This window comes from Leopardus geoffroyi, chromosome C2 (genome assembly GCF_018350155.1).
Source record: "Leopardus geoffroyi isolate Oge1 chromosome C2, O.geoffroyi_Oge1_pat1.0, whole genome shotgun sequence".
In the NCBI taxonomy this organism is placed as follows: domain Eukaryota; kingdom Metazoa; phylum Chordata; class Mammalia; order Carnivora; family Felidae; genus Leopardus; species Leopardus geoffroyi.
In genome coordinates this window covers 109,732,550-109,876,728 of record NC_059333.1, presented here as the reverse complement: position 1 = coordinate 109,876,728, position 144,179 = coordinate 109,732,550, and the positions used below count along the sequence as shown (strand labels likewise).

The following is a 144,179-nucleotide window of genomic DNA, read 5'->3' as shown; positions in this document are numbered from 1 at the left end:
TTTTTCTTTGTTTTCCCTTTTCTTTTTTCCTTCCAGTATTTATCCTTCTAATTTCTTTGTCTTGTTTAATTTGTATTCACTATTACTTCCTGAACAATATTAATAATATTATTAACACTTGGAATCCTTGCCTTTATCCTGATTTTGATTTGAATGTTTATACTGTTTCTCCACTAAGTGTTTGATTAAACAGGCTCCGTACTCAGAGTAGAGCCTGTGGGATCTCATTTCCACAACCTTGAGATCATGATATAAGCCCAAATCAAAATCAGATGCTTAACTGACTGAGCCACTCAGGTGCCCCAAGATTTCTTCTTTAAAGCATTTAGTGTTTTAAGTTTTGCTCTTAGAACAGCTTTATCTCATAACTGTGGATATGTTGTCTTTTAGGTATAATTCAGTCCAAAGTATTGTCTTATTTTCCTTATTTTCCATGGTATTCTTTGAGTTTATACTGTTTGGCGTTTGCTGATCTTGAATCTATAAATTTACGACTTTCAACAAATTTGAGAAGTTTCAGCCGCTTTTTTCTTCAGCCATTTTTTGTGCTTCTATGTCTCTTACACAGACTCCCTGGAACTTTGCTCATGTGCTAGACCTTTTGGTATTGTCACATTAGTCCCTAAGAGCTGAGGTGGTTTGTTATTGTTTTTTTTCTTCCCCAATCTTTTTTTCCTCTATTCTTCAGGTTGGATAATTTCTATTGACTTATTTCACATTTACTGACTTGTTCCTCTGTCATCTCAATTCAACTTATAGGTCTATCTACCAGTAAGTTTTTTTAATTTATTTATTACATTTATCATTTCAAAATTTCCTTTTTATAGACTCGACTTATCTTATGAGGCTTTCTCTCATTCCATTCTTTTTAGGAATGTTTCCTCCGCATCACGTTGCATAGTTTTAATATATAATAGCTGCATTAAAGTCTCTTCTTGGTTCTGTGTATACAGAGTAGTTTTCTATTGTATCCTGGACATTGTGAAAGTTATGTTGTATAGATGATAGGGCTTGTTTTAATCCTCTGGAGAAACTAATATGACTTACACATTAGGATTGATGGGGCACCTGGGTGGCTCAGTTGGTTAAGCGAATGACTTCGACTCAGGTCATGATCTCAAGGTTTACGAGTTAGAGCCCTACGTCAGACACTGTGCTGACAGCTCAGAGCCTGGAGCCTGCTTCGGATTCTGTGTCTCCCTCTCTCTGCCCCTCCCCTGCTCGTGCTCTCTCTCTCTCTCTCAAAAATAAATAAACCTTAAAAACAAATTTTAAAGAAACAGTAGAATTGGTCTTATTTCTATGAGTGGGAATTCAAATCTCAGTTCAGTTTTTTGAGGCTTTGCAAATCTCTGGCCCATGCGTTCATTGATTAGTATGAGAACTTTTGGAGTAGTCCAGTTTTCAGGTCAGATCTTTTTAGGCCTCTGTTTGGGTCTTTCCCGTATAGATATTGTTCCAGGGTGACATTATTCCTGGGTGAAGCTGAGACTTGTGCATATGGCTCAAAGCTCAGCTCCATGTTTGAAGGCCTTGCCATGTGCTCGTTGACCTATGCACCCAGAGATCAGGAGCTGGGCCTGACCTAGGATCTAGGTGTAGGATCCTGCATCAAATCAGAAATCCCCTTCTTTCCCTCTCTCTTTTCCAGGACTTCCCTTAAGGCACACTCTTCAGCTGGTGACGACCCCTTCCCCTGATTTCTGTGGGGTCTACCCTTAGAACAAGGCCACAGAGGAAAGATAAATTCATAAACAAATGAGAAAGTCACCCTACGTGGAACATTTTCCTCAGTTTTTGCTCTTCTACCACCTATCTGGTTTTGTTTCTTTTCAGAGTCCTTGAGCAATTCAGAACATGCTTGTTTATTTGTTGTTCAGAGTTTGTTTCATTGTGATCCGTGGGAGAGATGGGCTAGAGTGAGATTATTTCTTGAAATGTTTGCATTTGTTTAAAGATAGCTTTGCCTTGGGGCGGTTGGTAGAGCATATGACTCTTGATCTCGGGGTCCTGGTTCAAACCCCATGTTGGATGTAAAAGCTTACTTAAGGAAAAAAAAAAAAAAAGATAGCTTTGCCTTGGTGCTTACATAACAAGGCTTGCATAAAAATTTTTATTAACTTTTTCCTCAGAGTTTAGTAGAGATTGCCTCACTGTAAAATCTGAGGAAGTCTGAAATTTCCTGAATATAGCCTTTCTATCACTGTATTTTTGCAGATTTTTTTTGTCCTTGGAGTTCAGTAAATTCTTCAGAACATCCCTTGCTAATGAACAGCCTGCATCAATTTTTCCTCGAACATCGTGGGCCTTTTAATCCGTAGTTACAGTTTTTCCTTTTTCCTATAAAAATACTCATAATTCTGTATCAGAATACTTTTTTCTACTCTAGTGTTTAGTTTATCTTATTCACAGATACTGGAGATCTTTATGTGGCATTGACTTTTGCTCTCCACATTTATTACCTGCCCTCTAGCCGCTTTAATCTTTGTTGCTTTTATGTCAAATCACTGTGATTATCCCAAACCTTTCCTCCATTTCAGAAACTCTGTCTTTGACATGTCTATTCTAATCCTTACTAATTCTAATTTGTTCATTACTTCTGTATTAAGCACCCTCTTTGTTCCCTTGGCCCTGAAATCTCCCATTTCATTTTTCTGAAACTGCACTATTTTATTTTGTATCTCTTTTTTCTAACCCAAATCATGTTCTTCCTAATTCTTTTGCGGTCAGACTTCTCATGGTGTGTGCAATGGGTTGAACTGTGTCCTCCCAAAAGTCATGTCTACCCAGAACCTCAGAATATGACCTTATTTGGAAATAGGGTGTTTGAAGATATAATTAAGCCAAGAATTGAGATGAGGTAATGCTGGATTGGAGGGTGCCCTGAATCCCATGACACTGCCTTTATTTGAAACAGAAAAAAAAACAAAGAGACACAGGAGAAAAAGGCCATGTAAAGATGGATGAAGAGGTTCGAGTAGTAGTTCTATGAGCTAGGAATGCCAAGGGTTGCTGGCAACCAACCACGAGAAGCCAGGAGAGAGACATGGGAGAGTTTCTCCTTCAAACCAACCCTGCTGACACTTGATTTTGAACTCCTGGCCTTGTGAAGTGTGAAAGAATAAATCTGGTTTTTAAAGCTACCTGTTTATAGTAATTTGTTATGGCAGCCCCAGCAAAGTACCAAAAATGCCAATTTTGGTACTGGAAAGTGAGAGGCTGCAGTACCAAATACCTAAAAATGTGGAAGTGGCTTTGGAATTGGGAAATGAATAGAGGCTGGAAGAGTTTTCATAGAAAAAGTCTAGATGCCTTAAAGAGATGGTTGAGAGAAATATGAATGTTAAAGGCACGTCAGCTGAGGGCTCAGATGGAAGTGAGGAGCATGGTAGACACAGCTTCCACCATCTTCGAAAACACATGTATTGTCATGAACTGAATGTTGGTAAAAACTATGAACATCCAAGGTGCTCCTGGTGAGGTCTCAGGAGGAAACAAGGGATATGTTATTGTCAAATAGAGGAAAGATGATTCTTGTTATGAAGTGCCAGAAACTTTGGCTGAGTTGCATTCTATAGTTTGGTGAAAAGCAGAATTTATGAATGATGAACTTGGATATTTAGTTAAGGATACTTCCAAGCAAAGTGTGATGGGTTCAACCTAGTTTCTTCTTGCTGAAGCTGGTAGTAAAATGTGAAAGGAAAGAGATGGCACCAAATCTGATGATTTGGAAAATTATCAGCCTAATGTAGATAGCATGCTCTAGAGGCAGGATCATGGATTCTGGGCAACTTTTGTTGAATAGATTAAGTACGGAAATCATGGATCAATCAACCTTCCCAACCAAAGCTGGGGAAGATCTGTGGAGGACTTTCTTGTAAGGTGGCATAGACCACTGTGAATTACATGGGAGACTAACAAGTCTTCTGAGAATGTTATATGAGCAGACACAATACCAGCCTGGACTAAAAAGAGACAGAGATGGGACAAAATGAAGGAAAGCTGTCACGCTTCTGAGATTCTACAAGGGGAAAAAAAAAAGCTGACAAATGTCTTGGCTGCAAATATGGGCTTGGCCTTGGCCTTCAAGGACACAGAGTGGTTCCAAAGGCAGAGCTACAGATGCAAAGGCAGAGGCCAGAGGGTAAGGCCACTGCCACAGGCCCAGAGGACACAGCATCACACCTTAGATGATGATTTCCAGGCCTTGCATCTATCTAATGGAATTTTCCCTGCTGGGTTTTAGACTTGCTTGAGACTTGCTTTATTCCTTCTGATTTCTCCCTTGGGAATGGTAATGTTTATCCTGTGCCTGACCTACCATTATATTTTGAAAGCAGATAGTTTGTTTTCTAGTTTCACAGGTCCACAGAGAGAGAAGATGGCCAAGGATTGCCAGCAATCAACAGAAGCTATCCTCCAGAACTGTGAGAGAATAAATTTCTGTTGTTTCAAGTCACCTAGTTTGTGGTAATATGTTATGGCAGACGTAGGACACTAATGCAGTGTGCAACTTACTTTTATTTCTTTGGCTTTTTTTTTTTTTTTTTTTTTGCCATATCATGTATTTCACCTTTTAGAATTTTTTATACTAATTCTTTTTTTAATAATTTTTGTTATAGTGATTTTATGTAGCTTTCATGCAATTTCTTTTTGCCTTCATTGTTATTCATTTGAGTTTTTTGCCAAAACCTTCTTTTGGTGGTAAATAATTTGGGTACATTCTTCTTATCTTCCTTCCATGTAACTGAGACCCTATTTTTTATTCCATGGAGTTTTGGTATGAATACTATCATTTCCCTAATTGTGCATGAATAGAAAGAATTAAGTCCAGCTATGACGAATCACAGACAGATGATCTTGCCTATGTGCTCCCTCATTGTTAGAAATTCACTATACTTGAGAATGGACTAAAGACTTCAATGAGTATCTTTTGGCCAATAAACATATGGCTAAAATGACAATGAATGAATTGGCAAGGATCTAAAGTAAACAGAAATCTCATAAATTGCTAACATAAACTACTTCAACTATCTTGCAAAATTGTTTGGCAGTATCCATCTACTAAACCTGAGTCATATGTATACTCCATTACCCAGCAATTCAACTCTTAAATATATAATGAACATGAGTATTATATTCATGTGTTTGCCAAATGTATTCATACGTTCACTAAAAGACATATAAAATATGCTCATAGCATTTCCAAACAAGAAACTGTTCAAATACCTCAACTGTAAAATGGGGGGAAATGTGATATACTCACACAATGAAATACCATATAGTAGTAAGAATGAATACACAGAAATTACAAACAATGTTGAGCAAAAAAGAGAGAATCTGTTACGGATTAAATGTGTCCACTCAAAACATAACTTGAAGCCCTAACCCCCATTGTGACTGCATTCGGGCTTTAGGAGAAAATGAAGATTAAAGAGGTTATGAGTATGGGGCCATAATCTGATAGGATCAGTGCCCTTCTAAGAGGACACACCAGAGAACTTGCTTTCTCTCCGCTATGTGAAGGCACAGCAAAAAGACAACTGTCTGCAAGCCAGGAAGAGAGCTCCCTGCCATGAAACTGAATTGACTGAAACTTGATCTGGGACTCCCAGCCTCCAGAAATGAGAAAGTACATTTCTGTTGTTTAGCCACTAAGTCTTGCCGTTTTTTTTTCCCTGACAGCCCAAAGTAATACAAAGTCTATTGCGTGAATTCTCCATTTATAAACAGTTAAAAAACTAACCTGTGGGATGAGAAGTTTGAATAATGGGTACTTCTAGGACAAATAGGGAATGAGTAGTAATGGGTCCAGGGGGATCTTGGAGGCACTAGCAAGGTTTCACTTTTTGGTGCAATTGTGCGGGTGTCTTAACTTTGTGAAAATTCAGAGATGTATACTTGTGATTTATGCGTTTTTCTAAATGTATGTTATACAAAAAGTATAATAAAAAATTGGTTTGCCTTTTTTTTTAAAGAGTTCAGGGCCTTAGTTTACTCGTTGTAGTCAGGCCACAGATTTGGGGGGTTTTGTTTTTTGTTGCTTTATTTCTTTTTTAAGAATTTTTTAAATGGAACTACTCTTAGGATATAGCTCATTTTTCTCCATTCAGCAACTTCAGATAGTAATCCCAGATCTTCAATTCCCTTACCATATTTTTTTAGCTGAATTCAGTCTCCTCCCACTCAGGTATTTTTTGTTTTTAACTATAAGACACTGGTTTGTAGAAAATAAAACTGATAGGCTTTCACCTGCAGTTCTCCAAGTGCCTCTTCCCTAAGATGATTTTATTTTATCATTTGGCATCCTTTTTACTAGATCCCTAAACTGTTTTAAAAGACCAATTAGGGGTGGCTCAGGCAGTTGAGCATCAGACTCTTGGTTTTGGCTCAGGTCACGATCTCATGGTATGTGAGTTCAAGCCCTACATTAGGCTTTGTGCTGACAGCATGGAGCCCTCTTGGGATTCTTTCTCTCTCCCTCTGCCCCTCCCACATACACCCCCCAAAATAAATAAACTTAAAAAAAAATAAAAGGCCAATTAATTTGGCTGATTATTATACCTTTTCAGACTTCTCTACTCAGCTCACCTCTCGCTGGGTAAGCCCTAGTGGACTTGCCTGCCTCTGGTGTGCTGATAGATAGCTGTTTATATTTCATACTCTCAAAGGGTTTGAGAGTTCTTCCCAAGCTGACATCTTTATTCATTCCTTTGTTTTCGAACTGTAATGACTGTGTGAGAGGGGAAGGGAACAGTGAAAGGGTAAGGATCAATGATACTTTTTAGGACATAATTCATCTTTCCCCCAATGGCTTATAGGAGGGATGAGGGAAGGAATCTTCACAATGCCTGTTACATTCTACCTCTCTTTCCCTGGCTTGGTTATGTATTTATTTGTTTGACTCCTACTACTACACTAATATTTTCTTTCATGCATGTTTGCAATTGCTGTTTTAAACTTATTTTCAATTTTTTAATTTTTAGAGAAAGAGGGGTCTATGATATAACTTTTTTTTTTTATCATCTTGCTCTGGAAAGCCCATGGCAAACATACTGAACAACAGAAGATACCAACTTACTTAGCTATCATATATTCTAAGATGTATCAATAGGAAGTTGATTTAAAAAAAACTTGTATAAATCCCTGTAAGTAATAATAATAATAATACATGTGTACAGTTAAGCTAAAATTGTCAAAATTTTAAATAAAGACTCCTGATCATAATTGATCTCAAGGGTTAGGCAGTAGAATTCTATCAGTTCAAATCCAAGAAAGAGGAAAAACATCCCCCTGTCCTCAGAGCACATTTCATCACTGCATTTATTCTTATTGAAGGCAATGCCCATTTTGTTTACTGTTCACTGCCCTACACTCACTTCCAGCACCCTGGACAATGTCTAGTTCTAAATAAATATTTGTGAATGAATCAATTAACTAATTAGTGAGAATGTAATCATAACAAATAACAAATAAATACAGTGTGCTTGTGTTACAAAAAGAGAAAGAAGGGTGCCCAGGTGGCTCAGTCGGTTAAGTGTCTGACTTCGACTCAGGTTATGATCTCACGGTTCATGGGTTTGGGTCCCACGTTGGGCTCTGTACTCAAAGCTTGCTCAGAACCTGGATCCTGCTTCGGATTCTGTGTCTCCCTCACTCTCTGCCCCTCTCCTACTCACTCTCTGTCTCTCTCTCAAAAATAAATAAACATTAATGGCCAACTAATCTTTGACAAAGCAGGAAAGAGTATCCAATAGAAAAAAGAGTGTCTCTTTAGCAAATGGTGCTGGGAAAACTGGACAGCAACATGCAGAAGAATGAAACTAAACCACTTTCTTACACCATGCACAAAAATAAACTCAAAATGGATGAAATATGAAACCTAAATATGAGACAGGAAACCATCAAAACCCTAGAGGAGAAAACAGGCAACAACCTCTTTGACCTCAGCTGCAGCAATTTCTTACTCGACAAATCTCCAAAGGCAGGGGAATTAAAAGCAAAAATGATCTATTGGGAGCTCATCAAGATAAAAGTTTCTGCACTGCAAAGGAAACAATCAACAAAACTAAAAGGCAACCAAAGGAATGGGAGAAGATATTTGCCAGCAAATGGCTTATCAGATAAAGAGTTAGTATCCAGAATCTATAAAGAACTTCCCAAATTCAACACCTGAAAAACAAATATTCCAGTGAAGAAATAGGCAGAAGACATGAATAGACATTTTTCCAAAGAAGACATCCAGAAGGCCAACAGACACATGAAAAGATGCTCAATGTCACTCATTATAAGGAAAATACAAATCAAAACCACAATGAGATACCACCTCACACCTGTCAGAGAGGCTAGTATTAACAACCCAGGAAACAACAAATGCTGGCAATGATGTGGAGAAATGGGAACCTTCTTGCACTGTTGGTGGGAATGTGCACTGGTGCAGCCACTCTGGAAAACAGTTTTAGAGGTTCCTCAAAAAATTAAAAATAGAACTACCCAGAGCGCCTGGGTGGCTCGGTTGGTTGAGCGTCTGACTTCAGCTCAGGTCATGATCTTGCAGTTTGTGGGTTCAAGCCCTGCATCGGTCTCTGTGCTGATGGCTCAGAACCTGGAGCCTGCTTCAGATTCTGTGTCCCCCTCTCTCTCTGCCCCTCCCCAGCTCACGTTCTGTCTCTCTCTTAAATGAACTTTAAAAAAATAATAATAAAAATAAAAATAAAACTACCCTACAACCCCACAATAGCACTACTAGTAACTTATCCAAAAGATACAGGAGTGCTGATTCATAGGGGCACATGTGCCCCGATGTTTTATAGCAGCACTTTCAACATTAGTCAAATTATGGAAAGAGACCAAATGTCCATCAACTGATGAATGGATAAAGAAGATGTGGTTTATGTATACAATGGAATACTACTTGGCAATCTGAAAGAATGAAATCATGCCATTTTCAGCACCGTGGATGGAACTAGAAGGTATTACGCTGAGTAAAATAAGTCAGTCAGAGAAAGACAGATATCATATGTTTTCACTCATATGTGGATCTTGAGAAGCTTAACAGAAGACCATGGGGGAAGGGAAGGGGGAAAAAAATAGCTACAGAGAGGGAGGGAGGCAAACCATAAGAGACTCTTAAATACAGAGGACAAACTGGGGGCTGATTGGGGGGGTGGGGAGGGGGGAAAATGGGTGATGGGCATTGAGGAGGGCACTTGTTGGGATGAGCACTGTTTTCATGTGTAAACAATGAATCTTAGGAATCTACCCCAAAAACCAAGAGCACACTTTACACACTGTATGTTAGCCAATTTGACAATAAATTATATTTAAAAATAAATAAATAAATAAATAAGATCAGGGGCGCCTGGATGGCTTAGATGGTTGAGTGCCTGACTTTGACTCAGGTCATGATCTCGCAGTTCACGAGTTTGAGCCCCGCATCAGGCTCTGTGCTGACAGCTCAGAGCCTGGAGCCTGTTAAGGATTCTGCATCTTCCTCTCTCTCTCCCTGCACCCCTCCCCCACTCCTACTCTGTCTCTCTCTCTCTCTCTCTCTCTCTGTCTCAAAAATCAACATTAAAAAATAAAACATAAATAAATAAATAAATAAACATTAAAAGAAAATTAAAGAAAAAAGAAAAAGAGAAGAAACATCTCTTAACTATTTCTTCGCACTTTTAAAGCAGTTTGACAACATTGTACCAAAGAACAAACTAAAGCATTTAACATAAGTTAGAAAAACCTAAAAAACGAAAATAATATTAAAAGATGACATCAGAATTAAATGGAAAAAAGGAACAAATAAAGAATAAGTTGATAACCAAACCATAACCTGACTCTGAAAATGCCACAAATGAATACATATATTTTAAGTTTCATTAAGAAAAGATTAAAAACAAAACCCATATATTGATACATTTGAAAAATCTTAATATTTTCAAATAGCAAGTGTAATTTTCCAGTAAACTACCCATATCCAAAACACTACGCCAAGAAGATAAGGAAAATGTGAATTTGTCAAAGCGCTATCCCCACCCCCTGCCAAAGGGCACAGGTTTTGGGTGATTTCATAACTGAGTTATTTCAAATCCCCAAGGAATAGATAATTATTCTGCCTTTTAAGTGTTTCCAGATCATAGAAAAAGAAGGATCACTTCCAAGTGTGTTTTATGAGGTTAGCATATTGATAGCAAAACCTGGCCAGAATGACGTTAAGATGTGGCCAGAAAGACGTTAATGCTTATAAAGAGCTTTTTGTATAAAAAGGACTACTGTAAGTGTTCCAAGAATATAAATTCATTTAACTCTCACAAAATGCTTATGAAATAGATACTATTATCACCTTTTACAGATAAGAAAACTTATACACAGAGAGGTTAAGATCCCACAATTAATAAATGGTGGGCTTGAGATGGAACCCAAGTAACTTGGTTTAGAAGACAAGCTATTAACTATTACCTTGCCTACCTCCCATAGAGAACAGAAGCTAAAGGCCTATGTCTTTTATGAATGAAGATGCCACCATCTGTGATAAATTGCTAGCAAGTTTAAATCAAAAGTATATTAAATGATTAAAAAAGAAAAATATAGAGGTGCCTGGGTGGCTCAATCAGTTGAGCGTCTGACTCATGATCCCAGAATCTTGGGATTTATATATATATAGATATATAGAGATATATAGAGATATATAGAGATATATAGAGATATATAGAGATATATAGAGATATATAGAGATACATATAGATATATATAGATATATATAGATATATAAAACCAATGACCAATGTAGGTTTTATCCAAGAAAATCAAAGATATATCAATAGTAAAAGCTATTTCTATAATTCTGAAATTCTAGGTAAATGAACATTTATATGTAACAAATTCAATAAAAAAGAACAAAATTCAACAAAAAAGAAGCAAAAATTATCATTATTCACACCTAGTGTAGTAAACACAAGAAAATAAAATGAAAAATTTTTTTAACAATATAAGAATTGAGTAAAAATGTTGTTGGATAGATTTGGGCCTATGAGACTAGACCCAGAGTGTCCAAGCAGGAGCTGTTAACCTGTTTACGGCTCTCTTGAATTATAAGGATAAGGGTAGAAGAATGTGGTCACAAATACTTTGTGTGCCACCTAAAATTACTTTGGGCCATTAGATCATAGGTTACTGACTTCAAGAATAGACCTTTACACCTGCCCTTTGAGAGGCTGGAGACAAAAATGATGTTCTGAGAAGTTGCAGCAAAATTATATAATTTCATATATGTGAGACAGTCTCTGTGATCTGCAGATGTCCCTTTGGGCCGGCTGCAAGCTAAAACCCCGTTATTAAAGTCTTTTTCTTTTGCTAGAAGCTTTCTTAATGTGTTAGGTGAAATACTTATGGTTATGATGGTTTACTAAGTTTTACAACAGGTATTTATTCCTTAGTGCAGTAATTTAGGGCAAGTATGCTGGCCTCTCTGGTCCTTAGTTTACTCATTTGTAAAATGAGGGGGTCTGAACAAAATAATCTAAGATTTTTTTTCCAGCTGTAACGTTCCATGATTCTAGAGCCCTCAGGTCCCTCCCAGAGAGCCAGAACTAATGGCTGTACTGGAGGGGAAGTCCAAAGGTCATGATGACAATAAGTGGGTTGGGGGGGTGTGAATCTTTCACTCTGAATCTTTCACAACTTTGTCTGAGATATGCCTTATCAAAGGATAACTTTGCATATAGCCTATGTGAAAAAAGATGTCCCAAGGTGAAAACAGTATGTAAGTAAAAAGTATCTTAGAAGGGACAGATTGTTTTCAGTACATCCTCCTCTTTAAGGTATATCCTTTGGGGTCTAAATCCAAAGCACTGAGGGGTTCCCTAGTTTCCTTCTTTTGGCAGGCTCTAGCCTCCACTGTGTCTTTCTTGCTGTACAAAATTGTCAAAGCACTGCCATCTCAGGCTCTCAGACCTCATCAAGAATTGATCCTTTTCCCTAGAGTTTTCCTCTAGGGCCCTGAATTGAGGACTCACTTTCTAGGTTACCTCTTTCTCCAGATCTTGACCCCTGCTTTTTCACTATTTCATCATATTATCTTCCTTTGTTTTTCTGTTGTTCATAGTGGGAATGTTGTTCTGAATTAGGCAGCCCGCTATTATTGATGACCACTTTTTAATTCAAATTCCTAAGGTCTCTTGGTCATTAAAAAAAATTCTTTTTCTCAAAAAAAAATTCTCAACAATAATATAGCTGGATAAAAGTTGCTAGGTGATCACAGAAGTACCTTATAAATTTTATCTTAAAGGAGGTAAAAGGATTTTAAAATTACATTTCTACTTCTCCGAGGTATAAATCAGGTACAAACATTTATTTTTCAGACAGGATAACATGATCCTGTGTTCATTGTATGACTGATTTTGTTCTGCCAACGAAAATTGATTTCAGCAAATTTTACACCACATCATTGTCTTTTATAATACAATACAATACAATACAATACAATAGTTGTTGTCAGGCAAAGGCAACCAAAGCATAAAATAATCCTTAACTGAAAGTTATTTGGAATCACGTTTTATCATATGATGACTTTCCTGACAGTGAGCTGGTTAGAATGTAGTGTTAAAAGTAAAGTCCTCAGCAACAATAATATCTGTGTTTGAGTTTTAGCCCCATCACCTGCTGAGGCAAATTAACCTCTCCATTTTAGTTTCCCCATTTGTAAAGTGAGAATACTATGTAATTAATCAGGGATATTTCAAGGGTAAAGAAAAGTTGCTTAGGAATAATTTATTTCTTAGCATATGGTAGTAATATTCATTATTAGCCATTATGCTTGATCACAATTTTCTAATCCTGGTTCTACTGACATTTTGGACTAGATAACTCTATTTCTGAGGGGATGTGCTGTATATTGTAAGATGTTCAGATCTGGGCCTCTGTCCACCAGCTGCCACCAGCACCCCCAATGTCCGACCCACAGTGGGACAAGTGAAATGTCTTCAGGCATTGCCAAATATTGCCCGAAAAGCAAAATTTTCCCCATTGAGGACCTCTGTGCTGGAAAATCACATATATATAGAATAATCATCATACTCAAGTCGGAAAAATATTAAATTTGAAGTTAGAATATATAAATTAATATCCTACAATTTCCCTTTATCAGTTCTATAACTTCAAAGAATTCCTTGATTTCTCTTCATCTCAGTTTCCCCACTGTATGTATGCATGCACACACATACACACGCACACACACACAACACATGCACGTGCATATATTATATAATGTGGATGAATATATGTAGTTATCCAATATATGTGGCAATTCTTTTTATGCTGGAAAAGAAAAAAAAAGATTTGTTAAACTGTCTCAGAATTTCACTGGCTTGGTAAAGAAAATAAAAATTGCTCATCTGTTGATGAATTACACCCTACCCTCTAACTTTGAGATTTTTTTTTTTAATTCCATACGTCACCTGGTGCTCATCATGACAAGTGTACTCTTTAATCCCCATGGCCTACTTTACCCATTCTCCTACCACCTCTCCTCTAGTAACTATCAGTTTGTTCTCTATAGTTAAGAGTCTGTTTCTTGGTTTGTCTCTCCCTCTCTTTTCTTTCCCTTTGCTCACCTGTTTTGTTCACTATATTCCACATATGAGTGAGGTCATTTGGTATTTGTTTTTCTCTGACTGACATTTCATTTAGCATTACACTCTCTAGCTCCATCCATGTTGTTGCAAATGGCAAGATTTCATTCTTTTTTATGGCTGAATAATATTCCATTATTTATATATACCACATCTTCTTTATCCATCAGTCGACGGGCTGCTTTTATAATTTGGCTATTGTAAATAATGTTGCTATAAACAGCAGGGTGCATGTATTCCTTTGAATTAGTGTTTTTGTGTTTTGGGGGTAAATATCCAGTAATGTGATTACTGGATTGTAGGGTGGTTCTATTTTTTAATTTTTTGGGGAACCTCCATACTGCTTTTAACTGTGGCTGCACCAATTTGCATTACTACCAATAGTGCAAGAGGGTGCCTTTTTCTCCACATCCTCACCAACACTTGTTGTTTCTTATATTTTTTTTTTATTTTAGCCATTTTGACAGATGTGAGGTGATTTCTCAATGTCATTTTGACTTGCATTTCCCCAATCATGAGTGACCAACTTTGAGGTCTTTCAGAAACAGAAAATTGGGCATCATATAACCTTTTACAGTAAAGCTGAATCTTACTAAGGAGCTCTAGAGCCTCAAATCAGCAGGCAGACAAAAATTATTTAGAACCAAAATTATCCATGAAAACACATCAAGAAGGTGCCAAATTAGAACACTGTAAAAGACCTGCCAGGAATCAAAATATATCCAGTGTTTTGTCCATATTGGAATAGGTACCTGTTTCTTTGGTTGAGAACCAAATATAGTGTTTGGCTCATGTTTAGGAACCATGTTATTTATTTTTTTAAAGTATATGGCACAACTGTGTTAATCCTCCAATTGGCAAAATACTCAATGATGAGAGGCCTAAGAGATAGGCTAAGGAAAAGAAAAAAAGAGGCTAAGGTTTGTGTCTCATTTCTTTTGTTCATTCTGAGGCACATATTCATTGTGTGAAATAATAAGAAACACCACACACTGTTTGTTTGTGTATTTATTATTCATTGAACTACACAGATCCCTTTGACTTTAAACAACTCACTTGCTTTGATGGGATTCCTCTTGGCACTCTTCTACTTTTCTACACCTTTGAACATACTGTTACCTATACCTGGAAGGTTTTCCCCCTTAATCTATGTAATGATCTCCTAGATGTCAGTATTAGTTGCCTAGGGCTGCTTTAACAAAGTACCACCATTGGTCCTTAAAACAACAGAAATGTATTTTCTCCCAGCTCAAGGCTAGAAATCCAAAAGCAAGGTATCAGCAAGGCTATGTTTCTTCTCAAACTTATTGGGGACAATTCTTCCTTGCCTCATCTACCAATCAACCACGGACTAAAGTGAACAATGAAATGGGATCAAAAAAAGATGAAGTTATATTTTTTGTAAGGATAACAGTTAAAATATTAATATAATAATTCAGGAAAAATAAGAGAAGAGAATTCATGCTGGCTAATGTTGGCTTTGGGAATGGAATGTAAAGAAAGGAGTCAAGAGATCCTGTAGAGATAAAAATTGCTAGGACTTGGGAACTTAACTATATGGACAGTATTAAAGAAGTCATGAAAGACCACTTGGATGTATGAAACCTAGATGAACTTGGGCAATGCTGGTTGTGTAAAATTTGCCGGGTCCCAGAAGCATGCGTATGTGCAGTGTCCTGCAAATGGAAGGAAACATGAGTCTGCCACTCAGGAAACACACGGGACTAATTGATGAAGGTTTGTTAGTTGTGGGCCACAAGACCATGGGCCTCATGGAACCATAAAGAAGAATGGATAAAAGCAAGGAAGAAATGGTAAAGAGATGAAAGGAGAAGCAAAGATGCTTTGTTCAGTAGACATAGAGGAAAAAGAGGATGGGAGAGGCCAGTGTTAGCACAGTGTTGTGGAACTGAGAAGTGAAAGTTCACGAAATATATGAAAGTCTTTAAAAGGTCACAGGGCTAGAAATAACGGAGAGAATTAAAGAAGGTTTTCAGTAACCAGGTGAGAGGATTAATGAGAGGGGGACAGCTCAGCATTAAGAGAGGTTTTTCTGGGCCCAGGAAAAGGGTGAACCCACAAATGACTGATTTGGGGTTAAGAAGAGCATCCTTGTGATTGAAGAGTACTAACCTGACCCTTTTTCTTTGAGACTTTAGAGAAATATTAATCACTCCCCGCTAGAATGTGAAATTGTGCCTTAGCAATTTACTGGAGATATTAGAGGAGGAGAAAAATTGTACTTTATGGGGAAACCTTTTTTTTTTTTTTAATTTTATTAGCACCTACTTCAAAGAGTTACTAGAGAAATTAATCTGACCCCGAATTCCTTAGCAGAAAGAAACTCATTGAGTTTCAAATGAGTAAAAAGCAATACTGTCAGTTTAACAGACTAGGGATAGGCTCCATTACCTTCAGCTATTTTAATACCCTGATACTGGCTTAATTTAGCAAGAATGTGACTAAACCTATCCCTTATCTTTGTGATGTCAGACGATCCCAGCAGAAATACCTTATAGGGATCTGCCTCCCTACCCAGCTCCAGAAGCAGCAGGAAATGGGCATAATCAGAGGGAACAGGAAGAGATTAGTTTCCCTTGGGAATATAACTGCAGCCTCTACCGATAGCCATTAGATATCACAGGTGGGCTAGGGGAACAAACAACTCATCTATAATAATACAATTAGTCTGATAGGAGCAAAAACAAGACAGACCACATTATTTAATATTTTTGGAGCTTTCAATTACACAAATTTTGCCCTTGTCAAATGGATCCTACTTTCATTTCTTTAATTTTTCTGGCCTAACTTAGAAAGTTATAGTGTATTAATGTGCATGGAGCAAACTATTGTGAAGTATTCCCAAGTCACTGTACTTGAAGGGATTTTTTTTAACACTGAAAAGGGTCATAACAATTAGTTACAGCAGTGAGTTTTCCTTAGGATTTGGCTTTCAGAAATTGTGAACACTATAATAAAAATATACACTAAAAGCCTCTATGTGCATACATCTGCACATACAGATCAGGGTGAATTTTAAAGACTTCATTTGGACTTAAAGAATGTAAGGAAATGCAATAATCTGAACTGGTAAGAATGTGTATCTGATGGAAAGGATTAAGAATGATGGGGTTAAAGATAAACTTTATCTTTGCAAATGAATTGCTAAGGCATAAAGCAGAAAACACAAGTCTAAAATCAAGATATTTCTATTTCATTTGGCAATTTTTCTGGGAAACTATGGATCCAAGAGAAGCTGGAAATTGATTACATTTACAATATGATTATATCAAGGTAAGATGCAAAGTTTCCCACTCAGAGGTTGCTTAGAAGCCACACTTCTTTTCTTTATCTTGCTTGTCCTAGTTTTGACTGTTTGTAATCAGCAACCCCATTCAAGGTCAGAATCAGAAAGAACCAGAGATTTAAAGGTAAACTGTGCCAAGGCTGAACAGCTGTCCCCAATCTGGGTTCTTCCTGTCGCTGCTGTGATGTACTACTCAACTCCCTGCTCTTGCCACAGATGTCCACAGGAAATGCATCAGAGAGGTCTAATGGCAGTGAATCAGATGCACATGTTCCTTAGTATGTGGTGATGGGCAGCCTCGACGTGCCTGCCACAGACAGCCCTCCCTCCAAGCTAGAATTAGTTCCAGGTTTGTGAATGCCCGGTGTCCACACAAGCTGTGCCGTAGAATCTCCACTCTTCCCCTTTCTCTATACGTTGTCAATGCGGGAATTTCAGAGCTGCTTGGGAACGTGGCTGGGGGATGAGCATGGTTCCGTAATTGAGCTTAGTCACGTCCTCATGTGAGGGGAAAGTGCAGCGGGTCCCCGTAGGGACTTTCCTGCCCTGCAATATCAGAGCACATGGAACAGTTTAGCCAGAGAATAGGCTCAATTCCACGTTTTGAAATTTAATTTTCAGTCCGTCAGTTATGGTTAATCAAAAAACTGCTTGGGGAGTGAAACCTGAAGTTACAATGTTTCTGAGTCTCATTTGTCCCATCATCGCAGATAATTATTGCATGTGTCACATAACAGATATTTAGATGTTTTGCTGGACTGTTGGAAGCAACAAACAGCCCACTGTTACGTTCTATCACATGACAGAAATGCTACAATTTCAACGAGATGTCCAACATCCTATCCATAGCTCACCGCTAAATGATCCCTTGTTCTGTGAAGTGACAGACCGACCTGGTTGCCCAAATGCAGGAGTCCCTCTAGATTCCTGCTTCTTTGCTACCCTCAATATTAAAAAATCACTAAATCCTATGGATTCTTTAATCTTTAATTGCCTTAGATCATTCAGTTATTTTAAAAACACCTCTCATAAGAATCATTGTACTAGCTGGCATGCCTGGGTGGCTCAGTCACTTGTGTCTGACTTTTGATTTCTTCTCAGATTGTGATCTCACGATTCATGAGATGGACCCTGCGTCAGGCTCAGCACTGACAGTGTGAAGCCTGTTTGAAATTCTCTCCCTCCCTCTCTCTCTGCCCCTCTCCTGTTGCTCTCTTTGTCTCTCAAAATAAAAAATAAACTTAAAAAAATCGTTGAACTAGCCTTTTTTTTTAATGTTTATTTATTTTTCAGAGAGAGAGTGTGAGCGAGGAAGGGCAGAGAGAGAGGGAGATACCGACTCCGAAGCAGGCTCCAGGCTCTGAGCCGCCAGCACAGAGCCTGACACAGGGCTTGAACCATGAACCATGAGATCATGACTTGACCCAAAGCCGGATGCTTAACCAACTGAGCCACCCAGGCACCCTTCGTTGTAGTAGCTTTCTAGCAGATGTCTGCCTACCTTTTTGCCCTGTTGTCCCTGATTTCCATGACCATAAATGCAGGCTGGGCATTCTCATGTACAACGCTGACCTTATTGCTCCCTCGCATGAATTCCACCATGATTTTCTACTGCATGCAACAAAGTGTAAACAGTTTGCATCAGGTACAAATTCCTTCATTATCTGGTCCCTACCTCTTCAGTCTTTTCGCAAGAAACTGCTCCCCATCTGTTCTTCCTCCCCATGCCTTTTAGCCTTCAGCAATGCTAAACCGTTTGAAGTCATTAAAATATTACAATGTATATCATACAATATTCAAGACACAGAGAATGTTCTCTATGTTCTCTCTGTCTTGAATGTTTTTATCCTCTCCTCTACCTAACAAATTCCTCAAACCTAATAAAAGATGTGTTATGTGATGAAGTATTCTGATATGCCCAGTGGTAAAAAGTTGCCTATCACATAGCAAATGAACTTTATATATAACTCAGTTATGAAAATTACCGTGTTCTAGTGTCCATGCTTCTTCGTGTTTCTCTTACCCACTAAACTATGGCTTCCTTGATTACATAAGCATCATATCTTTTGTTTTCTTTGAATCTATGCAATCCTGCACAGGATTTGCTTGCTTTTTCACTCAACATCATTTTTCTGAATCATCCATATTGATTTGTTTAGCTGCAGTTGCTTATTTTGCATTCTGTGTAGTGTTCTACTAGTATTCCATGTTATGGATGTATTACAATATTTTACCCATTCTGCCATCAATGGAATTTTGTGTTGTTTCCAGTTATTTTTCAGGATTCTTATAGATAATGCTGTGGTGAAGTCTTGCTCATATCTCCAGGTGCACATGTGCAGGCTTTCTTCTAGAATATGTATCTGAAGGGAGAATTGCTGGATTGTAAATTGTGTGCCTTTTCAACTTTCCAGATAATGCAAATGTTTTCCAAAATGGTTTGCTAAAGTGTAGTTTTTTTCCAACACTATATTGGCCTGTCAAACTTTTATTGGCCTAGGCCAACGAAATGTAATGTTTGGGGTTATCTTTTCAATGGAAATCATTAGTGTCTTTGCCGGAAAAGATTTATTTGCATTATTTTCAACAAGAATCATTTCCATTGCCGTTGTTTTCCCACAAATTCCCACACAAGTACATTTGCATTGCTATCAGTTTCCAATAAAGGTTACCTTTTCACACTTGCAAAATAGTATGGTCAATAGAAAGTCAACCTGAGGTATACACCCCAATAAAGTCAGATAATCCTGAGAGATCTGCTAGCCAGGGATCTGCAAACTATAGCTGACTGGAAAAATTCAGTAGTGGTCAGTAGCCTGCTTTTATGGAGCCCACAAGCTAAGATACTTTTTAAGGGGTTGTAAAAAAGAAAAAAAGAAGATATGCAACAGAAATATATGTGAACAGTCTAAAACATTAACTATCTGGACCTTTGCAGAGCAAGTTTTCCTACTCTTATGCTAGCCAATGCCCCAAACTCTATTGAAAAGACAGCCAATAATATCATTTGCCCTTTACAAGGACAACTATTTTTTTCCTCCTGGAAGATTATACAAATTAATACTCTTCCCAGCGATGTGTAAGAAGTCACATTGAGTAAAACTTGGGTTTACATTGGAGTTTTAATTGGCAGTTACCTATTAATAAGATTATGTATCTTCTTATATGCTATGGTCATTTTTATTTAGCCTTTGTTTTAATGTCTGTCTTTTATCGATTTGGAGGGATTGTCTGGCTTTCATTTGCAGTTCTTTATATATTCTAATAATTTTCCACTTTAATATGTTGTAGATCTTTTCCTAGTGCTTTGCTTTTTATTTTCTTTACAAAGTTTTTTGGCCAACAAATAGAATTTAATTTGTAAATTAAATTTAGCAATCTCTTTATATTTTGAACTTTTTGGGCTTTGAAACAATTCCTTATCGAAAGGTCTTAAAGACATTCTCTAATGTATACTGATAAAAAAAGAAAAAATAGGCCCCAAATTGAGTCACTTGTGCTAAGCCCCACTTCAGCAAACCAAGACTTATTACCTAATGTAATTGCAGTTTCAACCTCTCCCAGGAATGTAATCTTAAACCAGTCAATCTGGTTTAAGGGATGGTGAAGTAATCCACCTGATAGACCCCTTTCTGTCCCCAAAGGAAGATGAGATAATCAACTCTTCCATTGTTCCCACCCCTTTGCCTATAAAAGTCTCCCATTTTGTTTGTATAGCTCTTTGAAACTCCTTTCCATTTGCCAGATGGGATGTTGCCTGATTCATGAATCATTGAATAAAGCCAATTAGATCTTCATATTTACTCAGCTGAATTTTTAAAAGCAGTTTTGGTGGCGGCGGTGGCAAACATAAGAAGCAAACTTCTGATAGCTTCAGAGAGGAAAAGAAAAACAGGAGTGGTAAACTGAGAACCCTTTGAGTTCAGTCTTGCTCGCCATTTCCGCCATTCGGCCATTTCAGAGGGCTGTGGGTAAGTTTCTCTGGATTCTAGGCTCCACTCTCTTTGTGAAGCTCCTGATCTAATTGAATTTCTAGTCAGTTCCCTATTTGATTAGAAACCCCAGGCCTTAATTCTGCCCCCAGATTCTACTTTGGGAACTGCTGGTAGTTTAGTCTGCAGTTCCACATTTGTTTGGAATTCTTCCCGAGATTCTATGTTGGGAAGCGCTGGTGGCAGCTGTGTTTCCCAATTTGTTTGCAATCAGTCTGCAATCCCCATTCTTTGGGGTCCACCAGTTCGGTCCTCTCCCCAGTCCCTAGATTTCACATTGGGAAATGCTGATTGGTTTGGAATGGATTGGATTCAATTTAAAAACTGGACCAGGTCCAAGATGAGACAGGTCAGACTTAAGAACTGGACTGGATATGGGATCAGACTGGGTCGAGGTTAAGCTGAACTGGGTCCACTAAGTAAAGGCTATATTGCTTCTGGGAATCTTGGAAGGTAAAAGGCCACAAAACGTAGTGGGCATGGGTTGAGCACTTAAAAGCTGTTAGAGTGTTTGCCACCTAACTCTAAGAAGACTCCTGGGTTAGGATAAGTTGGTCTCAGAACAGGTTAGATTGACTCTAGGTCACCTGCCAACCTCAAGAAAATCTCTATGCAATGATGTTCACTCTAAAACATCACACAATCTCCACTCCAGTGGCACATCTTCCTTAGGTATTAGTTTGGCTCCAAGAGATCCAAAGGCTTAGCTGAAAAAGAATGGGATACTTAAATCTGCTTATTTGACATCTAATTGCTATGGTCCTGGAACTTATAAATATTTACAAAAATGAAAAGATCTTACCCCCAAACCCCCTAGAATTAGACAAGATCATTGTTTTGTGTCCTGAGAACTTAGTAACTGTCAGGTTGGGGTTCTTAAAATATGGCTGGACAGAAATGTGGGTTGAACTCCATTTGTGGTTAAGGGTCCTACAAAACTGCTGCCAGCCCTCAGGGAGGGAAATTACAATGGCCATTCTGAGGAATGTTCCAATTAGCTGAGATCATTTAAGAAGTGCACTTAAAAATTGTGTTCCCAAATTAAACAAACAGAATGAGATACCTATTTTAATAGGTAAGCTGAAGGCTTCAAAAACGCTTCAAGATTCTAAAATGGCTTCATTGCAAAAAAAAATCACACACACACAAGAGGCACCTGAAATGAAAGATGGACGCAATTCCTACTTCTCCTCTCCTTCCTCCTTTATAGCATTCATTCTATCATTTATCCTCTCTCTACATTGTCTTTCCACTCTAAAGAGATTACAAGACCATGAGCGCAAGTCCACCAAGTCAGTGGCCTTACAGATAACCCTGAATCTACCGTCAACGGAGAACCTCCTTACGGACCCCTCCCAGAGTTGATGACACTCAGGAATTTTCTGGTAAACTGCTATATTATTCCCTTAAACAGCTAAGGCAAACTAAAATCACAGTTAAAGAAAACCCTTGGCAAATTCTGGTAGATACCAGAGCCATACCCTCTGCTTTAACCCCCATGCATAGCCTGTGGATGGAAAACTGGCAGAAGCCAGCTAAGAGTGAGGATTCTCACCAGAGTCAGCTCTTCCAGATCTCTGTCTGTAGTACCTAATAAACAGAGAAAAATAAAATAGCTTTCGCACTCAATTCGTGAATGCCTCTTAAGTCTAAGGGGGTGTTCAGTATTGCCAGAAATATTTACTGTTTTCCCAGCAGAAATTGAAAGATATTTAAAAGGATTTTTTTTTTTTTTAATTGTTGGCCAAACTGGAAGCTGATACTCAGAACCTGATAGGATTTTTTTTTTTTTTTTTTTTTTTTTTTTAAGGTCTTCTCCCCTAAGCTAAAATAAAACTAACTCTTACCTTCTTATCTGGGCCATCTCCTTGAAATGCAAACTTCAGGGAGGTAATTCTCTACAGAAAAAAAAAAAAAAAAAAAAAAAAGAAAGAAAGAAAAGAAAGAGAAAGAGGCTTTAAAATACAAACTGCTGTAGAAGCTCCCTTGCCCAAAATCTAGCCCACAGCTTCCATAAGATTACTTGTCAAGGACAAGTGTGTGTTCTCCAATCCTTGGATGAAATGTTCAATATACTTATGGAAGAATGTTAGTATTGTTATTCAGATCTTCTGGGTTGTTACTAATTTGTTCACATGATTTATTAAATATTGAGAAAAGTGTATTCAAATAATACTTATCATGGGGGTGCCTGGGTGGCAGTGGGTTGAGCTTCCAACTTAGTCTCAGGTTATGATTTTGTGGTTTGAGTTCGAGCCCCATGTCAGTCTCTGTGCTGATAGCTCAGAGCCTGGAACCTGCTTCAGATTCTGTCTCTTTCTCTTTCTACCCCTCTTTGTCTCTCTCTCTCTCTCAAAAATAAATAAACATTAAAAAAATTTTTTTAATAAAAAATGAAATCATCCTTATCACGGTGAATTATCAATTTCTTTTTATAGTTCTGTTATTTTTTGCAATACATATTTAAAATTTATGATACTGGATGTAATCACATTTAGAATTGTATTATCCTGCTGAACTGATTACTTTATTTGTTTTTTTTTTAGTAAATTGAAGTCTGTTTTATCTGATTACAGTATTTCTGTACCAGTTGTCTTTTGGTTAATATTTGACATATGTTTATCCATCATTTTGCTTTCAACCATTCTATGTTCTTATATTTTAGATTTGTTTCCTAAATAGAAGATAGCTGAATTTTGTCTATTTATTGCATTACAATCTTGGTCCTGTAACTGGAGAATTAAGTCCAATTATATTTATTGTAATTGATATATTTAGATTTATTTCTACCATGTTAATTTTGTACCGTATGTCTTTTCTAATGTTTCCTTTTTCTCTTTCCTTATTTTCCTTTAGATTTCCTTTTATTAATTCTAGTTTTTTTACCTCTCTGCAACATTTGACCTCATGCACTCAATTTCTCCTCATTGAATACTTACACTAGTAATTTTTACATGTATAATTAATTTAATAAAGTCTAAAATCATTATCATTATCATTATCATTATCTTCCTTTCCGACAACATAAATAAGCACTGTTAGAGTGCTTTAGCTCTAATCAAACTATCAAGTTATACACCATTATTGTCTAATATTTTAGTTGATCTTTTTTATCCCCAGACTTTTTTTTTAATTCAAATTCCAGTTAGTTAGCATACAGTGTAATATTAGTTTCAGGTGTACAATTTAGTGATTCAGCATGTCCATACAACATCTGGTGCTCATCACAAGTGTACTCCTTAATCCCCATCACCTATTTCATCCATCCCTCCACCCCCCTCCTCTCTGGTAACCATCAGTTTGTTATCTACAGTTAAGAGTCTGTTTCTTGGTTTGCTTCTCTCTTTGTTTTCCCTATGCTCCTTTGTTTTGTTGCTTAATTCCACATATGAGTGAAATCATATTGTATTTGTCTTTTTTTGACTGACTTATTTCACTTAGCATAATACTCTCTAGATCCATCCATGTTGTTACAAATGGCAAGATGTCATTCCTTTTTATCACTGATTAATATTCCAGCCAATGGACATTTGGGCTTTTTCCATAGTTTGTCTATTGTAGATAATGCTGCTATAAACTTTGGGATGCATGGGGGTGCCTGGGTGGCTCAGTTGGTTGAGTGTCCAACTTTGGCTCAGGTCACAATCTCACAGTTTGTGAGTTCAAGCCCTGCATCAAGCTCTGTGCTGACAGCTCAGAGCCTGGAGCCTGCTTCGGATTCTGTGTCTCCCTCTCTCTTTGCCCCTCCCCCATTCACACTTTGTCTCTCTCTCCTTCAAAAATAAATAAACATTTAAAAAAAATTAAAAAAAAAAAACAAAAAACATTGGGATGCATGTATCCCTTTGAATTAGTATTTTTGTAGTTTTTGGGTAAGTACCTAGTAGTGTAATTGCTGGATTATAGAGTAGTTCTACTTTTAGCTTTAAGAAAAAACTTATTTATCTATTTTGAGGCGGGGAGGGGCAAAGAGAGAGGCAGAGAGAGAATCCTAAGCAGGCTCCACACTGTCAGGACAGAGCTCAATGTAGGGCTCGATCCCATGAACTGAGAGATCATGACCTGAGCAGAGATCAAGAGTAGGACGCTTAACCGACTGAGCCACCCAGGTGCCCCTATTTTTAACTTTTTGAGTAAACTCCATACTACTTTCCAGAGTAGCTGCACCAGTTTGCATTCCCACCAACAGTGCCTAAGTGTTCCCTTTTCTCCACATCCTTGCCAACACCTGTCATTTCTTGTGTTGCTGATTTTAGCCATTCTGATAGGTGTGAGATGATATCCCATTGTAGTTTTGATTTGCATTTTCCTGATGGTGAGTGATGCTGAACACCTTTTCATGTGTCTATTGGCCATCTGTATACCCAGACATTTTTTTAAGTCAATGTTTACTTAGATTTTCTTACATTGTTACTATATTCTTTGCTTATCACTCCTTTAAATAACTTATCTATCTAGTATTGATGCAGGCAAGCTGAGTCCAAGAACCCAGTCAAGAGGGTCCTTGGCTTCACACAAGATAGAAATCAAATGCAAGCTGGAGAAAATGAAAACAGACTTTATTGAATAGGGCGAGTGACAGAGAATAGTAGACAGAATATCTGGGCGACCCCCAAAGAAAAGGAGAATGAGTCTCATCATTGCTTGGGGCTTGGGGTTTATCTTGGACAAGAGTGTAGGGGATGTATATCTTCAGGAGTCCATGGTTGGGTCCAATCAGAGGTGAGTGTCAGGTGAACAATAGGTGTTATTCCATGAATTACTGAAGGTAGGGGTATTGATGCCAATATCAGCTGAGGTTTGTTTGAAGCTAACGTTCTGGAACATATTTGGGATCTGGTTCTTCTTAAGCGTTATTAGGTGTTTGAGGCCTAGGACAAAATTCAGAGAACAATTAACTTTCTTTTTCCCCCTTGAAGTGGGAACATAGCTTCTTTGGCTTATTCAGAGGTAAATATGGAATATGAATAAATGGAGCCTAGCAAAAAAACACTAAAGATGGAACCTTTCTAAAATGGTAAGCGAGGAATCATGGGAATCTACTCCTGAAATCAAGAGCATACTATATACACTGTATGTTAGCTAACTTGACAATAAAAATTGTATTTAAAAAAAATAATAAAGTAAAAAATTGAAAATAAATAAATAAATAAATAAATAAATAAATAAATAAATAAAATGGAGCCCTTTCTGCTTTCCTACTTCAGTATCATTTTGTTTTATAAATGTATTCTCAGTAAGTTCCTTTAGTGAGAGCTGAGTGATAATAATTCTTTCAATTTTTGTTTGGTATAGTCTAGCTGGAACCACTTTACTACAAACTTTTAACTTGGGAATTTTCAGGCCACAGAATTCGTTTAAATCCTAGCTAGCCCTACTATCCATCTGATTATGATTCACCAGTAGCTTTTTGGTGTAAATTTACCTGCCAGAGTCAAGGCTGAAAAAAGCAAACATATTTTGGTTTGGGGTAGGGAGGGAAGGGAGGGAATGTGAATGGCGTTTGAGTTTTGTTTTTTCTTTTTCTAGTTCACCTTTGCACTGCAGATGTTTCTTTTCAGTGGCCTCAGTTTTAAGTAGGAATCTCTGACTTGACTTTTCACCTTGCTCTCTAAGAAGTCCCTGGCACTTACAAGTCCTGTTACAAATGCAACCGTAGGTTTGGTGAGGCTGCAGACGGGTAGCCACCCCCGGACAGCACCACCTTTAACACTTACAAGACTTTCTGAATTCATGCCTTTAATCTTGGCGTTTCCTTCACTTTCTTGCTGGCTCAGTGGTGCATTTAAAGGGCCTTTAAAAAATACTGTATCAAGCGTTTGTAAGTGTTGTGTACAGGGACAGCTTTTAAGGATCTACTCTGTAACTTGTTGGAACCAACGCATCATTCCACTGTTAATAACTTATGCATGGTAGCCCGGAGGACTACTTTCTGGTCCATCTCTATAACCCACTAAATTGCATGACCTTGTACAACCTCTATAAGTCTCAGGTTTTCTGAGTTTCCTAACCTGGGGACTCTTTCTTTATTAGATCCTTCAAAAGAGAAATCTTCTTAAACTTGTTTAACCTCCTTCTAGGAAGAGATTTAGCATTCCTGATGAAACCCTTAAATTTTGGTAAACTTTAATGAGATTAAGACTTGTGGGAAACACACCTTCTTGACTATCAGCTGAAAGAGAGTCTAAAAACAACTTTAACTATACCTTTTTTCTTTTTCTGTATATTCTCTTTTCATTTTTCTTCCCCTGTAAAATACCCCTACCACTAAAAGTGGATCTTTGAATTGGCTTCCTGCAATGTTCTCCTCTTGCGACAAGACAGAACTAAAACTATGATATATGCTTATCACTGAATAGTCTGAAAAGTTCTCATTAACAAATCTTTAATTTTTAAAAGAATTTAAATGAATTACCTTTATTTTCAACTTCCAGCTATAAGTTTAGAGGCACTATACACAAACCAGATTGTCTTATTTTCTACTGGTAATTAGATATTCCTGAACTGCGAGGGTATTCTATTACCTTCCAAAAAGAACCTTTTTCTGTTTAAAATTTTTGTGCAAATTGGAAAACAAAATATAGCTTGAAAAGTTTAAATGGAAATGTTAAGATCAGGCATGAATTTAAGTTGCATTTTCTGTTGGTATGCAAATTTGGGGATTATTCTGGCCAGGCACCCCCCCATATTCATTATTATGTTAATCAGAAGAAACATATTACATTTTTAATACATGGGGCTCCCTGTGAAGAAACTGAGGCCTGGCTACATGGGAAAAAAAAAAAAAAGGACTTTTCTAACTGCTTGTAGTTCATTGTTGATTATGTAAGGTTGAAATAACATTTTGGTAATTTAGCTGAAAAGTAATAAAAATTAAGCACTAGAGTGTTAGAAGAACAAGATTTCTCACACAATGAATTTTAGTAAATCACTACCTATGCTTCAGTCCTTTCTGTAAAATGAGGAGAACTGTAACTCAGCATTTGAATCAAAAATGAACTAGACTCAGGGGCTCCTGGCTGGCTCAGTTGGTAGAACAGGAGACTCTTGATCTTGGGGTTTGTAAGTTCAATCCCCAACCCCCACATTGGGTGCAGAGATTACTTAAAAATCAGATCTTAAAAAAAAATGAACTGGGTTCATATTCCAGTTGAAACAGTTCCCAGTAGTTTTAACTTGGCCAAGCTCCTTATGCTCATTTATGGGGCAATTACATCCATATTTCAGGGTTGTCATGAGGATTAAGTGGTGTGTAACACGTGAACCAGACAAGAGTAAAGCATAGAGATATGGAGAGAATTCTTTTGAAGCCTATATATTAGATTGATGTATATTAATCTAGTTATTTAATAATTATTTTAACTTCTTAAAAAGTGTCTCTACATTGTATCCCACTTACTATTTCATTAGCAAGTATTACTATTTCTCCTTGCCTTTCAGGTCTACCACGTAAAGAATGTAAAATCTGTCAGTTACTGGATGTCAAAAACAGATAATTGCGAGTTCAGCAAAAGTCACCTGTATTTCAGTATGACTTCCTCAGGGTGTGTGTGTGTGTCTGTGTTTGCAATGAGACATGATTTGAAAAAGGAAAAGGACACTGTTGAAGCTACGGCATTGAATAATTGAACTAAAAATCATGTAAGCAAAACAAAACCCCCAAACCCCCAAACCACACCAATATGGGAGGTCTAGTTCTTCCGAGCTCCTTGACACTTAGAGCTGCTGAAGGTAGCTTTTATAAAGAAATCGCCTTTGTGCAAAAAGTATTTTTTTTAAACTTCCTTGAGGGGGAATCGCATGTCTTACATGAGAATGCTGTGCTGCTACCTGGCTCCATGAAAACGAGAAGGGTCCAGACACATTATAGCTAATTTTAGAAGGCAGACACACCTTCGCTTATTTTCTGTGCCTCTCTCGCTCCCGGTCCCCAAGCCTTTGGATATACACATCACTAGATTCCCAAGAGTCAGGAGGTGGGAGTGGGGAGTTTCAATACAGAATATAGCTCTTGACATCATTTTGGTCTGACCAAGAAAAAGAAAGGAAGAGAAGAAAGAGGAGAGAGGAGGAGAAAGACGGGAAGAAGGAAAAGGGAGAGGGGTCAAGAAAGAAAGGAAACAAAAAAGGGAAGGGACAGAACAAAACAAATAGGAAAGGAAGGAAGCTGGGATGGAGGGAGGAGAAGGAGAGCGAAAGAAGAATGTGAGAAGAGAATCATTTTGGTCTCAGGTTGACTAGGGAGAGCAACAGAACCTTCATCAGCACTACACATTCTCGAAGAGGCGATGCATTGTTTTCTTGAAAGCCCCGACGCTAAGCAATTCCAAGAATGTTTGGCAAAGCCCTTTTGGGAAGGGTGAGGTGGGGGGGCTTTCTCGCACGCACGCACACCCGGCCCCCACACACGATGTGACAGGGTTCGGGAGACCTAGCGGAAACCTTCAGGTCACCCAGGGAACTGCTCCTCTCGCTCGTCCTGCGGCGGGGGGGGGACGGGGGGGGGTGAAAGCGCCGAGACGCGCGGGGCGCGGAGATGTGCAAGTGGCGAAGCTTGACCGCGCGCAGGCGGGAGCAGCCGCCCAACTCCCGGCGCGGGATCCGCTGAGAGGCCACGGTGAGTCCCTCCGGGTGCGGGTCCGAGGGATGCCTGGTTCCCCCTCGCTCCTCCAGCCCGGGCCGCCGCGGGGCCGGAACCTCCCCCGAGTCCGGCCTCGCTCGGCGGCGCCGCCGCCCGCCGCCCGGAGCCCGCGCCGCTCGGGGCGCGCTGGGGCGGACGCACGGACCGACCGGCGCTCGGCGGGGCTCCCCACGCCCGGCCCCGTGCGCTCATTGGTCGGGATGTGTCTGCTCAGCAGCCTCCAACTTCTCCCGAATCCCACTGGTGAGTCCTGGGAGAGCGAGCCCGCACCTGGGAGCTGGGGAGAAGGGTCCGAAGGGCGCGAGAGCACGGGCGGTGGGAGCCGGTGGGACGGGCACGGGGCGGGCACAGCCGACCGAGGGCAGCGGCCGCCCGGGAGGCGCACGGAGCAGGGGCAGCGGCTCGGCTCCGGCGCAATCGAGCGCCCGGGACCCCGCGGCCGTGGGCGAGGGAGGCGTGCCCTGGGAAGGTGCCGCATCTGGGACTCGAAGAGTGAGGGAAGGGGCAAAGAGGGTGACCTGGAGGAGGGGTCTGCGAGTGATGTGGGGTCGAGTCTTCGGGTTCATTTCCACAGCTCCCTGCAGCCTCTGCCTCGGGGAGTTATGTTTGGTTGCCGGGATCAGCGCTATCAAATTGCAGGGGGTCTGATCTGGGGGCTGGGAATTTGCCATTCCGCGGTACAGACACGGATTTTTTTTTTTTTTTTTTTTTTAAGCAAGGTTTGTTTTCATTTTGGTTTCTATTGGATTTTCTCATTTGTAACTCACTTTTCTGTTTTTACTTTTCCTAACCTGAAGATCCTTTCATTACCCTAGCTCTTCATCTTGCCTTAACCTTAGCTTGCTATTATATAATTTATGCTGATAGCGTGCTTAAATCACAGAGGGTTGGTTGGCGGGAGCAGGGGGGAGTTCCTAGGTAGGTGAAAGTTTTCTTACCTCATTGGCCTCAGTGTATTTGTATTATTCGAAAATAAGGGTAATTGCAACCAAACGTTCCTCTTTAGCCACTTGATTGAGTCTGTTCCTCCCCCATAGGTGATGCAAATGGTAATTTTATTAAACTGGAAAGTAGTACCTGACGTGCAGTGTCAGCATTGGGGAGCTGCCAATCGGCAGGCCGGCTTTGGAGGCTTGCAGCGTCTTCACTCTTGCATTATTTCTGGGCCCCAGCAGTTACAAAAATTTGTCCGGTACTTTCTTGAACTCGCTGCTGTGACTTCTGTTGAATAGCTGCACGGCATATGGTAGTGATGTGGTTGTTACTTTGTGTCCAGACCCCCGGGAATACCTATACAGTAATGTCCTGGGAAAAAAGGAGATGGTTTCTCTCTTGACCTGCCTCTTCAGCCTCCGCAGCTACAGCCTAAATGTGCAACCTGTCTCTCCTGCTTCCTGTGCCTCAGTTTCCATAACACAAGATTGTTTTAATAGTGTACCCTCAGGGACTTGCAGAAATGCTAATGTGGGAAAGTGCTGTGAAGATGAAAATCGCTTTGGTTTATAGACTTCCCTTTAACAAAGCAGTTATCCTGGAGGTTGATTTGACTCTATTCTCAACTGGTGTAAGAATTGCTGCTTTATATTGCTTTGGAATGCTGTTTCTACTTAAGCAAAATAATCATTCTTTTGGTAATGTTATTTAGCTGAAGTTGGCAGATTTCTTGTTGGGTTATATCTCCTAATTCTCTGTTCTCTCCTCTGGAAGTGTCTCCTTTTTGGTTGAAACTTTCTGACCATATCTCCAATTGAGATGTACTATTTTAAACATGTAGGTATTTTGGGGTGGGGGGCATATCCTGCTTTATATGGAACTATAAGTATCAACTTTATAATTTTTTTTGTATCCTTTTGCCCTCTTCCCTCCCTTCTCTAAAATGGGGTTGGGTGTAGTTGACTTGAATATTCTGTATCTAGGGGGTTGGTGATTCATCTTGGTGTTCAAGATTCTGGCTCCTGTTTTCTTATAGGAACATAGTGAATCCACCAGAAGTGTCTGGAAATGAATGGCAGAGTTAACCAGGAAGTTAAACTTGTATCATTTCTCCTTTTGCTCAGTGCTGTTCAAAATTGCTACTTAGGAGCAAAAGACAAAAAAAAAAAAAAAAAAAAAAAAAAAAAAAAAAATCAGCGTGTTTACAAGAGGGGCAGATGGAGGGTGTGCAGGTGATTCAAAGATGATATTCTTTTGATGCAGGTAAAAGGGCTAACAGCTGTAGTCACTGCCTTTATTTCCCTGTAACAATTTATGCAGTCTTAGGTGCAGACCCATTAAAAGCCCAGCTGCCTCTGTACCCCAGTCTCAAGGGTAAGGAGAAGTGAGGGAAAAGTAACCTAGACGGGAGAAAGACATGCCTGCCTACCAGTTTTCTGAAGTTGGAAGCCTGGTGGAGCCAAAGAGCACCTTTAATTTAACCCTGTGGCTACCCTGGTTCCTGGCCCTAAGTTTTACTACAGAAACTGATTGTTGTTTCTCAGAGAGAACTAAAATGAGAAGTGGATCAGGGTGCCTGGGTGGCTCAGTTGGTTGGGCGACCGACTTCGGCTCAGGTCATGATCTCACAGTTTGTGGGTTCGAGCCCCATGCTGGGCTCTGTGCTGACAGCTCAGAGCCTGGAGCTTATTTCAGATTCTGTGTCTCCCCCTCTCTCTGCTCCTCCCCTGCTCACGCTCTGTGTCTCTCGGTCTCGCAATAATAAATAAATGTTAAAAAAAAATTTTTTTTAATGAGAAGTGGATCGTATTATTTCAGGGAAACTTGGCTAGATTGTCTTCTGAAATATTAGAGCAGGAAGACAAATGCTCATGAAAGGCAAATGTGATTAATATTCAGATGCTGTTTACGCCACTCTTGAATTCTTCTGGGGAAACTGGGAAAATTATTCTTTTTATTGTTTACCTCTCTGAATGATGTCCAAGTATTAAATTTGGTCCCATCTTTTCTTTCCCCAATCACCATCCGTATTAAAACTCCAAGGGCCACGATCAATGCAATTCCATATCATAACCCCAGGGTCTGTGAGACTAAGCCAACATGAGTTACATAACCATTAAGTAAGACATTTTAACATTCAGGTACATTACATCCCACTTTTATTGAGCAGACACAGTTTTCATGGTCTAATAAAATATTTTTATTTGATAGTCTGTCCTTGGTTATAGCCTCCTGTAATCAAGAGGACGGCGTGCTTAAGACTTTGTATCCAGAACTCTAAAGTCCAGCTGTGGTTCACTTATTAATAACTCACTGGGGAGATTAAATTCCTAGCTATCAGTGGGATCTCCCAGTCCACACTTCAAATGTAGAATCCATTTTCTACTTTATCCTGTGCCTCAGTTTCCACAAAACATAACCATCAGGCAAATTGTGGGTGTTCAACAAAGACCTTTAAGAGTATTTCTGAGGAGTCACTTCATCTAGGAACTAAGTTATATGCTTAATTTGTATAAAGTTATAAACAGCTAATCTGTTAGTTTATGATGCCCTTTTCTACAGTCATGCAGAAAAATTGAAGTTGGAGCTTTGGTGAATGGTAAATAAAGAACCACGAGGGCTCTAAAAGAAACCTAATGAAATTTAATATTTAGGTTTTCATCCCCTTAACTTCCCTCCCCCTTCCCAAAACTTCTGCAATAAGATCTAAAATAGTTTTTATTGTGTGATGATATGATATATTTTTATTTCAAACAATGACCAAATGTGTTTTCTGTAAAGAACATTTACTAGTTTTGTAGTGGGGAAAGTTCTCTGAGTTTTATGTGCCTCGGTTTCCTAAAGTATAGAATTGGAATATTAATACCCACCTTACAAAGATTAAAATAATCAGCACAGGTAAAGCACTAAGAACTAGTGACTGACACACGGGAAGCACTCAACAAATGTCAGCTATTATTAGAAGTATTAATATTAATTTAAATATAAGTTAAGTAAGTATCTTAACAATTGTTACCCTGACCTGCAAAGAGAGTTTTTTAATGCATATATTTTTTTCTTCTTCAGTCGCACGAAGAAACAGTGATTAAGGTTAACAGCTATCTCTGGGTGTAAACCACTAACTTTTGGTTCACTGACTGACCATCAGAATGTTGTCTAACCAGTTAATAGATACCCACATCAGCAGTAGCTGTAATTTTGAGCTTGTAAAAATAAAAGTTGTTTTTAAGACTAAAAACAAGGGGTGCCTGGGTGGCTCAGTCGGTTAAGCGTCCTACTGCGGTTCAGGTCATGATCTCACAGTTCGTGAGTTCGAGCCCCGCGTCAGGCTCTGAGCTGTCAGAGCCTGCTTCAGATTCCGTGTCTCCCTCTCTCTCTGCCCCTCCCCTGCTCATGCTCTGTCCCCGTCTGTCTCAAAAATAAATAAAACATTAAAAAAAAAAAAAGACTAAAAATAAGCTATCACAAGTGTTTGTTCCTTTTTGTTTTTATCTGTATTCATGTTTCAAATTACTGCTTAGTCAAAACCTCAAAGTATTAGTCATTGATTTCCATGCTTATGAAGGAAACCATTGGAGCAAGATATAAAATTCACCTTTGACGTTGTCCAAAGTTCAGAAGGGTGAGTTTAAAACTTTGCTTTATGATGGTACAGCAATTATTTGCTTATGAACTGCCATAGGAATCTTATGTGAGTATTTAGCTAAGTCTTCTTGTCTAATTTTGTTTGGATCTTTACTGTTATTTAAAAAAAAAATTGGGACTGATCATGTCAAATTCGTTGGCTCTATACTCTGTTTTCAGAATCAAGATTCTGACTTTCAACAACAGCAGAACTTGATTTCTTACTTAAAAGTAATTAGTCATTTACTTTTATCTAGCCACATTAGCATTTGGAAAGTTGTACATACATTTTCTCTTCTTTTTATCTATGTATTAGTTTGTTGTTGGTAGTATTTAAAGGCTTAACAAAATTTTTTTTTCCAGATTTTAGGTGATGGGCAAATCAGAAAGTCAGATGGATATAACTGATATCAACACTCCAAGGCCAAAGAAACAACGATGGACCTCACTGGAGATCAGTCTCTCCGTCCTTGTCCTGCTCCTTACCATCATCGCCGTGACGATGATCGCACTCTATGCAACCTATGATGGTGAGTGACTCCCATACCTGTGCACACAAAAATGCACAAGAGAGTGAAATCTTCATCTTACGCCTTTTCCGTCTACCAAGCGAATGTGTTATGGAGAGAGATACTTAAGGATGGTGGTATAAAGATTTCTTCATAAAATGTAACATCAATATGTCGAAACAGTTAACTCTGACTAAAGTACAATGTCTTTTATGTTTGAGCTAAGTTATTAATTGCCAAGTATATTTAGTGCACTCATGCTTATTTTATAAGGATTCTAGTGTATAATTTTATTTGATTAAAGTATACACCATTTTGTGGCCAGCTTCAATTAGTGAAATTTGTTGTGTCATTGAAATTCTAAAGGGCTTCACAGGAATCTAAGAGGTCTAATTTGAGTCTTAGCAGTTTTCACAATAAGGATTAGAAAAGATTGGTTCCTTAATAGGGGGAAAAAAAAGATTACCGTACTAAAACAACTGATTATTTCAATTTAGTAGATCTAGGGCTTAGTGAGTAGCGATGATACAATAAATTGGTTTTTTTCATAATAAAGTGTTTGAATTTAGGATTTACCTATTTTATTTCTCTATGTTCTTTCTAACTATTGGCAATGACATACAATACTCAGGTTTTAGTTCTTGCTTTAAGGAATTTATTATTTAATTGGCAGTTTTTAAAAGAACAGAATATAGGGAGAAACTACAAACCCGCATTGCAGATATTTATGCATATTCCCTTCTTTTTCTAGATGGCATTTGCAAGTCGTCAGACTGCATAAAATCAGGTAAGAGGATGGTTTTCAAATGGAATAGTTTTGCAAGTAACGTATTAACATTTAAAAATCAAATGCTAATAGACAAATATCTCTATATTTCCTTCGTGTATACTTTTATTTATTATAGATCATTTGTTTATAGTCAAGGAAAATCCAAAAGTACTTAAGTACTAGATTGATTAGCTAGTTTATTCTAAAAAAGAATTTGCTCTTTCCAGCTCTGGAGTGTGTGGTAAGGGTGATAGAGGACTGTATCTCTAGCTTCTTGAAGTTTGCCAGGTAGTTGGAGAAAGACAACACACTGAAATGGTGAGAGCATCTTATCATCATGTTGACTTCTCGATGCAGGTGATCAGAGGGGCGTGAACTAAGAAGGGAGTGTTGTGTGGTCCGTAAAGCCAGTTGAAGAAGAGAGATTTGGGAGAGGCCTTGATATGGGCTAAGGGTTAGAAGTACAGGTATAGAAGAGGGAATTCCAAGTAAGGACAGAGAACAGGAATCAATCATGTTGTTGAGAAACAGTGAATATATAGGCTTGATAGATAGGGCCACGTGATGGAGAGCTTTGGAAATGCATGTGTTAGCTTTGATGTTGTAATGAAGGAGAAACGGATATTTTCCAGGACAGATCATTCAGTAAGGCAAAGCCGAAAAATGATTCTGGGAGTGCAGGGTTGGGTAGGTTCAGTGAAAAGTGATGAGCCAGAGAGGGTGGGCAGGTAGGGACTGCTGCTGTAATGGAGGGGTGCCTTGAGGAGCAGCTTAGAGTGGTATGAGAGAGCCCTGTGACCACATGAAGGGAGAATTGGATGACTCAGTGGAACAGTATTGCTAAGTGAAGAATATGAATGATCTGAAAATAATGCCAAGTTTTGGGGCACCTGGGTGGCTCAGTCAGGTAAGCGTCCGACTCTTGGTTTTGGCTTGGGTCATGATCTCACGGTTTGTAAGTTTGAGCCCCGCATCAGCTCTGCACTGATGGTACGGAGCCTACTTGGGATTCTCTCTCTCTCTGCCCCTCCCGTTTCCTGTAAATAAATAAATAAACTTTAAAAAAAGAAAAAAAGAAAATGATCTGATCCCAAGTTTTAAAATCTACGGGACTCAGGAAAATGGTAACCATGTGCACAGAAATAGAGAAGTTTGGAAGTAAATTTGTTTAAGGGAGAGATGTGATTAATATGGATTTGGACAGGTTGGGTCTAAGCCAGGGGTTATGCACAAGTGGGTATAGACGGCAAGAGGGTAGAGATGGAGTGTAGGAAGATCTCTCGTGTGGGTCATTTAGGATCTGTCCAGGAGCGATAGGTGAAGCCTTGTGGGGTATTTGGGTTCTTAAAAGGAGACGAGCTACAAGGGCTGAACTTAAGAGGACATCAAGAGTTAGAGTACAAGGAAAAGAAAAGTCAGAGAAGGGAACCGAGAAAGTGTGTGGAGTTATAAGCTGTCACATCAATTAGAGAGTGGTGAAAAAGAGAAGAGCATTTGACAAGAAGAAGGTGGTAGCTGGGTGCAACAGCCTGGGATATGAACACTATTTACCTCCTGTCTCCTTTGTCAGGAGATTCTAGACCTCTTTTCTAATGTTCACATGTCTTCTAAGAAATAACCTGTCCCAAATGATTTTGAACCATTTCCTATTAGATGGTTTTATCTGGGTTTTTGTTATGCATTGACCTTTGCAAAATAATGATGGGAAAATATCTTGGGATTTTAGGTGATAGTTTAATGTTCTGAATGTTTGTCCTTTGCTCTTCTGTATATTGCTTTTTGATGTTTTTATTGCTGTAGTTGCTCTGGATCTCATGTGCACTGACAGGACCACTGAGATATGATGTGGGTGACTGGAGGGAGGCTTGATTGGACATTAGCCACTGGTTGCTCAACATACTAACAGTCACTTGCCCATCCAAGGGCTTTCCAGAAACAAAAGAAGTTTCTTTGTTCCCCAGAAAATGGCTGCACAGATCCCTTGGCTGGGAGATGTCCAGGGGCACTGTGCCAGAGTTGGTATGTGCCCACGTTGTCAAAGTTATTTATCATTTGCTCATCCCCCATTTTCTTTTATTATATGCTCATTCTTATCCTGTTTTGAGAAACTCCCACTTATGTATTGACCTCTAATTGTCTCCAAGTTTCTCTGTCCTTAATACACTTGACATGTCTTCTAAGTCTCTTAATCTATAGGTTCTCTTTCACACTTAGTCTCTCATTCTCTTTCTCTTTAATTTTAATACAAAGAAATGGAATTTAAAAAAATGTTTTAATGTTCGTTTTTGAGAGACAGATAGAGTGGGAGAGGGGCAGAGAGAGGGAGACACAGAATCCAAAGCAGGCTCCAGGCTCTGAGCTGTCAGCATAGAGCCCGACATGGGGCTCAAACCCATGAACGTCGAGATCATGACCTGAGCTGAAGTCAGATGCTTAACTGGCTGAGCTACCTGGGTACTGTGAAGAAATGGAATTTTTTAACTAGGCAGACATAGAGAGGCTGGGCAGGCTCATCTAGTGGTACCTACCCCTATTAGCAATGTGATATCTGGAATCTGGAATCTTAGGTGTGATTTACTGCTTAGGGATTGGACTTTGGCTTTTTTTTCTTAAAGTGGTGTTTGGGAAATCTCAATTCATTAAGACATATTTAACATGTATCCTTTCATTGTAGCTTAGAAATCATACCCAATGTAAAACACCTTATAGAATTGTACCTTGGCAGGGAAATGTATACAATAGAAATAGTGTCAGTGGTAAACAAAGTTGCTGAATAACTGTGATCTTCTTTATTTGGCTCTGTTTGTTTACAAGCTGTTAAAATACTTTCATATTGCTAGTTACTGTTCTTCCTGGGGGGAAAAATGAAGATTGAAACTCACCCTTATGGGTACAGTATTCACACTCGTGCCCACTTATATACCCACAGTTCCCTGCTTGTTAGTCAACCTTTTCTGCCATAAAAGATACAACTACTGTTTTTAGCAGCTCAAATTGGGGCGCCTGGGTGGCTCAGTTGGTTAAACATCTGACTCTTGATTTCGGCTCATGGTTTCATGAGCTGGAGCCCCACGTGGGTTCTGTGCTGACAGCACAGAGCCTGCTTGAGATTCTCTCTCTTTCTCTGCCCCTCCCCCACTCGCACTCTTTGTCTGTCTCAAAATAAATAAACTTAAAAAAAGTTGCTGCAAATTAACAAAATTCTAGGGGAATTCTTAGACAGAAAAAAGTATTAAAGAAAAATGAATGAGCAGTGAATGGAAAGGAAAAGAAACATGGGGAAAAAAAAGATGTTGAAAAGAATATAAGGTCTCCTACCAACAATTTCTAGATTGCTTTAAAAAGACTGGGAGAGGGGTGCCTGGGTGACTCAGTTGGTTACACGTCCAACTTCAGTTCAGGTCATGATCTCATGGTTCATGGGTTTGAGCCCCATGTCAGGCTTTGTTCTGACAGCTCAGAGCACGTAGCCAGCTTTAGATTCTGTGTGTGTCTCTCTCTCTGCTCCTCCCCCTCTCACACTCTGTGTCTCTCTCTCTCTCTCTCAAAAATAAATAAACATTGAAAAAATTTTTTAAAAAATGACTGGGAGAGGGGCTCCTGAGTGGCTCAGTCAGTTAAATGTCTGACTCTTGATTTCGGCTTAGATCATGATCTCATGGTTCATGACCTTGAGTCCGGCGTTGGGATCTGTGTTGATAACATGGAGCCTTCTTGGGATTCTCTCTCTCCCTCTCTCTCTCTGCCCCTCCCCCTGCTTGAAATCTCTCTTTCTCTCAAAATAAATAAATAAGCATTAAAATAGATACATACAAAGACTGGGAGAATTCAACCCTGAGTGCAGAGATTGATAAGAATTGGAAAAGTAGGTATTGAGAGCCAAGGTGCTTACTTTAAGTAAAAGTTGGTTCTAACTTATGTCTTTCTCTTGATAGATGAGGATGTCATAGCAAGTGTACTTCTCTGATCCTTTCAAGTCAAGGGATAGATATCAGGTCATACGAAGGCAAAAATGTAGATCATCTTGAAATCTGTTTGGTGTTAGGTACTTTAAATCTGAGAATCTATGAGTTTTAATATTTATAACATACATAAATTATGTTTATAATACATACTTAAAGATAATTTACATGTATATGAAATGCACCAGTATGAAAGATTATACCAATCCAAAATAAAAGAAACACTACTTAACAAATAACAAGTTAAGGTAGTGTTCAAAACCCTACTATTAAAGCATGAGTAATGTTATTCATCTCTTATTTACTATATAAGATTGTCAAAACATGGAGTTATAGAGCTTGCTTGTGATTTCTCAAACTTCTCCATATACATCTAAATCCTGAAACTGGTTTCCATTGTATTGTAACCTTACTAGCTCGGAAGATTTCAAGGAATCACATGCTTTAAATCAGGGTTTCTCAGCTTCATCACTGTTGCCATTTTGGCCTGGATAATTCTTTGTCGGGGTGAGGAGGCCGTCCTGTGCATTATAAGATGTTTAGCAACATCCCTGACCTCTTACCCACTAGATGTCTAGTACCATTCCCTTCCCAACCTGTGACAACCAAAAAATGTCTCCAGATACTGCCATTGTCCCCTTGGGACATCAGAGCCACCTCCAATTGGGTACCACTGGCTTGAATGATCTCAAGAGATCATCCAGTGCTTTTCCCATTGTGGTAGGTGGAATAATGCCTCCCTAAAGATATCCACTTCCTATCCCTGGATCCTGTGAATATATTACCTTATATGGTGGTGGGGGGGAAGGACTTTGCAAATTTAACTTAAGAATCTTGAAATGGGGAGATTATCCTGAATTATTTGGATGTATTTATGTAGTCATAAGCATGCTTATAAGGGGAAGGGAGCAGAAGGGTAGAATCAGAGAAAGGGATATGACCAAAGCAGTGCAGAAAGCAGAGGTTGGAATGATACAGCCCCAAGCCAAGAAATGTGTGCCGCCTCGAGAAGCTGGGAGGGGAAAGGAACGGTTCTCTCTTACAGCATCCAGACAGAGTACAGTGCTGGCAACCCTTCTTGGGACTGTACGACAGGAAATATGTGCTGCTTTAAGCCATTAAGTTTGTGGTAATTTGTTATAGCAGTGAGAGGGAACTTCTAATACACCCTCCATCATTCCTTTATTTTCAGACTATTGGTAAGGAATTAAAATATGCACATACATACATGCACGAGCGTTTCCCACCAAGCTGCTGCTTTATTACTAAATGGAGGTGTGTGATATAGAGTATGGGGAAGGAATGTTAAATAGATTTACAGGGGAGTATAATAATAGAATATAGGAGAATAATAATAGAATAGAGTGGAATAGAATAGAATAGAATAGAATAGAATAGAATAGAATAGAATAGAATAGAGACGATAATAATGGAAAGTAATAATAGTTAACACTGAAGAGTTATTTGTCTGACACTATTATAAGCAGTTTATATCTATCGATAACGTTTGATTCTTACAATGACCCTGTGAGGTAGGTACCATTATATCTTATTTTTATAAATGAACAAACTTGGCTTGGGATGCCAGCCCAGGTAGCCTGATTCTGGAGCTTGTAATGGTGACCATTCCTCCGTGTTGCCTCGAAGGAGACTAGGAGTCTATCAAACTTTTAATACCCAATGTCTTTACATTGTATGAAAGCAGATTGCCTCCCCTCCTGCTAGAACATAATGCTAAGAGGCATAAGATGACTCTCGGAGAGTTGAAATAATTAAATCCAGACTGAGAAGGAGGAGAACAAATATCTCTCCACTCCAGAAAACAGCTATTTTACTGAGGACAGTGAGCGGCTTCATCAGTGATTTTAGTACATCAAATACAACTGCAATTGAGTGGTCTTAAAGAAGCAAATATTAACAGTGTTGTCTTAGACTCTTTGGGGGATGGAGAAGCCAAGTTAAGATACATGAGCAATACAATGCACAAGAGAGAGAGAAAGACTGTCTGTACAATTGTGCAGGTTGTATACTGCATAATCATGGTAGCCCGAGAGACACCGAGAGACAGGTTCATGGAGCATCAAGCCTTGGATAAAATCTCTCAGAACTATTCATTTCCTTTCCTTTAAATCTCTACTCACCAAGCAAACTTTTTTTTTCCTACCAAGCAAACTTTTGATAAGTACTTAATTATTAATAGAAGGAAAGGAGGCATTCTGTTCACTTGAAAGATATATTCAGCATGGTGAGATAATGTATTCACATTCAGAGTATGAACCTTCAAATTTCTGCTCATTTTTGTAAGGGTCAGATTCTGGTAATGCCCTAGGTGAAGTATCTTGGCACCAACTGGCCTTTTCCTGGCAGCAGCAGGAAAAGGTCTCTCACTGTTGGCCACGGTCTCTCCTTTCTTGCCTGTTAACACCCCATGAAGCCTCCATGAAGAAAAATGGCACAACTAGATAAGTACAAGAAAGACTGCAGACTGACTCTTCAGGGCTACCAGGTGTGTAGCAACCTTTCGGAGTAGGAGATGAGGCTATTTTATTTTGTAATTAAGTTTGAGAAAAATCCTTCCGGCTAGCAGGTATCTTAGTAGAAAGCTGGCTGAGACACACCTTTGTTCATGTAAATGTGGCATGTGGCAGTTTGCTTTGGGCAGCTTTCCCGACACCATTCTCCTGACTATTGTGTAGCAGTACTTCCTTGAACATTTCCCCGGTCAAAATTAGCATCTGTCAATCAAATCCTTTCCAAGAAGGGAATCAATTATGTGATAAAAACAAACATATGTAACATATTTTTCTTACCTTCTGGGTAGAATTTAAGCAGTGGTACACCATTATTTTATTTTTTTTCCTTAATGCATGGCCAAGGTATGGAAAACATAGATAAGTTGAATGAAATGGTTAAAGGGAAGGAAATTTAGCAATGCCTGGTAAGCTTATTTGGAATCCTAAGGTTTGTTTCACAGCTGTGAACATCACCTATATATAAAGGAGAGTGGATATAAACTCTGCTTTGGCTAGGATGAGGCCTCTGGCTTTGCACTCACTTAACATTGCAGAGTGAGAGGTATGGCTGTAGTTCAAGGGTCTTGCTTTGTTCTGTTCCTCAGCAAACTGTGGGGTGGCAAGTGCTTTCCAATAAGCCTTTGATATAATATGAAGATCAAGTTGATAATATTAGTAGATTATTTAAGGGAAATTGAAAAATAGAGAATTAAAAATTCATAAGAGGACAGTTCCCAAACCCTTGAATCCTGAAAGATTTCATTCTCTCTGATTGTTCAGAAAAGGAGATACAGTAGAGGTGGGGGGGGGGGGCGCGTGGGGTGGGGGGAAGGAACTAGTTTTTATCCTATGACTGACTGACTGAAAACCAGGATATATTCTCTCTATTCAACATACCCTCACCTTATAACCATCAGAAAGGCTGTAATTAAAAAAATAAAAATAAATAAATTAAATAAATAAATAAATAAATAAATAAATAAAGGCGCCCAGGTAGTTCAGTTGATTAGGCATCCAATTCTTGGTACCAGCTCAGGTCATGATCTCACAGTTTGTGGGATTGAGCCCCTCATTGGGCTCAATGATAACAGCATGGAACCTGTTTGGGATTCTCTTCCCTCACTCTCTGCCCCTCTCCCGCTCACTCATACTTGCTTGCGTGGGCTCTCTCTCTCTCTCTCAAAATAAATAAATAAACACTAAAAAAAAAAAAGAGTATCAAGTGTTAGTGAGGATATAGAGACTGGAGACATCAAACATTGTTGGTGGGAATGGAAAAATACCTCAGTACCTCCCAGGTGAGTATCTAAAAACCAATTGGGAAAGCATTTGGCGATTTTCATAAAAAGTTAAACATACTCTTTGCATATGACCAGCAATTTCATACCTAGGTATTTCCCTAAAAGAAATGAAAGCACATGTCCTCACAAGAACTTCTGTGTGATTGTTCATTATGGGATTATTCATAATAGCCAAAACATGGAAACAACCCAAATGTCTATCAACAGGTAAATGAACAAAATAAGGTATAGCTGTAAACGGGAATACAACACAGCAATAAAAAGGAACAAACTATGACACATGCAACGGTATGCATGAACCTCAGACATTGTTAAGTGAAATAAACCAGACACGAAAACGTGCATATTATACAATTCCACTTACATGAAATTTTCAGAGAAGGCAAAATTAAAGAGGCAGAAGGCAGAACAGCTATTGCCTGGGGCTGGGAGTGGGGCAGGAATTGCAGCAAATGGACCCTAGGGAGGCTTTTGGGTAATGGACACATTCTAAAGTTGGATTACAGTGATGGTTTTGTGCAACTGGATAATTTATTAAAAAGTGTTGGTTGAATTTTATGGTATGCAAATTGTAACTTAATAAAGCCATTGACAGACAAAACAAAACCACCCTCATCCCTTTTTTTTATCTCTCCAGTGTCCATCTATAAATCATTATATTTTTTAACATTGCTTTTAATTTATTTATTTTTGAGAGAGAGAGAGACAGAGCATGAGCAGGGGAGGGGCAGAGAGAGAGGGAGACACAGAATCTGAAGCAGGCTCCAGGCTCTGAGCTGTCAGCACAGAGCCCAACGCGGGGCTTGTAACCACGAACTGTGAGATCATGACCGGACCCGAAGTCAGATGCTTAACCTACCGAGCCACCCAGGCGCCTCTAAGTAATTATATTTTGATCTTCTGCTTGCTATTAAGTGTTTAATCCCATTCTTGCAATTAAAAATGATTACATTTCCTTTTAAGTGTCTACCAAATCTTCACTAAATAACTCAAGCTTCTCAGTTTGAGTATCGATTATTGGATTGTATTAGGCTAATATTGACGAAAGTCTATGGAAACAGAAAATCAAGTAGGAAGTTAAAATTCAAAATTGGACATTGGAAACATTGTTTGCATGCACGGGGGGTTTCGCTTTCAGAGGGTGCCAGAGATGCATTTGATATCGTAGGGCAAGGTAGGCCAGCCATTTCTGAAACAAAGTCAGAATATGGGGTCTACCGCAAAGCAGTTTGCTTTTGGAAATAATCCTGCTCTTGGAAAAAATGTGTTGGTTTCACATATGGGTTCTGTGAAATGTGTCCCGTTTCACCTTGACTGCTAGTAAGTCAAGAGTCAAATTTGTTTTCACCTTGTAATTATAAGACCTCTTTATATACCATTTGATTCATTAGCATTATTCCTATCCTCTTTTTTCTTTCTCATCCAGTGTATATGAGTTAATTTATGTATCCCTGTAAGGCCACTTTGAATTCATTTCAATAGGTTAATAATTGGATGAATAGAACATAGACAAATTCCAGCAGTAGATATGTGTAGAAGAAAGAATGTTAAATAGTAAGCTTTATTTCAAAGAGATACAAGTGTTATGAATAATTAAGGCACAATCTTTTGAAAGATTACTGCTCCTTTTTCCACTAAGCCAACTTAGCATGGGAGAGCAAAGATACAAGTTTTGGCCACATCCTGTGTTGTTAGCATGTGATCTTAATTAAGTCAGTTTAGCTTTCTGCATTTTATTTTCCTTATCTACAAAATTGGAATTACAGTGTCTCATTTTACAGAGAAACAGCAAAGACTAATAATGATAGCCCATTTCACATGACACATCCTTCATGGAGATTCACCGTAGGTATAATGCACGGATATATTCCATTTAATGTGTTTTTTTTCATGCAAGTTGCAGATGCCCTCTTTAGGCTATTTATTGAGAACCAAAAAGCAATCAACATATTTTTAGAGATGAAAGCATGGTCAAAAGAGAGGGAAGGAGAGAGAGAGAGAGAGAATGTTCTATATAGTCTATATATTCTATATAGTTCTATATAGTCTATATAGTCTATAATTTGTCATCCCTTATTAACATTTTCCTTGACTTCTGTGCTCTATCGTGGCACAAGGTATGACAGGTCCGCCTGTGAGTAAGTTAAAGTGTGCACAATCAGAAATGGGCACTTAGATCCACATTTCCTATAGAACAAAACTTACCATCAGGCACACTGATTTGAATCCATAGTTACACCATGCTTGCCCTTGCACACTCTCTCTGTTATCCCTTCCCTCGCCACTCACTGACCCCAAAAGTAAATAAACCAGAGACCTGTGGCAATAAGAATAACTAGATCCTTGCTGTTCAAAGTGTGACCCACAGACTGGCAGCATCAGTATCGGCATCAGCTGGGAAACTTGCAAAAGTGCAAATTCTCAGGCCCCACCTCAGACCTATTGAATCTGCAGCTGCATTTTTAGTGTAGTCCCCAGGAGAATAGTGTGCACAATAACGTCTGAGAAGTGCTGAAGAATAGTGATTCTCAGCTACGGCTGCTTATTGGGATAATTTGGGAAGCTTTAAAAATATACCCATGCCAAACCATCTCTCCTCCCTGACACACAAAGTTCTTGTTCCTTCAATGGAGTGGTCTCTGTTAGGGGTCAGAAGAAAAGCATTTTAAGTATATCAGTTGACATTAAGGTATATAGGAATTACCTGGATGTTTGCATTTTTAAAAAGAAGTATATATGTTAACCAAATAATTGCTTTAACAGGTGCAGTTTCAGGCTGTGCTACCCACTGAAAACTCAGTTAGAGTGGGTGAGGCACTGGCCTTTTTATCTGCTGGTAATGGAGAAGTTGAACCTGGAATGTTCTCCTGAATTTCCCTGGAAAAATGTGGATAGGGATGTCTTCACAGAGAACAAGACAACTTCTTTCCTCATCCATCCATTCATTTGTTTATCCATGCCTCTGTTCGTTTATTGATTTTTTTCCAAAAACATTAAGTGGGCACCATCTAAATGCTGAGCCTTTTCCTAGACACTCAGGACCATGAACTCAGATACCCCCTGTCGTCAGGAAAGTGGTAGTCCAGTCAGCATGACAGACCAATAAACTAAATAACCATATGGTGTGGGTAAGTGCTATGACAGAAGTAAGCAGACTGTGCTGTAGGCACTCTGAGAAAGGAACACCTGAACCAGATAAGTCATGGGAATGGGCAGCTCGAGTGACTGTGATGGGGCCAGGAACTCATTATCAAGAGGAAATGTCACCCACTAAGTTCTGAAGGATAGTCAGAGACTGCCAGACCAGTGGATGAGAGAACAGCATGTGCATAGGCTAGATGCAGCATGCAAGCAAAGGCTGAGTTGAGTTTAGGACCTGCACATGATTCATGATGGCTGGAAAAATGCACCAGGCTAGCAAGACATGATATTGGAAAAATTAATTGGGGTAGTTCACATACTACATGGGTTGTAATTCCTCCTAAAGCTTATGGAAAATAAATATGTTATAGGGAGGATCTGAAGGATTTTAAGCAGAGGTTTGCCTCCTATTTAGCTCATACCTGGTGAGGTGGAGGAAGAGATTTACCCATACATACAAGGGAATAACATTTTTGCATCCCAAGTGTGAGGGATAGCTTGACAATTTTGAGGAACTGAAGGAATAGCTGTAGGGCTAAGGCACAGAGGGTGCGTATGAGGATGCGAAAGTGGGGATGAGGAGGGGAGGTGTTGAGTGTTGGCACAGAGATGAGCAGGAGCTGGATCATGTGGACCATGGTAAAGTTACCTGGATGTTATCAGGATGTTACCTTTAACTAATAGCCCAGAGAAGTTATGGAAGGAAGGGTTTCAAATGAAGCATGACTTGATCAGAACTGTAACTAAAGAATGGCTGTGGGCAGGAAACTAGGCTACTGCCCACTTCTCTGGGATGAGAACTAATGGTTGCCTGGGTTTGACTGGTAACAGGTTGGAGAGAATGGATAGATTTTAATGTGCAGTGAAAAGTCTCTTTCGAGACAGTGTAGATTGGAGATACTCCTAAGTCTTCCATGTGGCAAAGTCAGGGTTGGATATAAGGATTCAGGAACCGTCAGCATACAGAGGGTGTGGTTGAGATTTCCCAGGAAGGAAATGAAGACTTCCAAAAGGGATAGAAGGGGAGGAGTCAGGGAGGTAAATGGAAAACCAGGGAAGTGTAAAATCACCAAACCATAAGGAAGAGAGTATGTTAAAAAGTAAGATTGTTGGAGTTTACTGCAGCTGAGAGGTTGATAAGAAATGGGAGCACAGAGGAAGAAGTTGAAGTTTCAGGTGGAAAGTGGGAAAATTGCTAAGTCTAGTTTCTGGGGACATAAGAGAGGTTATATCCAGGGAAAAGGTGGTAGGACTCCCGAGACAGAGGAGAGCCCCCTCTTCCTCTCTTACCGGGGGAGGAGGCAACGATGGCTTGAATACAAGTATGTTTGGAGGCTGGGAAGGATAGGAAGGTGTGTTGGTTATCATCCAGTTACTTCAGTTTTCCCTGTGAAGTAAGAAGCATAGTCTGCTGCTGGGCCTGAGCTGGCAGAGAAAGAGTATCAGAGGCTGAAAAGGGGCAGTGTATAGAAGGGAAGGGAAGGCCAGCCAGGGCCATGTATGCAGAAGGACTGTGCACAGGATTGATAACCCTGTTGAAGCTTAAGGCCATTATTTGAAATGGCATTAACCCAGGTAGTTTTGGGATTTTCCAGCACCACTGACAATATCTTCAACAGATATTGAGAACTACACTGGTTGCAGAGGATGTAGAAGTATTTAACACAAAGTCCAGGCTTACAAGAAGCTCACAATAAAAAAGGAGACGGTCAATGAATCAATGTGTAAAATATATTACTTTTTGATGTTTATTTTTGAGAGAGAGCACAAATGGGGCAGGGGCAGAGAGAGGGGAGGGTACAGAGGATCTAAAGCAGGCTGTGCACTGACAGCAGAGGGCCCGATGTGGGGCTTGAACTCACGAACTGTGAGATCATGACCTGAGCCAAAGTCAGGCTCTTAACTGACTGAGCCACCCAGGTGGGCCTAAAATACACTACTAAATATCTTAGCCTATAGTTGGAGGGCAGCTGGATAGATTCAGGGTAGGCTTATTTGCAGGAAGCAAGGGAATGAAATACTGTGATGAGATGTTGGTTTAAATCATGGCACTAAGAATGTAGGCTGGATAGAAGATAAACACAAAGGGAAAATAGAGTAGGTGCGAGGTGAGTTCTCAGTGAAGTTCAAAAGCAGGTATAGAGGGAATAAACAAATGAAAAACCTTCTAAGGATCAGAAGGTCGGCACATAGGTTACTCAAGTCGAAGATTTCAAAGGTAGAACTGTTCTGGGTGATGGCAACCTCAGGATGTTACCATCAAAATGCATGTACTCATGTGGAGTGGAGGTGAAGGTCATGACAGTTCAGAAAGTTCAGAAATTCTAGAGCTGGAGAGTAGCAGAGGTGGTCCCTAAAATCCCTGATGTTACCTGGGAAGATGGCAGAACTTTCATGGAAGGGAAGATGGAGCAAGGCGTTAATATTTAATAAACAATGAAGAATGTCCAGACAGTTTAAAGAGGTAAGGTAGTTGATGCTGGAATGATCAACTGGCAGAAGCCTAAACAAACAGTGTGAAGAGAAATGATTTGGATGCTACCTGTAGTGATAATAGAAGGCTAGTTTTGTCTCTCAGTGTCTCAGAGTGCCAGAAGGCCAGGGAGCTTCAGGGGAAGGCTTTCTGATTAAAGCAGAGAGCTGGTGGGTGCACTCTCTAAGGGTTAGAGCTTAATACTGAAATACTTAATTTAATACTTAAATACTTAAAATGCTCTCCTGTTTCACATCCCACACCCTTATCATTCCTTCTCCAGAGAAAAGTTTGCGGGAGATACCCTTCCGAATGGAGGTAAATGCTGACAGGAATGAGATTCTAGAGTCTTAGGATGTGTCACCAGAGCTAGAAATTAGTTCATGCCGGTTAGGGCTTTTGGCTCACGTGCTGTCATATGTAATTATATAATTCAAGTGGGTAAACAGCAACCAGCAAGAGGTAATGGTGGAGGACCACCCGTCTGGCATGTTGTTGTTGAACTCCATTTGACGGAATCACTAATGAATTCATTCTATTTATCTTTTCACTAGCCCAGGTAGAAGAGTCAAAGTGAATCAGTGAGTTCTTACCTTAAAACAAAATGTTTGTTTAAACGTTTCTCAGAGACACGATCTTCCTTCAAAATTAAAAAAACAAAAAAAAAACAAAGTGGAATTGTCACATTTTATTTACTTATTTTTATTTTTTTAAGTTTATTTATTTTGAGAGACAGAGACAGAGAGAACAGGAGAGGGGCAGAGAGAGAGGAGAAAGATAATTCCAAGCAGGCTCCACGCTGTCAGCGCAGAGCCACATATAGGACTTGAACTCACGAACCATGAGCTCATGACCTGAGCCGAGATCGAGAGTCAGATGCTAACCTGACTGAGCCACCCAGACGCCTTGGAATTGTCACATTTTAGAAATAAAAATATCTTTTTGAATTTTAATTAATTAATTTATTTATTTTTATTTATTTTCTTTAAAGATTTTGTTTTTAAGTGATTTCTACACTCAAACTTACAACCCTGAGGTCAAGAGTAGCATGCTCTACCGACTGAGCCAGCCAGGCACCCCAAAATATCTTTTTTAGAAACTTCAGTCGGCAGGAGTCTAACAAGTAGTAGGACCTTAGCTGTGAACCTGAAAAAAGGATTTGGTCCACAGCACAGACCAGATTATTGGGAAGTCAAATTGAAATCAGTTAGCAGGCAACCAATAGCCCTCAGTGCATCTGTTCCTCAGCGCTTGATGCTTAAAGCAGAAAGAAGCAAGCTAACTATAACATAGTAGATATGGCCCAGGTCATCTCTTTAAAAAGTTTCTTTTGTTGGGGCGCCTGGGTGGCGCAGTCGGTTAAGCGTCCGACTTCAGCCAGGTCACGATCTTGCAGTCCGTGAGTTCGAGCCCCGCGTCAGGCTCTGGGCTGATGGCTCAGAGCCTGGAACCTGTTTCCGATTCTGTGCCTCCCTCTCTCTCTGCCCCTCCCCCGTTCATGCTCTGTCTCTCTCTGTCCCAAAAATAAATAAACGTTGAAAAAAAAATTAAAAAAAAAAAAGTTTCTTTTGTTAATCAAGGCTTTCCTGAACTTCAAAGAAATTCTTATTGAAAGGACTCCCAAATCATTAAAGACTTATAATAAGGTGTGCTTGAGGATCCAGTAGTTACTTAAAAATACTCCCAGAAAAGAAAGCTTTTGTTAAATCCATGGGCTTAATTTTCTGGTATAATGAAATTAGCTGAGTGAAATTAGGGTGTTTTGATATGTCTGCTAGTCTGAAGCCAGATGAATTCATTATCCCCAAACATATGTATATAACAATTAATGATTTCACTAACTTAGATATTGCCAAGAAGCAAAATATTAATAATTGTATTTGTTCAGAGAAATAACTTAATTATATTTGAGTGGATCGAATGAAAGAAGCAATATATAAAAAGTCATTAACCGAACAGAAAATTTCTCAAAGCCCTGTATACACTATTCTGTAGCAAGGATACATGTTGAGAAGCATGTTGAGAAGAAATGGCACAAGTGAAGCCTTGAAAGTCCTCTTAAACCCCTATCCATGCAAATATGAATCTTTAAAATTTTTTTTAATGTTTATTTATTTTTGAGACAGAGAGAGATAGAGCATGAACGGGGGAGGGTTAGAGAAAGGGAGACACAGAATCTGAAGCAGGCTCCAGGCTCTGAGCGGTCAGCACAGAGCCCGACGTGGGGCTCGAACTCACGGACCGTGAGATCATGACCTGAGCCCAAGTAGGGTGCTTAACCGACTGAGCCACCCAGGCGCCCCAATATGAATCTTTTAAAAGAGAATATAAGATAGTAGCAATAATTGCTACGAAACTTGACATGATGTATTTTAACTGCGATAATAAAATTAAAACCGAGAAAAGAGATGAGAAGATTTAAAAAGTTTACAAACTAGTTGGGTTCCACACAGGGTCTCTGTTGTAGAGTCAGACCCATTTCAGGCCCAGGCACTCACTAAGGTCATGGTCAGTGGCTCTGGCTCCAAATCTGGTGAGTCTCATGGGTGAGCTGCCTCTGACCTCAGCTCCAGTTGCGTAGGGTCCTACCTTGTCCCTTGGGACCTCACTTCTGGCTCGTTTCCTGCTTCTGGAGTCTGACTCTTTCCACTTTTCCTTTCCTGTCTTCTGGGACTGAAACCTAGCTTAGTTCCTAACCTCATTACCTTTTGCCAGACCTTGCAGAACTTTCTTGGATCAGCACACTGCTGGTTACATCTCCTTCGTTGGAACTGCCTGTGGGTTCCAATCCCGACATTGCTCTTAGCTGGAAGCTTCCTCTGTTGCTGACACTTGTAGTCCATCTAAAATAGGATTCAGTCTCACTGGACTGGCTCGTACTGCTTCTACCTGAGCCCAGGTTATGTACATGACAAACATTTTACGTGGAACAAAAATGTTTCTTCCTTTACTGAGGGAGGGACAGGCCACTAATTTTGTACGTCAACACAGAAAGCCAAGGATCCTGCTTTTTCTCTCATACATCAGCTACCATACCTGTTAATTTAAAAAACTTAGGAGGGAGGAATCCATTTTTTGTCCTGTTTATTTAATACAAGAAAATCTAATTATGTGTGAAAAGTTAATTTTTTTTTTCTGATATTGCCTACCTGACTTTAAATGAATAAAAGTCCTTTTTTTTTTTAAATTTTTAATTTTATTTTAGAGAGAGAAAAGGAGGGAGAGAGAGAACAGGGGAGCAGGGCAGAGGAAGAGAGTGAGAGAATCTCAAGCAGCTTCCATGTTCAGTGCAGGGCCCATAAAAGTCAGTTTTAAAAATTAATTAATTTTTTAATTAAGTGCAACAATGATTTCTGGAGTAGATTCCTTAATGCCCCTTACCCATTTAGCCCATCCCCCCTCCCACAACCCCTCCAGCAGCCCTCTGTTTGTTCTCTATATTTAAGTCTTTTATGTTTTGTCCCCCTCCTTGTTTTTATGTTATTTTTGCTTCCCTTCCCTTATGTTCATCTGTTTTGTATCTTAAAGTCCTCATATGAGTGAAGTCACATGATATTTGTCTTTCTCTGACTAATTTTGCTTAGCATAATACCCTCTAGTTCCATCCACGTAGTTGCAAATGACAAGATTTCATTCTTTTTTGATTGCCGAGTAATACTGCATATACCACATCTTCTTTATCCATTCTCCATCTGTGGACGTTTGGGCTCTTTCCATACTTTGGCTCTTGTCGATAGCGCTGCTATAAACATGGGGGTACATGTATCCCTTCAAAATAGCATACCTGTATCCCTTGGATAAATACCTAGTGGTGCAATTGCTGGGTCGTAGGGTAGTTTTATTTTTAATTTTTTAAAATTTTTTGAGGAACTTCCATGCTGTTTTCCAGAGTGACTGCAACAGTTTGCATCCCCAAAAAGTCATTTTTAATTCAAGCATAGTAACAGGAAAAAGAACCCAGTGTCAAAATATTTTAAGATGCTGATAGAGCACATGTGTGATTTTTCAAAGCTTTTAAATAACAGATGGTGATAATTTACTATGAGAAGACATACTTAATTGAGAAGGAAGAATTCTTTTGGAATGACCATTATGGCCTGGTTGTGCAGAGTAGATCCCTTGTTCTGGGTAAAGAGTGTACCTACAATTATTATTGCTTCTGTATTCTGTGGGTTACCTGGAAATATGCTTTGAGTTATTTCTCAGTAATTGCATGTCTCATACTGATATATCATCATTGATGATCCGAGGCCCCATCTCTCATCTAACCATATCATCATACAAATGATGCTACAATATATGAAACTTACGGAGGAGGTCAGCCCACAGCTTAACATCTGTAGTCCACAAAGAACTCTGGATTCATGGAGAAGACCCATCTAAGCTAGGGCTCGTGAAAGCATAAGTCCATTTGGCAGGACATGTGTCCAAGAGATTCTTGAGAACTTTGTGACCAGCCATCAAGGTAGAAAATAAAGGGAAAGCTGTCTCCATGAGATGCTCATGATGAGAACTTACAGGACAAGGCTGGCTGTTTCCTGCAGCCTCAGCAGGAGTAAATCCTCTTTCCCATGATCATATCCCTCCCCTTCACTGGACAGAGTGATAAGGGCCAAGCCCCTGCTTATTAGTTCCCACAAGTCTGCTTCCACCAATCAAAGATAGGAAAAGCTTTGGGAATGTAGGTGCTGAAGCTTTGGGAACGTAGCTTTTCATCCTTTATCCATCCTGCATCCCTTCCTCAGAGGTTAGCCTACCTTTTCACACCCATAGACTCTTACACTCCAGTCCTTTTTTGTCAAGGCCATCACCCACCTTCTCCACCTGGAACACAGCTTGGTACCTGACTCAAATATTTGTGGAATAATGAATGAATCAATGAATGAATGAAATGGTCTTCTCTCCACCTTTGCCTAGCTAATTCTTCCTTCATTCCCTACATACCCATAACTTACATCTCACTTGTAGTTAGTTGTCCAATGTCTAGTTTTTCCCACTATAGTGAAAGTTTCAACTCTTTCTATCTTATTTATCCTTCTGTCTTCACCACCTAGCAAGGTGCATGGCACATAGTAAATTGTCCATACATATTGGTTGAGGAAATAAAGTTTTCACTGATGTTTTATGTTTATCCTCAACTTCCTTATCTTGATGTCACAAAACCACTGTTGTTCAGGCAAAGTGATTTGTCAGGGCACCTGATCCACAAATATGGCAGCAAAGAAGTGTTTTCATTCTGGCTTTGTCCTGCTTACGTAAGTCAGGTTTCTCAGTTCTGTGTTTCTCTGTCAAGCAACTTAAGTTGAGCCCTTTTCTGTCTGATTCATCTCCTTTGCTGGCGGCAAAGCCAATGACTCTCTTCTCAATTGTTTAATTTACCTTGCTAATTCTACCCTCCTAAGCTAGAATTAGGTCAACAAGGAAACCGTTTCTGGAGGTATTTCAGGGAGAATTTTCAATGAATTTCCTACTCAGGTAAGCATAACCAGCTCTCTAGGACCCAAATCACCACTAGTCTGGCCCTTCTTGTTTGACTCCAGCTCTCTCGGAGCTTCTCTCTTCTCCATAATCCATTTCCACTCTCATTTAATGAAGTCCCTGTGCTTTCCTTCTCTTGGATGCCCCAGATTAGCTAAGTGTTGCTGGTTTTCAACCATCATCTCCTCAGGTTCCCTATCCCTGGTCATTTCATTCACAACGTGACCGTTCAGATTCCTGGTCAGCTCACACATGCAAACACAGGCACATGGAAACACCGCATGTGCCTCCTTATCTCAGGTTGCATATAAAATAAGAGCTTTACTTATCAACTGAATACTGGCTAAATTTAGCGATTGAAAATGAGAACCATGCATGTCTAGATACAGTGACATTATAGGAGTTTATGTGCATTACGAAAGAAATAGTCTCGTTTCAGAGGAAAACCTGCAAGCTCTCCGAGGGCAGGGATGATACCTGTTTATTCAGCCTGGTGTGTTCAGTTCTGAGTACTGTCAGATATCATGGGGATACTCAAAAACACTTGTCAAAATGAGTTGAAAAGTTTTGGAGTCTTTTCATGCCCCACAAGGAGAACATTTTTTTGGAAAAGGCAAATGACTTAGCATAATCCTCTGTGTTTTTGATACTATAAAAGACCTATTCATCAAAAAATATAAACATTTGGAGCCAAACACGACCTCGTGTCCACTAAGTGCTTAGTTTGTTATACATACTGCATTGAATAGTGCTCACTAGAAAAGAGCTGTCTTAGGATTCCAACATCAGTTTTATAAAAGCACTGATGACCCAGCTCATCTTCCTGCTGTGATCTTTTTGCACCACCCTGTAACCAAAATTGATGCAAAGGCAGAATGTTTTGAGTTATTCTCAGTAATTGCATATTAGTGAAGGTGTCTGGTCATTCTTGCTCAGTACCGTGGTCTAAATTAACAAAATGTTTCAATGGGAGAAACAGGGGTATGTAAGTTCACTGCTTTCTCTTTAGAGACATCCACCAGTGTCCAGGGATCTTGGAATCTACCTGACAGAAGTTACTGAGAGAACAACCTAGCCTTTCAGTAACCTTCTCTCTCTTTCCTCAAAAAGGAGCATTATTATTCATTAACATTATAATGAACCTGCAGCCCTGATAACTTATTTTAAGTGATATATTGTATTTAAATTGCAGTATAATCTCTAATAGCTTTTTGCTAGCAAAGAATCTTTTAGGATTCAAAATGCAAATTGGACCTGGGAAAGAAAAATTATTTTTAGACATATGGCACTTTAACTTAACTGTAACACAGTGTCAAGGCTTTGGGTTATTAAAAGAATATGTTTTGGGTTTTGATTTTTGGAGGAATCCCTATTGGAAAATTATTGACTGTCCTCTCTTGGCTGTGAGACATTCATTTAAATGGACTATAAGATAATGAATTTCACTAATAAGAATTTCACTAATTTGGGGAGAGCCAAAAAAGAATTATTATTGTGTGTCTATTAGACTTGAGATTTCTGTGATTATCTCAACAAATTCTAAAATTCAGGGCCAAATGAGGTAAAAAAAAAAAAAAATTCATGTAGCTATACTCACATTATAGAGCAATTAAAACCTTAATTTGGCATCAAAACTGCCCTCCCGCTCCCCCCCCAAACTGGTTGCTGTTTAATTTAATTTGGATTTTCTTCCCCTTCTGTGTAGCTTCTAAAATTTCTTTAATGTTATTTGGTCATGGCAGAATGATACTGTATTAAAAACAACAGCCTAAAATTAAGCCAATGCTCTATCTAAAGTTATCTTGGTCATCTTGGACACGTGACGACTCTGTGCTTAGATTTCCTTAAAATAGAGGTAATATGTATTACTCTGTTGAGCAATTATAAGAAAAAAACATTTAAAGCAAAGAGGCAACTTAGCATCACCGAAGAGCTCAGACTCTGGCCACCACTGCTTGAATCAAACCTTGGCTTTGTTGCTTACCAACCATCCTCAATTTCTCTAGCTCTAAAATGGGGACAAAAATGTAGTTACCATATAAAGTTTAATGAAAAATTTTGAAGAACTTAAAACAGTACTTTTCACACAGTAAGAGATTGGTGCCTGACACATGTCCACCATTGGCTGCTATTATTTATTATTATTATTATTATTATTATTATTATTATTATTATTATTACATAAGCATCTTTGGCTCAACCCAAGTGAAATCCTATAGTTTACATTCTATATGTGAATCTGGTAGTGAGTTTATCTGTAAATCTGATAGCAAATGGATACCAGGTTAACTGTAGCATGTGCATGCAGACATGTGTTTTTGTCTATACATTTAAGGTAAATTGATCACATGCATATCTGAAATATACTTATATACTAACTACATCTCAACTTAAGACATGAAATAATAGGTCTCCTTTCCGGGGAGTTGCAGCTCTACAGAGTAAAGCCACTATGCTTTCCTCAGACCTACTTGTATAAATCCACAGTTTCTGAACAAATGTATAGTGACGGCTTTTCTTGATGCTGATCAATTAGACTAGTGTTAAGACTTGACCTTGGCTTAGCTGGAACTTCACCAGAGGTTGACAGGGAGTGGTTGATTAAATGATAAACTAGCAGTCTGGATTAAATTCAGCATCAGATATTTCCCCATCCCTCTCCTGCAACCTTTCCTTCACCAAGGTATTACAAAAGCAATCTGGGGACAAGGATTTCATTTAAAAGTGGAAGAATCCAGAATGTTTGCAATGAAAACCATTTGGTTTTTATTAGCATTAGTCTGTGTGCTTGCTAATTTTCAGTCATTTTCCCTTCAGGAATGGTCCTCTAGAATCCAGTTTCTACATTACTGCCTTTTGAATGGAGCCCTTTGTGACCCGTTGTGATTACATTGCATTTTCCTTGTGTTCTTTCAAAACGTTCTGACTTTGCCTTAATTTTGGCTGGGGGATGGTGGGAGGAGGGTAGCAGCAGGGGAATAAGGTCAGCAATACTTTCAGAATGTTGTCAAAAGAGATTTTTAAATTGTCAAATTTTCCCAGTAAGTAATATCAGGTATTAATAAAGCACACATTTAGGAAAGAAGGTTGGGTCAGAAATGGGTGTCCTAAGGTCTTTACAAGAGCAATTGTAGGTACCCCAACATTCTCTCACCTCTTCTGGACACTTCCAGAACAGTCATAAACTAGGCTGATTATAGTGATTTTAAGATAATGAAATGAAAATGTTGTGTGGTTGGGGTCAAAAAGCCAACGACTTAGGCTGATTTGGAGAGAACGGGCTGAAAACAGTTTTGCTTATATACCATTTCCTAAGACTTAGTTACGTGCAGAGTAAGAACGGTCAGGGAAGAAATTTTTTCACAGAATCAGATGTGTGGCACTTATGTTGTAAATAGATGCCTAACCTATTCAAAATCTTTGACATTAGAATATAAGTTTGGTAATTGAGGATGAAATTATTTGAATTCATTGACACTAAATATTGTTGCCTGGTTTGTACATCTTCTGGATAGTTAAAAAGCCTCAAATAAAAAACAGACGAAAGTATATAGTTGATCCAAATTCTTTGAGAGTTCCCCGTTTGCCAACTCACCTGGCTGGCTAAAATTTATTATTAACCCCCAAAATCAATGTGTGTGGTGCTTTTGAGGTCATTTGCAGACCTGAGCAGATTGGTGAAAGATCTGAGTCACCCGACACGTGTGTGTCCGGCTGAGGTCTAACAAGGACTGTAAGCAAGGGTCCTTGGTCTATTTGGTGTCGTATTTGTCGTATTTTTTGTGGTTTTTTTGTTGGTTATTTCCCTATTTAAAAAGGGTTCCAAACATTGTGCTGAAATGCTCTTAGTATTTCTAAGCACCAGAAAGCTGTGTTGTGCCTTACAAAGAAAACACCTGTGTTAGATAAGCTTTGTTCCCTCATGAGTTGTAGCACTATTGGCTGTGAGTTCGGTATTAATGACTCAATAATATATATTAAATAAAATGTCTTTCAATCAAATAGAAACACATAAAACAAGATTATGTATTGATCGGTTGATGAAAATGCTCTGTGGTCAGAAGCTAATAAGAACCTAACTCTGTATTTCCCCAATTGTCAATGACTCTGTACTTGGTAATTCAGTGTTAGTTGTGACGTTAGAACTCCATCAAATAAAAAGAATGGACCATGTTCATAATTCCCATGAATTCATTCTTATGGGAAAGCAGCAGTGAACTACTGAGTAGGGACCAGTATTAACTAATGTTAAGTCCACAAAAAAGTGCCACAGCACAAAGCTTTATGCTATCCAGTTTATTTATTTGCTGCTTGTGGCAATCCTATTTATTTCAGGTTTCCCTTATTTTCCTGAAAATTTCCCCAAGAGCACTTGACACATTCAGAAATCTTTTTAAAACACACACACACACACACACACACACGCACACACATACACCCAGAAAACTAGTCTCTAGGGAATGTATATGTATAAACATTGAAATATTTCTTGGGCATAGTGCCGAAAGTCCTATTTTCAGGTAGCAAACTATTGATATTGTTGGAAAGCAGGGGATCGTGTGGCATGGAAGCCATTGGTGACATGAAGTGGAATTCCAGTGTAGCTGGAGCTTCCTCATGTCCAATCCTATCTGAAAACTGGTGTAGTTATGCCACCAGTCTATTGCCTGAGAGGCCCAAGAGGCTCCTGAGATTAGAGAGAGCTCATCTTGGAGGAATAGAAAGTCAAGCTCAACAAACATGTTCCTTAAACAAAGACTCGCCCATCAGAGGAGAGAAATAAGTCTGAACAGAGTGCAGGTTTTGCTATTATTGTCTCCCCCAAACCAGGCCTATCAGTCTTTGTGGTTCTTGGGAGCGGGAGGCATGGAGCTAAAATGTCAGACAGCTATTTACCTGGAGACAACGAGGAACCTCTTTGAGACTCCTCCAAGACGATGACAGATGAAAGAAAGGCATTTTCACACAGGTCCCGCACCAGACCGAACTGGGTCATGGATGGGGCAAAAGGTTATGGAGGCCAAAGGCAATATAGTAGAGAGGAGGCCTGGAAGGAGTGGGCCTGTACACAGGAGATATATGTGTGGCTTCCTGCAATATGGGGCCAGGGGTTTATAAGGGACTGAAGTGCACTTAGAAGTGTAGGTTGTTGGGGCATCTGGATGGCTCAGTCAGTTAAGCATCTGACTTTGGCTCAGGTCATGATCTCACGGTTCGTGGGTTTGAGCCCCACATCGGGCTCTGTGCTAACAGCTCAGAGGTTAGAGCCTGCTTCGGATTCTGTGTCTCCCTCTCTCTCTGCCCTTCCCCAGCTTGTACTCTGCCTCTCTCTCTCAAAAATAAATAAACGTTTAAAAAGTTAAAAAAAAAAAAAAAAAAGAAGACGCCCTTCTTGAATACAAATGGGCTGTATGCCACTTGCCTGTCCACTTACCCTGCCGTGAAGAATTCATCTGTTTTGTTTGTTTGTTGGGGCGGGGGGTGAGGGGGGGGGTTAACCTTTTTCCTTCTTCCTGGCCACCACAGACCTTCCAAGCCCTGATACTTTCTCTTACCTTTGACCCGAGACTTGTTGCTGGTGATAAAGTTGGGAAGCTGTGGTTACAGAGTGGCAGAGAGGGGAGAGGGCAAGGGCAAAATAGAGGGTAACTGAGAAGTGGAAAAAGAAGAAGAAAGGGAAAGAATGCAAGTCGCTGCTTCTCACATACCCCCACCTGGTCTATCCAAAATACCAAGGGAAGAGGGTGGTGAACCTGGGGCCCTGGGAGCCTAAGTGCAAGGCCTGTGGCTCCATCATTTACTAGCTGCTTGATCTTGGGGACATTACTTAATCTTATACAAGTAAAAAGTGGTGAAGCTCAGGGATTCAAAACCGGTCTGCCTGATTTAAGGACCCCAAACATTTTCCCAGCTTCTACAGCATCTTCTAATCCATTCCCACACAATAGACCCTTGGTAATGAATACAGTAATTAATAACTTCCCGGATGGTAGTTGAGCTTGGTTTAAATTTCCTATAGTCAAGCAAGTTAGGAGAATGTTACAAGAAGATTAGTTAGGAAAAAAAATGGTGTGTCATGTATTATCAGCCTCGAACATTTGGAATTGTCATTCATAAGAAATAAGCTCATTATTAATAGAAGATTACTTTTCTTGTCTTTATGTGACTATTTTCTTAAATTAAAAATGCTTTTTTTTCTTATTGCAAAAGCAGTGCATGTTCATCTAATACAAATTGGAAAATAAAGATAAGCAACTAATACAAAATTAAACACACTCATAATCCTCCAACCAGAGGTAACTGCTATGTCTTTTAGACTTTCTGTGCTTTTATGTAGATTTTTAAAAATAGCATAAATACTGTTTCTTTCACTTTAAGAACATGTGGTCAGCATCATTCTGTGTCAATACTTTTGCCTTTACTACATCATTCTTTATGTCTACTTATTAAGGTGAATAATTTTATTTGTTTTTAAACCACATTTGTTTACTCAGGAGTCAGAAACACACAGATAAGGAAACATCTGAAGAGCCCAGGTGTGGCTGTGTGGAGAGGTTGAGTAATTCAAAACAAAGCGCAAAATATAAAAACAATTACGACCAGTTTGACAGCTGAGCGTCTGTTTCCTACAGGCCTTCTACCCGCAGGTCTACTGCTGACTTCAAAGAAAAGTCAGCACAGAGGTCCGGATGGTAAGGTGCAAAATGAGAATCAAACCCACGATAAGAGATTAAAGGAAGCTTGATCAAAGACCCGGCATAAAAGTGCTAGCCCATGACTTGCCTTGGCCCATGGCCCCAAAATATTCACCAGGACAGCAAGCTCTCTTTGAAGTGATTGGAAGCGCCCATGATCAGATGAGCTCTGGTCAAAGGAAATTTGAAAAGTGGCACAGGAAAGAGTTTGCCAAGTTGTCTCTTCCTATCTCTTGCCTGCTAAGCCCTCACAAGTTGTTTGAATCCTGCTTCTTTGGTTTGTTTTCCAGATGTAGGTAGTTGAACCGGGTGTCAGGTGATGAATTCCACCTAGATGGGAAGGATCCTCCTTTTTTGTTTGTGGGAGAAGTGAGACGTACAGAGGCATTCACATGGCAGTGGATTTGTGCTCATGAGCATAGAGCCGCTTCACTGCTCCTCCTTTTTGTTCAAGGTGTTTAAAAGGGTATGTGCTGTTTCCAAATAGGCAGTAAGACTTGTTCATTCTACTGACTCATTACTGGTTCACTGCTCTTCCCCCTCGGAGTTTATTGCTTGCTCCTTGTGATGTTAGGGGCATAAACCTTCCATTTCCCCAGGGAGGGAAGAAACTAGAAGTGCTCCCAAAATGGCAGTAGCCTTTACAATGCTCATTTTAAATACTTAAAAGTATTTTAAAAGACAAAAGGTATATAAAATTGCTAAAAATGTCTGCTTAGACCATCTTTGGTTAGCTCTTCTTTCAGGCTCCCAGTTTTCTGGTTTTTCACTTTAAATGTGATAATTCTCCAAGTTTCAGGGTCTTTATTTTCACCTCCCCTGTCATCATATTTTCATTTCCCTCAGCGTTTAAGGGAGTTAGTTTTTCTATCTTTTTAAAATCAATTTCCTAATCTTTACCTGAGGTTTTAAATTAAGAGTTTTTACTGACCAATTTTGATTCACTGCAACATTGGGCTCTGTAAGAGACCTGGAAAACACATTCCCTTCTTTACCAGAACTACACAGTCCAGGTGAGGAGGTAATGTTTTTTTCCAACAACAAAAAAAATGAGTACGATGGCAGCTGATATAGATTTTGCGAGGACAGTCCTTCATGAAGAAGGATGATTTGAACTGAGGCCTTGAAACTGCCTGAAATCTCTAAATATGAAAATATTAAAAAGGATATTTTAGTAGGGCTTGATGCAACACGGTCAAAGTTACAAAAGCAGAAAACTGTAAGGCGTTCACAGCACAAACTGATGCAGCCATTTTACTGGGGCAGAAGGTGTGTGTGAGGAAGTAGTGAGAGAGAAGCTTCACTAGACGCATCAGAATGAGAATATGCTGTGGAGTCTGTATTTATTTTAAAATTTCTCCCAGAGTCATTTATTCCATCTATGATTTTGTTTGTTTTCTTTTTACTCGTGTAAAATTAACATAAAGTGTTAACATTAGTTTCAGGTGGGGATTTTATGATATGTTGGTATATATTTATATATTTTTTCTAGATTTTATTATAAATGCAGATGGAGTATTTTGAAAACCTCGGAATGGAAATGGCATGCTGAAATGTTATGGCAACATTAATCCAGTTGACCCACAGGGTGGATTGCAGTGGGCACAGGCCTGGGGCCACAACTTGGGCAAAAAGGCATGGATAGATCCTAAAAGAAGGAGGGCCCGAAAGAGAGCAGAAACAGTGGGCATTGAAAGGAAGGGATGGACTGTAGGCCAGGAGATGAGAACTGGTCTGACGTGCAGGAGCGGGGGAGGGGGTGTGTCAGAGGAAGGAGTAAGAGGACTCACAGATAACTCAGTAATGTCATCACACACAGCCATTTGTGCCTGTCTTTTATGAGGTGCTAGGTGATGGGAATGCAAAGAGGCTAAGTTCATCAACAGAACGGTTAGGAAGATGGTGTAGGTGTCCACAATGAGCATTAAGGACTGAGTGAGGCAATGAGCTCTCAGAAGTTCAGGGAAAGAAATATTCCCTGAAAGTATGGAGTCATGGGAGCCTCAGGGAAGAGATGGGCCACATGCTGAACCTTGAATGGTGGGCAGCATTTGGGAAGAAAGGGAAGAGAAGTTGGAAGGGTAGGATGAGGAATTGAGAAGCACCAGCACCCAGCGGAGAAACACAGGAACGTTTGTGGCACATGTAGCGAGGCTGTCTGGTTGGGGCAGAGAGTTTGAGTAAAAACACAGAGAGGAAAAAAACAGAAGGTAGAGACTTTTTTTGATTAGTAAAGATTTAGAGGCCAAATTAAAGAATTTTGTAATTTAACCTGGGCAGTGGCAAGCTACTGCCATATTCCAGTGAGAGAGTGGCCCGCAAAAGTGTATTTGGGGAAGTTTAATCTGTGAAAGATATGTGGAATATATACAAGTAGAGAGATGGTATTAGCAAGATGAATAGTTGGGTGACTTCTAGCCAAAAGGGAGTGAAAATGTAAACTCATCACGGCGAGTATAGGAAAGAGGCAAAGGAGTTACCAATAACCTAAGCGGGAGGGGGAAATACAGAGCATTACCCAAAGTTCAAACCCGGGAGGCCATGATGATGGTTGTGCTGTGTACCAAGGTGCACGAGTCCAGACTATGGTCTGGAGACGACCCGTAGTTCAGCATTAAAGACTTGGAGCCTGAAGTGGCAGCCAGGCAAACACATCCAGAGGGTGGTAAGAAGCAGAGGCTTGAGATTCAGCTGGAAAACAGACTTAACCATTCCAGGTTGGAAGAATCCACACAGCTCAGCAATTGTTTGAAGTTTTTTAATTAATTAATTCAGAAAGTGAAGTCTTTTCAAAAGCTCATTTGAGAACTTATACTCTCTTGATACAGATGAATTCTCAATTGGTCTTTTGTTTTTACTGCAAAACAGTTCAACTTGGATGAGAAAGAACGTGGGGAGGACAGTGGGAGGGTTTTCTCACTCTTCCAGGTGTAGGAATTGTGGGTGTTGGGCCTCCTGTGCATATTATCCTTCTCCTCAATGGCAGTAATTCATATTTTATACATCCTTCTATCAACTGCAGCACCTAGCACAGTCAGGGTTTTGCACGTTGTAAATACTCGGTGTTGGCTCATTTGTATTTCATTGTAGTTTTTCAAAGATAAAAGAGTGGACATAAGAAAAGCTAATGAGCTTACAGCCGATTTTGTAATGACAGACTACATAAACAAGTGCAAATCGGATGTCAAATTTGAATTGCAAAAATATTGTGAACGAGGTCCAAGAAGTAATAATAGTAGAGTGATAAAATGCTTTAACAGTCCCACAGGGGCACCTGGCTGGCTCCCCTCAGTGGAGCATGAGACGCCTGATCTCAGGGTCGTGAGTTTGAGCCTCACATTAGGTTTAGAGATTACTTTAAAAAAACAAAGAACAATCCCACTTCCCTTAGAATCTCAGAGACATTCAAAAGTCACAGAAATTTGAAAAGTAGAGTCAGCCGCTAAAATTAATAGAGTGAAGAGCCGCCTGTGTCAGCCCCAGGCTCAGGCCTGGTAAGGCAGACCTGTGTTCTTTGTTGTCATCTGAGATAGGAGCTAGCAAGAACCTCAGTTATTTGGAGGTGGGGGTGGAATGTAGGATGGGAAGACCGAGACCTGTCAGGAATAAGCCTAACCAACTCTATCAAAGGAAGGGAGGACTATACATAGATAAGAGTCATCATTCCTCCTCAATTGACCATTAGAGAAGAAAAAGGAGCATCAGTGCAGTTGACTTGATCATAAAGGAGAAATAACATGCCTCTTTTCCCCCCTTCCAAACTACTTAAGAAATACACCCTTCATTTGATCTCGTTCATTCTCTGGTCTTTCAGCTGCTCGACTGATCCAGAACATGGATGCCACTGCTGAGCCTTGTACAGACTTTTTTAAATATGCCTGTGGAGGCTGGTTGAAGCGCAACGTCATTCCTGAGACCAGCTCCCGTTACAGTAACTTTGACATTTTAAGAGATGAACTAGAAGTCGTTTTGAAAGGTTAGTGGAGTTTGTGTCTATGCATCAAAGATTTCTCTCTTAATATATCCATTTTTTAAAGATACAACTCTTAGCCATTACAGAGAATGTCACAGAAGATTAAAGTTGATAATCCCTCCAAGTTTTGTGGCTCACCACCAAGTCTCTCTGAGGGTGGTAACGCTGAAATGGATATGTTGGCATCTCAGCATTCCTGCTTTCATTTGTGGGTACACATACAACAAAATCTGTCCTCTCTACAGGGTGGCATCTTATGCCATTTCACACAATAAGAAATTAATTGGGGTGCCTGGGTGGCTCAGTTAGTTAAGCTTCCGACTTTAGTTCAGGTCATGATCTCGTGGTCCAAGAGTTCAAGCCCCACATCAGCTCACTGCTGTCAGCACAGATCCGCTTGGGATCCTCTGTCCCCCTGGCTCTGCCTCTCTGTCTCTCTCTCTCAAAAATAAACATTAAAAAAATTTTTAAATGAGTTAATTGATTGCCACCAAACACCACCTCTATTATATTTTCCCACCCTGGCCCTGGGTTGATGTCAATATTGAGCCATTACTGTGTTGAAGATGTTACTGACGTTTATATCCCTGGGTGGGTATTTATTCTAACCCAGCTAAGATACTCTCCCTGGGAAGTTGAGGAAGTCTTGTCTAGTCTTCTGCTATCCTCCGTCTTCTGTTCCCCACTTCTAGAAGTTACTTTGTAGAAAAACAATTTTTGCTATTTTAGAACATCCAAACAAGTAGAATAATTCATTCAATTCATCTGGAGCATGAACAGTACAATCACACAAAGATAATTATTTCCAGCTATCAAGAAGACTATCATATTAAATTCCATATTCCTCTGCATTATTATTTCTTTTTAATCTTAATTTAAAAAAAAACAGGAACTTATGTATGGCAGAGCAGTACACGTCGTTGTTCACAAAAAAAGAGAATCTAGTCAAAAAGACTTTCATCTAACTTGGCTAATGAAATCAACTCCCAGTTCTGCACTAGGAATAATGATCTGGTAGGGGGTTTAGTTTTTCCTGGAGGGTTTAAGCATGGGGAGGGAGTGAACATACATACACAAAAGCAAGCTTTTTTTCTGAACCTGCACTGCAAATGTTAATTACAGCTGCAAATGAGCAATTGTATTGATGGGTTGTACTCAATGCTCTATTTCAGATGTTCTTCAGGAACCCAAAACTGAAGATATAATAGCAGTGCAGAAAGCAAAAACACTGTACAGATCTTGTATAAATGAATGTAAGTGCTCTTCCTTGTATTTCATTAAGAGAGTGCCAAAATATGCAAAGACTTCATAAGGAATTTATTTTCATTGTTTCCAAAAGCCGCTATTGATAGCAGAGGCGGAAAACCTCTACTCAGTCTACTACCAGATATATATGATTGGCCTGTAGCAACAGAAAACTGGGAGCTGACCTATGGTAAGGTGATTTTCATTCTTTTTTAAAAATATAATTTCCATATAGAATCTATGTTATTATAGTATCACATTAATGCACTGAAACTTCTAAAAGTATTCTTCACCTTTCTTTGCTTTAGGTCCTTCTTGGACAGCTGAGAAATCTATTGCACAGCTGAATTCTAAATTTGGGAAAAAAGTCATTCTTAATTTTTTTGTTGGCACTGATGATAAGAACTCTGTGAACCATATAATTCATGTAAGTTTGTGGGCTGACAGCCAAGTTAGCTTTAAATTGTTAATAAAATTTCTGCATACATTGTTGTTGTTGGTATTTAGAAATAATGCATATTCTCATTTGAATTGCATGAGCAAGAGAGTAATAAATTTGTGCTCTGTCCCTGAAACCTGGATTCCCAATTTTGAAAGTATTCTCTTAATGCTGTGGTCGTGTCTCCCTTCTGCTACCTTAGGTTTGATACTGCTTTCTTCATAAAATAAATTAAAGAAATGAAAGGGCCCCCTAATTTGAAACAGCACCTGATTTCTCCATATGTTCATGAAAGGAGCATAGTTTGGTTTACATTAGTAATGCAAATCTGGAAACCAGAAATTTCCAATTGCTTCCCAAAAGAACACAGAAAAGGGATTTGGGGGATTTGGGGGTGGGGGAGTGGGTTTTTTTTGTTTTTTTGTTTGTTTTTTGAGAAAAGGATTTTGAATACAGTTTTGGCTGTTACTAAAGAATATCTGAACTTTTTTCTCAGTGAAGGTAAATAAAATACTGTTCTTTTAAAATTTTTTTTTTTTTCAACGTTTATTTATTTCTGGGACAGAGAGAGACAGAGCATGAACGGGGGAGGGGCAGAGAGAGAGGGAGACACAGAATCGGAAACAGGCTCCAGGCTCTGAGCCATCAGCCCAGAGCCCGACGCGGGGCTCGAACTCACGGACCGCGAGATCGTGACCTGGCTGAAGTCGGACGCCCAACCGACTGCGCCACCCAGGCGCCCCAAAAATACTGTTCTTTTAAAATCAGTGTTTTAGATTTTTTTTCCCCTCATGTAAGCCATTCATTTAGGTTTACTTAAGGTGTCATCTAAGATGAAATTAATACTTAATGAGTATGTTTGGAATGGACTAAAATATTTACAGAGCTTTATTTTTGGTCTCCTGTAAAAGAAAGTACCCCAAAAGTTGCAAGACACAGATTCATATTTATGTCACTATTGTATAAATCTTTATGGCCATTTTTATTAAAATCATGAAAGGAATTGAACCCAGCTGTCTTCTGCAGTGGGCCCCCTTCTCCCTTCTGGAATTCACTCCTTTGGCTCTTCAGTACCAGCATCCTGCATGATCACCATGAAGAGATTTCCTAGGGAGAGTGGAGAGGTTGGAAAGGGGGCAGAGCCCTATCTGTGGTGACACCTTCTGGCTCTTTTCATGCTAATCCTCTGGGTTCTGTTTCTTTTGTATTGTCCTGGGCTCTTTACAGCTGCTGGGTTTCTCACTTTAACCCATACATGCCCTAGTTTGCCCCGTACCCATCAAACCATGCGGTACATAGGAAGCAATCTCGCAAAGCTGCACATGTGTCCAGGTGGCTCTCCAGGTGGTCCAGTGGACCAGACACACTCGAGCAGAGACTAGTTTCCTCTTTCACACACTCTGCTGTCAGCTGGGTCTGCTCAAGTGTTGAGCAGAGCAGGAGAGAACCGAGGAGGAGTCTCCCCTACCCCCCACCCCCAGGGTAGGGAATCTCAAAAAAAATCTCTGGCAAGATTTCCACTAGAGAAACAGTTGTAGAGTTACCACAGAGGTTTCCACTTATTTGGTTTTTTCTCATCCCCATTAAGGGTGGGAGAAGAGAATGTCTTCCAGGAGAGCATATTAGAATCTCAGGAAGCCAAATGTCCTGTAAATGTGTGATTTAGAAACTTCCAAGTCCTAGATTCTAACATGTTTTTGTCCACCTGCACCTTTGGTTTTGCATTAAAAAATTCTTCCTGGTGTATTTCATTCAAGTTTCTTTGGTTTTCCTCAAATACCTGCAGCATACTCTTCCAGATTACCTAACTACCCATCACTGTAAAACTGCCAAGTAGTATGGAAACCAGTGCCTAATTTGTATTCACTCATTGTCTGGCTGTTGTTACCCTTATAAGCAGCAAGAACAGTAGGCTCTTGCTCATACAGAGATAGACATGCTTGTATTTTGTCCAACTGTCCCACATCAACTGAATGGTTTATTTTCTTCTTGGTATATTTTTTACAGATTGATCAGCCTCGACTTGGCCTCCCTTCCAGAGACTACTATGAATGCACTGGAATATACGAAGAGGTAAACAAACAAACAACAGAAAGCTACAGAAACAATTGGTGTAAACTTATAAATACCGAAAAAGATTAAGGCCAAATTTAAACTTAATATACATAGTAGTGAGCTTCCTTGGACTGAATGCATACTCTCAGCAGAATGAATCAAAGTCCTTTTTTTTTATTTTTTTATTTTTTTAAATTAAAAAAAAAATTTTTTTTTGACATTTATTTATCTTTGAGAGAGAGAGAGACAGAGACAGAGCATGAGAGGGGTAGGGGCAGAGAGAGAGGGAGACACAGAATCTGAAGCAGGCTTCAGGTTCTGAGCTGTCAGCACAGAGCCCGACATGGGGCTTGAACCCACAAGCCATGAGATCATGACCTGAGCTGAAAGTGGGACGCTCAACCCACTGAGCCACCCAGGCTCCCAAAAAGTCCTTTTTTTTTTTTAAATGTTTATTTATTTTTGAGAGAGAGACAAGAATGTGAGTGGGGGAGGGGCAGAGAGAGAGAGAGGAAGACACAGAATCCAAAGCAGGCTCCAGGCTCCAAGGTGTCAGCACAGAGCCTGACGCTGGGCTTGTACTCACAAACCACGAGATCATGCCCTGAGCCGAAGCTGGACGCTTAACTGACCGATCCACCCAGACGCTTCATGAAAGTCTTTTAAGGAATAAGGTTACTTGAAATTCCTTATTTGTGTCTTGATTCTTACTATTTAAGTCATATGACCCATTTTGAAAAGTGAATTATAAGTGTTTCATTTCTTCTATAAATTGAGTCATTTAAAAAGTAAATGGAACTGCCCAGGTGGCTCAGTTGGTTAAGTACCCAACTCTTGATCTCAGCCCAGGTCTTGATCTCAGTTCAGGGTGGTGATTTCAAGTCCCATCCTGGGCTACACGCCCAGCATGGAGCCTACTTAAAACAAACAAACAAAAACAGATAATTATGGTCTAGGGCAGTGCCATTGAGGTTCAGGGAATGGTCCAGTATGAGAATGAGACACATCATACTGTATAGTGCCCTTTCAGAACCAGTCACCGGATGTGACTTTCAGAGGACTACCTAGGAAGGAGCATTGGGTTCAGACAAAGCTTTGCAGCCACTTTCTGACTCTAACATTGGTCAGGGAGCCAGGGAGCATCATACGCCACAGAACTGGGGGGTATTCTAGAATGCTTTGTATTATGTCACAGCCTTACTGCCCTCACACTGATGTTTGTGTGCCTATGCTTATTGATGTAAAACACAACACAAGACAAACCCAGCAATGGGACGTATAATTAGATATTTGGGGAAGATGTTATAAATGTTTTCCTCATAATTGTTTGGTAACTCAGAAGTAAGTTTATGTTTGATGATCCTGATGGGTTACAAGGTAGTGATATGGCTGAAATGACTTCATAGTGAAAATTATTAGCTAAATATGTTTGTGCCAAGCATTTATTTTGCCTAATTATTAAGTTCAGATAACGTGGAATCAATCCACTGTAAAGTGCCTTTTTGAGCGGCTACACAACATTGAAATGAAGAAAAAGATATGTTATAAAAGGCGACTACTAGTAGCACAGTTAAATGGAGGTGGGATATTTGAGTTCATTATCATCTAGTAACTGTGTGGGCTGTAGCTATTACAGGCTTTATGAGCTACTTCCTGCTGCAGAGTTGAGGGTGATTGAGGAATTTTGGCTCATTATGTTACACTGTCATCATCATGAACTGGAATGTTTCTCATATTCAGGATTGTGTCCTAAAAAACATTAAATTTTTCCAATCCTAAAAATATGTCAGGTTTTTTTTGACCTCTAATGTCTCTGATATCAGGGACTACCTGGCAGTCAGTGTATTTGGGGGGAAATTTATTCCCCCCCCCCTAAAAAATGCAGTTCTTAGGATGATGGTGTATTTGTGTGTTTTCGATTCAATGCTGTCTTGTAATCTAGAACAGGTCACACACTGGCCATCATAGACTTGAGTCTGACACAGAGGCATTTTTGTTCAACCCGCAGTTTTGTTTTGTTTTTTAAGTTTGGATTAGTTGCCAATATTGTTAACAATATTGTAAGATAACGATAGTGTAAGATGTGCGAACCTAGATTTCTTGATAAATTAGTAGGGTTGGAAGCCCTAGGCCTGCGTTCCCAGGTGGCAGCTTTTGAGCAGAGCCGTGGTGGCTGCTGCTTTCCATAGTGCACTTGTTCTTCAGCCTTGAGCAGTCATTTAGATGATTACTGGGTTATATGGACTTCCTGGTCCCTGTGTGCCCTTGAGTTTGTAAATTAGTTGGGTTCTGGCTAAGCTACGGTAACAGAGACCTAAAAATACTGAAGCTCCAACCAGAGAGAGGCTTATTTCTATCTCCTGTTGTAATACAGAAGGAGGCGGGCAGTCAGGGGAGGAAGGAAACACTGCTCCATGGGAGTGGCTGAGACCACAGCTTCTTTGACCACCTTATTGCTCTAACATTAAGTCTTCTCATGTTTTATATTAGTCTGTTTGGTCAGAGTTGGTTCGCCAATGCTCTGTTCACATTTCCTGCCACGAGGAAAGAAAAAAAAAAAAAAAGATTTCTTTTTATGTAAGTGATGCAGAAGTTGCATACATTCCATTGGTTAGAACATTGCCATGTGGCCACAGCTAAATTCTAAGTATTCTGGGAAATGTAGTCTTAAGCTGGGTGGCCATGTGTGTGCCTTTTAACATGTGGTTGACAGGGAGGAAAGCTCTATTACTAAACAGAAGAAGGGAATTTTGGATGCCAAAGACATAAGAGTAGGACTTTATACTAGGAAGGTTCTTTAAATGAGCAAATGATAGGGAAAATCCAGCAGCATTGGCATTTACAGCCAGGAAGTTACCGGTTCAAATTAGGTGCCCCTCAGTGATCTGGATTAGACAAGGAAACACACAGCGTGCTTGCTGCCTTGCCCCGCTTCCATAAATAGGGCTATTGGTAATTGTACCCTTTCCTGCTAACATCAGGCCCCAGAATACTTCTCAACTCGGTGCTCCAGCTCCAAGCAACCAGTCGAAGGGGGGTTGGCATATGGGATAAAATCTAATTTTCATCCTGGAAATGGATAATTACTAGAATATTTGTGGACCCTCCCCCTCTTTTCAAATCCATTAACTGCATGGGGTGGGGGGGGGATGTCAGGGGGAGAACAAAGAATATGTGTGGCCACAGAAGAAATTCCATTTTTTTCCTTATTGCCCTCATGATATATGCTACTCTCTCCCAGCCACACCTACCTGTAATCCCTCGCTTAGTTTCTATTCTGTATCCCTAGCCAGCTCTCAAGTAAAAGTTAATTCTAGTTTTCCCACTACCTTGCTATCTCTGAAAAAAGTTAACCTCTGTGAATACTTTTTCCTTCGTGTTGTATTGCTTCATGAAAAAAAAATGATGAAAAGGATAGAGTAATGAAATAACATCTAGTGGAAAAGTTATAAAACTAGAAGAAATCTTAATATCATTGTATCAGTGTAACACTGGTCTTCATTGATTTTCTCACTTACAGGCTTTTATATATCTGTTCCCTTGCCTGGAGTACTGCTCGCATACCTGCCACCTGCCCAGCCCTCTCTCTTCCTTTTCTCCTCACCCTTTCAATCTAAGTTTAAATTTTATTTCCTCATGAAGGCCTTCCCTGGAACTTGTAACTAGGCAAAAATACCTTTATGTTCCCATAGCGCATGGATTTCTGGATACTTTTTTATTTAATGTCACTTTCCACCCCTAGGAAAGTGTAAAATTAGTGGCAACAGTGGCATGTCTCACTTATTCTTTGCTTCATTTCTAGTGTCCAGCTTGGTTCCTGACCCTTATTAGTTATCAAATGAATACTAAGTGAATCAGGGGATGGATGGAATCAGTAGATGAACAGTTGAGGGGGAAGATGGCAGGGAAGAGAGGAAAGAAAAGGAAGGTAGAAACACCCAATCTCTTAGAGCTCCCTCCTAGTTTCTCACCTTGATTTTGGGGCAAGTGTGAACTCTAGAATATCAGTGGCTAATGGACTATATTTCCTAAGTATCTTACAAACATCCTATAAACGATGTATCCCTCTTCCTCTTTTTAATGTCTAATTCTTTCTCTGCTACACTTTCAGTTTGTCTGAGATATATTCACATAGTCAGTGGGCCCCATACTTTTGCATTCGACATTATTTTATTGGAAATAACCAAGAGAAATTTTGAGGATTGGCATGAGCTCACCAAATTTTACCAGGAAAGGGGCTCCATCTTTGACTAGAGAAGCCTGGCTTCCTTGCCAGTCACTCTAACCAATGATTTTCAAACTATAGTGTGGAGTCTGATTCTGCAGTTATGGCTCAGGGGCAGGGTAATGAGGGAGGGTCACATCCCCTCTTTGATCATAAGGACCCTAAACATAAATCTTGATCAGATCATTACTGAAGCCCATTTCCCCAGATCCTTCTTGGCTCCTCTTTGAGGATATCCAGCTCATTCAAGAAGTCTTCCTCATAATCCTAAGCTAAACTTATCATGAACAATGGAAACAGCACCTACTATGAAAGGGCATTCTGCTTCATAGAGATATGTTTGTGGTGTGTGTGTGTGTATGTGTGTTTGCTTTTGATACCCTCCAAATGGAATTTTTGTGTTGTGATAATTGTATGGCATTCAAAACAGTAAAATGCTTTGTGTCATTACACTACTAAGTAATGAAAATAGATGATGCATTTTTTTTTCCCCAGGAACTATCTCTCACCTCCTTCCTCAAAGACAAAACCTATTTTTCTCTTGTTAAAAGGCCTTCTTGCTTTTCAGACTTATTATGTGCTTTTATTCTGGCAGTTTTAAATGTTATATTTTGAGAAATGCGTATGATATTCGTCTGGTTATCTTTCTGAACTTAAATACCTCTGTTCCTTTTCATTTTCTGTACTTTCTGTCTCACTTAAAGAAGAGAACATGCCCTATGATAATAGAAACCAAAGATATATATTCTAATATTTCGTACGTGACACATTCATATGTTTTCTTAACAATTAAGGTTACTCATGCACAGACTTTAAGAACTAAATGGGACATTAGAGGATTTAGTCCAAACTCTTCTCTTACAAATGAGGAAACAGAAACCCAAAGAAATAAAATGACTTGCTTAAACTCACAGATTAAAAGATCCATGTGTCAGTTAAGAACATTAATTGTAGGGGCGTCTGGGTGGCTCAGTCGGTTGAGCGTCCGACTTCGGCTCAGGTCATGATCTCACAGTTCGTGGGTTCAAGCCCTGTGTCGGACTCTGTGCGGACAGCTCGGAGCCTGGAGCCTACTTTGGATTCTGTGTCTCCCTCTCTCTCTGCCCCTCCCCTGCTCACGCTCTGTCGCTCTCTGTCTCTCAAAAATAAATAAATGTAAAATAAAGAAATAAATAAAAAAGAACATTAATTGTAAGTAATAAAACCTACTCTGATTAATTTGTATGACACACTACTACCTCACAGGACAGAAGTTGAGATTTGAAATAATTCTGTCCATTCTAAGGGTATAGTTTCTATGCAAGGAAAACAATAGGAAAGATACACATTACCCATAAAAGATAATCATCCTATCCATAATTTTTCATTGGAACCAGCCTTATGTGAGAAAGTTCTTGTATATTGATTGAGTCACTGAAAGGAATGATGGCGTGAATTTTCTTAAGAAGCCACTCACCTTCAGAAGAGTCTCCCAACTCTGTATTTGAGGATAAATTGGAACAGTTTTCAAAGCTTCCCTTTAATTACCTCTAGATTATCAAGGCTAATTGTTACCTTGTCCTGTTTTGTAAAGAAATCTGTAGGTTAGCCACCCCAAATATTTGAACATAATTGGGTTATAGATATGTTTATTTATGCTCCGTGTTTGTCTGAGAAAGTAGAATAAGCCAGAGTAGCAGTTTCCAAACCTAAGACCTCTTTGTGTATGTCAACAGCAGGGCTCTGTGTAGCCACACCTTCTTGCCTACATGCTTCAAGACAATCCATCATGATTTATTTTACTTGCTTACACATCAACAAAATATTCATTTGAACAGAGCATTTCAGGGCTAAAAGAAAAGTGAGCAAACCAGCAGATGAGAACCAGAGGAGGTGGGGCAGAAATTGGAAATTAGAAGCCACAGGATACAGTGCTATAGGGGCATAGGAGGGAAGAAGGAGTCCAGAATCATGAACAAATTCAATCCTCTTAGAAAAACTGAGGACTCATGAAAATGGAGATGTTTGAGGGATGAGGATAGAGGACTTGGAACATGGCCAGGACGGTTGGAAGCCAAAAAGAGATGACCCAGGGTCTGTGTGTCTGAATAAGAGAAAATGCAGACCGGGAAAGAAGGAAGGAACAAAAGCTGAGGTTTGCAATCCTTTCAATGAGCAGGCGCAAGCTGGAATTGAGTTAAACCTACAGAGGATTTTGTTTGCTCACTTACCCAAAATACAAGCAGAGAGAAACTGTTCCAGAATTGGGCTGAGAATGGAAGTCTGATGACATAGGAAGTGAGGGAAACTTACTTAATATACTTAAAATTTAGCTTCATTTTTTAATTTATTTTTTAATTTTTTAAGTTTATTTATCTATTTTGAGAGAGCGAGAGAGAGAGAGTGCACATGAGCAGGGGAGGGGCAGAGAGAGAGGGAGAAAGAAAGAATCCCAAGCAGGCTCCACACCATCAGCGCAGAGCCTGATGTGGGGCTCAAACCCATGAACTGTGAGATCATGACCTGAGTGGATCATGATGCTTAAGTGACTGAGCCACCAGGCGCCCCAAAATTCATTTTTTAAAATTAGTAGATATTTATTGAGCTTCTATTATGTGACAGATATTTTTCTAGGTGGCAGATATACCAAGGAAACAAGGCAGAAAAGTTCCTGTTCACCTAGAACTCATGTTCTAATGTCAAGAGATAGAAAGCAAAGAAACAAGTAAATAATATAAGGAAATAAGATAAATGCAGACAGTAGTGTTATAAAGGAAACAAAACAAGGTGATACAAGATGAGTGACTGGGGATAGGGGTCGGTGGAAAATTTAGATGTAATTTGGTTTGGTTTTTAAAAAGATCACACTGGCCGCTGCTTGGCTGACTTGATAAAACAGATTCTGCAAGGGAAACTGCTGACCTCATTTTGTCCTTTCTGGGCACCAGGTGACTAACAGTCAGGAGATTGTACCCAGTCCAGGCATCTGTATTTAACAAAATGTAAAGGAGCTTTTAAACTTGAGACTTAGTGAATATGACAAGAATATGTGAATATGACAAGACTTGTCTTGGCATGTGTGGCACTGACAATAGAATTTTTTGAGATGGATTGAACGTGGTTTGTAAAAGGAACTACATACAGCTTCTCAAACATCTGCAATAAACCTTAGAAGTTACACAATAAGTGCTCACATCAGTCTCTAGGTTCTCCTCATTCATAATCTGATGAAAGCCCCCAAAGAGTCCCCATGCTGGTCTACAGTGGATCGTCTCGAGTCTGGTGTTTCTCCTGCTCAGATTCGGTGCCCTTTCTCAATTCTGTCTGCAGTCCCTGCAGGGGAGCAGGTCTCTAGTGCGACAGGTGTGTGATGTTTAAGGGGTCAAAAAAATAACAAGCCTTTTTGATGGGAAACCTGTCTTTCCCACTTGGTGTCCCCTGTGTGTTCCTTCAGGAAACTTTCTGTGGAGCATTATTAAAAATCTCTGGGCATCCAAATGTCCACTGATGGATGAATGGATAAAGAAGATGTGGTATATATATACAATAGAGTATTACTCAGTAATCAAAAAGAATGAAATCTTGCCATTTGCAACTACGTGGATGGAACTGGAGGGTATTATGCTAAGTGAAATCAGTCAGTCAGAGAAAGACATATCATATGACTTCACTCATATGAGGACTTTAAGAGACAAAACAGATGAACCTAAGGGAAGGGAAACAAAAATAATATAAAAAATAATATAAAAAAGGGAGGGGGACAAAACAGAAGAGACTCATAAATATGGAGAACAAACTGAGGGTTACAGGAGGGGTTGTGGGAGGGGGGATGGGCTAAATGGGTAAGGGGCATTAAGGAATCTACTCCTGAAATCAGTGTTTCACTATATGCTAACTAATTTGGATGTAAATTTTAAAAAAGAAAAAATAAAATTAAAAAAAAAAGTGAGGAAAACTTCAAAAAAAAAAAATCCCTGGGCATCAGTGGATAAGAATAGCACAGTTCGATGGCTTCTCAGTCATCTCCACATGACTCCTCTAGAAAAGGGAACGCAGAAAATTGGTAAGAGCTGGGTGTCCCAGGACAGAATCTTTGGAAGCGAAACCCTGATCCTTAGGTTGTTGTTGCCCTCAGGTACCCAAATATCAGCCAATCTAACTAGAAAGCTATCTGTTCCTCCCTGGGTCTTGCTGTTGTTCATAAACAAAGATGCTAAATTTTGAAGGGCAATAGTAATATGTCATTGCTCTTTTTCTCTTTGGCAACCAACAAATACCAGCTTTGTTCTAAGCAGGAGAAGCCCAATTTCTGAACGGAGCCAATTTATAAGTACCATTTTTTGGTCCTGCAAAATGAAGATAGTTCTAATTAGAGTGACAATTCATGGTCTTGGATGTTAGTAAATATCGTCCCATTGATAATATGTAATTTAAAAATTCACAAAGCTATTATTACGAATTTTACCATAAAACCATGTGAAACCAATGATCATCTCTGAACCTGCTATTATAGGAATTGGGATGTACAAAGTTTTATTTTTAAAAGGAGGGCTCTGTAGATATTTAGGTGGATTCTTTTTTTAAAAAAAAGTTTTTTGATGTTTATGTATTTTTGAGAGAGAGACACACACAGAGTGTGAGTGGGAGAGGATCAGAGACAGAGAGGGAGACACAGAATCCAAAGCAGGCTCCAGGCTCTGAGCTATCAGCACAGAGCCTGATGTGGGGCTCGAACTCACAAACAGTGAGATCAGACCTGAGCCGAGGTCAGATGCTCAACAGAAAGAGCCACCCAGGCGCCCCGATTCTTTTTCACATAAAGGATTCACTGTGTGAAGGCTTAAACAAGGCCACCTTGTGACCACTGGCTGTGACCCTTGTCCTAGTAACTAATTGCTCTTTCAGTAACAAAAAAGAAAAATTGAATTTCAATTTTAAAAATATCCTGGCCAATGTACTATTTAAATGTTAAAATATACGTTGATTACTTTCTCCCCAAATCATGACAATTACTATCATTTGACATATTACATATCTATAAGTATCTCAGGGAAGAGTATTAAAACCTTAGAGTAGAATCACATCTTGTAAAAAGGATTTAACAGCAGGAGTAAGCTTGGGTTCTGACAGCTACTAGATAAATTTGGAAGCCAGGAAAGATAATCAAGATACTAAGACACACATTTTAATCAGTCACATTGGAGTAGTTGCCAGGTAATGGAGCTCATTAAAGGAGATAGTGTATTCCATGTAGCTGTATTAAATATTCAAGAATCCCAGAGATTGGTGATATCATATGCTTCCAGTTTTCTGGGAAACCTTACCAGCTCAGCAGACTGGAAGCACCATCCAGAGTTCTTGTGCTTGCCTTATGCCAAGTTCTAGAGTCTTTAAATGAACCTGTAAAGATAAAGATACTGGAGTAGAACCAGTTTGCAGCATCAGTGAAGGGCAGGAGAACGTTCTTGTTATTGCTTTCTTACCTCATTACCAAAAAAAGCATCCCACAAAATCAAAAGGAATCTCAGCAGACTGATACTGGAAAATTCAAATTACCATTTCCTTCATAGTCAGTAGTAATTCCCTGCTGAATGCAGATGAATTTATATGATTAGAAATATGGTTAATTCAAAACGCTGCATGCTTATACTTTGGAATAGTTGGTCCCGTGAGATGTGAAATCAGACATATTTGTTTACTTCAAAGGGAAACAAGAATTCTGATTACCTTTTAATAGGAAAAGAATGACTTGGTGAGAATATACATAAAAACATCCTTTTATCCCTGTTGCCTTAGTGATTAGGTTTTTAATACAGGCTCACAGCTGAAAAAATAGTTTGTTCTATTGAGTAGCAGTTCCAAGAATAGAGATGCTAGCTGGATACCCCAGCATCACGGGGTATCCATGAAAAGAGAAACCCTCTCCCTGGGGAACTGTTTACTTAGCATTTAGTGAAGGTCATAGAATGCCAGTATCTAAACCTTACTTTAAGTGGTCCTCTTGATTTTCAAATTGATAATACCTGTACATCTTGCTTGATAAAATATTTTTTTATTTGTCTGTAGGTTTTATGTTTGATCCTCTTAATGAGTCACTACAAATTCAGATGCGCCTCTTGTACTCACAGTGAATATAAGTGTGCTCCTTTGACTGATAATCAATAAGTAAGGATATTAAACCCTCTTGAAACTACAAAGTGTTAAGCACTGTATAACCTCCCTTCGTATTTACCCTGTGACTGAGTATTAGAAGCACAGAAGTGCCCATTAACCGCAAACTTGTGTGGCATGACTTCCCTAATCATGGTTGTCTGTTTGTCATTAAGCTGGTGCTAGGAACTTGAATTTTGAGTAAATTTTACGGGGTGGGATCATAATTTATTTTAATTGCTGATGGATAATAATGGCTGAATAGCAATGGGTTGAAATCTACATAAGTGGTATTCCATTTCCTGGTGTTGATGCCACTCTGAATTTGAGTAAGGCATTATATAGTCTGTAAAAGGTTGATAATATAACTAGTTTATGGCTTACCTTCTCAAAGTTAAAATGTATGTGAAGATAAAATGGAAAGAATTTAAGTCCTTAGAAAAGCTCAAATATCCAGATATAGAAATTTTACATTGTGAGCCAAATTATGAGCACACAGTCTCATTTGCTGCTTAGACAACAACAGCAGCAAAAACAACAAAAATAAACAAAAAAACAAATGCTTGGCCAAAGAAAAGATCTAAAGATGTCCTGATAATGTTATATGAGTTTGTGGCCATCTCTTCAAGAATATTTGAAAAGGACATACATAAGCATAGAAAATCTGAGAATGGAATTCAGTAAAAGAATTTATTATTATTCAAGAAAAAATGCTAGGTTATTGCTTATCAAGTGTTTTTGCAACTGCATTCTTAGTAAGGCAATTTAAAATAACTTGATAATGAATAGAAAATTATAGAATTCCCAAATCAAATAGTGATAAATTACTTAGTACCTTCAAATGATACTTTTTTTGTTCTGCTCTAATTCAAACACATGATGACTTTCTAAGAATTTGTGCAGGTCATTTCTTTTTCTTTTTCTTTTTTTTTTTAATTTTTTTTAATGTTTATTTATTTTTGAGAGACAGAGCACAAGTGGGGAAGGGGCAGAGAGAGAGGGAAACACAGAATCTGAAGCAGGCTCCAGGCTCCAAGCTGTCAGCACAGAGCCTGATGTGGGGCTTAAATTCATGAACCTTGAGATCATGACCTGAGCCGAAGTTAGACACTTCACCGACAGAGCCACCCAGGCGCCCCTGGGCAGGTCATTTCTTTTAGGATTTAGAAAATGATATCTGTTTTACTGCGCTTTATGTGTTACCAAAAATTAATAAATTTTAAGTTAAATCGTCATGCTAAATATTTAGAATGTTCTCCGACAGTTCATTGTTATTTATTTCTTGCAGGCTTGTATAGCATACGTGGATTTTATGATTTCTGTGGCCAGATTGATTCGTAAGGAGAAAGGACTGCCCATCGATGAAAACCAACTCTCTTTGGAAATGAAGAGAGTTATGGAATTGGAAAAAGAAATTGCCAATGTAAAACACATTTTCTTTAATACACTAAATTTTCACCACTCTTTTTTTCTTTTCTCCTCTCTATCATATTTTAAAGGTAAAATGTGCAACTTTGTAACCAACTGGTAAGAATGCATAGCTCAGTAATGAATCATTGACTTTATGAGGACCTTTGAAACTGTAGAATTTTGTAGTAAACTGGGTTCCTGATAGTCAGGAGGCATACTAAGTTTGGCAAATATTAAACTAGATACACTTAATTACTTATTATAAGTGGATTATACCAAAAGCCTATTTGCAGTCATTTGTTGAAATGTCCTTGAGATTCAGGGCACATGCAATTGCTATGTATAGTTTTCCTTTGCTTTATTTTAAAGTTTAAGGTGATCACAGAGATTGACTGTCCTTTTGCTTAGAAATACTAGTCCCTGAATATGACCACATGACAGTGTGATGTTGAGTTCAGACCACCAGGTTGGCTCAAAGGGTCTGACAGGCAAGGTTTAGCAGCAAAGCCCACAGGGTGTTTTCCTGAGTTTCCTCTAGTTTCAGATGAACCCTTGGAGTCTGAATTGGCACTTTCTTTTTTTTTAATTTTTTTTTTTTTTAATGTTTATTTATTTTTGAGACAGAGAGAGACAGAGCATGAACGGGGGAGGGTCAGAGAGAGGAGGAGACACAGAATCTGAAGCAGGCTCCAGGCTCTGAGCTATCAGTACAGAGCCCGACACGGGGCTCGAACTCACGGACCGTGAGATCGTGACCTGAGCTGAAGTCAGACACTTAACGGACTGAGCCACCCAGGCGTGAATTGGCACTTTCTTGTCTGACTTGTCTCTGACAAGAGTCTGCAGTCTCAAGGAGTGAATTCTGTCTAAGCAGTATCAAGGTTATTGATTAAACGCATGGTCAGGTTCAGTCTAGAATCTACAGACCTCTCTCTGACATTGCAAACAACAACCCGTGTTCCTAAATCCCCATGTGCTTGCCACTGCCCTCAGCATCTTGAAGACTAAAGATCTTTGAGGGCAATTTTAGCTTTCCTGGAGCTACATGCGACCAAAAATCTCCAATCAGAGCCAGACTTTGCTTGGAGCTGCAGCTGGATGAATGGCGTTTGGATGGGTTACATGTGATTCTGTGCTGGACACAGAATGGTGAGAGGAGAATAGTTTATTACCCTGGGTTTTTACCACTTGGCCGTTCCCAGACCATGTCATCCTTTGATCAGCCTTAGCTCTGTGATAGTTGTATCTTACCTCAAAATTATTCGTGTCTTTGTTTTTCCTTCTCTCTTAAATTCAGGTTGGGGTGAGGTCTTAGTCTTGTTTGAATCACCTGTGTATCTCTAACAGAATCCGGCTAATTATTGCATTCAGGAGATGTTCAATAAATAATTTTTTAAGTAGTGAATAAATAAGTACCTAAAGGGGAAATTGGAGCCACTGTCACCGAGAAATAATTCCCATATTAAACTTCTACCTTTTGTCTCTCCTCACTTAAAATTGACTTTGCTAATTTCAACCACTAGTTGAGGAGTTGCTACTACGATTTTCTTTTTTGGTTGAGTGAAAAATAAATAAACAAATAAAACTGGATGCTGTTGAGTATAGTGTGTTAAACTAATTAGGTGGGATAGGAGTCATGAAAATAGAAGGTGCTGGCACTCTCCTCATATGACTGTGGTGTGCCCTAGGAATTTTCTCTCTTACTGGCTTTAAATTCTTGCAGAAGTCATTATGGTTTTTGGTTTGTTTTTGTTTTTGTTTTTCCTGTCTGGATTTTACCTGGGACTCTGGATAGTGGCAATGAGGAGGTGGGAGAGAGTATTTGAGAGCTGCATTGGAGAAGACTGTATTTGAGAAAGTTATCATATAAAACAACCACAGCAACAACTGAGCTGGCCATGACCCTTAAAAAGAAAGAGGCCTGTGGACACTGTGTGGTTCAGCAGTTGTCAAAGTATAAAAAGATTTTTGAAGAATTTTATATTCGACATGGCAGCCAAATAGTGATGATTATTACTAAATATACTTAAAATCTCCTAAATTTCACTTCTCTTTTTGATATCAATTTATTTTAACCATTAAACAAGTATACAAAATAGAGCTTGAATTATGTTGTACCTATTCCATACTTCTTTTTCCTTCATATAGAGTTATATTTTTCTAAATCATTCTTAGTTCTAAAACAATGATCAAAAATTAAATCCATAGGCTACAACTAAATCTGAAGATCGAAATGATCCAATGCTTCTTTATAACAAAATGACATTAGCCCAGCTCCAAAATAACTTTTCACTAGAGATCAATGGGAAGGTAAGTACCAAGTTTTATGTGCTCTGTTATTGTGCCATTTCTAAAATTATAACATTGAAATATAGTTGGTTAAAATTCAGTGATTATTTACTTTTTGAAATAAATTGAATGTCAAAATGAATTTAGAGGACACCAACCATTTGACTTGATGACAAGACTGGGGAAAAAAAAAAAAACCATGTGAAATCATTGTATTATATTTAGTTAGAGTGAATTTCAAATTAAAATTCCTTTCAAGGCAGCTATGCAATGATATTAGACTATTGTAACAAAAAGTTTGGAAAACATTAAACTGGAAAATCCTTCTGAAATACAACTGTATAGCCATTGGACTTGGCCAGTCAAATAATAAAGCCACTAGATTTCTTTTTAACTCTTAAAAAGGATAATTTATTTATGGAACTTGCCATATTCTCATCAAGGCCATCTATCGAGATGTTCCGAGCAATAGTGGAGAAATAGAACACAAGAAATAAGAAGAAAAATCTGTCTCATAGATTCCATTTATAAACAGTTGTAATTCATTAGCCAGTACATAATAATCTCTTTTGGGGACTATGCATGTATCCTTGTGTATAAGTTCATACACATGATTGTGAAAAGTAGCAAGATCCATGGGAAAATCTACAAGCCATCACATTCACTGATAGAATTCTCTTTGGCACTAATTACAGGAAAAAAAGGGAGGGGGGATACTTTGTAAAGGCATGACCTATTGTTAGGAATTTCTCACATGAAGCTGCTTAAAATAATAAGTGTTAAGGGTTTTAATAAATATGTTTTGAAACAATGGTCCAAACTACCAAAGGAAATTAAGAAAAGTATATAGTACTACATACTTAGTGATCTTTATTTTTATGTACCTCCACATCTGTGTTTTTTTCTTATATCTACTGGTGGTTGAATAACCATTTAGAGAATAACAGATAAGATTTCATCTCTTAGCAGCTCCAAAGTGTAAAAATTGCATATGCCTATAGACCCAATATTGATAGTTTCAAATGTGTTGTTTGGCCTCATTGGACCATTTGTGTTGTATCTGTGACATTATTGTACCTCTCCTACAATAGTATGCTTTCATTTATAGCAGGATCTCCACTGAGATGTATCACTGTGTTTGAATGGATTGTTTAATATCCACCTTTAAAAGATAAACACTTTATACCCATTTAAATTTTTGCATAAATGTAGGAAGCTTTATTTTGTAAAGCTAAATTTCTTTTTCATTTTTTTTTTTAATGTGAGTTAGACCAAGAAGATGACATCGAGCTTAATTCCTAGCTGTATATTCTCTATGCTTAAGGGCTTTGCTTTTGCTCTTAAATTGTTGGTTGAATGCTGCTCTCTAAATAATCATGCTACAGAACTAATTTCTATTCAGGAACTGATTGAAACAATGGAGGAAAAATCCCACGCAAATAAACTGGCCATTGTGGTAATTCTATAGTGATGCAAATGACACCCTAACCATGTCTGACTCCATAACCATAATCGAGTCTTAGAACCAAGAAGAGAAATCCAAAATGACTGAATGTTTTATGCCTGCTTTTTTCCAGCCATTCAGCTGGTCAAATTTCACAAATGAAATCATGTCAACTGTGAATATTAATATTCCAAATGAAGAAGAGGTGGTTGTTTATGCTCCAGAATATTTAACCAAACTTAAGCTCACTCTTACCAAATATTCTGCCAGGTGGGTATGTCAGAGTGCCTATGTCCTCAAAATTTACATTTAATATCACTCTTTAGAAGCTTTGCAGCCTCATCTTTTCTGTTGCTGGGTGGTGGGTTTTTTTATACAGAGATCTTCAAAATTTAATGTCCTGGCGATTCATAATGGATCTTGTAAGCAGCCTCAGCCGAACCTACAAGGAGTCCAGAAATGCTTTCCGCAAGGTGAAGAAAAAATCTCTCTTTTCTTAAGACTTAACGCATAAAGAGATACATGGTTATGAAGGCTTGCCATGTGCTAGAATGTGGTGAACTTTGCCAAGAGTCAAAATGCCAAATGTTGGTTATTTTGCCCATATTTTGGCTCTGTTGCCTAGGAAAGCCAGCTTTCAAGGGCTTTGCCATCCCATGATTGTCTACTCTGGCAGCATGATTGAATTGCCCTGGAAGGAGATGCATTTGTTTATTTGAGCAGTTCGTGAGAGAATACTGGCCTGGTTTTTTGTTGTGTCAAACGTAACTGCAAGGGGGTCTATCTGAATAAATTTCATTTTCAGGTGCCCGTAGCACACTAGACATACAGACAGGTGGACTACATTGATGTGGACAAACCACTGAGAGTACAGCTACCTGGAGACAACCTTAAGGCTTTTTACTAGGCTGTACCTGCATTATTTAAACAATCATCCTATTAGTGCTGTGGTGAGGGGAGAGGGCAGGAGGTATTGAAGAGGAATAACTCTGGCAAACGTATTGATTGGTGTTATGGAAAGGAAACACTGTTTATTTGACATTTCTAGCATTTACCCTTTGAAAGAAAATGTAGACAAAGTTTTGAAATTAAAGCCTGCAAAAATGGTCTTTTGCTCGATTTCCCTTACCTCAGTTAATTCCCTCGTTAGTACTTAAATTTATTCACATACAGTTCTTCTAAGTACTGGAAATTCAGCTAAATTATTAAAAAACTGAAATGTGTTTTCTTGTATACCAGATACCTCCCTTGTTACATAAATTGAACATTACTTCGTGTTTACGTTTATGCAGTTGTAACTGTTATATATATTTTTTTGGTTTTGGTGGAAGGGGGGCCATTTTTTTTAAATTTTTTTTTTTCAACGTTTATTTATTTTTGGGACAGAGAGAGACAGAGCATGGACGGGGGAGAGGCAGAGAGAGAGGGAGACACAGAATCGGAAACAGGCTCCAGGCTCTGAGCCATCAGCCCAGAGCCTGACGCGGGGCTCGAACTCACGGACCGCGAGATCGTGACCTGGCTGAAGTCGGACGCTTAACCGACTGCGCCACCCAGGCGCCCCGGAAGGGGGGCCATTTTGTTGTTGTTTTCTAAAACTGTCTACAAGGGTATTCACCTGTAACGGCCCAAAGTTCCACTGGGATGTGCTGCCGAAAATATACCTTGTTTTCAGATTATTTGTAAGTAAATGCTCCAGTTGGATTACGTTTTTGTCTTGGGCAAGGACAACATGCCTTGTGAGGAGAAGCAGAATTTAGAGGACATAAAGAACAGAGTCCCTGTGAAATATGTGTTCTACCTTGCTCTGGCCATCTTCTCGTGGTCAGATGTCATTTCCTTTCTCTCGCCCTTAGGCCCTTTATGGCACAACATCAGAGACAGCAACGTGGAGACGTTGTGCAAACTATGTCAATGGGAATATGGAAAATGCTGTGGGAAGGCTGTACGTGGAAGCTGCATTCGCTGGAGAGAGTAAACATGTGGTAATGTTTTCAGCACAATACTCTTATCAGTTAATTGTTTCCATCAATGGGCAATTACAATAGTTCATAATTGGGCTAAAGTTTATTAATTGGCAGAGAATCTCTGTATCACAATTTGTGGTTATTTCTCAACCACTCTCCTCCTCCCTCTCCCAAAAGGTCTGCTTCTGTTTCTGATCTTAAAGTTGTCTAGTCCAAAACCAATCGTCCCCCTTCCCGAAACAATGTATTCAGAGTACCCACTCACTCACATGTTCTGTTGATACAGTTAATTGTAAATTCTCCTATTGGCAAGACTGACCAAGAATTAGAGTTTTCTGAAAACCTTTGAAAGTAAGGTTTTAGGGTTTATTTGAAATATCTAAAAAAGTACTCCATTTTTCATTGTTATTGAAATGAAGACCATGGAACTTAAAGACTAAGTGAAAGAAACTATTAAAATGCTACTTTATGCTTAATTGAACTACTAACAGTGATGACAGCTACTATTTTATGTGTTTTTTTTATGATAATGGAACCATTATGTTCTTTTATTTTTATGTTTATTTTTGAGAGAAAGAGAGACAGAGCACGGGTGGGGGAGGGCAGAAAGAGAGGGAGACACAGAATCCGGAGCTGTCAGCACAGAGCTCTACACAGGGCTCGAACTCACTAATGGTGAGATCATGACCTGAGCCAAAGTCAGATTGAGACACCCAGGCGTCCTGAAGCCATTACATTCTAAAGATAATTTTTTCATTAATGCATATATAAGACCTATTTCACCATTAGGGTCAATCGTAGCAAGATTCCTTTGAAAACATAATTATCCACATGTATCCATTTGTTTAGGTCATGGTTTGTCTATAAATTTACATGCATTAACATATTATTGAGTCCTATAAAGGCAGCTCAAAGCCCTGTTTGTTAAAATTTGTGTTACAGAGAATTAATTCATGACCTAAATTTGTCTTCTGTTCCTTTCATTTTAGGTTGAGGATTTGATTACACAGATCCGAGAGGTTTTTATCCAGACTTTAGATGACCTCACTTGGATGGATGCTGAGACGAAAAAGAAAGCTGAGGAAAAGGTAAAAAGAAACACAAAGCTAACTATTAGCTAACAATTGCTTTACAAGCAAAGATCAACTTTTAAGGAAGTTCAGAAGAAAGAAGTTCAAGGATTGCATAAAATTAAGCAAGCTCCTTCAAGATGTCATGTTTCCAGGAACAGTTTTCGTGGATAAAGATTTGTTTCTATGATTTTTCACCTTTTATTATCTCTTTGCATCCAGCTCCTACTGTCCATGTTCAGTTCAAACCTTTGAAAGATCTCCAATTTTCCTTTTTTTTTTTTTAAGGAGTCTTCAGAAAACAAGGAAAAATCTTAGATGAACGAGTTAAGAACCGAAAGATACTATCAATGGTTCATACTTCTCTTTTCATAAAGCTTATGCAAAAGGACTCTACTAAAGCCTAAAAAATATCCCTTAATGTTTAATGCAGATTTCCAGCTCAAGTTTTAGAAAACATGCCCTATTTAGACTTTTATATGACCTAGGGAGAAAAGTGCTAAATTTCTGTAAGTGTAAGGTGATGCATTATTTGAGTATTACATGGTGATCTACATGTTGAAGGAGCCTTGTTATAGCTATTCTTATCTACCCCATTGTGCACCTGTTACTGGGACTTCTCATATCTTGCATAAGAACAAAGGTGTCAGGGCTTCTGGGTGGCTTAGTCGGTTAAATGTCCGACTTTGGCTCAGGTCACGATCTCATGGTTCATGGGTTTAAGCCTGGCGTCAGGCTCTGCACTGACAGCTCAGAGCCTGGAACCTGCTTCAGATTCTGTGTCTCCCTCTGTCCTCCCCGACTCATGCTCTGTCTCTCTCAAAAAAATGAATAAATGTTAAAAAAAATTTTTTTAAAGAATAAAGGTGTCAGATGCCTAAGGAAATCTTAGGTTTAAACTTACTACGATCATTTGTCTTGATAACTATATAAAACTAGAAGGAATATGTCCAGTGGAAATTCTATATACTTTGGCAGCAAAATTCACGTGCAACCTGATAATTCCTCTGTAGTTGGGATGGCAAGAAGAACAGACCATTCTTCAAACTGATACAGAAAGAGTTTATGAACCTACTATAATAAAAAACCAAGATACAGTCTAGTTCTTTCCAGGATTAAATCATGTGGAAGGACTATCTTTTTCAGTATTCTCAAAGCTGGAGATAGGTTAGGTCTAGAATTTAGGCACCAAAGTATATCTGTCTTTTCATCACTGACTCAGAAATTCCTCAGAAATTCAGGCCGGGTCTACTCCTTTCATGTTCTAGCTATCTTGACCTGGGTCTATTTGATGCAGCACAACTGGATTATGCTAGATCATCATTTCCCAAGGCAGTATCATAAGCCACTGAACCCACAAGTGGTTCCCTGAAGAAGACTCTCACGGTCAAAGAATTTAGGGAACATTTCCTGTAGGAAGACTTTCCTGATCCCATCCTAGACTAGGTTACATGCTTCTAGGAGATGATTTTAAGGCACCATACCTAACACTCATTACATTGTCTGTCATTGAACTTTATGGTAAGCTCTCTGGGGGGAGAAATTTTTTCCTAGCATTGTATTCTCAGCCCCTTACAAAGTACCTGACTCATCATAGATGCTTGAATATGTATTGAATGAGTAAATAGACAAATTAATTCCTTATGCTTACAATTGGACACTTACAATTACCTAATTTTAAGCTGCAGTAAAGAAGCCTGCTTAATGTTTTTGTCACAGTATTTACCCAAAGTATTTGACAATAAATCCTTTTTATGTAGACCTAATTCTGTAGAGTTTGTGTCCCTTAGGACACTCTTTGGGGAAGTGTCTTCTAGAAAATAAAAAACCTCTGAGAAGGGGCTGATGGTAATGGGCAGTGGTGTGGAAACCTACGAGAAAATGGGCTTGGCCTAAAACAGACTTACGCATATCCTGTCTGATCCGCTGCGGAAATCCTGTGCTTATGAAACAAATTTGTAGAATAATTAAATTACTTTTTTAGGTTTTTATTTATTTATTTTGAAAGAGAGAGAAAGTGAGCAGGGGAGGGGCAGAAAGAGGGAGAGAGAGGATCCCAAGCAGGCTCCACACCATCAGCACAGAACCCGAAGCGGGGCTCAAACTCACGAACTGTGAGATCATGACCTGAGCCGAAACCAAGAGTCGGACATTCCACTGACTGAGCCACCCAGGCGCCCTGCATAATTAAAATATTTAAGAGCAATGTAATATGATAGAATCAAAAGTCAAATATCTTTGAAAAAAATGAGAGAAATAAAAAATGGAAAGATATTGCAATAGTAAACTAGTAATAAAATGATAAAAAAATAAACAATTTTAAAATAATAAAAATAAAAATTAGCAAGGGTAGTAAGCAAGTGGTAAACATGAGCTAGTACAACAAGGCAAGTCCTGTCTTCTACTCATTTAAATAATGCCATTCATTTAACTGTAGGAAGATAGGTACACTGGCCTTGGAGACCAAAAGAGAACATATAAACTCCAGGACTCCATACTCAGAAAGAACATTAGCACTAAACTTACAAGCCCATATCTGTTTTCTCAGCCAAGTCAGTGAAATGGAAAGACAATTATAAGCTGGTAGAATGGAAGCACTATTACTTACCCCTCCTAAGAAATGGAAGAAAAAAGCCTTTCAGAGAAAAATTTCATAGAAGTACAATACATGAGGAACAATGACTTGTCAGTTTTCATTTTGGTTTTCTTGGGAAAGCTGGAGCCTATAAGAATAGGGTATTAGAAGCTAAATTTCAGAACCGGTTTTTGTTTATTTTCAACTCCAGGGAGAAGCCGTTGCAAAGATCTCTATTTAAGTGTTGTCAGATACTATTTTTGTAAACAGTATGGAGCAGGTTATTCAATTGGCAGTCATGGGCAAATTATAATGTTTGCATTTAAAAAAATATATATAATGTTTGCATTTGAAAGCTATAGAATTATCCTTATATTCAATATTTTAATTTTCATAGGCCTTAGCAATTAAAGAAAGAATTGGCTATCCTGATGACATTATTTCAAATGACAACAAACTGAATAATGAATACCTCGAGGTAAGTCTCTATGCAGACTGTGCTAATGATACCTGGGGCTGGTGATGATGTCATTTGCAGCTGTGGGGTGCCCGAAATGATGTGAAGTAGCCTAAGGCCAAAGGTCTTGTTATATAAAAGCCTTTTCCACTGAAGCCAGAACTTGTGTTTTAGTTTTAGCCTTTTGTTTCACTGGCCTGGTTCATATTTGGTTTTTGTGATCTTGGTCTCCATATATTCCATTGAACAGTACTGGAAAAATCTGGTGTCCTTTAAAGAGCATCCAGGGGTAGACATCAAAGTGATGAGCAACATGCACTCAGGCTCCTTATCTCCTCTGGTCCAGGCCTGGAAAGTCACGTCTTCAGTTCCCCTTCGCTTTCCTATTATTCCTCCACTGGATAAAAACCAGGTTATGCCTCTGTATTCAAAAAAAAAAAATAAAACAAAACAAAAACCTACCATTTGAAAACCAGAATCGGTTTTATTCCCCTCTGGTAATGTAACAATGAAAAGAGAACAGAATTGATTCAAGTCACTACACTATTGATTTAAGACCCAGCTGAGGATCCTGTTGCTAATCTTGTGGTCCCTGCAACTCCTTGAGACCCTGGTGACAACAAGGTGATCCTTGCCCAGAAGTGGGGATGTCAGTGATTCCTAATCCATTGATTACTGGTCTAACATGGGAGTTTGCAAGCCACAGTGTCCTCTTCTGTCTTTACATTTGTAGAAAAGCTTGACTATTTCTTGTAAATGAGCTGGCTGCAGCATCTGAGTCCTGGGGGCCTTTGTGGCAGGAGTCTGATGGCTAAGAACATAGACCCACAGGGAACTTCTTGGGTTCGAATCCCAGCTCCACCATTCACTAACTTGGGCAAGTGACTTAATTGCCTTGGTTTCCTCAGCTTTAAAATGGCAATAACAACCCATCTTCATAAGATTATTATAAGGATTAAAAACATGTAATATATAAACTGCTGAGAACAGTGCCTGGTACATTGTAGGTGCTAAAACGGAATGTGCTCTTATCTGTCATGTAAGGGTTACTATCAATATAGGAAAGCTTGTCTGACACTCGGTTCATTTGATTAGTTACAGAAGAATAGACTAAAGTAGCGATTTAGTTAGAGCGACAGTGACCTATTATATAGAACTAGGCTAAATGGAATTAAATCCTTCTTTGGTAAGTTTTAATGCTCTCCGTTAACTTTATTAACTGATACAATTTAAGAAAATGTTCCCTATGTTTTTTTAGCAGAAATTTTGACTATTTTTCCCAAAACCTTTTATGTAATATAGTTGAACTACAAGGAAGATGAATACTTTGAGAACATAATTCAAAACTTGAAGTTTGGCCAAAATAAACAACTAAAGAAGCTCCGAGAAAAGGTGGACAAGGATGAGTATGTATATTCCAGTTTGCTATATGTTCATTCAGAAAAGGGGCTTTTCCCCTCTCATTGTTGGGTTAAGGAAAAGAACCTGACTCAATGTTAATGTTAAAAAAGTACAATATCCTCCTTCAATGGAGTGAATACCTCTAAGAGCATCCAAGAATATCATACTAAAGGTGGGTCAAAGATTTAAGCAAAATTAAATTTTTTTTTTATTATGGTGGCCTCAGGCTACCTCATTTCTTTGGTTTCCTCTCATATTATTACCTATTTCCTCTACTTTGTGGACAAGTTTCTCAAGAACACCTTAGCCTAGGTAACCCAGAGCTCCTGCAAGTTTTCTCTGAGGCCACACTTGTGGAACTCGGAATTATCTCCTGCCCACAGCCCCACCTGTTTTCTATGGGTCAGTCATCCCACAACTCCATCCCCTTCTAGACTGCTCCGTGTGACACGCCCCTCAAACTTGTGGCAGCCAAATAAGAGATAATGGGAGTTGCCTTCAAATGCTCTTAATCCCTGCTTATCAGTGGCATTGGTGCTTCATGTTAACATCAGCTTAGTGTTTATTTTTCAACTAAATGGGTGTGTCTAACTCAGTATGTCTAACATATTAACATGCATCAACTTGTATGTTTGTGCACATAGAGCCCTAGAGCTGCTTATGTTGACTTTTTCTTGCTGGGCTCTTAACTTCTAGAGAACAGGGGCTATTCCTTTTGGCTGCTCAGCAGCATGCTGAACACATGGAAGGTTTTCAGTTAAAACTGAGTTAAAGAGTGAGTGAGCGAATAAAAAAGAAATATACTAACTTGATCCGTGTGGTAGCCAACAAAATAACATGACAGTGAGGTGCTTGGTTTATTATTCATGTATTCATTTATTCTTTCATTTATTCATTTACTAAACTAATATTGTAGAACACTAAGTCCAGGTTTCATTGGGAACTGGGAGAATCACAAGTGAACTTTGATTATATTATATTATATTATATTATATTATATTATATTATATTATATTACATTACATTACATTACATTACAACAGCAGAAGGTAAGAAAGACATATATAATAAACTCTACCACTAGGAGGGAAATGTGCCAGGAAGTGTACAAAGTGATGTGAGACTGTTTGATGACAGGCTGTTCTGTTCTCAGTTAACTAGGTACAGGTTGGACAAAATTCCTAAGTGAAAATGCCAATACGTTCAATCTCTGTACAGCATTTTGAACCTGTCAGGTGCCATGAAAGAGAGATTGATTTCCTTTGCTGACCTCTGGGTTTATACTGCAGTAAATGTATTGTCTGGTGCTAAAAACAGGGCTGCAAATGTCAGAGAACATTTAGTGTCCTAGCTGGCAAAGAAGGAAGAAGAGTGGGTGCATATGGTTTGTGTTGTAATTGGTTGTGAAACCCTATTTCAAGAGACCCACAAAAAAGTCATCAAAAAGAATATTCGGTGGGTAAACTTATAAACTGAGAAGTTTCTTGTAAGTCTGAATTTTTTTCTTTAAGATGCATATACTTACATTTAATAATTGTTAGTACTGTGTGAAATATCTACAGAGAAATATTGTTAAATAGTGTTTCTGAAAATAGCTAATATAGCCTGCATCCATATGACACCAGAAGACTTTTTCATAATTTTAAAAATAGTTGTTGAGTTATGGCTTCATGTTTTCTTTTGAACTTAATGTAGTCCAAAGTTCTACAATTATTTCGTAATATAGTTTGCATTTTTCATTCCCTTTCATCATATGTGTTGCTTTTCTCTTGAGTCCTTTTCCCTTACAATAATCACAAGTGAAAGCTGTGTACACTGTTTTAATGAATGTTTGCTCAGTAGCACGCATAGGTCAACAGAACATTTTGGGTCCTTCCCATGAGCTTCTGATAGTCATCATAAGTGCAGTATGGCTTCTAAGGTCTTCTCTGCCATGTCAGACTAGTTTCTTTTCCTTTCTCTTCTTCTGCCTGTGTACTGAGTCCAAGGGTTCTAAATTCTGGCTGTACAGGGGAGTCACCTGGGGAGCCCTAGAAATAGTACTGAGGCCCCAATCTCACTACCCTTGCCTGTGATGTACTTGCCTGTGGGTGGGGACCCAGGTATTGGATTCTTTTTAAGTACTACCCCCCAACTTCAAGTGAGAACCTCTGAGTTAGTGTTAGTTCCTTTTGGTTAATGATACTCTTCGTATTTAGTTTTGTGTCATTTTCTTTTTACAGGGTGATGCTTTTAATTTGGCAGTTTAGGTTTAAAATTTATTTTTTGTTTTCCAAAATATTGGAAGCACTTTTGACAGTGATCACGTCAAACCATTAGGACTGTGGGATACAATGTCATGACAGTTCCTTATATTTTTTTGAGGTTTCTTGGAGTGAAAGTTTCAGACCTATTTTGTAATTGTGTAGTAGTAATAAAGTCACTATGTTCTCCTTCCTTTTTTATGTATACCAAATTCAAATCCTCACTGTGTGCAGGCAGACACATCTACTGCTTCTGCTTTGTTCACGTAGTTTGTAGTTACCTCTCAGAGAACTACATTTTCAGATGCTCAAGTCCTCACTCCTAAGGTCTTGCAGGAGAAATAGGTACCCATGCCCACAATTGATGGGACAGGGATGGGAAAAACTATGGATTATATAGGGTTTATATTGTAGGGTATTGTAGATGCATTATATTTTCAAGACAACAATCCATTTGAATTAATTCAGTCAATTAACCAAGTAATAAGCTTCTGGACCTGTTTTTGTTTGTTTGTTTGTTTGTTTTTCCCCTCACTGGGCAAACTCATATGCTTCTTGGCATCTTCTACCGTCATTATGACCACTGAATATTTGTACCTGGCCCAGATTTGTTTTCAACCCACATGTCTAGCTACCCATGAAACATCTCTACATAGGTGTTCCACAGACCCTACAAACACAGAATTTTCCATTTGGGACAAAATTTGATCATCTTTCTCCCCATATCCTCATATTGCCCCATATTTTCCAGCAACTTTCATCTTATTGTTATCAACACAGAAATCAGGGACTCACCATTCTAGACTGATCTCTTTCTCTCATCTCTGACATCTACAGTAATATCTACTCCAGATCCCCATTCAAAACCAAAAGTTTACATCTACCAGCTGCTAATTAAAGATTATATAGGTATTGCTAGGGGATCTCCATCTTACTATCTCCATGGTCACTGAGTAAATTCAGGCATGTCTCATTGTTCACCAAAGTTATTACTAATTTTTTCCTAATCTTATCACCAATCATCTTACTTTCCTTCAGCTCATTCTCCTTACTAATACCCTAGAGATTTTTTAAAGACACAGAATAAGTCGTGTTATTTCCTGATGAAAACCTTTCAATATATCCCTATTGCCTATCTCATGGTACAAGGCTCTGCATTCCTCCCATTAGCTTTCCAGAATTCCTTTAGATTCACCCTGCCCACCCTCCCAGCATTGCCCGAACCTCCAGCTATAGGAATAACTCTAGGTCATTCTTCCATCTTTTCTTCCTCCTTGTCCCTTACTGTGGATCACCCTTTCTGTCCTTGTTCATCTAACAGAAGCCTATATATTGTTGGACTCAACTAGAACATTACTTCCTTATTCATAGCACCCCACTGCATTTTTCTCTTCACCTTGTGCCTGCCCTAGTCCTTGTTGAAAGCAGAAACCAGGTGTTTGTGTCACCAGAGCCTGAACACTGATGAACAGAATGTAGACCCTTCCTCAATGTTTCTGGGGTTAATAAATGATACAATAGTGGTTTGTGATCATGCTGATGAAGTGAACTCAACTGCTAAGGTAGAGAGTGTCACATCCAAGCGTTTCACCATCATGGTCGGTGAAGTTATATAACAGCTCTCCGCTGCTCTCTGTTTAACAGATTCAAAACATTGAGAAAGTCCTGGAAGTCTGTATGTGATCTACCTGATTTAATCATTTCACTAAAAGAGCCTTCTGCCCATTTGAGCAGGCAGCTACTGCAAAGGACAGGGATTTAAATTTGAAAAGCTTGGTTCATGGGGTTTCTGAGTGCCTAGTGTTTCCAAAATTATCCCAAACATTGTGTTCTCTGGGTCTTTGGTACCAGTTTGTAAAGAATTTCAAATATGTCATATTATCAGATAGTAAGAGTGATAAACTTAGAATGTAATATCCTTTGGCAAAATTACTTAGATATATATCTATAATGATTTTATTTCCAGTAACATGATTATTCACTTAGTGTCAATAGAACATAAACCTCTAAAGAGAAAGAAAAATGTACAAGAATAACAACAGAAAGCATTCCTTTTCTTGTGTTTTAGATTTGATGTTATTTTGTTAGTTTCTCAGGACACAACTTCCTGTGATATAACTGTGATGTGGCCCTGTTTGTAAATCATGACCACTGAGCCGCGGCATTACTTATCAAAAACTACAAAGATTCATTTCATTGCTTCATCTTTCCTGCTTTTGTGTTTCAAAATAAAAACACAGGTACATTGACAAGAGCCAGTTCAATAAGCATTTTATTGAGCAGCTGCAACGTGCAAATCATTGTGCTAAATAAACACTGTAAAGGATATAGATGAATAAAATGTGGCCCTGGAGCCAGGAGCTCACAATCTAAAGAAAGAAGCAAGTAAGTAACAGTTAAATCTGATAAAAGGCAGAGTTTGCTTGGTTCTGTTACAAGTGCTAGAACAGCACTTTTTTAAAACCACCATTAAACCTTTACTTATTAGTAGAACATTCTCTAGAAGCAACATGTCAGCATTTAAATTAATATTGACATGAACAGAAGATTCACTAGAAACAAAACAGAACAAAATGGTTGGTTCATCTGTCTTTCCTGTCATTGCTTCAAGCCTGCTGTCTTTTCTAATCTGGGCTCATTGGGTGGTGGCAATCCCTGGCAGCCAGCACTGTGGCTCTGTGTGTTTTTTTCTGAAAGGTCAACACCACCAAAAACAGCAGGGAGGTTGGTACCCTGTGAAGCGACACCATGGATTTGCCACTGCAGTGAGTCACTAACTCTCTTTCAGTGTCCCAGTTCTGCCACTTACTACCTGTGGCCCTTTAAAAGGCATGTAGTTTTCTTATTTATAAAATGAGCAGGTTGATTTAGACTGTATATCATCTTTAAGATTCCAGCATTCAAATTCTGTGGGCCTAACTGTGAAGTTTTGATAAGAGCCAAGAAGTTGTCCTCCTTGGCTTCTACACATCAGGTGACTCAAGAGAAAAAGAACATGCTCTCCAGAGAGGTAGGGAATTAGCTCACTTCTTTCTAAAATAACCCTTCTATTTTTCCCCTTCACTGATATTTCTAGAGCCAGTCTTTTTTCTAATGAAGTCCTATATCAGTGAGCTTGGTTATCAAAAGAAAAATAGTATGCAGGGCTATTATATTATATATCATATAATATATCCACTAATATAATATAATATATAATATAATATAATATAATATAATATAATATAATATAATGTGGGTAAATGAGATGGTATAGAGGTGGTGTTGGTAGGAACTGTCCAGGGTGTGTGTGCGGAGTGCTGGAGACTTGAGACACAAATGAGTCTCCATGAGCATAGATGTATGGGGAGGATTTACAAAAAAGATTATTTGGCTCATCAAGCACTACTGAGCCAGGAACATGGAATAACAGATAGACTAAATTTGGACAAATCATTCTGGTTCCCACATACTGCCATGGAATTCTTGTGTTCTACATTTGTTGTAATAGTTGAAAATTTGAGATTTCCATCTTTTAGGCTCCCATTAAACTGCCAGGCTTTGTGGTTTTCCGCTGTGTTTTGGAGGCTATAAGCAAAACATATTTGATCAGTAAAAACATTTCTGCTTTTTTAAAATTAAGTTTTTATTGCAATTCCTGTATGATTAACATACAGCATTAGATTAGTGATTCAACAATTCTATACATTACTCAGTGCTCTTCATGATAAGGATAAAAACATTTCTGCTTTTTAATTAGCACCCAAGGAAGGCTTTGGGTTTTTTTGTGTGTTTGTTTGGTTTTGGTTTTTGGCTTTTTTAGAGGGGATGGGAAGTAGAGAAGGGAATTAAATGGTTTAAAGGTTGAAGTTTTAAACTAAGAGAATTTTGCAAAAGAATTCTAGAACTTTTACACTAGTGTACCATCTTTTTATTTTTTTTTTTAATTTTTTTAACGTTTATTTATTATTGAGAGACACAGTGTGAGCAGGAGAGGGGCAGAGGGAGACACAGAATCTGAAACAGGCTCCAGGCTCCAAGCTGTCAGCACAGAGTCCAACACGGGGCTCGAACTCACAAACCGCAAGATCATGACCTGAACCGAAGTCAGAGGCTTAACCAACTGGGCCACCCAGGTGCCCCTACTAGTGTACCATCTTGAGGGGATGATATTTCAGTTGGTGCATAGCTCTTGGTGGCCATGGCTCTCTGTATAGCCTGCGTAGAAAGAGTGCCTCACCTAGGCCTAGTGCCTTCCCCCTTCCCAGAGTCCAAGGAGGGGAGTCATCTCTCTTGGAGGTTGGAGGACTCATTCATATGCCAAGGCCCAAATACATATTGAGCACCTATCATGTTCCCCAAGTCTTAGAGATACAATTAAGAACAAAGCATAAAATAAACAAGTGAGACAGTATTAAACTAAAAAGCTTCTGCACAGCAAAGGAAATGACCAACAGAATAAAAAAGCGATGTATGAAGTGGGAGAAAACATTGGTTAAATCATATTTCTGATAAGGTGATAATCTACAAAATATATAAGAGACCTCTAAAACTCAGTAACAAAAAAAGTAATAAGCCAGTTTAAAAATGGGTTAAGGGCTTGAATAGACATTTCTCCAAAGAAGACAAAGAAGTCTCCTCCAAAGAAGACAGACACGTGAAAAGATGCTCAGCGTTAGTAATCATCAGGGAAATGCAAGTCAAAAACCACAAGGAGATAACACATCACTGCTGTCAGGATGACTGTTATAAAAAGAGAGCGAGAGAGAGAAGTATTGGTAAAGGATGTGGAGAAGTTGGAGAGCTTGCACACCATTGGTGGGAATGCAAAATGGTGCAGCTGCTATGGAAAACAGTATGGCAGTTCCTCAAAAAATTAGAAATAGAACTACCATATGACCCAGGAAACCCATTTCTAAATATATTCCAAAGAATTGAAATCGATATCTTCAGGGAATATTTGCACTCCCTTGTTCATTGCAGCACCATTCAGAACAGATAGATGTGGAAACACCCTGTTTCCACTGACCGATAAATGGATAAAGAAAATGTGGTTCATATATACAATGGAATACATTCAGCTTTTAAAGAGTAGGAGATTCTGCAATATACAACATGGATGAACATGAAAACATTATGCTAAGTGAAATAAGCCAGATAGAGAAAGACAGATACTGCATGATTCCACTTATGTGAGTTTTTCTAAAATAGTCAAATTCATAAAACCAAAGAATGGAATTGTGATTACCAGGGGCTGGAGGAGAGGAGTAGATGGGGAGTTATTAGTCAAAAGGCATAAAGTTTAAATTAAGCAAGATCAATAACCTCTAGAGATCTTCTGTGCAGCTTTGTACACACAGTTTTCAATGTGTTAAAGTGTATTAAGAAGATATAGCTTCTGGCAGATGTTCTTACTATAATTAAAAAAAAAGAAATATCATTGATTCCATGGAGTTACTGTCTAATGAGATAGACAATAGACATAATGTAAGTTATGTTATTGCTAAGGGTTATATAGGATAGAAGAAGTTTCAGTTCTTGAAAGATCCCAAGATTATTCTAAATCAGGAAAAAAGTCATCAAAAGAAAATTCTGACAGAACTGATTCACCCACCCATATATTTTCCAATTTGGGAATTTCTCTGAATTTGGCACATCCCACAAATGAAGGGGCACACATTTGTGCGTATACACATAGAAACTTATCAAAGACTAAAAAGAATGTGCCTTGTTGCCAAACTTAGAACTACATGCCACCAACTGATGACTTCTAGGAAGAAAATCACATCAGTGATTTCTGTTGCATTTTGTTGAAGAAGTGGATTCTCCCAATTTCAGGTCACAATGGGTGTCTTGGTTCTCACCTCTCAGGTAATCAGAGTACTTCAGTTATGTTAACAACTCTTCTGCAACATCAATGAATAGTTTAAAGAGGCTCTTTTATCCTGCTGTGCTTTTATCTTTGGGTAAAAAACATTGCACTTTATGGAACAGTGGAAAGAATTTGCAGTCAGGGAGGGATGGTGGGACAGTGGAAAAGTGGGACTTAAACAGAATGGGCAGCCCTGAGTTAAGGTTCTTGCTCTGCCACTTACTGTGTAAACTTAAACAACTTCCATAATATGAGTATCAGTGATTCCTTTATAAACTGAGGAAAATAACATCTACTTTTGCCTTATGGGGTTGTTGTGTTATATATTGTATATGTGCCTGTCGTATAACTTAGGTGCTTATTAAATAGTAGCTGTTTTCGTTATAGTCTGGTCATGATCGATCTTCTAAAATGACTTCGTTGTAGGGTAGAGGCCAGCATCCTAAAGTGTATTAGGGTAAGGGGGAGACCTAAGTGTGAAACAGTTTTAAAAGGAGCACTTTCAAAGGGGCAGTCCCAAATGGCAGCCTAGGAAGATCCTGAACTCACGTCATTCCATGGACTGAATCTATAGCTACATATGGAACAGTTATTCCCTCTGATAAAGACCTGAAAACGAGCTGAACAGCTTCTTCATGACAAACAGTAAAAGGGCCAAATTGAGATGGGTGGGAGAGGCAGTTTGGTGGTCTTGCCAAAAACACTGTCCCTGGTGCAGTGACCCACAACTGGGAAGGGGGGATTTCACAAATCCAGAGCTTCTTTCTGAGGACTGAGGTGTTTGTTCCCCACATCACACCAACCTGTGTGCAATGGAGAGATGTGAAAACCAGTGGGACTCAAATCCAAGAGACCCAAAAGGACAGAGAGAACTGAGATAATTATCTTAAAGGGCTTGCATGCAGACTCTAGTCACTCCAGGGACCAGCACAAAAGCAGCAGTTTGAAAAGGGCCTAGATTATATGTGAAGATTTATTTGCTAATCCTAACTCATCTGCCGAAAGGGCATGGGCCTGTTGGGACTCCATGGGGAGAGAGGAATGGGTGGACACCAACTTTGCTCTCTCTCTTGCTCTCTCTTTCTCTACCTTGATAGCATGGGTGGGAGTGCCTCAGCTCTGTGCTATTCTGCTGCCTTGCTGAAGTGAACGAGCATATGCAGGACACACAGGGGATGCTCCTTAATTACCTGGCTCTGGTGGCCAGGGGGCCTGTGTTAAGAAGCCACCAGATCCCAAGGACTATAACAATTTGAGAGATAGTTTTTGGCAGGCAACCACCCCCAGAGTACTACACAGACTGTAGACTAAAACGTACCTCCAGTATTTCTGTGTGAAAGCCCTATTTATTTGTCCAGGAGCTTCAGTCTGAGGGGCAGACTTCAGGTGTGCTACAGATCTAGAGGCTATGGAGGTGCTCTCAGGAAATGTAGGCTGGGGATACCATCTTTGCATCTCACTACACTTCCCCAGTACCTCCCAAAAAGGAGCTTATACACTCTTCAGAAGCCCCAATTTTTATAACTATACACCAGGGACACCTGCAGATCAAGTGGTCTGGAGGCCAGCAGGGTTTACAATTGCAGTCCCTCAAAACTATATATTTGCATACTTTAGAAACTGCTGTCTCAGGGGCTTCCAATCAACCTCAAACTGGGTGCTAAATGAGATTCCTCCCTTTGGAACACTGACAAGTCTTGCCACACCCTCAACAACTGGGATCTATGAAGAATGAATCAGGTTGCTTTGATACCTACAAAGGTTGAAAGACAGCAAAGACCTAGGGCAAGGTTGAGAGATAAGTTTCCCACACAAGGGCACTCCTTCAATACTTCGAAAGGTAGTTGTTTTGCCTAGTACATAGAAACAAGTGAAAAGAGTCAAACAAAATGAGAAAGCAGACAAATATGTTCCCAATGAAAGAGCATTAAAACCATATATTCCATATTACCAAATCAATCTATAGGTTTAATGCAATCTCTATCAAAATTCCAGTAGCGGGGCGCCTGGGTGGCGCAGTTGGTTAAGCGTCCGACTTCAGCCAGGTCACGATCTCGCGGTCCGTGAGTTCGAGCCCCGCGTCGGGCTCTGGGCTGATGGCTCAGAGCCTGGAGCCTGTTTCCGATTCTGTGTCTCCCTCTCTCTCTGCCCCTCCCCTGTTCATGCTCTGTCTCTCTCTGTCCCAAAAATAAATAAACGTTGAAAAAAAAAATTAAAAAAAAAAAAAAATTCCAGTAGCATTTTTCACAGAAAAAGAACAAACAATCCTAAAATTTGTATTGAAACACAAGACATCCCAAATAGCCAAAGCAATATTGAGAGAGAAGATAAAAGCTGGAGACTTTATATATATGTGTGTGTGTGTGTGTGTGTGTGTGTGTGTGTGTATCCTACAACTCATCAGCAAAACAAAAAAACAAACAAAAAAAAAAAACCAGTCCAATTAAAAAATGAGCAGAGGATCTCAATAATCATTTTTCCAAAGAAGACACAAAAGATGACTAAGAGGCACATGATAGGATGCTCAATGTTACTAACCAGGGAAATGCAAAGCAATCAATGAGATATCACCTCACAATGTTAGAATGTTTATTACCAAAAAGAAAAAAATGGCAAGTTTAGCAGGGGACCTGTTGTACACTATTGGTGGGAATATAAATTGGTGCAGCCACGATGGAAAACAGTATGGAGTTTCCTAAAGATACAAATAGAAGTATACCATATGACCCAGCAATTCCACTTCCTGGTATTTATTTGAAGAAAATAATAACACTAATTTAGAAAGATATATGCACCCTTATATTTATTGCAGCATTATTTACAATAGCCAAGATGTGGGAACAACCGAAGTGTTCATTGATGAATGAATAGATAGAAGATGTATGTATGTATGCATGTGTGTGTGTGTATTTATACATATACATCATATACACACACATGCACACACACGAGGGAATACTATTCAGCCATAGAAATATTGCCATTTGTGACAACATGGATGGAATTTGATGGTAAATGCTAAGAGAAACGAGGCAGAGAAAAACAAATAACTGTATGATTTCCCTTATATGTGATATCTAGAAAACAAATGAAAAAACAAAACTCATAGATACATAGAACAGAATGGTGGTTGTCAGGGCAGAGGATGGTTTGGGGCTGGGTAATATATATAAAGGGGATCAAGAGATGCAGACTTCTAGGTATAAAATAATTAGTTGTGGGGATGTAATGTATATAACATAGTGATTACAGTCAGTAATATGTAGTGCATATTTGAAAGCTGCCAAAAGAGAAAACAAAAACATGTTTTTCATAACTTTGTATTGTGACAGATGGTAATTAGATTCATTGTGATGATCATTTTGCAGTGTATACAAATATCAAAGCATTATATTGTACACCTGAAACTAATATGTTATATGTTAATTATACCTCAATAAAAAATTAAGTTTTCTGATTCATGAAAGTGGCATATCTCTTCTAGGTTTTTAAGTCCTCTTTAATTTCTTTCAGTAGTGTTTTGGAGTTTTCAACGTTCACAGCTTGCCCTTCTTTTGTTAAATTTGTGCCTAAATGTTTTATTGTTCTTAGTAGTATTGTAGATGGCATTGTTTTCTTAATTCATTTTGGATTGACATTGCCAGTGTATATAAATAAAACTGAGTTTTGTATATTGAAGATAAGTAAATAAAAATGAGCACTTTCATTTTTAAAGAGTTTAGCAAGGAAATGGCATTCATCCTTGTACTGAAATGTGTTATATAATACAGATCAACAGCTCAGAAGTAGAGGATTTGGATGGAAGATGAGAGGGTCCTCTTTCTCCATAGTTTACATATTCGTGTCCCTGTTGTATTGCTTAGTTTTTAAGTGCATTCGAAGGTCAGAAAAGCATGCTGTGCCTTAGTTTCTACACCTGAAAACTGGACGTGTCATCTGTCTTGTATGATTGGTTTGGCTGAATGAAGGTCTATAGGTCTATAGGAAACTCTGAAGTCTTGATGAAAGAATATTAATAAATGTAAAAGGTTACAGTGGTTATTGGGATTACAAAATGAGAATTCTCCTTTCCACAAAGACTTGAGGAAGATAGAGAAAAACCATTGTTTCGTACTGCTGATCTTAAAGGAGTTGCTTTGGGACCACTAGATGCTGGGAAATGGAACACTTTCAGGGAAAGGGGCATTAACAGTTTTGTTGTTTTAAGTTTTAAAGTTACACATGAGAGGGTGAAAGAGGAGTTAAATTCCAGGTGCTTTTGCAATCCAGTGGGTTTATTACATCCAAAAGGCTGTGGGATCAGGCTGTCGACTTCTGCCTTTCGTCTCTGCTATAAAACTGATGTCTTTGTGCTTTAATTTCATCACTGCCTGGGTTCTTCAGGGTAATAAGAGATAGAAGAGAAACACCTGGTCCCCATCTCAAGGGTATTTCAGTCATATTTCCCATCCACACTGTTAGTTCGGCTTTGAGGTCTGTGCTGCTTAGAGTGGCCCGTCTTTGTTCTACTGTCAAATGCCCCAAACCAAAATCCGTTCACCTGACAAAGTCATGGCTCCAAAATTAAAAATAAAGTTTTCCTCCTTCTTGCTTTCCCATTCTTTGCTTAATACCACACACACCCAAACTCCTACCCACTCAGACCATTGGAGGCAGGAAGAAAAATCAAAGAATGGGTGTGATTTCGTCACTCAGGTCTGATACCTGCTCCAGGCAGCTGCTGGTATCTGGCCTCCAGCCTGGACGTTAAAGGTACCGTCAACCTGCACTACCCATTATTTTAGGGCAAGAATCACCACCATTTGGTTTTCTCTTCTGTTGTGCATTTTCTCTTTTCTGTGCTGCTATTCAGCATCAAATGTGTTTCTGTTCCATAAATGGAAGCTTTTCCTGAAACTTTGAGGCTGCGTCCAAATCAAATGAACTTATGGTTTCCATTACATCACCTTTAACTTGAAAAATATTTTCTTTGCCCTAATTTAGCTTTTTACATCCAGCGTACTGAGATATTTCATGACTGACCACACATGTTAGACACTGAACCTGTAGCTGTTATCATCATTTTATTTAAGGTGTAACGATTCAATCTCAGTATTTCAAGTTCCTGTTGTTCCCAGGGACAGTATGCCCTGTGCTTTTCAATCTTGAATCACCCAGGGGTAGTCTAAGGATGCATTGTGCAGGTTCTCAGGGAAGAAAAGGCAAACGCTACACACTACTGCTCTGTAGTGTGTAATTCCAATTTTATTTGGGAGTTTTGTGGTCATAAATAGCTCCATATTTTCTTGAAAGTATAATTCACCATGGACGTTTTAATATGTAAAGCACTCCCTCCTGGAAAGTTACAGACATGAATCAAAATGCAATCATAAACCCCTCAAAGTCATGTAACAGAACAGCAGAAAAGCACTAAAACAAAGGTATGACATTTATTTTTACCAAAGCAGTAAACATGAGAAGGGTCTATAAACTTCATTCATCTATGTCCTCCTTCTGAGACCTGTTGCTCTCTGAAACATTTTCATACATCCAGCTCCTTTCCTCTGTGCTTTACTTATTTTAAGAAAACATTTTGGATTGGCACCTTTGGTCTGTCATTTGTAGCATGTGCCTGAGTCCAGAACCAAAAAATTGGCATATGATTTGTGATTACCCATAAAAGTCCATGAGGAGTATACCATCACTAAATCGGTTCATAATTGAGAAACTGAACCTTAAAACAACTGAGACCTGGAAACATGTTACATCAATCTTATAACAATTAAAATGAATAATTTTAAGCTATTTGTGCATAAAGTCTACTGCCATAGGTGCTATCAAAATGTTGAGACCACATGAAAAATACCTTTCTGAAGAGTCACTATAAGGAATGGTGTTTCTCCTCAGGAGTACCAAGAGCACGCTGTCCATTTTGCCCCTCCTGCCACACAACTTAGAGCCACACTTGAACCTAAGTCATAATAACTATGTGAATAACTATGTGAATATATGCAAACATAATCCTGATAAATCATTTTTCCTGATCATGGTTTTTACTTACATAAGTATTGTCTTTCGTAATGCCTTTTTGGTCACACAAACAAAATCGACTTGCTCTGTATGGTTCCTGATCTCTTGATTTTAGTCTTAACACCCCTGGATTTATATGTTTTTGTTGTGAGTCATGTGAGAATCATGTGGGAATCAAGTGGAGTTTAATTAAAATAAATGTAATTATTTGCTTGTAATCCTCAACCTGCAAGAAATTTAAATACTGATGACTCACCTATGATGAAATTAGGAAAAACTGATCTATCAGTCACACCATCCTGTTTGAAAATGTTTTTATCTATTTAAAATGGCATCAAACTACAAAAATATTGTTCAACCATCCCCTCCCACACACACACTCCGTCTTCAAATTTATTTTCTTTCTAAAGAAAAATTCGGAGAAGTGTTATCTGGATTTTTTTTAAATTTCCCGATGTTTTCTATGAATGTCTGAGTCGTGTTATTGGAGATAAAACTCATACTTAATTAGAATTTATCAGACAGTTGTTATATATGGCTTTCCCTCAGTTCTTTTTAAGAGATCAAAATAGGAACTCACATCTGACATCCCACAATAGTTACTGAAATTGTAGCTAAAATGTTGATTTGGACAGCTGACTTTGTACTGCTTACCTTGCAAAGCAGGGTCTGGAAACAGTTCTGATTTAACCTCATTGTACTAATTACTGTAAACTCCTTCCATGAGTAGGATAATAATTGGCACACTAATTATTGCCCTGAAAGTGGCATAACTACAGTGAAACCGTTAGCTAATAATATATGATTGTCTTAAGTGTATGCATGTGTGCTGACATTTAAGGGGTTATCTGAAATTAAGCATTATCTATTATTCAATGACTATGTGTGTGTGTATACACATATATATATATACTAGTATATATAATATGTATAAATAAAATGTATATATATAAAAGTCTTATTAAGATTGGAATATTACTCCTGTTGCAAAAAAGTGCTGAACAATAATTTTATTTTTTATTTTACTGAAGTATAGTTGACATACAATGTTACATGAGTTTCAAGGGTACAATATAGTGATTCAACAACTCTGGATTATGCTATGCTCACTACAAGTGTAGCTACTATCTGTCACCATACAATGCTATTATAATACCATTGATTATATTCCCTGTGCTGTACCTTTCCTCCTGTGACATTTATTCCAAAACTAGAAGCCTGTACCTCCCACTCTCCTTCACCCATTTTGCTCATCCCCCCACACCCCTCCCCTCTGGAAATCATCAGTTCATTCTCTGTATTTATGGGGTCTGTTTTTGAATTTTGTTTGTTCATTTGTTTTGTTTTTTTAGATTCCACATATAAGTGAAATCATGTGGTATTTGTCTTTCTCTGCCTAACATCTTTCACTTAGCATAATAACCCTCTAAGTTCATCCATGTTGCCACAAATGGCATGATTTCATTCCTTTTTAAGCCTGAGTAATATTCTAACAATGATTATTGGGGGTTTTTTAATGTTTATTTATTTATTTATTTATTTTGAGAGAGAGAGAGAGCATGTACACAAGCAGGGGAGGGGCAGGGAGACACGTGTGCACACACAGAGAGAGAGAGAGAGAGAGAGAGAGAACCCCAAGCAGGCTCAGCGCTGTCAGTGCAGAGCCCAGCGTGGAGCTCTATCTCACAAACTGTAAGATCATGACCTGAGCCAAAACCAAGAGTTGGACCCTTAACTGAGTGAGCCACCCAGACACCCCCAACAATGATTACTGGTATGCAATTTTCATAATATCTGAGCAGAAAGACATGGGAACATTGTCACCTGTTCTTTAGCTTAATACTGCCCTCAAATTATTGTCTGCGAGCTATTTTTTTTTCCATTTTCTCATTTAGTCTTATGGTAATTTATGCTGCTTTTTCATCTCTTCAACTAAACTGAAGTCAGGAACTGTATTTTATGAAATCTCTAAATGCTGCATGGAGACTAAGTCATGGTATACACAGACAGACAGACAAATCCACTTAAGATCCACCTGGATTTCACTTTGCAGTCATTATACCAAAATATGCCTTTGCTCAATTAGCTGGATTGCTTCATTTAAAAAAGGTAATTTTAAATGGCAGTAATCAGAGGCAGACTACCTGAAACTAACTACCTGAGAAGGGGATATCTTAGTTTCAAAATAAACTAGAACATTTAAAAGATGTAAATATATTTGAATATGAAGTTTTAACAACTTACACTTCAGTATTCTGCCAATTGCTCCAGAATTGTTGGTATAGTTACCAAGTATCAGGAACCTAAAGGTAAACATATTTCAATATAATGTTAATCCATTGCAGTTTCCAAAAAGGTACATATGAATAGGTTTTGTACTGTGAGATGCCTCCACAAAATTCACACAGGTGAAATAACAGATTTGCAGACGGGGATATATTCTGATTTTTCAAAAAGTAGAAATATTTTCAAATGAGCTGTCTTACCTAGTGAACTAATTTTAACTTGGTCATATTTCAGACAGAAAGTTAAGATTCCTCTTGGAATAGTAATAATGCTTTTATGGCGGTGAGTAGTTTGAATCAGATGATAATAGTATAATTTGTAATGAGTTCTTATGTTTTCCATAGGTGGATAAGTGGAGCAGCTGTAGTCAATGCATTTTATTCTTCAGGCAGAAATCAGATAGGTAAGGTCTATTCCTAAACAATTCTTTAATATTTCTCTGTTGTTACCAACTTGTAGTGAATTGCATGACCAATTTAAAGTACTCCCCATAAAAGCACAGCAGAGGCCGAGTTATTGATTTATTGAATATACTCCTTAAAAGTAAATGCATCCATGTACCTCTTTTCACTGTAATAGCAAATTTTAAGTTAGTACAAATTACATTAAGTGGTTTTCTTTCTTTTGCAATGTTCTCATCTGTGGCTAAATGGTTTATCTTATGTCTAAGTACATTTATTTTATTTCTGAATGCTTTTTAAATGTCTCTCATGTCTCCATCAAGTTATATTGACTTTAGGACTTTCTAAGCATCAGCATAAGTTTAAGGTTCCATGAACCAGCTTTGCAGAAATCCCATCCTCCAGGCAATTATGTATGTTAGCTCTGGTGGGGATGGTCCTGATCTCTATCACCCATTTTTCTGGAAGATTCCAAAGGTCTCAGAAAGTTGAAAAGTCAGTTATATTAGGTTGAACCATGTGAAATTATATTTGCTTAACTACTTTTAATCAAAAAAGAAAAAAAACTAATATGTTCATGAATAGTAATGTTATAGGAATATGTATAGAAATGAATACATGAGTGAGAGGTATAATGAATACCTAAATGACTTAATAGAACAAAGATATATAATTTTTTCCCCTGGGAAGACTTTGAGATCTTTAAACTTTTTCTTAAGTATTACATAAATGGACCTATTTTTTCCCAAGGGTTTTAAATATGTAGAAAGGCACCCAACAGATTGACTACTATCAGAGGTATACTAAACAAACAGTACAGCCAGTGTCTCCAGGTGTACTTAGTCTAGCCCTTCATTTCAAAGTGTGGTCGAGAATGAAGAGGGGAAATATTTTCAGCATTATTCTCAAATAAAATCTCATGACCTAAACCTCATTTTTCTTGAATTCTGTTACAAATTAGATTAGATATGGTGGAAAATCCTGCAATATTTTTTACCATTGGTTAAAAAACAAACTTTAAAAGAAATTATAACTCTGATTTTGTTTTAAAGTTCGATTATACCTTTCCCCCTTGCTTTTAAACCAAGGAAAAGTTAAATTAAGAAATTAGCTACATTTTCTTCTGGTATGTTTATGGTCTTTATTTTTGGAGTAAATCATTAGCCATCTGGAATTTATTTTGGTATATGACATGAAAATTAATTATATAAAATAATCAGAAAAGTTGTGTGTGTTTTGGGGGGGTTTGGGTGTGTTTTTTTAAATTAATTTATTTATTTAGAGAGAGAGACTGTAGGAGCAAGTGGAGCCAGTGGGGGAGGAGCAGAAAGAGAGGGAGAGAGAGAATCCCAAGCAGGCTGTATGCTCAGTGTAGAGCCCAATGCAGGGCTCATTCTCACAACCATGAGATCATGACCTGAGGTAAAATTAAGTCGGATACTTAACCAACAGCCACCCCGGTGCCCCAAGACTTGTTTTTTATAACATATCAATAATAAGTAAGTCATATGCAGTTGGTTAAAATCAATTAGTTCAAAGTCTAGTCTAGTACATTTCCTAGCTAGTGCAATGATTACCTAAACCCAGACCAGAGTCTGTTTAATGATCAACTAAGAATGCATGCAGTCTACCTTTTTCAATGTATTCCTAGAAACCATTCAGTCCTTTCTTAAAAGTGCCTTTCTCTCTGGAGAGCCTTCACTTTGAAGACCTCTTTTTGATATTCACTAGTTCTGTCAGTATAATATCTAGTTCATTATAGACTTGGACTTAAACAGGATAATGAGCTTTTATGGAATTCCAAGGCAAAATGAGGCAGCCTGGACTTCAGTCTGTATTTGAGCAGACTAAAAGATACAGCTTTATTTTAATCCAGCTGAGGAAGGACCCTGGATCCTATCAGACCTGGTGCTGATTCATTCCAACAAGAAGACCCATACAGACCTTTTGTAGAACCACTCTGGTATGATAATCCCTTCAGCCCCTCTCTAGAGCAGATCTACAGTTTAGGTCAAGGCAGGATCTTGTTAGGCTCTGAATTACCTCGTATCCCTGGAGCTGGCTCAAAATTGGTTTACTTCAGAGATTCCCTGATCAGAGAAGACCAGAGAATGTTCTCAATTTGAATTTAATACCCTCTAACCAAAGAAGCACACAGCAAAAGGAAAAAGGCAGAAGGTAAAAGTGGCCTAACATTTCACAAAGTAGTCAGTTATCCTCTGAATAATCAAGAATTGGCTACCATAAGCATTCTTAATAAGAAAGACCTTTTAAAGATTCTGAAGATAAATTCATCAGATAGAAATTCAGTATCTGAAAAATTGTTAACATCTTTTCATAAGCTTGTGTTACAATAACAGCAATTCAGAGGAAAGGAAAGTGTCATGCAAGAAGAAATCTTTGACATGTGTATGTTTTTTCTTTGACAATTCATTTAAATCTTCAACGTGGGGATTGTCTTAACTAAAAATAATTGAAGATCCAGACCTTCGTCTTTCTTCTAGATAGAAGTGTGTGTGTGTGTGTGTGTGTGTGTGTGTGTGTCTGTATACATACATAGATATACAACTTTTGATTTTGGAATTGTGCATTACAGAATTAGAATAGCTATAGAATAGCATGTGTCTCATAAATGACTCTCCTACCCTCACACAAATACCTTAAATTAGATCACATATAATTTCTCATGGGATTGGCCTTTTTATGTTATGGTAAAAAAGAACTTGTTTTATTATCATTTAGGGAGTTATCATATTAATAATTTCTTCTTTTTAATTCAATTCCAAACACTTTTTGTTCTAACTCACACAGGAAGACTATATTCTGCCTTATGCACCCGTGCCAGTTTCCATCAATTTAAAAAAAAATCAGCTTCCCAGACAGGAAGGCATACTGAAAGTGTTTAATTCACTGGTTCTTATTCCCCACACATTTTTCCTTAGAGCTCCAGAAACCTCCCATGGATTATCTAGTGTATTCAACCTGGGTAATGTATGATGACGTTGAAATAATAAATTTTCTAAAGTTACATTACTTGTTTTTAGGAATCTCATTTTCAGGCTTGAAAATTAAGAGCAAATGTTTCCAAACATATTGATATTCCATTTAACATAAAAAATAATCTTTAACTTTTTTCCACCCCAAATTGATTTCACCTGATGTCATCAAGCTTTATACAAGATTCTAAAATTGAATTGCTCGCAGCCTTAAAAAAATAAACCAGGGAAGCAAGGGCATGGGAGTTAGGGAGAAACACGGTTTTTTGTTTCATGGACCAGTGACTTATGTAATTGACTAATTGACAATCATGAATGTAAAAAATGTACAACTAAGCAGTTATTATCAACAGTTGTGAAGTCTACTGGTAATAGTGATAGGCTAATGGGGAAAATCCTCATCACTGAGATTTAGCTGATAGTGTAAAACAAGAAATCATAATTTGCAAAGCTGATCTTGAAGACTAGTATTTAATATGAGCCATAAAAATATTATCACTTGCCTGAAGAATGACATATCAGGGTACAATTAAAGCAGCAGGATCTTTACAGTTAATGTTTAGTCTTGATAGCACATTTCATAAGAGCATTTTATATAACGGGTGGATTTTAATCAAAGTACATAGTGTGGGAGATAGTATTCAACTTAAGTGAATAACGTACTGCACATAATTTTAATACTTTAAGCTAAAAATAATTTCTTGGCACTGTTGATAACTCAGGCAGCTACATGTGAGGTATAACTTTCATCAAAATTCTCCAAGGACAGAAGTATTTATTTTCTAATTATTTTGCCATTTTGGATGTTATGGCAACTTTCCAGATTTTTTTAAAGGTCTGGAGAGCATTTAAATTGTCCAGCATATTTTTGAAGTCTCCTCTGTAAATATCCAATATTTATCCTTGAAATCCATTCAAGGCTATGCCATATTCGCCCCACCCAAAAGACAAAGAAACAACATTTGCTACTCTGTATAACTAGATCTTAGATTTCTTAAGGTCGGGACCTTCTCTTGACTTTTCTTAGAATCCCACATAGCAGTCGCCTAGGGTTTTGCATGCAATAGGTGTTGCTACCAAAGATTTTATTATTATTATTATTATTATTATTATTATTATTATTACAGGATGTAACTCAGTAGATACTAGAATTTTAAAACATGTAAGATGAAATTGCTAAGTTATGAGTACTATGAGGAAGGGGGTGGGCATGAGGAAGATGAAGTAGGAGAGGACCATGGAGGCAAAGGCTAGGAGAAAGATGCTATATTTAGTTAGAAAGTATCAAAGCCACCCAAGGATTTTTCGCAGGGGAGTGATAATGACCAGAGTTGCGTGGTTTTTTTTTTAAAATATGATTTATTGTCAGATTGCTTTCCATACAATACCCAGGGCTCATCCCAGCAAGTGCCCTCCTCAATGTCCATCACCCACTTTCCCCTTTCCCCCTTCCCCCACCCCCCATCAAAGAGGTGCATTTTAGTCTGGCTGCAGGATGGATTAGATCTAGGATAGATTATAGTTGGGTGAGACAGGAAGTGGAAAGATCACATAGGAAATTAAATAATTTTTTAAAAAATTTTTAATGGTTATTTATTTTTGAGAGACAGAGCACTAGCAGGGGAGGGACAGAGAGAGAGAGAGAGAGAGCATCCAAGCAGGCTACAGGCTCTAAGCTGTCAGCCCAGAGCCTGATGCAGGGCTCGGACTCACGAACCATGAGATCATGACCTGAGCCAAAGTTGGATGCTTAGCCAACTGAGCCACCCAGGTGCCCCATGGAAATTAAGTAATTCTTAAGACAAGGAATGATAATATGAAGTAGGATGGTGGCAATAAGACTGATAGGAGGAGATAAACAGAAGAAACGCTTCTGGAAGGAAGGTACATGACCTGGTCTTTTCCTAAGTAGACTATATAAGACTTTGTAAAAACAAACAAACAAATAAACAAATATTTAAACAATAAAAAAAGCATGTAAGATAAATAAAAAATGTTCATGTTGGATGATTGAGACCCTTCAGATGCCATTATCAGAAATAAAGTCAAGAGAGTGATGGTTTAGAAGGGAAAATGATGAGTTTGATGTTTGACACATGAAATTTAAAGTTTGTGAGACATCTAAGTGTAAAAAGCTAGCAAGTTAATGCAGATGTCAGGGCAGACATAAAAAATATTTATTTATTTAATAAAGTCTTTAGTAAATTCGTTCATTCATTTATCATTGATCATTCACCCATTCAGCCTCTTTCTTAAGCACCTATTATGTTCCAGGCACCTTGCTAGTTTTAGATGCTGAAGATAATGAACTCAAAAAACAAATGGACTCAACAAATAAACAAATGTATCTCTGGGCCCACAAATCTCTGCTCTCAAAGGACTGATATTCGAGGGTCTAGAGCAGGTGAGGGCAATAAGAAAAGGAAGAACAACAACCAAAAATAAAGAAATAAACAGCCACAGGTGCCTTGTTAAAAGTAAAATTGGGCAATGTGATTGGAGGATGCCTTTCATTGAGTAGTTCTGTTTATTTAACAAGCTATTGTAGATGAATAAAATGTTAGAGATGACATTAAAAGAAATACTTGTGTTATTAAATAACTGTTTCTCCCAAATATTTGCAGCGGGGAAAAGACTTTCTGAATGAAGATGATAATTTTCCCTTGCTCTAAACTCTTTATAGCAAAAAACAATCTTAGCAGAGTTTGTAAAGTGAATTGTGATTATAAATCATAGATTACAGTACCGCTTTGGGATGAGCTCTCTGTTGTCATCAATAATAAAAGACCTACATTTGTCTTATCACAGAAGATTTTTATATACAATTAAGTGAAACTGACATACTGGAAAATAGCTTTACCAGGCAGAAAGCCAGCCCCAGGCCTGCCATCACAGAATAATGCCAATAATCTTTAACCATCTTCTTTCTTTGTAGTCTTCCCAGCTGGCATCCTGCAGCCCCCCTTCTTCAGTGCTCAGCAGTCTAACTCATTGAACTATGGGGGTATCGGCATGGTCATAGGACATGAAATCACCCATGGCTTCGATGACAATGGTAAAGTGCCGTGGACACTTTCCTTTGGCTGAGACAGATCCTAATAAACCTGATTAAGAGTTATTATACTTGATCAATACAAGAACATATTTATTCATCAGTGTACCACTGGCTAATAATCATACTTTTAGTATTCCTTTTAAATTGTTCTTAGGAAGATCAGAAATTTCTAGTAGTGAGGTAAGCAATGTGTGCTTTCCACTCTTGACGGAATAACACAAATATTTACATTGAGAAGACACTGATATTTGTCAATGATAAATGTTTGGTCTTATTTCATGAAAGTGTCTATTAATTCAACTATACAGTAATTTTCACAGGTAGGTACTAATACCATTTCAGTTTTTTTAATGGAAAAAAGTAAAGGCACATGAAAGAATTGCTAGGAATTAGTGGAATCAGGATGTGAGTTCAAGTAATTTGTCTTTGTAGCCCTTTTCTTATTCACTACATCATAAGTAACTATTTAAAAGGATGATAAAATGAAGTCTTAAAACATGACATGTAATAAATGCCACTGTAGCTCAAAAAAGGGAAAGATCAATGTGTTTAGCATTAGTGGGAAAGCCCCTGGAGGAAGGCACTTCTTTGTGAGTGCTTGAAGTCGAGGGAAACTGGGTCCACGGTGTGTCTCATGAAGGGTCTGAGATATGAAATGAATGCAGAATAAAAATAATGGTCTTTTTAAGTTTCAAAATATCAAATTAAACAGTCTTGGTCAACATGAAAACTCTCCAAGAGAAACAAGGCACGATTTCAGGAGTGGTTTACCTGGTGGCCTCGGCTGAGATATCAGGAACCAAGTGGACGCAAGGCCCGGATTAATACTAAGGCACATCAGCAAAGCAGGCCCTGGCAGCCCAGGTTTCATCAACACAGGATGAGGAAGGGAGCAGTTCCTCTCATTACGTGTCCAGTGTAGTGTTCTCTCACACAGTGGTATTTTGTTCCTTGCCTTTCAGATTAAAGATACCTTATTGTAGTTCTTGATGTAATGAGTTCCCATTTTACTTAAATCATTATATTACAGGCAGGAATTTTAATAAGGATGGAGACCTTGTTGACTGGTGGACTCAACAGTCTGCAAATAATTTTAAAGACCAATCCCAATGCATGGTGTACCAGTATGGAAACTTCTCCTGGGACCTAGCTGGTGGACAACATGTATGTCATCAGCACTCTCTTGAAAAGTTTTAGATATATTCAGTCTTTTTTATTGTTGTTGTTGTTGACGATGATGATGTTTTATTTTGTTTGAATGTAGATGACATGTAATGTTACATTAGTTTCAGATATATAACTTAGTGACTTGACAGTTTTATACACTGTGGTTTCACCACAAGTGTAGCTACCATCTGTCTCTTGACATTGTTATTACAGTATCACTGACTGTATTCCTTATGCTCTGCTTTTTATTCTTGTGCCTTCCTCATTCTATAACTGGAAGCCTGAATATCCCTCTGGTCTTCACCCATTTGGTCCATCCCCCTGTCCCCTTCCCCTCTGGCAACTATCAGTTTGTTCTCTGTATTTATAGTTCTGGTTTTTTAATTCATCCTTTTTGGATTCCATTTATGCGTGGAGTCATATGGTATTTGTCTTTCTCAGCCTGACAACATAATACCTTCTAGGTCCATCCATGTTGCCTCAAATGGCATGATCTCATACTTTTTTATGGCTGTGTAATATTCCTGTGTGTGTGTGTGGGCGTGTGTGTGTGTGTGTGTGTCACTTCTTCCTTACCTGTTTGCCTATCCATAGACACTTAGGTTGTTTCTGTGCCCTGGCTGTGGTAATGCTACAGTAAATAAATATATCTTTTCAAGTTAGTGTTTTTGTTTTCCCTGGGTAAATACCCAATAGTGAAATTATTGAATCATATGGTATTTCTATTTTCAATTTTTTGAGGAATAGATATATAGTCCAGCTTAAGTGCATTATTGATGCCTTCTTAACAATCCAAATACAGGTAAGAATCTTTAAGCATCTTTTGTTTTTTAACAGCTCAATGGAATTAATACACTGGGAGAAAATATTGCTGATAATGGAGGCATTGGCCAAGCATACAGAGTGAGTAATAATATTGTTTCCCATTTTAATGTTTGGAGTATACATTTATCATATTTAATCACTGATGTAAAGCCTTTAGCAAAAGGTGCATATAATGTAGGGAGTAAGCAATGAATAGAAAGTAGAAAATACATGGGGAAAAAGGGGATTGGGCAGTACAGTTATGATTGAGCTGAACACCAGTCTAAGCTCCTGAGAAGCTGAGGAGAAGAAACATGGAATGTTATATGAGCAGAAATGAGGAGACATGCACGTTCCATAGAGGAAGCAACATTTTTCTAAGAAATAATCTCTGAAATAATTTTTTACAAAAGGTATCTCATAAAAAGGATTATTTCAGTCATTGATCAGTGTACTAAATGGGACCCCCAGTTTCACGGCAGGTGAAGCAGTTAGGAACCATAATCAGCATCAACCACAGTCCAGTTACACTGATACGGTGAGGGACTGAAGTGATATGGCCTTGTGGCATGTGGCCTTGTAGTCATCCAAACTATTATATCCAGAGGGGTATATCCATGGAGCATCCCTTAGAATCTCGTTTAGCCTTCCATTCATTCTTGCATTCAACAAATACTTGTTGAGGACCTTACTATTCTCAGCGCTGGAGATGTCACTGCAAACCTTCCATGAAAGATGTCATTATTTGATGGGTTGAAGGATGATCTAGTCGATGCCATGCGCACAAGAAAAAGTAGGGATTTTCACAAAAGAGTAGAGGGATACTGGTATTGGAATCAACAAGGAGAAAGAGAGAGGGTAGTTTTAAATGCCTCTTCTAACCCCGAGGTAGCTCACATGTGAGACAATGAGCAGTGTCTACTTGAGAAGGTACAAGGGTCAAGGTGCCTCAGGACAGAACCAGGCTTCTCTAAAACCAACACAGATGGAATGTCCTATGCAATGGATGAAGATGTAGGGTTATTTTCCCACTATAGAAATGTATGGGTTAGAGGGGAGTAGGAGGGCCTTAATGGTTGGGGCAGGAAAGGGGAAGCAGTGAGGGAAAGATGACTGGTAGAACCTGTGACTTGGCAGTGACCATGGATGATCAAAGTGTGAGACTTGAGAGATTAAGCTGCCTGCAAAGTTTCCAAAAGAATGAATCCCAACAGAATCTGGGGTGGGTGGGGGGTGGTACGTTGCTGCTTCTTTGAAGGCTTGGTAATATTTTGACTGGATGCCAGTCAATGTGCATTTTACCTCTTATGATACTAGGTATTTTGTTTTCACACAAATATTCTTGAGCTTTATACTTGGACACAGGTAAATTCCTTAGAAATGGTTTGATCCTTTTGGATCTTGCTTTTACAACTTGTTTGGTGGGACTAGGGTAGTGTTCAGTCCAGGGACAATTATTCTCCACTGCTGAGGCAAGACCCTACTGTGTGAAACTCAAGGTCTTCCATTTTTGTCCTGTGTGAATACTAGGCATTTTTATCTCTAATCCTTTTTCATGGTTCCTTCCCTAGTTTCTGGTAGTTTGCTCATATGCATACTCACATACTCAGCTGAATACTTGATCTCTAGAGATCCTCTTCTGTGTGGCTTTCTCCTCTTCAGGACTCTGTCCTTGGTGTCCTTGAACTCTCAGCTCCTCCTCAACTCAAGCAGTCCCTTAAACTCTGATTGAGTTTCTCTTCTCTACGTTGTAAACTGCAAATGCTTAAGGCAATACACTGGGGCAATTATAGGGCTTATCCTATATGTTCACCATCTCAGAGAGGTCACTCTCCTTTTTGCCTGATGTCCAGTGTAATGTGCACCATTGTTCCATATATTTTGTCCATCATTTGGTTGTTTCAGCAGGAAGGTAAATCCAGTTCTTGTCACTTCATTTTGCCTGGAAGTGGACGGAATTGGCACTCTTAACACTCCCAAACCCCCACAGTTATTCTAATATTCAGACAGATTAAAAATCATTCCTGTAAAACTCTAGTCAAAATCTGGGTTGATGGTACTTCCATGAAGATCCTCACCTAAAACAAGTACAGAATTATTATAATGAAGCAAATTACAAGTGTGCAAATATTTTATTATATGTGAAATCATAGAATCTAATACCTTGTCCCCTTGCTATATTGTGAGCTTCCTAGGAGGGAGCAGGATCAAGTCTTCCCCACGCTCCTAGCATCTTTACAAAGGAGATACTCAGTAAATCTATGTCAATGGCAAGGAGGAAGAAATGAAATATATCTTCTGCCTATCTGAGTGATCGCTTTCCTTTGTATTAAATTGGAAGTAACACATCTCAGAAAGTTTGTTGTAAATCTCTTAAGTATATTTAGTAGAGAAAAACTGCATTTTTTAATAGAGTTCATAAAGCCTTAAGAATTAAGAACACTTTCTGACATTCAAGTAACCTAAATTCCTTCTTCCTAATGCAACTGAGGTTCAGTCTATTTTGCCTTGTCTTCCAGGGGGCCACAATAACTGCTCATCTTTATGCTTAGAATCACAGGATACTAATTTTTAAGAGATCTTAAGGAATGCCTTCACTTTGGGCCTGAATCATTCAAACGAAGTCTGATGAAAGTCTTTTTGCTAAGAGTAATAACTGTGCTAAATATTACCATCACAAACTCCCTTGGCAATCCATTCTTCCAACAACCAGACTTATCCATCTCTCTATAGAACAATATTTAGATAAGTTTTTCATCATTTATTTAAGTCATCCATTCATTCAACTGACATTTATTGATCATTGATATTTTCAGACCATTTGTAAATAAATTCTGGTTTTCTTTCTAATCCATGAAATAGTTGTTAAGTTTCCATATGTAAATATATTATTATGGCGATCCTGATATAAAAAGTTAATTACTTGGTTACTTGGTTACATGGTCTTTTGCATAGATTTATACATAAATTTCAAAATTATAAACATCATGTTTCTATTTCATTAACTGCCTAGGCCTATCAAAATTATGTTAAAAAGAATGGTGAAGAAAAACTACTTCCTGGACTTGACCTAAATCACAAACAACTATTCTTCTTGAACTTTGCCCAGGTAGTGTATCTTTTTTTGATTGATAGATATGAAAATCATGTTGAGTTATAATTTCATAGTAAGTTAGATATTGCATGCTGAGTTTTCTTGTTTTAATCAGTTATGGCAGAGCATTTGACTTGACTGACTTTCATTGTTTATAACAGAGTATCATATCATATTAATGATAATTATGTTTCTGGTTGCCTATCACTGAACAATTATTTGAAGAGTAAATGGTTGGGGAATGCAGAATTCCAATTTAATTTTTGCAATAGGAAGTTGGCTTTCTCAAACAAATAATCTTTGAACCTAAGCACACTACTTTCCTTTTTCTATCCCTATCCCTAGGTGTGGTGTGGGACCTACAGGCCAGAGTATGCTGTCAACTCCATTAAAACAGATGTTCACAGCCCAGGGAATTTCAGGTACATGGGTTTGAACAGCAGTCCGGTGCTCCAATATTGACTTCATTACTTCTAAATTTGGAAATTGTTTTTTTTTTCTAACTGTGACTATAAAATTTTGAAATACAGTTGTTGTTTTTTTCTTTTGAGGGTCATAGAACAAATGATCACCAGAACAAAACAGGATAAATGTCATGTTTACATGAGCATAGCCTTGACTGCTGTTATCCTCAGAATATACGTGACCAATGCTCAGTGCTTGATGGATTCCAACAAAGATGCTGCCTGAGAATAGTAGCTCTATTTAAAGCTAGCATAGACATTTTTAAGAGGCTATGAAAAGTTTAAGCCTAGCACCAGTGAGTACCTATTCCAAAGAAAGATGTGCATTCAACATAAAGAGAAATGTTCTTTAATTAGAGGTTGATTCGAATTAGAGGCTTAATTAGAGGTAATCAGTGGCTGTCCAACATAAAGTTAGCCCCAGAGCTCCAGGAGAGGATACCTTGAAGCGGAAGTCAGAGAACAGGTCATTAAGGATGCTGGAGAAAAATGCGCTGTAGAGTGGAGGGTTGAGTTAGAAGAAATCTAAAGTCCTTCCGAGACCAGAAAATCTCAGAGAAATCAAAACAGTGAAAGAGAATCACTCGAACCAGTGTTTCAGTGTTAAATCCTGGATCCCTGTGTATCCAGTTAGGACTAAATTATTAATGCTTCCCCTTCCAACATACTATACCACTTCATCACTGCTAAATGATCAACAACACTTCTCAAGCAGGAACTCTGAAAAACAAATTAAAAATTTTGTAGAGTGGTTAGAAAACAGTTTGAGAACAAGAGAGAATTAAGGGGCTGAGTTTTAAAAGCCCTTCCTAAAATAGCCATAAGTATACTGCCCGGATCATTCACTCCTGGGGAAAAACCACATTCAATTATGAAACAATAAAATAGCACATTTACAAATTAAAGAATTTACTCAGCTTGTTCTAGTATCATCATTGTAATCACCATCATTTAGTATTTGCCTTAACAGTTCTTTCAAAATTCATTCTTTCAGCAACTGTTTATTGTATGCCCAATATGTTTATAATCCAAGGTAAATTCAGTCTTGGTAGAATATTCAAATTAACTTCTTTTTTAGGTAATGAGCAGCAAAAGTCACTAGGTCAATTCCCATCATGGTTTACCCAAGTAACTGTTTCGTTTCTAGAATTTGCTTTTTCCTTACTGAAGTCTTCAGAAATGAAGGTACGGGAATCTAATTCTGAAGGCAACGAATGCAATTTATACGCTCACATTAACCATGATAACAATCTAATTGGTCAAAGTTCTTCCCTCCATATCCCAATGAACTAAAGCATATGTCCGTAGAAACCTAAGTGAATTTAAGTAATATTATTGTAGTACGTGATACACCTGGCATCCTCAGAGAATGAGGCTTGCAAATTGAAAGCTTTTGATAGCTACAATTTGTCCCTTGAGTGTTAATGTTTTCATCTTAACCACTGGATGAAAATTTCTCTGTTTAAAATATTTTCTACCCTGTTGCCTTATTAACACAGTATCCTCAACAAAACCTAGCCTTTGTTTTTAAATGACACAGACTATTGTTATGACTACTAGTTGGCATTTTAGTGCTTATTAGTCTCCTGAAATCCTCAAAAGCTAGTGTGGGGAGTGACTTATTCCTACAATACGGAGCCACTGATGGGGATACAGTAGTGCTTTTTTTGACTTAATTTTGGCTTTTTATTAGGGTTTTTCTGTTTGTTTCTTTCCTAGTTCTCTTTTCTGTTACTACATTGCCTGCCTTTTGCCATTTCATTTCTTTATTCTGATTAGGTCAGAAAGCATATCTTTAAACTTGTATGGTAAAAAAAAAAAAAAAAAAAAAATGAATGCAAGCTTTGAAGTAAGAAACACTTGAGTTCCACCCATGATTCTGCCATTTGCAAGCTGTTACTTAATCAATTTCTTAATATATAAAATGAGGATTAAATTCTCATAAGAGCCATTGAAGATTAATGTTAATATAGAAGTGTCTGTTACATATATGTGTGTGAAAATTAGTACTAGAATTATTTTTAGACACGAAAGGTATAAACAGAATAAGAATTTCCATGAGTAATTTGAAACAGTTTTTATTAACTAAAGTCAAGGGCTCTTTGTTGCTCATTTCTTATGTCTGTATAGTTCAGAATGTCAGTAACTGATCACCGGTTAAATGATATGTAGGTAAATATGTAACTGTTCTACCTTCAATTTTAAACTGAAAGGATTTTATTATAAATATGTAAAATTTGCTCTCTATAAAAGTACATATTATTTTATTATAAAATATGTAAAATTATTTGTAACTTTCATTTTCTCTATCCTGGTGCAAAAGATGCCTCCTTGACTATTTTTCATTTATAGCAAGAAAAGTATGTGTTGTTTTTTTTAAAGGGTAAATGGAATGCCAACCCTTTGTCAAGGAAATTATTATTTTCTCTGGAGGTAAAGGGATTTCCTTGGCAAAAGGTTGAGGTTACATTTAGTTTTGGAAACAAGCTGCTTCCTGGCTCTACAAAGTAAAACGTATTTTTTAAAGAGCCTTAAAAACTAATAGAAATTGAATTGCTAGTGAAAAATTGTGCATAGTGGGCTGTGTAGAAACATTTCTGAAATAGAGGGAGATTTTGTAAGCTTACACTTAAATATTCACAGTATTAACAACAAAAGACAAAATATACTTGATATAAAGCTGAATCTATAAAACAATTTGTTAGGTCTGAGCTGTAATTGTCTTATTCTTCCTAACCAAAGTCTTATGTACTTTACATAAACTTCTAAAAACTTTAGTATTTAAAACAAAAACATTTCCCCATGAGGTTCTAGAAATTGAACTCAAAATTTAAATGACTTCTTTGGAAATTCAGTTTTTCTTAGCCATCTGCAGTCACTCGGAATGGTTGTTATGCTAATATTTACCATATAAACTACACATGTGTTTCTAAGTTATTCAGATGTAATACTTCTAAACAATAAAAAAGGGTCTGATACTTTTTTTTAAAGGAAGTCCAAAGGGACAAAGTGATACCAATGTATATGCTACTTAAATAGTAAAAGTGCTAATTTAGATGCTTAAGTTGCTAGGGTCCCCTTGGTGGCTCAGTTAAGCATCTGACTTTGGCTCAGGTCATGATCTTGCAGTCTGTGAGTTTGAGCCCTGCATCGGGCTCTGTGCTGACAGCTCAGAGCCTTGAACTTGCTTCAGATTTGGTGTCTCCCTCTCTTCCTGCCACTCCCCTGCTCATGCTCTGTCTCTCTCTCTGAAAAACAAACACTTAAGAAAAATTTTTAAAATAGATGCTTAAATTGGTGGATAATTGTCTTCCAGTCAGAATATAAGGGCACTTTATAGAACTAACACTACTAATAAAGCAAGAAATTTTCCCCACAGATTAACTTCTAGCACTTTTTGTAAGATAGTCTTTCTAGTGTTTTATGTAGACATTTCCAAGTAATATGGTGATTTTATTCCCTATTATTCTATGATATAGTATGCATATGCTAAATCGTCTTTGAAATACTAATGTTTCCTCCATTTACCTTAAATATTAGCATTGGTTTTGATATTTTGTAAGTGTTAGTTTGGATTTTGGTGAACCCTGTAGAATTCCTGTTAGCACTTGTTAATCTTCAGACTGGATCTGGGAATCTATTCTGGCATTTATTTCTTTGTCAATCCATAGTGGAGCATAAGCTGATCAAGGTGACCTTACTTTAACAAAATCATCAACAACAGTTAATGATAAAGATTGGATAGTTTACTTATGAATGAAGCTAGTTAACCTGGTAACCAAGTCATTCATTTAAAAGAAGGAACAGGGGCGCCTGGATGGCGCAGTCGGTTAAGCATCCGACTTCAGCCAGGTCACGATCTCGCGGTCCGTGAGTTCGAGCCCCGCGTCGGTCTCTGGGCTGATGGCTCAGAGCCTGGAGCCTGTTTCCGATTCTGTGTCTCCCTCTCTCTCTGCCCCTCTGTCTCAAAAATAAATAAACGTTCATGCTGTGTCTCTCTGTCCCAAAAATAAATAAACGTTGAAAAAAAAAAATTAAAAGAAGGAACAAAGGGTTGTCAGAAGACCAATTAATTGCAAAAAGCTCATTCAGTAATTCAAAAATCCAGTTAAGTGCAGGCAGAGGTAGTCTTCTTGGTCACCTGATGTTCAACTCTCTATATCTTAAATGTTTTTAAAAGAAGTGATTATTTGCCAAGGCAATAAACAACAATAGTACAATAAAATATTTTATATAATAAAATAAAACTTTCAAGTAAATCACTTTAAGAAATAATTAATAAGAGCCATTTATCTTTGTTATTATAAACACATATGCCACACAGTTTTCATGTAGCACGAAATTCAGGTATTTTTTGTAATATTAATGAAATATGACCCCACTCTTAAGAGAAGGGATTCGTTTGATTATAATGTATCCATTTTTTGAAATAGATTATTTATGTCCTCCATCCAAAGATTTAATGTAAACAATAAGACATTAATTAGAGTGCTAGGAAGGTAAGTGAAGGCCTGGTACGTTGTTGACCTAATTATTCAGAATCAAATTGTCTAAGCGAAGCCTTTGGATGGAAAGAGAAGAGCTGGAATTGAAATGAAGAGCTAAGCGTGCCTGAGGTTGAGTGTTGCCACATTGCTAACTCCCATTGGTGCTTTGTGAAGACTTCCCTTTTTTGAGGGGTGTGTGTGTGTATGTGTTTAATTTCCTTAATATTTTTATGACAAATGTAGAATTAAGTCATGGGTTTGGACATTTGACTGAAGTACTTGTCCCCATATGATTATATCTAAGACACAATCCTTTTATTTAAAAAGTTTACTAAAATGAAAACAAAAAAGAGCAGCTCTTCCATTCAGTGACTCTCAGATGATTTCCTTGCCCATCAGGGAGCTTCCTCCCCAGTTTGAGGAACAATCGGGCCACCATGATGACTGTCATTCAGCCAGCATATAGGGCTTCCTAAAGTGGAAAGGGGATTGAATTAAATGAATCAAAGCATCTTTCTGTCTCAGAGTCCATGAGCCCAGAAACTTAAAAGACTAAAGACCAATACAAATTCCTGATGTCTAAAATCCTTTTATTCTTTGGAGCGCCTGGCTGGCTCAGTCGGTAGAACATGTGACTCTTGATCATGGGGTCATGAGTTCGAGCCCCATATTGGGAATAGAGATTACTAAAAATAAAATAAAATCTTTTTATTCCTGCATATAATCACTTTTGACCAAGTATCAAGTGAATTTGTTCTTAAACTTGTAGATGTAAGAAGTGACACATTTATTATTATTATTATTATTATTATTATTATTATTACTATAATAGCAAATTAACTCAATCGCAAGCTCCCACCCTAAGCAAGGAAGTAAGAAGTTTAATTTCAGCAGTTTTCAGTGTACTCCTTTTTAAGATTGTTCAGGAACCTGAAGACCTAGAAATTAGGGAATTAGCCTCCATCTCCAGCCTGCTGTGGTCACTGCTGATACCCCTGCAGTTCAAGGGCTCCCTCTGAAGTCAGGTGGCTCCATTTCCTTCAGGTCGTCATGGGCAAGGGCCCATTACACCCCATCCTAGCAGAGGTTCTCTCAGGACCCTGCTCAGAGTGGGAGGCATGTCTGTGCCATTCACACAAAGGAGAGGGCACATTACTGGGCCCCTCCTCAGCACTGGGAAGCCATTCTTTTCCGTATCAAATGGACTAATAGACGTAAATGCCCCAGCTCTGGCCCCCACCCCGTTTCAGTCACCACCCGCCCTCCCCCCAATACCAGGAAGATTCCAATTAATCTTTAGGACTTTTCTAGGAGTACTAAAAATACACACATAACCAAAAAGGTTTACATTCTCCCTGAAGGGATAGAGGAGTTGCGATGTTGGGGATGAGAGATAGTTGATGTGGTAATAGTTGACACATTAGGGAGTCAGATTTTCAGAAATTCAGTTATCTTTCCTGGAATGGGAATAAGGAAAGCAAATGCTTGCTTTCTCTCTAGTTGGTTGTAGCAAATAAACAACAAAAATGCCAAGCAGGACATTTTCTTTATAATGCCCTATTCCTCGTATACATGTAATCACCGTGACCAGCCAACAGACTCATTTATTCGGTATGTATGTCCTGAGTCCTACAATATACAAAGCACTGTGCTAGGCTTGGTGGAGAGGGCAGCAGGGAGCAAGAGATACACAGTATTTTGCCCTCACATTACAAGGTAGGGTTATGTCAGGAAGTAAAGAAGAAGAGAACAAATCACTGTGAACCAAGAGGTCTACTGCAGGTGGAAGGAACTAATCTGGACATTATTTGAAGAAAGCCTCTGAGGAGGGGTGTTTAAGTGGAGGCATGAAGGCTGAGAAGGAGTGAGTCATGTAGTCACTGGGGAGTAAACTTTCCAGGGACTATGGTCAGTGGGAGCAGAAAGCCCTGAAGAGGGAAAGAAATTGGCTGGTTTGATGAATGGAAAGTAGGACGGTGTAGTTTGAGAGAAATGGGATGAAGAACGAACGTACTATGAGGAAGCCAGGAAGGTCGGCTGGAGCCCTCAAAACACTGGAAGCCACAGAAAGGAAGTTGACTTTCATTCAAGCCCCTGGAAGATTTTAAATAAGGGAATTAGGGGACTTGATTTAGAGAATGGGTTAGAGGAGATAAGAGTGCAAAGATTTACACTTAGCACATCTGCCACGTGAGGAAATCTCAGTAATTAGAACATACTCTCCTGTCACTTGCTTGAGGTCTTCCCATCACCCTAGTCTGTTTGCCTCCCTGCCCTTCCTCCCGATCCAAGGTGGGTGTGGTGGGGTGGTCCCAGTGGGAAGAGAAGGGAAGGAGCTGGTTTGGGGTTGACGTGAAAACATCACCTCTGCATCACTGTACTGACCTATCTGTCTCCTCAAATGTTGCTTGGTGCCGAAAGTGGGTTGGACAGTGTTGTTTTTGCCCATTGGGGTCAGAGATAAGAAGAAATTGACTTTCTGCCAGCCTTTTCCAGTTACTCAGGCTGAATCCAGTTTCTGATATCTATGGAGTTCTTTTGGAAAGAAAGAAAATAATTCTCTTCCTTATTAAATCAACAAATATCTATTTAGTCTGTTATACTTGTTATTGTGTGAGCCCTTCCAAAAGATAATGAACACTCATGATTTTATTTTTGGCCAAACTCTTATTATAATAACTGCAATTCCAAATATGTATTATTCATTTATTTTACAACGTGTATATCTTACTCACTTTACTGACAACCTTAAGATGCAGGTACTATTATTATATGCATTTATAGAAAAGGAAAGTGAAGCACAGAGAAGCGAAATAGATTCAACTTATAACCAGGATTCAAGCTATGCCATCTTCAAATCTGTGCTCTTAATTCCTGTGCTTTGTTACCTGCTCACTTAAAAATTCTATTAACAAATAACAAATTTATTCTACCTGTTTCTTTTTTATGATAATTATTCTCTTAAACTGTAAATTTCAAATTCCCTCAATAGGCCTACACCTATAGAAATTCTGTAGAGCTTCTCCTATATGGTATGGACATAAGTATCAAATGCTGATGGTGACTTTGTTTTGTTTCACAGAATTATTGGGACTTTGCAGAACTCCCCTGAGTTTTCAGAGGCCTATCATTGCCGCAAGAACTCATACATGAATCCAGAAAAGAAATGCCGAGTTTGGTGATCTTCAGAAAAAGCGACGTAGCCTTTGGTTAGCCTTGCCAACACCATGAAAATGGGAAACTCTGTCCAAGAGAAAATGGTTCACCGAAGTCACTGTAATTACATGGGGGTAGTTAACAGAGATGAGAGAGCATCATTTAGAAATGAAGTTAGGTTATTCTGGAAAAGCTATGGAGAGGAGGGGGTGGGGTCTGGTGTCTATCAAATCAATCACTTCTCACTGTGTAAATAACGCTTTATGTCTAAAGATATTACCATTCATTTCTGTTTCTCATACGATCTGCCAGTTTGATGTCACCTCTTGAAAACAGTGTTAACCACTTGATGTAGACTGGGATTTCTAATCAAAGGGAGAAAGAAGAGATTGGAGAATACAGTTGGCTCCAAAAGCACAGCAGTGGCATGACAGTTAAAACACACATTGCCTAATTACTTATTTTTATTTTTATTTGTAACATTTATGCTCCTGCAAAAATCTTCCAAAGAATTCTTATACATGTTGGGGCCGTGGGACTTAATGTAATTTTAAACCAGTTTTGCCAATCATCAGTTATTCATCCTGAAATCATTGTATTTTAAGCTACTCTTAGGGTGAAAATGAATGTCTGAAACTGTTTTTCATTATACCTGCTTTCACCGATATTGAAATTCTCAAGGCTCCCTGCAATTTTCTAAGCAATTTCTTGTTCTCTCTCCCTCTCAAAACTTGATCTTTTTAAGAGATTTGTAGTAATGTATAAATAATAATTTTTATATTTAATTATTACATTTATGACTAAGTAATTATTATTATAGGTAATCACTGAATATCGAAGTTTCAGACAGGTAGTTCCGAACCAAGATCTGTAAAGTGATGTACAGATAAAGATTTGAGATTTTTACACTTATAAATCATATTGATAAAAAACTTTAAGCACAAACTAGGTGAAAAATGGCCATTGGACAGTTGTCTAAAGATACATAAGACCTGTGGTTTACAATCAGGATTTTCAGAATAAAATCTGTCCTTGAGGTGGCTCCGATAAAAGGGCATCTATATAGCTCTGATTCTCTTTATCTTTTCAGGTTTGTTTTCTGATGGAAATATTTTGATAATAAATTGAAATTGTGAGCCCATTACTCACTAAGCCTATTGTGCTAGCTGTCTAGCTTTGGAAAGTGCATTTCTGAATATAAATGAGAGGCTTCCCCACCTCAGACAGACCTGCTTCTAAAATCCTAACTCACATAAGAGTTCTGGGAGGGGACTGTTGCGTCCCTGATAGGAACTCATCTCTTGAGGCTTTCATGTTCTCTTTCCCTGTCCTTTTGGCTAGTTTGGTTCATTTCATTACTTGATTAACATTTTACAAAAGAGGCACACTTCCAACATCCTTATTTTTCCTAACAAAACGAAAATGAGGGAATTTCTGTCCAAAATATGAGTGTTGGTTTTCTTGCTTCTTGAAAGATGCCCATTGGCCTTTTTTAAAGAAAAAGAAAGTTATTGAAATATAACACACAACAGTTTCATAAAACGTTAAGTGTACCCAGCTCAGTGAACTTTCTCCTACCGTAGACAGCCCTGTAACCAGCACCTTTAAGAAACAGAACATTACTAGTGCCTTAGAAGCCCCTTCTTCCAACCACCACTTTGCTCCTCCAAGGACAACTACTGTCCTGACTTTTAATATCATACATTAGTTTCAATTAATTAGTATGTATTCTTTTGCGTCTGGCTTCTTTCACTCAGCATTACATTTGAGATTCATCCATATTGTTGCATTTGACTGTGGATCTTTCATTCTCATTGCTCAATAATATTCTATTGTGATTTCAATAGAATATTCAATAATATTCTATTGTGATTATACTACAGTTCACCCATTCCATTGTTGATAGGCACTTGAGAAGTTTCCAGTTTGGGGTTGTTACAAATGGTGCCATCTTTTTTAACTTGAGATTTTAATGGGCTCATTTCCACAAATATTTCCTAAAGTTATTATAAATATTGAAAATACAGTTTTATACTAGCCATGGATATCCTTATCTTTTCTTCTTGTATCACTACCACTGTTATCATGGACAATTAAAAGTATACTTATGGGTATCTTTCTTTAAACTAAACTGAAAACACTTTTAAGTAATATTGGTAATTGGAGCAATAGGAGGTTCCAGTTCTGAAGAGAACAACTATCTTTGAATCACTTAGTATCTATCTTAGCCAAAAAGCAACTAGTACAAATTATAAAAAGACACTAGATTCCCCACTCTTTAAAATGTCAGACTCCCATCCCTATGGAAGGACTTGAGTGAAATTTTATGGGCGGATGGGGCAGGGGGGAACAACTCTCTAGTGTCTGGATGTCCTGTGTCTAGAAATACCAGATTTCCTGGGACTAAGGGATACACCAAAGTGAGAAGGCCAAAACTTTCCCCTCCCTCACACATGAGGATGTTCTTAATCTTGCATGGCACTGTTGTTGAGTTGTATGGATCTCTCTCAACCAATCCCAATCACTTGGAGTTGTTCCATCAGGTAAGCTCAAACATAAATCCAATTTCACCATGGATGAATCCTGGTCAAGGAAAGAGTTTAGAAGCTGAGACATTAAGGGTCGGGAGGCAATGTAACTCAGGGATGAGGACAAAGAATTACTCAGCAGCCACCCTTGGTAAGGAGTCTGCCTTCATGCTTCAGTATCCATGTGGATTCTAGCTCTAAGGTGGAAAGGATGCTATCCTGGGAGAAGAGTCTTCTCCTAGTCCTGTTCTTCCATAAATGACAAGGTGACTTTGGACATTTGATCCATTCTCTTGGGTCTTTGCTTTTCCCCCCTGAAATAAAAGAAAGTTAGATTCTACCAGTAGTTCTCAACAAGAGAAGGAGAATGTATCCAGTACTTCTTTGCTTGTAATTTATCCCCCCAGTTAAGAACCACTGGGTAAAATAATTTCAAAACTCTTGTGTAAATGCCTGAGTCCAAGTCAACAACGTTATAGTTCAAAGGACACAGACCAAAGTTTTATCTAGTTAGGGTCTACACTGCTCTTAGTAGTTTTCTTGAAAGCCTTTATTATTCCTGTTGTCACAGGTGGAGTTCTCAAAGTAGAAGATAACTGTTAGTTTGGAAATGAGACTCCATCCTGGAAAAGATGGAAAATCAGAAGGTTTTATGGGTTCCAGTGTCAAAAATACAAAATAAAAACAAACATTTTTCATAGTATTGCTTTTACTCTTAGTCCAGCCTTCCCTAACGCCCATGTAAGCCCCCACAGCGTTTATGTCTTGAAAAATGTTAAAGCCAATGTTAGAGCTTTTATCTCTGTAATCTTATATTTCCTGCCAGCTTCAAAATGGATCTTTTAACAATGAATGATATAAACTATTTCACCAATATCTTCTTATTTATATCACCCCATTCTTCCAAAGATACTATCATTTTCTGATCTGATTTCTTTCCACATATTCAGTGCAAAGGTTTCCAGATGGCATAGGAATTGACTTAGGCAGAAACCAAAAGTGTCTTTGTGCACCATCCCTGGGTTGAAGGATTTGACTTTTGGTTAATCAGGTGAAGAGAGGAGCCACATGGGACGAGTGTCAATACACATGGCACATGTGTATTGCATTCTGTTCTTTTCTTTAACAGTGTTGTCTTAATTTTAACTCCTTTGTATTTGGAATTTCCTCTAAAACAGTGAGAAATACTACTGTTATTTTCAACTTTATAGCCAAACTACTGTGCTTCTGTTTTGTTGTTTGACAAAGCAGAACCTCTAGGTTGTGCAAGAGAAGCCTGACAGACAAATGAGCACTGACTTTTGCCAGAAATAATGATGGGCTCTCGGCTTGAACAGCGTAGGAAGACTGGAAGTCTAGCAATTGTGACTAAGTTTTATATTTCTGAATTTCCTTTCTACCCAGAAACTAACAACAATTTTTTCAGGTATCAGGCATGTTAACATCTGATTCTACTCCTATAAATGCACTTGGTGTCATCTCTGATCTGGTCATTTCCAATTATAATGCATCCTAAAAGTCCACTCTGTATGCAGGAAGACAAAAATGGGGTCAAGTACAATATCTGGATTGTCAATTACCTTGGTGTAAGTCTTCCAACATGCATGCTATCAATGCTCTATGTCTCCTGAAATATGGCATCAAAGATGCAATGCTAAGGTGTTCATGGCAGCTTTACCTTTAGAATCAAAGCAATAGGGAGAAAAAAAGAAATAGCAGAAAATGTTTAGATTTGTTCAAAGAAAATCAGAAGAGGATGGAATTAAGTATGCATCATGATTTCAATCATGTTAAAATATCGTTGCATAGAAAAGGAGTTGGAAGAATGTATGCCCCAAATTAAGAGGGAATATCTCTGAGTGGTAGTATTACAGGTGATTCTTACTTCCTTTTGCCCTCTGCATTTTAAATGTCTCTAAAAGGTGACAGCAGTACACTTTAAAGCCATCTAAAAAATGTTATTTGGAAGAGAGGAGGAAGTAAGGGAGAAAAGATGGAAGGAAGAGGAATGAGGAGAAAATTGATCCCCCAAAAGAAACCTAATAATTCCTATGAATTTAAGCTGTGTTCATTTACTTAAGAAGCTATTCAGTTTAGTAGCTCAGACCACTTAGACCCAAGGAATCCAGTGAAATGGATTTCGGTCAGGAGCCCCCTTCTCCCACCACGGGCCAGATCTGCTTCCCAAGGTGGTTTTGACACACACTGCTTCACACAGAGCAGGGGAATTTAAAGGACCTTCGACTGACTGTGTTCAAGGTGATTCAGTGAGAACAACGCATGTGTTTGAGAGGTTTTTTTGTTCTTTTTTCTCCCTAAAAATACTAAGGGTTGACTGATCTTGCCACTCTCTCCCACCTGGTCTCCGCTCATACAAAATCCTAACATTTGCCAAATCCTGGCCAAGGTTAAGGTTACAGCATTTGACTGAAACAGTAGTTTGTAAATTATACAGTGATCAGACCTAAATACTCCACCAGGTAGGCACCATGGTATACCTGGGGGCTCAGATACTAGAATTTAGAGGTAGAACAGGGAGGAGGCAAAAGGATACAATGAATCCAGGTAACTCCCTGCTCATACGTGTTTACTTATGACTTTGGTTGTAAATGTGAAGATCACACTCATGCTAGTTTAGCCAAAACTAGAGACTTTATTGATCTACAGTACCAAATGTGGGACATGTATGACTAGGCCTTCTTTCCATGTGTCTACCTCATTGTTGCAGACTGCCTTTCTCCAGAAGAAAGCGTGATGGTCAACTCTGCCCAGGCTCAAAGATCCTCTGCTTCCTTCCCAGGGGAAGGACAACATCTAACTACAGTCCACACTTAACATCTTAGAGAAAACCCAGTGAAAATCCTAGAGAAAAAGCCTATTTTGGAAACATGTCTATCCCAGTGGATAGGGCTTGGGGAAATGGTGTGGTTGTAGAAATTATCATCATTGATCCCCTAACCCTACCCTCAGAGAAGGATAGCTTTCCAAAAGAAAAAAAGGACCATTCCTAAGAGAGAAAGAAAAATAAACATGTCCAAAACACTAGTAATACAAGATGCTTCTTAAATGCTTTATAAAATATCTAGGTTTGGATTATATTATGCATATTAAATTTTGAATATGTTGACTTTAATTTTGTGTAATCAAAATGAAGACATGCATGCATTTTAGTTAGATTTAATATTTAAGAAAAGTGAAAATAATAAAAGAGGGTGAGGAGGAGAAACAATACCTATTATTTATTGTGAGCCAGACATATAATATAGGTTGTTTGTATAGAGTTTCCACTTAATATAACTAAGAGGGAATATAACTGTGAGGTAATGTTCTACTCCTGTTTTATAGATGGTGAATTTGAGTTTCACAAAGGTTAACTAATTTGCCCAAATTCACACATGTAGTAAATGATAAGGCCAAGGTATGCTGAAGTCCAAAATCTACATAAATTTACTATCAAAACTCAAAATGAATGTAAAATTCATTTTAATCTATCAAGATAAACTCATTTGTAGCTAATAATTCCCAAAATACTCCTTTAAGGAAAATTAATGAAAATAATATCTTTTCCAATTACTTTTATGACTTTATATAAGCCATTGTGATTTTTAAGAGAACATTAAGTATTTTGAAGTCATGTCCATAGACACTTATAGAACATCTGCTATGCTGAAGGTACTGTATTAGAAGCAACAATCAAAGGAGCTAGAAAAGAAAAACAAGACAAAGTAATAGTCTTTGGCTGACACTACACTTGTCCACTACATCCATTCACTTATTCATTGATGAAACATCAGGCACCTTTTATGTGTGATGCACTGTATCACATAAAAAGGCCTATTAGAAGACAGTCTTTTACTGGGCCCACTAGAAGATAAAAATAAATGAAGACAGCTGGCCTTTTAATATAGTAAAGACATCAAAATTGCACACAAATAAATGCAGCTGAATGTGTGATGTGCCAAGAGATACGAGAAAGCAAAATTTGAGAATTCAGAAAACTTTTCCCTCCCAGGATGCCAGGCATTCTGGAAGAACCAACACTGAAGTTGCACTTGATCGTATGGTTAGGATCTTGACAATTGCAGAAGGAGGCAAGGAAATATATTGGAGAAGGTTAAAATTAGTCAACAAAAGAGTAAGAAGTCCACAGTTAATCTATGTAGCAATGGAAGACACAGCAAAGGGGAGTCTGCACTCTAAAACTGACATAGTCATTCATTATTCACTGTTGGCTTTTTGACATGTTACGTAAACATTTTTTGGAAGAAAACCTTCCCTTATTTGTCCAGATATCTGATGCTATCCTCAAAGTTTGTTCATCATCATTCCACATAGAAAGAGGTCCTGTTTATTTCTTGCATTTGCTAGAAGTTGTATGATAAGGATGTTACTCATCCTAGATCTCCTGGGAATTTTGAATTCTGCTTTTATTCCAGTCCTGTTGCTAAATCACTACTCTTAACAAATGACTATTTCTTTGCATTTCCATTGTCTGAGAATTAAAATCAGAGTTAAGATCAAAGCGTTTTCAAAACCAGAAGGCAGGCAGATGGAATATTTTGCAAACCAAACTCCTTGGAGATGACGAAAGATATCATCGTGCAGAGGAACTAGGGCACAGTGTTATGGAAAAAATCTGAATCGAGAGAGAGCCAGATAGACCCAGGGATACACAGGGTCAAAGCAAAGACCAGCCAAATGGCTACATGGGAAGCATTTGGCTCCTCTAAGCCTCAATTTCCTCCTCTTCAAAATGGTCATAATCACAAGCACCTCTCAGGGAAGGATACTGTACCAGTCGCCAGCAAATTGTATTTTCAACGGAGTTGATATTTAAATACTTTGATGCTTACCTCTGACTTTTCCTTGACACTAATTAAGCCTGTGGGTCTTTAAAAACATGAGGGCTTTTGGCTAAAAGACTAGAATTTTGTTTTTTCTTTTTACCGTGTTGTCTTTCATGTTGCTCTAGGTGAATCGTTTACTTGATCCCTTTTTAAATCACTTTCTGCACTAGACATTCTTGAAACAGAAAAGGCACAAAACCTGTGATCCTTTAAGTAGCAGAGGATTTCTTCAAAAGTAAAGAGCAAAAGCAAGAACACTCTAAACAAAATCGAAGATTTGAATGAGACAATAATTTGTGGGGAAACAATTTAGGCAAGTTATCTTCACTTTGCTTAGAAAATGGCATCAACCCAGACACCTTGGGGAAGCTATTTAACTCCTTTGAAACATAGTTTGCTCAGAAGTAAGTATAAAAATATAAATTTTTATGTATGTCCACATACTAATTTCCAGAACCTGTGAATATATTAGGGTTTTGGGCAAAGGGGAATTAAAAGTTGCAAGAGGAATTAAGGTTGCTGCTGACCTGACCTTCAGAAGGTGAAATTATCCTGGGTTATCCAGGCAGGCTCAACATAACCACAAAGGTTCTTAAAAATGAAAACGGGGACAGCAGAGAGTGAAACCGTATGAGAGTTCCATGTGAGAGTCAGCTGTGGCTGACTTTGAGGGCAGAGGAGGAGGGTAACAAACCAAGGGATGCAGCTGGCTTCTAGAAGCTGGAAAAACCAAAGGAGGACAGATTCTCCCCTAGAGCTTCCAGAAGGAACACAGCCCTGCTGATACCTTTTTTTTTTTTTTTTTTTTTTTTTTGGCCCAAGGCGACCTGTATCAGATTTCTGACCTACCAAATTGTAAAATAATAGATTCATGCTCTTTTAAACCACTAAGTTTGTGGTAATTTGCTAAGGCACCTATAGAATATACATGATATTAATAGTCGTTGCACAATACTTCAGAATTATTTAAATGTTTTGAAAATTATGCTAAGCTCAGATATTGTCTTCTGATGGCAAAATATATGCAACTGTTTTAATATCAAAGAATATTTGGGGCGCCTGGGTGGCTCAGTCGGTTAAGCGTCCAACTTCAGCTCAGGTCACGATCTCACGGTCCGTGAGTTCGAGCCCTGCGTCGGGCTCTGGGCTGATGATGGCCCAGAGCCTGGAGCCTGCTTCCGATTCTGTGTCTCCCTCTCTCTCTGACCCTCCCCCGTTCATGTTCTGCCTCTCTCTGTCTCAAAAATAAATAAACGTTAAAAAAATTTTTTTTAATAAAAATATCAAAGAATATTTACCCTAATTCACTTACCTGTTATTAGGTAGTGAAGTATATGGTATGACATCAATTTGAGATAACTAGATACGAATTTTCATTATTCTCAACTAATACAAAGTTGTAACTGACTCACACGAAGACTAAAACATTGGTCTTTATAAAATAAACATAATTCATCTTAGCCAAGGTTAGGTATGTGACACTTAACAAGCCTTACCGATCACCCACCTTTCATCTCAGCATGCAAACTAATTAACCAGCAACAGGGCCTTCCCTGTCTAAGCACTAATATGTCAGGAAAATATTTATGGCTTAATTCACTAAAGTAGCTAAAATATAAATTGTTTAAGCAAAGCTTTGAGAAAATAGAAACCCAGGACCATGGAAATACTAATCATAAAGCAGGCTTGAGATTTTACTGCACTTGGCATATTGCATTTTACTGAAAAGTTATTTATAGGTATTATTTTTACCTTAGGGCAAGCTAATAAATTGCTGTGTTCTCAGGAACTTCTGCACTTCAGCCTCAGGAGTATGTCATAAAAAAGACATATTGCCCTGCAACATTAGAAATAAAGAGGAGATAGTCACACTGGCAAGTGCATGCTGTCCTTGGTAGCAACACCAAGAATATTCCTGATTTTTCAATGTATAACACCTGTAAGCTCCATACGTACATCGCTCAGGACTTCTTCAACTCTTACTGAGCTCTATAGATGGAAAAATGAGTGAACAAAGCCCAGCCTGTGATATGCTGGAGCCAGCTATTGACAGCTGATGAGAGCTGATTTTTAAATTTTTATGAGTTTTGTGAGCTAGTTGATGTCATTTTGGAAGCTTGAGATCAACCAACACCATGCATCAGGGTTGGCTGGTTGGCTGATGGCTTGGTTGATTGCTTTTTCCCAGAGAGCCAGCTGTTCAACATTTACCAGCACACCACTGGCATAACCAAGGGCAACGCGCAACCTAATAAGTGAAACCAGGGTGGCCATCAAAAGTGACACAATCTAGGGGGCTTCTTGTATGTCTTAGATATAACCGATTTGTGTATTTGTAACTTTTCCCACAGATGGCTATAATTTTCTTATTCTACAAACTCACAATTTTCCAATAGATGAATGTAAAGTGTCTTGAGAAAGGGATGCCTTTCTCCAATTCACACAATGGCAACACGTGAGTTAATGCCAATTCAAGGGAGTTAAGTCAGAATAATTATGATATGGGATTTAGTTATGGGAATGATAAGGGAGTTCAAATGAGAGGACTACATCCAGTTGCAATCATTTGCAAAGACTTTAGTAAGATGCATTATTAAGCTAGCTTTTAAATATGGACTGACTAGGTTTAAAGATTTTTAAAGGGAAAATAACAAGAGAGGAATTTCAAGACAAGAGAACGACCTGAGTCAAAGTTGGTAGCTGGGACAGTTCTTCACATAGCCAGTGGAGTTGTCTAAAATTAACCAGAAGCAAGTTCACTTCTCAAAGTAGTTTGGGGCCAAAATTATGGGAATCTAGAATTCCAATCCAAAAAGTTTAAATGATCTAAGTGCCTTTGAAATTTAAAGCCTGATTTTTTGCCGAGAGAGGGGATTGTACTAACATGAAACCAGACAGCTAGTAAACAGCACAAGAATTGATGCCTGTTTTCTTCACTACTGTACCTTTTGGGCTGGGTACAGCATCTGGTACTTTGTAGCACTCCAATTCTTTTTCTGTTTGGAGACCATGAGCCGAGTTTATGTCATTGTATTTAATTCTACCACCAAACACACCTGTCAAAATATTTTCAATATATTCCAACCAAGATAGTCTCCAACCATTTTTTTGAGTCGTTTAATAAAGTGACTTTTATATCCTTTCCTCTGGTAAGACATTTTGCTAGATTAAAATTAACAGGTTAAAGTTCAGAGGCAAGACTAATGATAAGCAGACATAATTAGAATAGAAAATTGTGGCAAAAGGCTAGAACAAGGGAGACTTTTTTAGAAGTGTGGTTCTGATTCTGTTGTCGAGCCTTGAATCAGAAGCTGCAAATGGTACTCAGAAAGAGGTCAAGGCAACACAAAAGAAACAGTTGAGTAGAAGAGGGGAAAGGATAATTTACGTAATTTCAGCCTCAGGATCACCTGTTCCCTGAATAGAATATGCAGAGTACCGGGGTGGCTCAGTCAGGTGAGTGTCCAACTCTTGATTTCAGCTCAGGTGATGGTCCCAAGATCATGGGATGGAGCCCCACATCAGGCTCCACCCTAAGTGTAAAGCCTACTTTAGATTCTCTCTCTCCCCTTACCCCTCTCCCCTACTCACATGCTCTCTCTCTCTCTAAAGTAAAAATGAAAAGTGATGATCAGCAAATTCTACCCCTGAAATCATTATTACACTATATGGTAACTAACTTGGAATTAAATAAAAATTTAAAAATAAAAAAGTATTTTAACAATAATAAAAGTTAAAATTAAAAAAAAGACAGTGTGCTATGTTGGAGCTGCTCCTTCCTATGGAAATCAGGGCAAATCAATGACAAAGTCCAAGGGCAGTGAGGCAGGAAGGCCTGGAGCTGGCTCTATTAGATAAGGCCACAAGCAGTAGATACAGTAGATCAAGAACATTAACTATTCATAAAGCAGGGAGAGATGGTAGAGAAAGCGTCACAATAAATGTCACCAGTTTCACTTTGTCTTAACTGCCATTCATTATGTAGGAACAAATTCCCCACCTTCTCAACTTCCAGATATTTCTGAGAATCCTTTGGGGACCACATACATGTTCCATGTCACACCAAGTTCAGTACTCTTGACCACTCAAGAATTCCTTCCTCTTTGGCTCCAGTTTCCTGCAAAGATGTTCCTTATTAGTGCCAATTCCGAATGTGGTAGCTGTGCTCCAGCGCTCACAAAGGGCACTACTGCTGCTAATCCCCACGAAAGGGAGAGCCACAGCTACCTATGCCCCGTGACACAGCTCTCAGAGTGCCAATGCCAGACACTGAGGACGCTGTCATCTGACCTGTGGGCTCTGTCTCTTATTACTGCCAAAGATTCCAGTGTAGAATCTTTCCATTGCATCAGCTACCATGTTATTGACACCTTGTGTTCCATATCCCACAAAGATTTTTATTTTTAAAGAGGGGATAGATATAGATATAGATATAGATATAGATATAGATATAGATATAACATGCTATAATTATCTAATATATAATATATAATAATATTCTAATATAATATGTAATATATAATATATATATCACATGCTATAATTATAGAATATATGGTGCTATATAGTATAGAATACATATGTGTGTGTGTGTGTGTGTGTGTGTGTGTGTGTGTATATGGCTTTTATGTGCCTTGTTATTGCGTACCTCTTGACCGAAGTTCAAATTAGTACTAGTGGCTGGGGCTCCTGGGTGGCTCAGTCAGTTAAGTGTCTGACTTCAGCTCAGGTCATGATCTCACATGATCTCACAGTTCGTGAGTTCAAGCCTCACACTGGGCTCTGTGTTGACAGTGTGGAGCCTGGAACCTGCTTCAGATTCTGTGTCTCCCTCTCTCTCTGCACCTCCCCCACTTGCTCTCTCTCTCTCTCTCTCAAAAATAAATAAATGTTAAGATTAAAAAAAAAAAAAAAAGACAAGTGGCCACATTCTCGGTGACAATGTACTGAGCTCAGAATCTCCTTTCTCCTAACCCAAACTTTTAAAAAAAAAATTCCAGTGTACTATACTATAACATACAGTGTTTTATTAGTTTCAGGTGTACAATATAGTAATTCAACATTTCCATAATTATCACTTGTACTTTTCACAAATGTGATCCTCAATCCCCATCAACTATTTCACCCATCCCCGCCCCCCTCCCCTCTGATAACCAATTTGTTTTCTATAGTGAAGAGTCTGTTTCTTTTTTCTTTCTCTCTCTTTTTTCTTCCTTTGCTCGTTTGTTTTGTTTAGTTTTTGCTAAACCAAACTTAAATCTCAATTCTCACTTCCCTTAGGATAATTATCTTCCATTAGGTTCCTCAGTTCACTGTAAACAAATTCTTGTTGAGCATAACCCACCCCTAGACAGGGCTGATACTCAGCTGGTAGGCACCTATATGAGTGTGCCCTGTGTTCACAACTGGCACCCATTCTAATTGGTTGGTAGAAATTATTTTGGACTTCCTAAATCCTAGTGTAAATACAGTGCAGGCTCACAACATGGCACTTTAAATATATTGCAGGAAAGTGCATTTTCCATGGATTAGTTCCTTAATAGAAAAATGTAAGAATGCTGTATGATAATAAATGTATTCATTATTATTTCAAGGGGAGGCAATGCTTTTCCTCTGCAAGGAGATTTACTATCGACTAGTACAGGATATGCCAAATAGATCCCTTCTGATACTGAAATGTAGCCTAATGTCCCAAAGTGGTTAGTCAGATAAAAACAGCTGTGCCCCCGTGGCCACTGTCCTTTTTTTTCCTTTTTATAACAGAATTTCTTGAGTTTTGTGAGCACATGGCTACTCAGCTAGAAACTATATTTTCCAACCAGGGGTGGTTGGACACATAATTAAGTTTCAGCAAATAGAATGTGAACAGAAGCAGAGGGTACAACTTCTGGATCATATTATATAAGGATATTACTTGCACTCCATAGTACATCCTGGAGCATACAAATGTGCTGAGGAGCTAGTTTCGATGTGGGGTGGTAAAGTTACAAGATAGATAGACTCTGGGTCCCTGGGAAAGCTCACTCTGGGCCTATTCTGAACTACTGAATGAGAAAGAAATAAACTTCTATCTTGTTTGAGTCTGAGTTTGTTTTATGAGGAGGACGGGAGACTGTCTGTTACAGCAGCTCAATCTGTGTGCTAACAAATACAAGGAGTCATTATAAAGTCATCGGTCTCTGGGAGGAAGAAACAAAAGTTTAAATATCATATATGAATGACCAGAGAAACTATATGATAGAATCTCAGGATCACACAGCCAATGTGAGATTAATTACTATCGAGAAGAATAACTGTGGACTTAAACTTTAGATTGTATATGCTACAAACCATATGATAGTATGGAAGCCAATCCTATTCAGAATTTATATGACAAAAGGGAATTATAGTAAAATAATCCAACACAGCTGGACAGTTTCCCTAGGTGTTCTTTGACCCATGACTGTTATCTGACTCCTTCTAGCATTTTTACGCACCATCTTGGAATTCTTCACTTCCCACCAGATGGATTGGGGAGAACACAGAGATCTTGGAGAAATCACATAGAACACCCAGGCGTAAAAGTGAGAGCCACAATTTTCACTCACACTTTGTTGACCAGAACTAGTCACAAGACTGAGAAAGGAGTCTGAAAAAGACTCATTGTCATTCATGAGTCATGACATTCACAGTCACTTCTACAGCAGCCATTTTGACTGCTTTGGAAAGCAACAGCCCTAGATGTATCAGTTATGATCTGTTGTCCCCTGAATCTCCCAATCTTCCACAGTTCTGTGAAATATGCCATGAAGTATAAAGGACTCAGAATAGTCCCTATTCTACAATATTGGCCCTAATTTTATCAAAGGTAAGAGGTTAGGGGCACCTGGGTAGCTCAGTTAAGCATCCAACTCTTAATTTGGCTCAGGTCATGATCTCATTGTCGTGAGATCAAGCCCAGCATCAGGCTCCACACTGGGCATGGAGCCTGCTTAAGATTCTCTCTCTCCCTCTCTCTCTGCCCCTTCCTAGCTTGTTCTCTCCCTCTCTCTCTTCTCTCTCTCTGTCCTCTCTCTCTCCAAAAAAAAATGTTGAGGTTAAAATATGTTTACTCTTGCTCCTTTCACCCATTTTGCCCATCCCTCCACCCCATTCCCCTCTGGCAACCACCAGTTCTCCACATCTATGAGTTTTGTTTATTTTTTATTTGTTATTTTTATTTGTTTATTTTATTTGTTTATTTTTTATTTGTTCCATATTTAAGTGAAATCATATGGTATTTGTCTTTCTCTGTTTAACTTATTTCCCTTGGCAGAATACCATCATTTTGTCTCAAATGGCAAGACTTCACTCTTTTTATGGCTGAATAGTATTCTGTTTTATACACATATACCACATCTTCTTTATCCACTCATCCGTTGATGGACATTTAGGTTGTTTCCATAGCTTGGCTATTGTAAATAAGGCCTGCAATAAATATAGGGGTGCATATATATTTTTTTGAATTAATATTTCTTTCTTTCTTTCTTTCTTTCTTTCTTTCTTTCTTTCTTCCCTTCTTTCTTTTCTTTTTTTATAAATACACAGAGGTGGAATTGCTAGATCATATGCTAGTTCTCTTTTTAATTGTTTTGAGGAATCCCCATACTGTTTTCCACAGGGCTGAAGCAATTTACATTCTCACCAACAATGCATGAGGGTTCCCTTTTCTCCACACATCAACACTTGTAATTTCTTGTGTTTTTTTTTTTTATAATAGCCATTCTAACAGGTGTGAGGTAATATCTCATTATGGTTTTGATTTGCATTTCCCTGATGATTAGTGATGTTGAGTGTCTTTTCATGTACTTATTGGCCATCTGTATGTCTTTTCTGAAAAAAATTTCCATTCCGATCCTGAGTTTTCTAAATATAAAATCATATCATCTGCAAATAGTGACCGTTTTATTTCCTCCTTTCCAATTTTGATGGCTTTTATTTCCTTTTCCTGCTTCATTTCTGTGGCTAGGACTTCCACACTGTGTCAAACAGAAGTGGAAAGAGTGGGCATTCTTGTCTTGTTTCTGATCATAAAGGAAAAGCTTTCAGGTTTTCACTGTTGAGTATGATGTTAGCAGTGGGTTTATCACATATGGCCTTTGTAATCTGTTGAGGTACTTTCTATCAACACCCACTTTGTTGTGAGTTTTTATCATAAATGAATGTTGAATCTTGTCAAGTAATTTCTCTACATCTGTTGAAATGATCATATGATTTTAATCCTTCATTTTGTTAATGTAGTTTATCACATTAATTGATCATAAATCCTGCTGGCCTCCAGACCAGGTGATCTGAAGGTGGCCCCTTGGACACAGTTGCAAAAATTCGGGTTCCTCTCCTTTCTGAGAAGTACTGACAAACTGCAGTGAGGCCAAGGGACAGCAAAGATGATGTCTCCTGGCCTATGTTCCTTAGGAATACCTCCAGAGCTCGATATGTGTGACAAACCTGATGTCTGCCTCTCAGGCTGAAGCTCCAGGACAAGTAAGTAGGCCTTTTTCACAGGAAAACTGAAGTGTGTTTCCATTTGCTGTCTACCCAGTGCTCTAGAGATGTATCTCTGATAATTTCAGACACATGAGGCCCAGAAACACCATTCTAGCAGCCACCAGAGTCAGGCACACAAGGGGCATCTTCCTGTGTAAGCTGCACACACCCACTGGCTTTGGTGAGACTGTGGGAATGGCCGGGGATGGGGTATTGGCCCATTAGCTTCCGCTGGGCTGTGGGAGCCATGCAGGGACAAAACCAAGGCATTTTAAAAGCTTCCTAGACTTTGAATATTCTTACTTTTAGAAGTTCTACCCTACTTCATATCAAACATATTGAAATATACTTAGATTTCACATGAAATATAATTTATGTGAGTTTACACGAGTTTCATATTTTGGACCCAAAAACATTTTTCAAGCCTAAAATATTTTATTGACCTTAACGTTGTATTGATAGAGTATTGGTCCTCCAAAGAATCATTCTCCAAATTCTCACAAAAGAAATTTCAGTGTGGCTCTGTGGGTTCCATCGTACAAAGATCCTATGGAATGGAACATATATTAAAACACTCTATTCTTTAAACATAGTGACCATACATGTCACTACACTCACCTGGGAAACCAAAGAAGCTGGAATAG

The 144,179-nt window shown here is 38.5% G+C and overlaps 1 protein-coding gene across 5 annotated transcripts; it reads left to right on the top strand.

Moving 5' to 3' along the window:
- The first annotated feature begins 29,332 nt into the window (after positions 1-29,332).
- Positions 29,333-128,799, top strand: MME (membrane metalloendopeptidase). 5 transcript variants are annotated; one of them, XM_045503198.1, is made up of 23 exons: positions 29,333-29,541; positions 34,486-34,652; positions 35,383-35,418; positions 64,778-64,939; positions 66,109-66,189; positions 66,276-66,371; positions 66,490-66,608; positions 68,628-68,693; positions 80,318-80,452; positions 82,648-82,749; positions 84,306-84,442; positions 84,552-84,645; positions 86,029-86,157; positions 87,129-87,227; positions 90,182-90,262; positions 91,544-91,647; positions 108,376-108,434; positions 114,364-114,483; positions 115,514-115,647; positions 116,488-116,553; positions 119,468-119,563; positions 119,894-119,970; positions 127,582-128,799. In XM_045503198.1, exons 2-23 carry the CDS (start codon positions 34,496-34,498, stop codon positions 127,679-127,681), a joined length of 2,250 nt encoding a protein of 749 aa, XP_045359154.1. In that variant the 5' UTR covers positions 29,333-29,541; positions 34,486-34,495; the 3' UTR covers positions 127,682-128,799. The 5 variants fall into 5 exon arrangements, with proteins under 5 accessions (XP_045359154.1, XP_045359155.1, XP_045359157.1 ...); XM_045503199.1 differs by lacking the exon at positions 29,333-29,541 and adding an exon at positions 29,676-29,808; XM_045503201.1 differs by lacking the exon at positions 29,333-29,541 and adding an exon at positions 30,035-30,057.
- Positions 128,800-144,179: the final 15,380 nt, after the last annotated feature.

Bases quoted from the DNA above. Each gene is read 5' to 3' on its own strand.
- MME (XM_045503198.1), top strand. From the start codon at position 34,496: ATGGGCAAATCAGAAAGTCAGATGGATATAACTGATATCAACACTCCA. The intron at 35,419-64,777 runs GTAAGAGGATGG...CTGGTCTTTCAG, and splicing joins GTCAGACTGCATAAAATCAG to CTGCTCGACTGATCCAGAAC. The intron at 82,750-84,305 runs GTAAGTACCAAG...GCTTTTTTCCAG, and splicing joins CACTAGAGATCAATGGGAAG to CCATTCAGCTGGTCAAATTT.